At 34.0% G+C, this 144,179-nt stretch overlaps 14 protein-coding genes and 1 long non-coding RNA gene across 21 annotated transcripts in view; 6 read left to right on the forward strand and 9 right to left on the reverse strand.

Moving 5' to 3' along the window:
* Positions 1-3,826: 3,826 nt before the first annotated feature.
* On the reverse strand, positions 3,827-18,872 carry LOC126706821 (glucan endo-1,3-beta-glucosidase-like). 3 transcript variants are annotated; one of them, XM_050406374.1, is made up of 2 exons: positions 18,710-18,872; positions 3,827-4,929 (listed from the first exon to the last, which is right to left on the reverse strand). In XM_050406374.1, the coding sequence occupies exons 1-2, from the start codon at positions 18,762-18,764 to the stop codon at positions 3,980-3,982; spliced, it is 1,005 nt and encodes a 334-aa protein (XP_050262331.1). In that variant the 5' UTR covers positions 18,765-18,872; the 3' UTR covers positions 3,827-3,979. The 3 variants fall into 3 exon arrangements, with proteins under 3 accessions (XP_050262331.1, XP_050262330.1, XP_050262332.1); XM_050406373.1 differs by lacking the exon at positions 18,710-18,872 and adding an exon at positions 5,255-5,440; XM_050406375.1 differs by lacking the exon at positions 3,827-4,929 and adding an exon at positions 17,311-18,390.
* A 13,794-nt stretch (positions 18,873-32,666) lies between these two features.
* LOC126706827 (glucan endo-1,3-beta-glucosidase, basic vacuolar isoform-like) lies at positions 32,667-34,230 on the reverse strand. The gene is made up of 2 exons (XM_050406382.1): positions 34,082-34,230; positions 32,667-33,751 (listed from the first exon to the last, which is right to left on the reverse strand). The coding sequence occupies exons 1-2, from the start codon at positions 34,160-34,162 to the stop codon at positions 32,798-32,800; spliced, it is 1,035 nt and encodes a 344-aa protein (XP_050262339.1). The 5' UTR covers positions 34,163-34,230; the 3' UTR covers positions 32,667-32,797.
* Positions 34,231-34,395: 165 nt separating this feature from the next.
* Positions 34,396-35,584, forward strand: LOC126706828 (uncharacterized). The gene is made up of 2 exons (XR_007648718.1): positions 34,396-34,634; positions 35,166-35,584. It is a non-coding gene; the product is annotated as an uncharacterized LOC126706828 (long non-coding RNA).
* Positions 35,585-38,481: 2,897 nt separating this feature from the next.
* Positions 38,482-39,202, forward strand: LOC126706826 (pathogenesis-related leaf protein 6-like). The gene has a single exon (XM_050406381.1). It carries the CDS (start codon positions 38,512-38,514, stop codon positions 38,995-38,997), a length of 486 nt encoding a protein of 161 aa, XP_050262338.1. The 5' UTR covers positions 38,482-38,511; the 3' UTR covers positions 38,998-39,202.
* A 1,098-nt stretch (positions 39,203-40,300) lies between these two features.
* LOC126706823 (glucan endo-1,3-beta-glucosidase-like) lies at positions 40,301-41,753 on the reverse strand. The gene is made up of 2 exons (XM_050406376.1): positions 41,571-41,753; positions 40,301-41,363 (listed from the first exon to the last, which is right to left on the reverse strand). Exons 1-2 carry the CDS (start codon positions 41,623-41,625, stop codon positions 40,417-40,419), a joined length of 1,002 nt encoding a protein of 333 aa, XP_050262333.1. The 5' UTR covers positions 41,626-41,753; the 3' UTR covers positions 40,301-40,416.
* A 3,189-nt stretch (positions 41,754-44,942) lies between these two features.
* Positions 44,943-46,855, forward strand: LOC126706824 (glutathione S-transferase T2-like). Of its 2 annotated transcripts, none has more exons than XM_050406377.1 (3): positions 44,943-45,169; positions 45,507-45,973; positions 46,062-46,855. In XM_050406377.1, the coding sequence occupies exons 2-3, from the start codon at positions 45,551-45,553 to the stop codon at positions 46,617-46,619; spliced, it is 981 nt and encodes a 326-aa protein (XP_050262334.1). In that variant the 5' UTR covers positions 44,943-45,169; positions 45,507-45,550; the 3' UTR covers positions 46,620-46,855. The 2 variants fall into 2 exon arrangements, with proteins under 2 accessions (XP_050262334.1, XP_050262335.1); XM_050406378.1 differs by having other exon boundaries at positions 46,140-46,855.
* Positions 46,856-48,521: 1,666 nt separating this feature from the next.
* On the forward strand, positions 48,522-49,199 carry LOC126706825 (pathogenesis-related leaf protein 6-like). Its single transcript, XM_050406380.1, has one exon. It carries the CDS (start codon positions 48,522-48,524, stop codon positions 49,005-49,007), a length of 486 nt encoding a protein of 161 aa, XP_050262337.1. The 3' UTR covers positions 49,008-49,199.
* Positions 49,200-50,315: 1,116 nt separating this feature from the next.
* LOC126706162 (uncharacterized) lies at positions 50,316-59,868 on the reverse strand. 4 transcript variants are annotated; one of them, XM_050405475.1, is made up of 6 exons: positions 59,695-59,868; positions 59,503-59,601; positions 54,629-54,699; positions 54,430-54,492; positions 54,021-54,347; positions 50,316-50,543 (listed from the first exon to the last, which is right to left on the reverse strand). In XM_050405475.1, the coding sequence occupies exons 1-5, from the start codon at positions 59,756-59,758 to the stop codon at positions 54,033-54,035; spliced, it is 612 nt and encodes a 203-aa protein (XP_050261432.1). In that variant the 5' UTR covers positions 59,759-59,868; the 3' UTR covers positions 50,316-50,543; positions 54,021-54,032. The 4 variants fall into 4 exon arrangements, with proteins under 4 accessions (XP_050261432.1, XP_050261433.1, XP_050261431.1 ...); XM_050405476.1 differs by lacking the exon at positions 50,316-50,543 and adding an exon at positions 50,863-51,175; XM_050405474.1 differs by lacking the exon at positions 50,316-50,543 and adding an exon at positions 52,393-52,769 and having other exon boundaries at positions 59,695-59,867.
* Positions 59,869-83,188: 23,320 nt separating this feature from the next.
* Positions 83,189-83,650, reverse strand: LOC126704929 (uncharacterized). Its single transcript, XM_050403909.1, has one exon. The coding sequence runs from the start codon at positions 83,648-83,650 to the stop codon at positions 83,189-83,191; it is 462 nt and encodes a 153-aa protein (XP_050259866.1).
* A 2,082-nt stretch (positions 83,651-85,732) lies between these two features.
* Positions 85,733-89,621, forward strand: LOC126706161 (S-adenosyl-L-methionine:benzoic acid/salicylic acid carboxyl methyltransferase 3-like). The gene is made up of 4 exons (XM_050405472.1): positions 85,733-85,866; positions 85,941-86,345; positions 86,655-86,915; positions 89,126-89,621. Exons 1-4 carry the CDS (start codon positions 85,789-85,791, stop codon positions 89,483-89,485), a joined length of 1,104 nt encoding a protein of 367 aa, XP_050261429.1. The 5' UTR covers positions 85,733-85,788; the 3' UTR covers positions 89,486-89,621.
* Positions 89,622-96,815: 7,194 nt separating this feature from the next.
* Positions 96,816-98,273, reverse strand: LOC126704930 (probable xyloglucan endotransglucosylase/hydrolase protein 10). The gene is made up of 4 exons (XM_050403910.1): positions 98,090-98,273; positions 97,905-98,005; positions 97,616-97,812; positions 96,816-97,212 (listed from the first exon to the last, which is right to left on the reverse strand). Exons 1-4 carry the CDS (start codon positions 98,271-98,273, stop codon positions 96,816-96,818), a joined length of 879 nt encoding a protein of 292 aa, XP_050259867.1.
* Positions 98,274-100,993: 2,720 nt separating this feature from the next.
* Positions 100,994-102,656, reverse strand: LOC126706891 (probable xyloglucan endotransglucosylase/hydrolase protein 10). Its single transcript, XM_050406466.1, has 4 exons — positions 102,447-102,656; positions 102,258-102,358; positions 101,980-102,173; positions 100,994-101,598 (listed from the first exon to the last, which is right to left on the reverse strand). Exons 1-4 carry the CDS (start codon positions 102,631-102,633, stop codon positions 101,196-101,198), a joined length of 885 nt encoding a protein of 294 aa, XP_050262423.1. The 5' UTR covers positions 102,634-102,656; the 3' UTR covers positions 100,994-101,195.
* Positions 102,657-105,723: 3,067 nt separating this feature from the next.
* On the reverse strand, positions 105,724-109,255 carry LOC126704931 (MDIS1-interacting receptor like kinase 2-like). Its single transcript, XM_050403911.1, has 2 exons — positions 106,786-109,255; positions 105,724-106,217 (listed from the first exon to the last, which is right to left on the reverse strand). Exons 1-2 carry the CDS (start codon positions 109,253-109,255, stop codon positions 105,859-105,861), a joined length of 2,829 nt encoding a protein of 942 aa, XP_050259868.1. The 3' UTR covers positions 105,724-105,858.
* Positions 109,256-130,988: 21,733 nt separating this feature from the next.
* Positions 130,989-134,558, forward strand: LOC126705294 (uncharacterized). The gene is made up of 2 exons (XM_050404187.1): positions 130,989-131,176; positions 132,529-134,558. The coding sequence occupies exon 2, from the start codon at positions 132,590-132,592 to the stop codon at positions 134,177-134,179; it is 1,590 nt and encodes a 529-aa protein (XP_050260144.1). The 5' UTR covers positions 130,989-131,176; positions 132,529-132,589; the 3' UTR covers positions 134,180-134,558.
* A 9,551-nt stretch (positions 134,559-144,109) lies between these two features.
* The window catches only part of LOC126706371 (uncharacterized), a 1,883-nt gene continuing 1,813 nt past the window's right edge, over positions 144,110-144,179 (reverse strand). The window contains exon 2 of the mRNA XM_050405794.1: positions 144,110-144,179. This exon is cut by the window's right edge and continues 868 nt beyond it. The gene's annotated coding sequence lies outside the window, so the exon portion shown is untranslated.

A 144,179-nucleotide genomic window follows, 5' to 3' on the forward strand; every position in this document is an offset into this window, starting at 1 on the left:
GGATTTAACCTAAACAATCCTCAAGGCAACATTTTACTAATAGAATTGAAGTTTATACAATAGAGTTAATCCTAAATCTACTGCTGTGGGCACAGCGGCTTCCTCCTTAAAGGAAAAGGGGAGTACGCCTCAGGCGAGTGGACAAAGTTGCCACCTAGATTAGGTCTAGGAACCATAAAATAACGCCCTTATGTGGAATGATTGATCTTACTACCAAAGTATGGGTTTAGAGTTTAGGTATAGGCACCCAACCTCACCCGACCTGTGAGTTGGCTTCCAGTCATTGTGTCTTACATCTTAATCTCATTAAAGGCTCATTCAACATTGTTATCTATACTCACACACACACACTAACATACATCTAGCTATAAACATGGCATCAATCATCCTAAAACCCTAACATACATCTATCATGCATATCATATCATTTCATCCAAGGTAGCCAACAAACAAGATATCACAAGGCCATGGCAGCATCAAAGAATTATTGAAGAGTATCAAGAACATCAAGAACATATTCCATGTTCACATTCCATATCCCAATCAAATGCATATATATATATATATATATATATATGAATGCATGTCTTATCTCACTTACCTCATTGCACCATAACACCTCAACACCTATGCATCAATGCATATTCAAATTCTCATGAATGTTCATGTGATTCATCAAAGCATGAACCCTAATCATCAATCTATCAATTCAAGCATGTGAAACATGTTATTCTACTAACCCTAGACCTAAACATGTGAAAACAAGACTCAACAAGACCCAAATAGAGGATTAAAACATTTAAAAACACACAAAATAGCAAAAACCCTAAATTTGCATTTCTGGGCACAAGTACGCATATGCATACATGAGGTATGCGTGCACATACTCAAGTATGCATACGTATACATGAAATATGCGTACGCATACTAAAAACTACATTTTTAGAGATTCAATCAAACAAACAGATAACATGTGAGATCAAACAAACATCTTAGAAACCCTAAAAAACCAAACTAACCTAGAAAGCAAAAAAAAAAAAAAAAACACAAAAACACAAAAACAAAAAACAAAAAACAAAAAAACAAAAAAAAAAAACCAAAAAAAAAAAATGAAACAAAACAAACAATTAAACTAAACTACATTAAATCATATCAAACCAACATAGGAATTGAAATAAGAACAAAAAGTACAGATTATAAACCACCTAAAATAATATTAAAACATGTAAACATAATTAAAAACATCAAACAAATTAAATATAAAAAATGGAGAAACTATATCAAGAAAATCATGTGAATCATGTTAAGCAAAGTGGGAAACCATGGAAAAGATGCTCACCTTGCTTTAGGATCACAATTTGAAGTTATTTAACCAACCCCTTAGTGCCTACAACACAAAGATTAGATTGATGACAAGAATAATTAAAAGAACACAACAATAGTTAGTAATCACAACTCAAAAACAAGAGATTTGAAAAAGGTTTTGAGAAATCAATTTTGGAAAAGAGTTTCTGCCTTAGAACTAACTAAAGAGAGATTTTTAATTTGTAAAAAATGTGCCAAGGGGCTGTGTGTGAGTTTTAAAAAGAGAATTAGGATTTTAAAGAAGATGGAGGCCAAAAAATAACTCTTTCTAGTTAGGGTTTTGATTGGAGATATAAGATGAGTATTTATAAGTTAAAATTAGGATCTTTGGGGCTTTTTAATTGTCTTTGGACGTTCCAAGGGTCTATGGACTAGCCCACATCAAAGCATGATACTAAGTTAAATCCTCCCCAAGGTTTTTTACCCTTAAACTGTTGGTTTCATTGGTTTTATTAGGTCATCATATTGCTTTCCTTATTTACTTTTCCGCACTAAGCAATATGATTGCATGAGTTTAACTTAGATCTCGTAATTAACCTAAGTAACTACTTTACTAATTCATTAGATTAAACTAATTTGATTTAAAAAGGGTCTAAAAAAACAAACAAATATGATAAATGGTAGCCTCTCTCTCAAATCTAAAGGCAACTTTAGAGATACTTTTCCCCCCTTTTTTTGTAGAGAACTTTAAAGATATTGTGAGAGTCCAAGCGTCCAGCCCGTTTTTGGTGTTAGGCCAAACCCACGTGAATGGGTGGATTCATGTCATTGTCTCTCAAAATGAAGATTTGACTAATTATATTTCCCCCTTTAAATTAAGGGTTTTATAATGGAGTCGTCATTTACTTAATTATTGGAATAAATAAAAAATAAAAAACCAAAATTTAAAAATTCCTCATTTTATTGATTTGCAAATGAATTTACATTGATCATAAGAAATTACATGATTTTGATCCTAGATACAATTTAAGATAAAATACATGATTTTATTTCCTAGTTACAATCTAGAAATTAAAAATTACATGGATAAGCATTGATTTATCAACCCAAGTTTGCAGGCTACGTTATAAGATAGAAAGGTGTTAGGCACCCATCTTGCCCAATGAAACCGGTCTTTTAGACTATGGTGGCCAACATTCACATCATATCATCCAATATATTCTCAGTCAATTTGCATGTTAATTTTTGGCTTGAATTAAATGTGTGTGCATGTGATAAACCCTATTTCAATTTATTAGTCCTTGCATTTGGATTGAAAAATAAATTCTAGTGAATGTGTGTGAATGGTAATATCCTAGATTCGAGAATTTGAGAGAATTATGAAACAAACATGTTTTTCATATTTTTGATGTAGATTTAAGATCAAAGCTAGTTTTATGCATAAACATGTGTTGAACAACCAAGAACATATAAAGAACACATTAAGAACATTCAAACATGTTCAAGGAATTTAAATAAACACTAACATGCTCTAATCTTAATCTCATCATAGTAATATAAAAAAAAATAAAAACAAAAAAGTTGGGAAAATGGATTATACCTACATGCAAAATCCACACAACAAAGGAGGAGACTCTTGGTGGAGGCCCTAAGGGTAGAGTAGAACTAAGAGAGGGAGAGTGAGTCCACTCAATACCTTGAGTCTCAGAAAGACAAAAGACAAGACTACTTTACTTCACTAAAACTCAAGAGAGGAAAAGAGAGGGTGTTTCTGTGTGCTTTGTAATAGAGGAGAAAAGAGTTTATATAGTAGTGGTGGAGAAAATACGAATAGAAGGTATTTAATGAAAGTTGACAAAGGATCAAAGAGAATCATAAACCTAGACCCTATTTCAAACTTTGGGGAATGTTGGTGCATTAAATTTGGGGTTGGTGGGAGTGATGAGCAAGCAAAATGTTTAGAACTTCGGTTTTTCCCGTTACTCATATAACAATTTTTAGAGTTAATTTCAAAAAATCATATGTGTCCCAATTTTGATCAGAATTGCCTTCTTCTTGTGCTCTAATTGGAGCCCCAGATGTCTAGTTTCTGGCAAAAGTAACCTCACTCATAGATTCAAAATATTCTGAGAGATATCAACGAAATAGTGACCAGAGGTCATTTGTTGGAAAATAATTTCAGCATAAATAACATTAATAGGCCCCAAATCATTTTCCAATCAATATTAATAGGCTCCGATCACTTCCATTTTAGACTTAATCAGTTATGAAGTTACTCCAATTAAAAAGATAATTACATAAAGGAAAATGCATAACGAGTGCCCTTAAGAGAACCGATAGCTAGCTACTAGACCAATATTTTGGGAGTTGTACTTCTTCTTAGTCGGTGGGTGCATATTGTTTTGACTCTATGTCTATTTTACCAATATGCATAACGTAAAGAGACTTAATTCATGCTCTATATGGAGAAAATTTAGATTCAAATTCTCACGATTCAACTTGTTGAAGAAGAAAAAAGGCATAATAGAAGCAAGCAACTTATGATTTTTTTTCATCCATTTTTTCAAACAACACGAGAATTATATTTATTTGGGAAACATATTCATTAAACGGGGTACATGGCTCATGGCACACTTATTTAAATTAAACGAATATGCATGGCTAACCACACTATCTAACCGAAACTAATTTGGTACTTGGGCTGTTTATTAGGAGAAAAGACACCAAAATGTTTCTCAATTTCTGATCCACCCTTGAGGTTTTCATCAAACATGGCAAACAAATAAGTTTCTATTGCTTGTCCAGACTTCTTCGGAGTCCCACCCTTCACGTGATTAATCAAATTCTTGTAGTAAGTGCCTGCATTGTCTACGGTAGCTGCAGTACCACCTTCAGATGGCCAACCACTCTCTGATACTACGATTTGTAGATTAGGTGCACCAGCTTTCTCAAGAGCAGAAAAGAGTGAATCCAACAATGCATCAAAAAGATTTTGGTATTGAAGACTACCATCTGTTACCACAACCCCTGGTGAAGTAAATAAGGCATATGGAAGGCTTATGTCTTGAGGGTTATTGGTATAGCCAAAGTAAGGGTAAACATTGGCTAAAAGTGGTGCCCCATTACTGACTAGGAAGTTGATGATTGGGCTTATATATGAATTTGCAGCATCACTAAATGAACCCGCTGATGGAGGGTAAGAATTTCCCAACAAAGTTGTATCTATAGCTGTTGAAACCTTAATCTGATCTTGTAAATTGGCAGCTACAATTGCATTATGAATGTTTTGCATGGCAGGTAGAACAAACTGGGCTTCAGCATCACCAGGATGTACTTCATTCCCAACAGCAATGTATTTGAATTTGACATCCGGCGAGTAGTTTCTTATGTTGTTTTGGACCCAATTTGTTGCAGCTGTAGCATCAGTGAGGGCTTGAAGATTGTTGTTAAGGATGCCAATGATGAGTTCTATGTTTGATCCTTTGAGAGCGTTGAGAATTGTTTGATCTGGGTCATATATCCTCATCCTCCCAATGCCATTGCTTTTATACAGATCAACAACTTCTCCATCAGCCGGTAGATTGTTTCCATTTTTTCCATAACATACACCAACAGATTGTGCACCTGCATCAAAGTTGTGACAGATTTTGATAAGTAATAGCTTAAGTAAACATGCATTGGTAAAGGGCAAGGGAGAAGAACTAATTTCAGGTTCTTTTAATATTTGTGTTCCTATCATCATGTGGTGAGAGAAATTTTGAAAAACAAAGTTTTGAATGATATATAGTAACCATTTTGATCTAAAGTGAAAGAGATGTGATACCAAAGAATATATAGAGCTTTTCTGGATCCTCACAGTTCTAAAAACCAAGACAATACTCAACATGTTAAAAGATTAGACCATGCTATGCATGCAGTATAAATGCACATGGAGAGAGACCATATATACCTGTTAATTCTAGCCCAGCTATCAAAAACCCAATAAGGAGCAACATTGGAGCCATGGGGAAAAAGAAATGAAAAAGTAACTCTTTATGCTTAACACAGATATCTCTACGATTGCTATCTCTATAACCTATCCCTTCAATTATTTATAGGCTAAGTGCATGCCTTGGGATTTTAGGGTTTTAGACATGCCCTACACATAAAATGACTCCGTCAATCACTCCAGGGAAATCGAAGTACATGTACCATTGAGCAATTGTTGCAAGCAAAAAACAAATTAAGTTCAAGATCCCTAACAAGACACGTATGTATTACACGATGATAAAGTCGTACGTTACATTTATTTGTCTGCATGTCTATACCTTTCTTCTTGAAAAAGTCTAGGTAATTTAAGATGCAATGTCACCTGTCTAATTTAAGGGGCCTGACCTGAATCCAATGGTCCAGGTTTGTGGCGGTTCTATTTTAACGACTGGTTATAGGTCTATGCTTGATTGACGGTCCAGATCAATTATAGTCAATTGAGAAGACTGACCCGTTATCTCTTACAAATAATGACTGACCCAGTTGTCATAAATCATAGATCATAATCCATTAGTTCAAAGTCATGTAGTCGCATATATATCTTATCTTATAATCTTTAAGCAATCTCAACTAGGAATTCTCAAAGTCATGTAGTCGCATATATATCTTATCTTATAATCTTTAAGCAATTCTCAACTAGGAATTCCGCTAATTAAGTTTGAAAAGTCAAGCAAGTTGATGTTTCGTTATTCTGAAAGGAAAATGATGTTATTTGTAGCCGTCACGTCGCTGATCAAGACCATGGAAATTAAGCAAAACATCAGCCATTTCAGACATGGGTAATTATCGTAATGAAATTTATAAATTTATATTCTTACGGCCCATAAAATAAGATCCTTTTGAAAGTAATTACCTTGGCAATCTGACCTATGAACTCTCAAAATTTTCTATAATAATACTAGTATATTGAACTAAAATGTCTTATTCCCCCCGGACACAAAGGATAAAGAACTTTTCTATTTATTGTGTCCTAACTTGTCTAACTTTTTTTCAATTATCATGGCTGCTTTTCTTACCCCTAATACTAATAGACTTTCACAGTTACACACATTCATGTTATTTGTCTCAAGTAAAACCCAAGAAGGTAGATGAAGCTCTAGAAGATGCTGATTGGATAAATTCCATACATGAAGAACTTTATCAATTTGTTTGAAATGATGTATGGGAATTGGTTCCTAGACCACAGGGAGTCAATGTGATTGGTACTAAATGGATTTTCAAGAACAAGTTTGATGAACATGGAATAGTTATAAGAAATAAATCTAGACTTGTTGCTCAAGGATACACTCAAGTAAAAGGAGTAGACTTTGATGAGACTTTTGCACTTGTAATTAGACTTGAGTCTATCCGAATACCTTTGGCTATTGCATGTCACTTAAACTTCAAACTCTATCAGATTGATGTGAAGCGTGCATTTTTTAATGAAATGTTGCAAAAAAAAAGTATATGTAGAGTAGCCTAAAGGATTTGTGGATCCTCATAGACCTAATGATGTCTACAATTGAAGAGAGCACTGTATGGTTTTCAACAAGCTCCTCGAGCTTGGTATGATAGACTAACGTCTTATCTCACGAAGAATGAGTTTAAAAGAGGAAATGCTGATAATACTCTTTTCATTTGAATGGATAAGAAACATTTTGTTGTGGCTCAAGTCTATGTGGATGATATTGTTTTTGGCTCTACTAATGATAATCTTGCTAAATCTTTTGCAGATGAAATGAAGAAAATGTTTGAGATGAGCTTGGTGGGTGAACTTACCTACTTCTTGGGATTACAAGTGAAGCAAATCAACAAAGGAATCTACATCAACCAAGCTAAATATGCAAAAAATCTTCTAAAGAGATTTGGACTTGAAAATGTTGCTCATGCTAGAACGCCAATGGCCACCAACACAAAATTAGGGATTGATCCATCAGGTCAGCTTGTTGACATTCCCTTATATAGAAGTATGATTGGTTGTTTGTCGTATCTAATTGCTAGTCATCCTGATATATCTTTTAGTGTTGGTGTGTGTGCTAGATTTCAAGCTAATCCTAAAATGTCACATTTAACTGTTGTTAAAAGAATAATTAAATATGTGAGTGGAACTAGTGACTTTGGTTTGTTCTATAGCCAAGGGTCTAATGTATCTCTTGCTGGATATTCTGATACTAATTGGGATGGAAATGCCAATTATAGGAAAAGCACTATTGGCGGGTGTTTTTATGTTGGAACTAACTTAGTTTCTTGGATGAGTAAGAAGCAAAACTCTATCTCTCTGTCTACTGCAGAAGCATAACATATTACTGTTGGAAGTTGTTACTCATAACTTCTTTGGATGAAAAAGCTTTTAGGTGATTATGGTTTATCACAGGGAGGAAACTATGGTTGTGTATTGTGATAACTCTAGTGCTATTTATATCTCTAAGAATCTTATACAACACTCTAGGACCAAATATATAGAGATAAGATATCACTTCATTAGGGATATTGTGAAAAGGAAAATTGTTGCTCTTGAGTATATCCCTATTGAACGACAGAATGCTAACATCTTTACTAAATCTCTTTATAAGAGCAAGTTTGAGTCTCTTTGTCAAGTGATTAGAGTTATCATATGTCCTTAGCCTTTTAGGATATCCTTGGTCCTCATGCTTTAACTCTTAATCCTTTTGACCAAAATGTTTTTTATTAGGATTTTTTTTTTCCTTTGCATTACACTCGTGCATTTCATTCTAGGTTGTTTAGGATGTTTTAAGGGTTTTTTTTTTTTTTTAAATCAAAAAAAAAAAGTAAAAAACAAATTGTATTACACATCACTTAGTGTGTAATTGAGGTTGGCCAATGAAATTTTCATTTCATGACTATGTACCTTGTTTAGCTTTGATGAGCTATTTTTTGCACTTTGTTAGTTTGTGCTATGTAGTGCTTTATTGTATGAGTTGTTATAGTCTTTAAACAAATGTTCTTGATTTTGATGTCACATTCTTTCGATTGTAAGGACCAAAAAATCCTTAGAGAAAGGCATAAATAACCATTTCACCACTGTTACTCGCCAATCATGAATACTTGTGTGCAATTCATAAAAGCAGTACTCAGTAAAGTGTAACATGCTTTTACATGATTGCAAGCGTGTTTTCTAGGAGATGTGAGAGTTATATGATATAACTCTTTAGGTGATAGTCACTTTCTAACCAATGTGATTGATGATGTAGAAAAATTTTTGGTTACTATCTACATATCACCTTTTAAGTGCTTTGTACACGTTCCAGTTGCACACACTACACACAACTCTTTGCTAAGCATAGTACATATGATTGTGTGTTAACTAATATGGCCATTTTGAATTACTCATGTGCGATGTTTAATACATTTTTCTTGAATTGGGATGAATTTTAAGAGAAATTATATATATATATATGAGTGAATTCTTTTAAATCTTCTGGGATCATTTGTATGCATTTCATATCATGAAAATAGTTTTCATTATGTTTCTACATATTTTTTTTTTCCAAGGTTTTCAAAAATTCCAAATTTTTTTTGTTTTTGATCAATCGAAACTATTTCTTGACCAATCGAAAAAGCTCAATTTTTAGAACAAAACTCTCTGTCCACTTCAATTCCTCTTCAATTACTCTTCGATCAGTCGAATTCTCAAAAACCTTTCCCTAATATCTTTTTGATTCCTCCCAACCAATTGAAATTCAAAAATTTTGAATTCTTAAGGCTTGATAGATCAGTTTTGCTCTATTCTCTTTTTCTCTTTAATTCTTCTCGATCTCTCTTCTTAGGTCAATTTTTTTTGTCTTATTCCAAGTCAAAGCTTCAAAGGTTTTCTTCTTTGTCATTTGGTAAGACTCTTTTACCCTTTCTTTTTTATTATTTTACATTTATACATGCATAATCATCAAAATTTTCAAAAATTTTGAACATTGGACTTTTAGGGTTTTTGATGATTCTAGTTGTTTTGATCAAATTTTTTTACTAGGTTTTTGTTCATGCATGATATAAACATGTTTCCTTAGCTTTAATTTCAAAAATTTTATGATTTGTGAAAATTTTCGAAATTAAGGTTTATGTATTCTTGAGGAATTTGAGGTTTTTGTTCAATTAGGTAAAATTGTCTAAATTTGACCCTTGTTATTGTTTAATTGATTGCCAATAACATGTTTTATATGTGTTGTGATGCTCAATCAAAAAATTTTTTTTTAATTGGGGTTTTTGATTTACAAAAAAATTGGGTCAATTTTTCAAAATTGTGAGAAAATTGAACTTTTTAATGCGTTAGTTCATGCATAACTTGTGTCTCTGCATCAAGCATCGTATAGTTTTTGAAGATTGCATATATATTTGTCTCATCTCTCTCTAGTGCAATCCGCCCTTGGTTTTGTGTTCTATTTTGTGTTTTTCCTTTCTTTAGATCTTAGTTATGGCTCCTAAGGTTGGTAGAAAGTTTAAAACCAAAGTCAAGAAAGTCTTTGAGTCCACCTCTGCTCTAGTGATTGAATTTGATCATATTAGGTTTCCTAATTTTAAGTATAGGTCTATTTGGGAAGAAAGACAAGAAAATCTAGATGAATTAGGTCCTTCTATTCATAGAAATCTACAGTCTAGGAATTTGTTGTCTTTGTGTTCTAATTTTGTTTGTCCCCCTGCTACTTTGTTTAGAGAATTCTATGCGAATCTCTTTATTCATTTTCATGATTCAGGTGGTCATTACTTGACTACTTGGATTAGAGGTGAAGAATTTCAGATTACTAAGAAAGTAGTATCTGATGTTCTTAATGTGCCTCTTGTTCGTAGACCTACCTTTCCATGCTCTTAATCTACAGTCTAGGAATTTGTTGTCTTTGTGTTCTAATTTTTTTCATCCCCCTGCTGCTTTGATTAGAGAATTCTATGCGAATCTCTCTATTCATTCTGATGATTCAGGTGGTCATTACTTGACTACTTGGATTAGAGGTGAAGAATTTCAAATTACGAAGAAAGTAGTATCTGATGCTCTTAATGTACCGCTTGTTCGTAGAACTACCTTTCCATGCTCTTAATCTACAGTCTAGGAATTGGTTGTCTTTGTGTTATAATTTTGTTCGTCCCCCTGCTGCTTTGATTAGAGAATTCTATGCAAATCTCTCTATTTATTATAATGATTCAAGTGGTCATTATTTGACTACTTGGATTAGAGGTGAAGAATTTTAGATTACTAAGAAAGTAGTATTTGATGCTCTTAATGTACCTCATGTTCATAGACCTACCTTTCCATACACTGAGTCTCCTCCCGTTGATGATGTGATGATCCTTCTATGTGGAATATCAGTTACTGGGGGATCTAACCCAAGAATTAACTCAAGTGAGTTCACTAAGCTTAATTACATCTTCTTTAGGATAGCTTGTCATTACATTTTTCCTATCTCTCATATCCATACTATTCCTATAGAAAGGTGTGTCTTTTTGTATGCTCTTATTACTGATGGCTCCATTTGTTTTCCTTCTCTTTTCATTCAAACCATTGTTGAGACATGTAGGAGTACATCTATGATGCATCATTTGTTCTTTCTAGTTTTCTCTATAGGGTCTTAAACTATCTAGAGTTAGAAAACTTTCCTCCTCTAGAGTTGGTCTATATCACTGCCCCTATAGGAGCCACCTTTCTCAAACAACGGTATGCACAAAGGAAGCCTGTTGAACCAAGTGTTAGTACATCAAAGAGACCTCGTGTAGATGTTGTTGTTGCTACTGGAGATATGTTTGTTGAGGAGATTCACATTGATCCTACTACAGCTATGGATCTTGACACTACTGATGCTGAGCCTACTGTTCCTCCTCCTCTCTCACTTCGTGCCATGATGGAGACATTTATGATGACTCAAGCAGCTCATGGACAGCTTCTTGATAAGCTTCTTACAGAGGTTGCTACTTTGAGGGCTGATTTTTCTGAGTCTAGGAGTGCTTTTCCACCTCCTACACCCTCTAATTCTTGATGATTACCTTTGACGATACGTAACAAAAAGGGGGAGTAGAGTTTAAGAGCTCTTGTACTTATTGTACTTAAGAGGAGAGTTTTGTAGCTAGGGGGAGAGTAGATGATGATGTTTTTTTAATTTTTTTTTTTTATCTCTTGTTCTTGTTTTACGAACATGATGTTATTGATTTATTGATACTATGATGGTTTATTGATGATGTTATTCATTTGATATCTGTCTACTATTTATGTTTTGTGAATTCAAATTTAGTTTTTAGTTTTGGATTTATACTGAATTTTCTACACATGCATTTATGGTTTATTTTCAGTATTTCAAGAATTTACAGGATAATCCTTTCATCAACTGCTGTCTATTTTTGCAATTGATAGTTTGAAGATTGTGATAGAATTGTATTAGGGAAACACTTTGTAAAATTGGGTTAATTCTTGAGTTAAGCAATTCATGTGTATGTGTGTTTTGTCACGGATTGCCAAAGGGGAAGATTGTTAGGTTCTAATGATTTAGGATTAAATTTTTAGATTCCTATTTTGCGTATATTGGCAAACCGAAAACAAAAACATGTCTAGATTTAGTGTTAGACATTACTCAAGATTGTACAAATTAAGATTCAAGAACATTCAAGGTGTAAAAAGGAGAGTTTAAGTTCAGTGAAGCTCGATTGATTGAAAATTAGATCCGACCAATCAAAAATTGTAGTAAATCAAATTCTACAGAATTTAAATCAGGCCCAATCCGTCGAAAACGTTTAGGGTTTCAGTCCAACACTTCTAAGTATAAAAGGAAAATCCTAACTATGTTTTGGAGACTCTTGGAAGACTTTTGAGTTACTCCTGTGAGATTTGTGAGGTTCTGTAACCTTCTAACTCTACAAGTGTCTACCGGAACAAGATTTACAATCAAGTGTTGGTGGAATCTAGTTGCTACTACAAGATCAACAACTAATGATCTGAAACCATTGAGTGGGATCTCAAAGTCATAAGTGTGGGAGCTTGTGTTCTGTAAATCCAAAAGAGAAGAGTTCGTGGAGTCGAAGCTGCAAGTGGTCGTATTAGTAAGTTCTACTAGATGTAGCATCAGATTTAGGGTTAAATTTTTTTAAAACTTCAATTCTTTCTAGTGGATTTGTTTACCTTGAGGATAGTTAAGTCAAATCCTCCCCAGATTTTTACCTTCAAACGGTTTGTTTCATTGGTTTTTCTGGATAATCATATCGTTGTCTTAAAATATGTAACGGGTGAATTAATTAAGAATTTAATAAATTTAGTATAAATTTAGTTATGTTTTAAGGAAAATACGTAACGGGTGAATTAAGGTGTTGATATTTAATTTGTTATTTCATGCACTTACTAATTAGCCATAAAAAAGTATTTAGTGTCTGATGTTATTATAACTTCAAATGATTTTTTTTTTTCCATTGTAAATTCAATGTATAGATTATATATGTGTTGAGGGTTCCTTTTACGTTTCCTATACCTTAAACACATGTCATGATGTTATTAGACAATGTTTAGTCTACGTTTTTTCTAAGAAGGAAGGTGGGGCTGATCCTTCCGTGGAATGGACTCCAAGATTCCATTTTGCTGCGGTTAGTTTGTGCGCAAACATTGAGTCCAAAGCCTAGGAGATGACACTGCAAACTGGGCTTATTCTATTGTAGAAATACTTTTCTACAATGCGAATGACTACTCTTCCTTTTCTACTGCAGAAATACTTTTCTACTTCCTGCCCATAAACAAATCTAAAACCCAAAGAAAATACCTATCAAGTAAATGTTAGTTTACATGGGTTAGCATATTCTCAAGTACATATACATACATATATGCGTATATATATTTATATGTGTTAACACACACACATATATATGGCAGAATAATAATTAGTTCGTTTTAAAAGAAAAACACATAATAACAAAGAAATAAGAAAGCTTCAGGAAAAAGGGTTAGCTAGCATAATAGCTAACACGGTAAATATGATAAAAAAAAAAATTTATACAAATTTGAATAAATATATAAAATTTTAATTAAACTATACCGTGCATCGCATGGGTTAGCAACTATACAACAAAATATGAAACTCACATTAGTAGTTGGTCATAGAAGTTTGTTTTTTTGGTTGATTTATATTATTTTTGTGGGGAGTTTATTATTGAAATGCAACTTCATAAACATTTGCATTAAAAGACAATTTGTGTTCCAATATTTATGGGACAATATAGTATTTTCCAGCTAAAATATAATGAAATGGAGATTTAAAATAATCTCTTAAACTACCCTAATAGAATATGCAATAACTCATATTTAAGGACAAAGTTTAACTACAAAATTGGTTGTAACTTAAGGCTACAAATTCACTCAATAAAATAAATATTACAACATATTTTGAAAATCTAACCATTGAATTGTATGTTTTTTACGCTCTTAATATACATGTTAAATTTTGTATCAATCGGATATTATTTACTATATGATCTATAAGCTTATATTTTGTGCATAATTTTAAATTATAAAAACTTGCGGCTTCGAAGAAAGAAGGTGGAATGGGATTTCAGGATTTGAGAGCTTTTAATCTAGCTATGTTGGTCAAGCAAGGTTGAAAGATGGTCCAAGGTAATGATTCATTGCTCTACAAATGTTTTAAAGCAATGTACTTTCCAAGATCAAATTTCTTAGAGGCTAAAGAATCACCTAATTGCTCGTATGTGTGGAGAAGTTTGATGGCTGCAATGCCTATTCTTCAATCCGGCCATTGTTGGAGGGTTGGTAATGGAGTCTCAATCAATGCCTTGAAGGATAAGTGGCTCCCAAATTTTCCCACAAACAAGGTCCTAAATCCGATCCAAGATAATTGGGGTGAGTTGATGGTGTGTGAGTTGATCAATCCGAAGCTGAATGTATGGAGATATGAGGATATTCGGACCATATTTCACAGAGACGAAGTTGATGCAATCTATCAAATTCCATTGAGCAGAAGATATGTAGCTGATACGATTGTTTGGCTGCATAATTCACGGGGTGTGTTTACTGTCAAATCTGCTTATCATGTGGCAAGAAGAATCCTTACTGAGGCAGCTCGAGTTGGAACTTCTAGGGGCTATGCTGCAAAGCAGGTCTGGGCTGCAATTTGGAAGTTACGGATCCCTAATAAAATCAAAGTCTTTGCATGGCGAGCCTGCCATGAAATCTTACCAACTGCTGTGAATTTGACTAGAAGAAGAGTAATTTATGAAGATAAATGCTCAGTGTGCACCACAGAATCGGAATCTACCATTCATGCTTTGTGGGATTGTGCAGTGGCTCAAGATATTTGGGTTGGAAGTCTCCGTAAGCTACAGAAATTCAAGCATGGTCAATCCGATATATTGCAACTGATGGAGGAACTTTTGGAGCGGTTGAATTTAGAAGAAATTGAGCTGTTCTGGACTCAAGCATGGCTGATCTAGAATCAGCGAAATTCTTTGCTGCATGGAGGGAAAATGAAGAATCCACCTTGTTTGAACAAAAGAGCAGAGGAGTGCATTGAAGAATTTAAACGTGCTCAAACCAAGCTAACTGTTCAGCCAAGGCAACAACCGAATAGAGAGGTATGGCAACCACCACCATCAAAGGCGTACAAACTCAACTTTGATGCAGCATTATTTTCGAACTTAGGCAGAATAGGGATTGGAGCAGTTATTCGAAATGAAAAGGGAGAGGTAATGGCTACTATGACTGCTTGTGGACCGACTGTACACACCAGTGAAGAAGCAGAGTTACTTGCTTGCCGGAGAGCCTTGGAATTTGCTGTGGATGCCGGTTTTTATAGGTTGATCATTGAGGGTGATAATAGTAATGTTACTCACGCTATTTCTTCTTTTGCAAAAAATAATTCGCTTTTTGGTAACGTTGTGGATGATATTCGCCATTTGATAAGGGGATTGCATTGGTCTGCTATTTGTTGTATTAGGAGGGGTGAGAATAGGGTAGCACATGTTTTGGCTCAACATGCTAGAGTTACACTGGATGAGGATTTGTATTGGATGGAGGATTCTCCCCCACCAGCCATGGATGCTTTGTATCATGATATATTATCCATTTAAATGAATGAATATCCCCCTTTCAAAAAAAATTATAAAAACTTCCAATTAAAAAAAAATTTATTAATGCCATAGGTATTGATCTTTAATTTTCTTAAAATTTTGCAAGCATAGAAGATATAAAAAGAAGATGTAATTTAATAGTAGATTTTTCAAAATTCACCTCTAATAAAAAGATATTAAGTTTGTTTGTAGCTTAAGATTACAACTAATTTTGTAATTAAACTTTGTCCCATATTTAATAGCTTTCTCATGCATCGCACGGGTTGGCGACTAGTTATATATAATCATGCTCCTGAAAAGAAAAATAAACAATTATACCGTGGATAAAATTATTGAAATTTAGTAATATAAGAAAACGTTAATATGTTTAAAATGATTTTCAAGGTATTTTTTTATATGGTAAACAGAGAAGTACTATTAAAATACGCAAAATTTACTAACTATAGTACATTTATAAATAAAAGAATGTCTTAATCGCACTAGAGTACTAAAATTTGAATAAATTATATAGAAAACTTGTATGGAATAAATTTGAAACGTAGAATACTCAATTGAACGAAAGTAAAGTTAAAATACTGAAATGAATTTCAGTCAAACTTAGAGGACCCCCGCCCAATTATTTATTTATTTATTATATATTTCATTTTTATAGTTAGACCCCCTTCCAAAACCTTAGCCCCCCTCCTCCCCAATTAGCCTAGCTAGCCTAGCCCAACTAGCAACTATCCAACCCAAAAAAGTAATAAAAATAATAAAACATTCACAATGGTGATTGTATTTTAGTTATAAAAATAAATAAATGAACTATTTTACCACTAAAGAACCAAAAAACCGTGTGTTATTGGAGAAGGTAAAGCTAAATTTTTTGTAACTACAGTAAACTAGTATAAATATCAGTTGACTGTAACAAGTTGATAAAAATAAAATACAATATTTTACTAAAATTATCTTTCTTGCTTCAATTAAAAAACTCAAATTCTCTCTCTTTCTTTATTATTTTAAGGAGTTGTTATATTATTTTAACTAAAATGGTAAAAAAATATAACATTTGATGTTGAGTGTATTGTAAAGTGAGGTGGTAAAATAGAAAAAAAAAAATTTGAAATGCTAAAATTTTTTTAACACCACTATTGTGAATACTCTAACTTAAAAAATAAATAAATAAAGAAAAAAAAAATCCTAGCTAGCAATAGTATTAAAAAAAAAACTTTTTCTTTTTTGTTATTTTTATTGGTAGATGATTACATTTTAATGTATTAAGAAATAACAATTTTTCATATTTGTCATTTGTTAATACTATATTGATTTTTTTTTTTCCTTATAACTTGAAATCCTAAGCCATTCCCTACATGAAACTCTAGACCTTATAATTTTATTTTTTTTAAATCTTTTCATTCTTTTCTAATATTGTTACCAAAGACATTGTCAAAGATCAACTTCTATTCAATTATCCCTCATTTTAAATCCACATATACATTATTAAAGATAATGTATATATAATCATCATAAACAATTTTTCCCCATTTCATACTCTATTCAAGTTATATATTAAAATTAAGTTTAAAACCAAATCCTTCTCTTAGAATAATTCTATCCAACCCATCAAAAAAACAAAATAATAATTTTATGCTTCCCTTAGAATAATTCTATCCATCCCATCTAAACGCAACATTAAAGATACTTGAAAGCATAAAGACCGGGAAAATTGAATGTTTGACATTGTAAAGAAATGTCATGAGTTAGGAGAACCGATAACTAGCTACTAGACCAATATTTTGGGAGTTGTACTTCTTCTTAGTCGGTGGGTGCATATTGTTTTGACTCTATGTCTATTTTACCAATATGCATAACGTAAAGAGACTTAATTCACGCTCTATAGGGAGAAAATTTAGATTCAAATTCTCACGATTCAACTTGTTGAAGAAGAAAAAAGGCATAATAGAAGCAAGCAACTTATGATTTTTTTTCATCCATTTTTCCAAACAATATTTAGGAAACTTATTCATTAAAGGGGGTACATGGCTCATGGCACACTTATTTAAATTAAACGAATATGCATGGCTAACCACACTATCTAACCGAAACTAATTTGGTACTTGGGCTGTTTATTAGGAGAAAAGACACCAAAATGTTTCTCAATTTCTGATCCACCCTTGAGGTTTTCATCAAACATGGCAAACAAATAAGTTTCTATTGCTTGTCCAGATTTCTTCGGAGTCCCACCCTTCACGTGATTAATCAAATTCTTGTAGTAAGTGCCTGCATTATCTACGGTAGCTGCAGTACCACCTTCAGATGGCCAACCACTCTCTGATACTACGATTTGTAGATTAGGTGCACCAGCTTTCTCAAGAGCAGAAAAGAGTGAATCCAACAATGCATCAAAAAGATTTTGGTATTGAAGACTACCATCTGTTACCACAACCCCTGGTGAAGTAAATAAGGCATATGGAAGGCTTATGTCTTGAGGGTTATTGGTATAGCTAAAGTAAGGGTAAACATTGGCTAAAAGTGGTGCCCCATTACTGACTAGGAAGTTGATGATTGGGCTTATATATGAATTTGCAGCATCACTAAATGAACCCGCTGATGGAGGGTAAGAATTTCCCAACAAAGTTGTATCTATAGCTGTTGAAACCTTAATCTGATCTTGTAAATTGGCAGCTACAATTGCATTATGAATGTTTTGCATGGCAGGTAGAACAAACTGGGCTTCAGCATCACCAGGATGTACTTCATTCCCAACAGCAATGTATTTGAATTTGACATCCGGGTAGTTTCTTATGTTGTTCTGGACCCAATTTGTTGCAGCCGTAGCATCAGTGAGGGCTTGAAGATTGTTGTTAAGGATGCCAATGATGAGTTCTATGTTTGATCCTTTGAGAGCGTTGAGAGTTGTTTGATCTGGGTCATATATCCTCATCCTCCCAATGCCATTGCTTTTATACAGATCAACAACTTCTCCATCAGCCGGTAGATTGTTTCCATTTTTTCCATAACATACACCAACAGATTGTGCACCTGCATCAAAGTTGTGACAGATTTTGATAAGTAATAGCTTATGTAAACATTGGAAAAGGACTGGAGAAAAGAACTAATTTCGGGTTCTTTTAATCTTTGTGCTCCTATCATCATGTGGTGAGAGAAAGATTTTGAAAAACAAAGTTTTGAATGATATAGTAACCCATTTGATCTAATGTGAAAGAGATGTGATACCAAAGAATATATAGAGCTTCTCCGGATCCTCACAGTTCTAAAAACCAAGACAATACTCAACATCAAAAGATTAGACCATGCTATGCATGCTGTATAAATGCACAGGAAGAGAGACCATATATACCTGTTAATTCTAGCCCAGCTATCAAAAAACCAATTAGCAGCAACATTGGAGCCATGGGGAAAAGAAGATGAAAAACTAACTCTTAATGCTTAAAACAGATTTCTCTACTATTGCTATCTCTATAACCTATCCCTTCATTTATTTATAGGCTAGTGCAAGCCTTAGGATTTTAGAGTTTTAGACATGTCCTACACATAAAATGACTCCGTCAATCACTCCAGGGAAATCAATGTACATGTACCATTGACCAATTGTTGCAAGCAAAAAAAAAAATAAGTTCAAGATCCTTAACAAGACACGTAAGTATTACCTATCCTTTTCTTCTTGAAAAGTCTAGGTAATTTAAGATGCAATGTCTCCTGTCTAATTTAAGGGGCCTGACCTGAATCCAATGGTCCAGGTTTGTGGCGGTTCTAGTTTAACGTCTGGTTATAGGTCTATGCTTGATTGACGGTCCAGATCAAGTATAGTCAATTGAGAAGACTGACCCGTTATCTCTTACAAGTTACAAATAATGACTGACCCGGTTGCCATAAATTATAGATCGTAATCCACTAGTTCAAAGTCATGTAGTCGCATATATATATCTTATAATCTTTAAACAAATCTCAACAAGGAATTCCGCTAATTAAGTTTGAGAAGTCAAGCACGTTGATGTTTTGTTATTTGTAGATTTTGTTATGGTTTGTACACAAATATCCTAGTCTACGAGCCTAACAAATTTGTGAAATCAACATGTGAGATGTAGAAATTTTAGATCAAGTAGCACTTACAAATATCTTTGCTAGGATATCGTCGTTAAAGTATGAAAACAATAGGGATGACTGTCGCAGAGACATAACTCACAGGTAACTTATTGATAAGGAAATTTCATATAGACCTTATAGAAATATTGCAAGTTTTAATAGTTATTTTTTAAAAGATGATTTTTTTGATTGGTTACTTGATCTAGAAGATTTATTTGACCTTGAGAATATTTATTATGAGAGAAAAGTTAAACTTGCTTTGTATAAACTTAGTGAATATGCCCTACGTTGGTGGGAACGAATACAATCTAATAGAATTAGATGAGGTAAAGATAGAATTCGTTCATGGCCAAGGATGAAAAAGATGCTTGCTATCAACTTTTATCCTTTGGATTGTGATAAAATTTTGTCATATACAAAACAAGATTATTATTGGCCAAAAAGTTCACACTTGAATTATTTTGAAAAAACATATATTCTACATTTAAAGGAAGAACTACATGTTGAAGAAAATATTGTTATTGAAGATTATGTAAAAGTCAAAGAACAAAATATAGAGATTTCTAAAGAAATTCTTGTTATGGAAGAAAATCCTCAAATCAAGATTATTGTGAAAGAGAATAATGAAGATCTTATTACAGAGAAAGATCTTGAAGTCGAGATGATATAGACCATTGAGGAAGAAATTGAAGAGGAAAGTTTCAAGGATCTCAATGAAATTAAATCATATGATCGTCAATCTCAAAATCTTTTTATTTTGGTGGTAAGCGATACACCGAAGTTTATTGATTTTATTAGGGTTGATAGATTAGATTCAATTGTCAGTTCTTATTTGGTAAATTTCAACAATTACATGAAGACCAAGGAAAAAGAAATTCAAGTTGATTTGTTTAATCTATTGATGAGTTGCAAGTATAGAAAAAAGATTAAGGGGATTAAGCATTCGAAGTATTTGTTTATTTGGAGCAGAAAATAATAGATTTCAAAGATGAACTCGAGGATGAGTTTGTTTCAAGTGGAGTGGTCTGATGTATGACACAATTTACTATTTAATTATTGTAATTTATTACTTTAGTATTTAATTTGTAATTTTCATTATTTTAGGTTTATGGTTACTATTTCCTTGTTTTTAGGTGTATTTAATGTTTTTTAGGTCAAATTTGGTTCCTGTTAAGGTTAGGTATTAATTAGGAGTTATTTTAGAATATATTTTCTTGTCTGTCAAGTTTTACGGAGCCATTAAATAGACACCTAAGTCTGTACATGTTTTTGTTAACAATTATTTAATCAATAAAATTCAAACTTTTGTCTTTCTGATCAGCCAAAAACGAATTGACCCCTTGTGATAAATTAATTAATTAATTAGCCAAGTTTATTAATTAATCAAATTAACATGCAAACGCATGGTAACACAAACAAATCGCCAATAAACTAATTATGCAGCAGAAAATAAATAATACGCTGATTTATTTACAAATGGGAAAAACCTAACAGCAAAAACCCCATCGGGTGATTTTTAGGTCACCACTTCCGAAATTCCACTATTATCACAATAAACGGTTACAAGTAAAGAAATCACAATACCTTATAACAACCTAAAGTTGAACCCTTACCCCAATACCCAATTGGACTTATTCTGTAATGACAATTTCTCTTTTCGATGCACGGCTCCCAAGCACGTGACTAACCAATTGCGCAAATCCCAATACGCGACTTTAATCACCAACTAGAGAAGGTTGTTAATTGCAAAGTTCTTCAGTTCATCAACACGATGAAGATTAAGAAGATACTTGGTCACAAAACTTTAAGGTGCACATACACAGCTGTTAGTTTCTAAAGTTTAGGACTTTATGTATTTAGAACTAACTCTAATTTGTATTGTTGGCAAACCATGATCAAAACAATGTGTTTAGAAGTGTTTAAAGCTAGCTCAAAGTTGTAAGTCAATGTAAAGTTGGAATCGAGTGTAAAGCAGAAAGCAGTGTGGCTTTCGGCCTGGCTCGATCGATCGAAGCTTAGGCTCGACCGATCGAACGTCGGGCAGATTGCTTTTCTGCAGAATTTTCCAACTCAGCCCTAGTTGTTTTAAAACGTTTTTAGGGTTTCTTATTTGTCCTAAGTATAAAAGGCAAACCCTAACCACGTTTTAGTGTTGCTCATATTGCGGTTTGTGTAAATCTCTTGTGAGATCTAGAGGAGCTTTCCTTTACACAAACTTAGGGTTTTCAAGGAGGAGATATTCTCTACACCTTGATGATCAAAACAGTTGCTACCATTAAAGCTTAAAGAATACACAAGCGGGGGTGCTTGTAGCTAGTGGGAATCCAAAGAAAGAAGGAGTCCGTGGATTCGGAGCTTGCACGTGGTCGTGTTAGTAAGTTCTACTGGTTGGTAGCATTAAGAAGTCGAGCAGGGGTGCTTGTAAGTCCTTTTGTATGAACTTCGATTCTTTTTTATAGTGGATTCAAGTTTACCTTGAGGATAGCTAAGTCAAATCCTCCCCAGGTTTTTACCGGTTTGGTTTCCTGGGTGATCATATCGTGTGTTATTTATTTTCCGCTGCTTTGCATGATTTGATCTTTATTGTGATAACCTAGACTTGTTTAATTGGACTAAGTAACAACTTGGCTAATTACCTAGGTTTAATCAATTGTTTAAGGGGTCTAAAAACTGTCAACAGCAACTTCTTTAGAAGAGATGAACAAGGGCGAAACTTTGTCTCCGGTCACAATTTGCTTGAACAAGCTATTCTCAGAACTTGTGCAACTTGTGAACACTTTAACGGCCCTTAAAATAATCTTTTTATATGTCTAGAGTTAGAAGAAAAGAAAGCCCAAACACATAAAACCGAATTAAAGTCAAAACATAACTAGAATTCTATTTTTCATAAAGCTCGACAGATAGCTGTCTGTCGAGGTGCTGTCGAGAAACTGTCGAGCTTTAATGAATAGAACTTCTTCAGCTTGAATCTTAGACAGACTTGCATGTCTTCAACACTTGATCTTGAAACACAGTTTCTTGAGATATTAAACACATCCTAGATTTATCCAAATACAAGTAAAGTACGTTTTGTCAAAGGATAAGCCAATTACATAAAAATAGTGACATATGTTCCTAACAAGTGAATCACATATGTCCTAACAATCTTCCCCCTTTGGCAATCCGTGACAAAGCCACAACAAACAAATAAACATATAAGAGAAGTCATAAATCACTCAACTCATATTCACTTGTTGAATACAATAAAATCTATCCTAACACAAACTCTTGAAAAACTTTGCAAGAAGAAAGTTTATGGCAAGTAGACTTTGACAACCTATATTTCTGAAACACTTTAAACAAAACTCATCAAGGAATCTTTGTGTGAAATAGAAATAATAGATTGCATACAAGTAATAAGAAGCATGTGCATAAAGAGAGAAAAAAAACAACACATGTAAGAGTAGGTGAAAGAAACATACATCACATATATAAAGAAGATAAGTACAATGTATATCAAAAATGGTCACAAGACCCATGTACAAGAATAAATGTATCTAAAATAGAGAAAAGAAAAAGATACAAGTAATCCTCACTACATCCCTCAAATATCAACACTTCCCTAACAAAAATATCCTATACTAACTCTCCCCTTAAGAATGAATACTCTCATATATCCAAAACTACTCCCCCTTTTTGTCATGAGTGACAAAGGGTAAGAGTGTCAATTAGACATCTTATAGGTAGAGCTACCATCTCCATCGTCATCTGAAGCATCATCGTCATCACCATCATCATCATCATCATCGGAAGACTCAGATGCCACTGAAGGAGGTGGTGGAGGAGAAACCTTAGGAGCAAAACCACTCATGGTCGCCTGTCATCGTGCAATACGACCAACACGAACATTCACCTAATACAACTCCGTAGAGAGAGTATCAAGGCGAGCATCCATCCGTTGCAACTACGCCATGATGTCTCCTAGAGTCACATCGCCCGAAGAAGAGGAGGGAGTGGATGTGGATGTGGATGGAGCAGAACGAGATGGAGTAGAATGGAAGGGAGAAGCTACTGAATCCGACTGTCGAGACCTAAACTGGGCCTCGCTATATTTAACGGTAGCATAGTCTTTGGCACACATGACAGGAAAACAGTCGGAAGAGGAAAAAGAAACAGAAAAATGGCATAGAATCTGCGTGATAGCCGAAGGGAAAATGAGCTTATCACAGGTAGTCGTATCCCTATACACATCTAAGATAGAAAGAATGAAATGTGAAGGAAAATCTATAGTGAGTTGTTCTAATAAAAAAAGCAAAAATCGAGCACGACGCTCTATGATAGAGTTATAGTGAGATAGTGGGTGCAAAACAAAAGTCATCACCATGTTCATAAATCTAGGACCTTTAGCAAAAGGCCGACATGGTGTAAACTAACGATCACCCCAATCTGCGGGACGCTCACAGAAAGCGGAAATCATCTCGTCTTTGGACACAGTCCTCAAATGTTCACAACCGGGGTAGTCAAGATGCTCTACCCTCGGAACATGAAGCACATCCGCAACAAGCTACGATGTGACAACAATGCGCGTACCTCAAACATGAGTAGAAAAGAGAGGTACTGAAAAATCGAAACTATGCATGTTGGAGTAAAACTCCTGGATCAGCATAGTAGGACAAGTGACCGGGACGTCACACAGTGACTCCCATCCCCAACTGTGAATGATAGTGGGAAGGTCAATGTCGGCGAAGTCTGTCAAAATGACTCGACATTCCGAATGAACACCTCATCAAGAAAAGTTCTCTGAGAAGTCCTTTCGGGCATCCTCATCATAGAACCGAATGTGAGAAGGAGTAGGATCAGAAGAAGATGATGCCCTAGAACGCAAAGGTTCTGGGATGGAGCTGACTTACGCTTAGGTGCCATAGACACGACTAACGTAAACAAGAGAGAGAGGGGGAAGAAAGAGACAATCAGAAAAGCTCCAAACAGTTCAAATATAGCAAGTATATTGAAAAGAAAGTACGTATGCATGGGGAATGCATGAACATGTAATATGCAAAAAAAATTGCATCATGGGCTCAGCCCAATCCAATCCTACCAGCACACAATCAATTTGCACACATCTAAATGCATGATAATAATGTTATTATACTAATGTGATGCAATGCATGAGATTTGAAACTCATTTGAGTAAAAACCCATCCCTAAATTTCAACAATAACTCATCAGTTTTTGAAAAACCCCAAATTTTTCAAAAAAAAACCCCAAAACCTAGGTTTCAAAACATGAATGCATGTAAATGAAGGAGATTAGAAGCTTACCAAGTGAAGGAAAACTTGAAAAAGCTTGAAAAAATTACTTGGGAAGAGGTTTGGAGTGAGAGAGAAGGTATTTGGGAAAGGAACAGGTGCGAACAGATTGAGAGAAATCAAAGAAATGAGAACCGGATTGCAAAGAACAAATATATAGCTTCTCAGTAAGTCTCGACAGATAGAGGTGTCAACCCATTTGTCGAGGTAGGTGTCGAGAAAAACAACATCAACAAAACAGCTATCGAGAAGGTGTCGAGAAACAAAGCAAAGACACAAGAAGAGAAGCTCGATCGATCCATCAGCTGTCGAGAAGCTATCAAGGATCTAGGAACTTTCTCGTTCGATCCACCAACTGTCAAGGATCTGTCAAGATTGCTATAAGAAAAGACCTTAAGAGCTCGACAGAAAGCCAGGTGTCGAGGGGGTACAAAGGAGGTGTCGAGATTGCTTAAAAACTATTTTTCAAGAAGTGAGAAACACAGATATGAATGCAATCAAGCATGCAACTCAACCAAAGATCCATTCAACATTTTAAGCTCTCAGAATCATCTCTCAACAAAAAAATGTTAAGCACATAGATCCCAAAACACACACACACACACACTAACCAAGTCTAACAAATTTTATATTTCAAAAACAAGTCAAGACAGTTTAGTGAGCATACATTAACGTATGTAAAATCTTGTGATGGCCAAATCACAATGTCTATGCACATGTATCAAGAGTAACAAAGAATATTGCATGTTGTGTGTGAAAAAAATCCCAATGATAGTAAGCATTTGACATTCCAATTTTGCTATACCGAAGCACACAAATGTCATTGACACTGCACTTTTGCTATGTCGAAGCATATAGGTGTCATTTTATGATTGGCGGACAACAGTGGTGAGATGGTTATTTATGCCTTTCTCTTAGGATTTTTTAGTCCTTCTCATCAAAAAGAGTGATACGAGTGTTAAGTACAAGAGATCACTTAATCTTACTCATCACAAACAAGAGCCACAAAGCTCACTTGCTTAGTTGTGCACAGAAATGCTCATCTAAGTTATAAGAGATACAAAGTTTAGAAAACTTGTTTCGATGGCCATCCAAGGTACACAAATATAAATGTACACAAAACATACATTGTTTTTGTATTTTTCTGATTTTTCATTTTTTTTTTTATATGAAAAACAAAACAAAACAAAACTGAAAAATAACCAAACAAAAACATGTTAAATAAAGCAAAGTATAAAAACTAGACTGGCTCAAAACTTGAAAGCAAACACACAAGTAATGCACACACAAAAAGAAGAGAGAAAGAGAAAAGTGAGAGAATCACTTGGAGCCCTTTTCCTTCCACACCCTGGAAGAACCTTTCCTTTGATTAAACCCTTGAACCAGCAGTGAGGGGGAAGAATTAAAACCGTTCAAGTTCGAAAGGAACATGAGGGTTTTGAGAAGATCTCCAAGGGGAGCAAGAGAGGATTGAAGCTGATTCTAGCTTCCAGATACTATCATGTCGTTACTCTGTTGAGTGGCAAGCCACTTATAGCAATTTGGTCGAGTATGACTGGCGACTCCACAATGATGACAGAGATGCTGCTTCTTTTGTTTAGGCTTTTGAGAGTTAGACTTCTTAGCCCTAGGGTTCTTAGCTTCCTTCTTATCTTGCTTAGGGGATGCTCCTAAGATAGATTCACCTTTGTCTAAGTTCTCACTAGCTAAATCAATTTTAACATTATTATTCTCAATTTCAACATTAGTGCTAGGAGAAATCAACGCAGTAGTACTAGTAGAAACAGTATTGGAGGAAGAGAAACCATACCCTAAACCTATTTGATTAGAAGCATATTTCTGAAGACTGAGCACCTCATCAAGTTTTGCACTTGAAGTCCTCTCCAATTGAGCTCTGACTTGAAACAGCTCCGCTTCAAGCTTCTTGGTCTTTTCAGCCAAGAAATTGTTCTCGAACTTCAATGCTCCAATAGTCTAATTAGCCTCATCAAACTTTGTGGAAAGCTTCTCACGGTTAAGTTCCACATAACTAAGCTTCTTGGTGGTTAGCCTATATAGTTTCTCATGCTTCTCAAAAAACTTGTACAATTTCTCATAGGTTGTATGGATGTCATCCTGATCGTCCATCTTCTTAAACTTGGACTCCACCAATTCCTCTTCTTCATCCACATCTTCAACAATCCCATCAGTAGGATTGACAGTGGTCGTCATTGTTGGAATCATCCTCAGGCTCGATGTCGCTCAAGGTAGCAACAAGTGCCTTTCTCTTCCCAATGCTCTTGAGATATGTAGGACACTCTTGTTTCATGTGATCGAAGCCTTGACACTCAAAGCACTTAGGTCCTGCAAGAACAATGTATTGACTGCCATCCCTTGCATCCTTCTTCCTTTTGTCTTGGATCTTGAACTAAGAAGAACTGGATTGTCTACGGTCCTTGTCGAAGCCCTTTCCATTGGTATTCTTCATAAACTTCTTGAACTGCCTGATGATGTAGGACTTCATCTTAGAATCTTTATCATCTGAAGGCTCATCTGTCTCACTACTCTTGGCCTTTAGTGCCATACTCTTGCCTTTACCTGTCTTGCCAATCCTTGATAACCCTAGCTCATAGGTTTGCAGATTACCAACTAGCTCTGTCAAAGGAATCTTGTCAATATCCTTTGATTCCTCAATTGCGATGATCTTGGCATGGAATCTCTTGGGTAGAGATCTGAGCACTTTTCTCACAATCATGGGTTCAAGAATGGTTTCCCCAAGATTGAAAGCAGAGTTCATTATGTCCTTCAACTTGGCATAGAACTCATCAAACGACTCATCCTCCTTCATCTTAATCTCTTCAAAGCTTGTAGTGAGCCTCTGAAACTTTAAATCCTTAACAGCCTTGGTTCCCTCATAGGTTGTCTGGAGAATGGTCTAAGCCTCCTTGGCAGTTTCAGTTGAGGATATCTTCTTAGACTCCTCATTGGTGACCGCACTAAATAAGGCATTCAACGTTCTGCTATTGAAGTTTGCCGCCTTGATATTGGCATCATCCCAGTCAGCCGGCGCTTCTGTAGGCTTAGTCTAACCTAACTCCACAACTTGCCACACTTTTTCATCTAAAGACTACAAGAAAGCTCTAATATTTACTTTCCAATATACATAGTTAGTGCCATCAAATAAAGGAGGTATGATTAAAGACTTTCCTCTATCCATGACAAACAGGGGTCAATGGATCAACACAACAAAGATTAAAATCTAATCAGAGTGTGCCTGCTCTGATACCACTTAATCGGTCAAAACGAATTGACCCCTTGTGATAAATTAATTAATTAATTAACTAAGTTTATTAATTAATCAAATTAACATGCAAACGCATGGTAGCACAAACAAATCACGAATAAACTAATTATGCAGTAGAAAATAAATGACACAGTGATTTGTTTACGAATGGGGAAAACCTAACGACAAGAACTCCACCGAGTGATTTTCAGGTCACCACTCCCGAAATTCCACTATTATCACAACAAGCGATTACAAGTAAAGGAATCACAGTACCTTATACCAACCTACAGTTGAACCCTTACTCCAATACCCAATTGGACTTGTTCTGTAGTGACAATTTCCCTTTTCGATGCACGGCTCCCAAGTACATAACTAACCAATTGCGCAGATCCCAATACGCGACTTCAATCACCAACTAGAGAAGGTTGTTGGCTGCAAAGTTCTTTAGTTCATCCACATGATGAAGATCAAGAAAATGCTTGGTCATAAAACCTTAAGGTGCATATACACAGCAACTTCTTCAGAAGAGATGAACAAGGGCAAAACTTTGTCTCCGGTCACAATTTGCTTGAACAAGCTATTCTTAAAGCTTGTGCAACTTATGAACACTTTGACGGCCCTTAAAATAATTCTTTTATACGTCTAGGGTTAGAAGAAAAGAAAGCCTAAACACATAAAACTGGGTTTGAGTCAAAACAGAACTAGAATTCTGTTTTTCATAAAGCTCGACAGATTGTCTGTCGAGGTGCTGTCGAGAAGCTGTCGAGCTTTAATGAACAGCACTTCTTCAGCTTGAATCTTAGACAGACTTACATGTCTTCAACACTTGATCTTGAAACACAGTTTCTTGAAGTATTAAACACATCCTAGATCTATCCAAATACAAGTAAAGTACGTTTTGTCAAATGATAAGTCAATTACATAAAAATAGTGACATATGTTCCTAACAAGTGAATCACATATGTCCTAACACTTTCTATTCTCTGGTGGATTTCAGACCCTTTTCTCCTTGTGAATTTAAGAACCCTTGTGAAATCAAGGAACTCTCGTGAATTCGAGGTTATTTTCAAAAGCAAACATGTTTTTATTTTTAGAAGTAGATGTGTTCTGCTTCTTGACTCTTCTGCATCCCACATCAATGTGCTACTATAATAGAAGAAGAGAGCGAATTAGAAGGAGAAAAAGAATCTGATTTAAGGTTAGGAATATTTAAAATTTTGCGCTACTGTTGACTCACTTTGCCCCACTTTTCTATGCATAGGTTTTCTTTGCCATAAATAGGTGTTGGGGCAAGGATGTATTTTGCTTGCTTCATTTTGACTCACCCTACCCATCTCATCAAATGTTTATTTATGTGTTTTAATTTAATAGTGTGTTGGGCCTTTTTATGTACTGGGCTAGGCTGCTCCTACAACACTACGACCCAATGATTCTGGGGTAGAAAAATCAAAACTGGCTTAATTGAAAGTCACCTTAGGCCAACTTGTGCACAAGTTAGAACCCCTGGTAGGAATCTTGATGAAGTCATGAGCCCATGGCGGGAAACACTGTCACAAAAACGCTATAGCAAGAGAAACATAATACAGCAAGATAGTTAAAATATTTTATCTAAAGTACTTGCTACCGACCAAAGATAATATTTAAACAATTTTGCAAAGGAAAACATGATAATATAAGTATTGAAGGAATGGATTGGTAATAAGAAAGATAGCGTTAGCACTTTAACAATCGTAATAAAAGAAGGGAGTGGGTTAGTCTGCTAAACTTGGCTCCTTGACTAATTTAAGTCCAAGAAGGGAACCAGTCTCCAATGTGGGTATTTACACAGGGGAATCCTGCCATAGAAATTACCTACTTTGGAAAATGGACCTAAGTGGCTTAATCTCAGATTCTTAACTTGCTAGAGAGCAGGATATTGAGAGGGAGAGAAGTGAGTAGCCTATTGGTGCATGCTTTCCATTCCTCACACTCCTATATTGCTTCCTCTCAGTTATCTTATTTTCTTTTTTTTTCTTCTCTGTTTTCTTTGTTTCCTACTTCTCTGTTTTTTTTTTTTTTTTTTCTCCTATTCCTCTTTGTTGTTATTTACTATGCATGGATAAGGCCTTTTTATATTGTCTGTCATGATAAGATTTACCATTTTTACTCTTTAACTACTTTTGGCCTATTATGGGTGTTCTTCCCGAACTGCCCACTGGTCTACTAGCTACCCAGCCACTACCACTACCCTGTGTTGGCTGCGTCACGCTTCATTCCCAGATAAAAGTAGTTTTGTTTTGTTTTCTTACTTCTCTTGGCCTTCTCATCTGGATGAGGACTGGGTTTATCTCTTACTAACTCCTATAGCATGGACCTAGTGATTCCAACTCATTTTTGCCTCTTTTGGGTGATATGTCATCCTAGTAGGACATTTCCATATCACCCAAAAGAGCTTAAGTGGGAACCCCAGAATAGGCTTTCCCCTTCTCCCTACCGTCAGACCATACCCTCTCTTACCTCTGACCCATGATCCATCGCCCCTATATTGGCTGGGTACAAGTGGGTGGTGCTTGAGCCTTGTGCGTGCTCTACTCCCATATGAGTCCATTGCTTGTCTGGTGTTCACGCATTTGCCATTACCTGCGGGCCTACTACATGTTTCGCTGCTTGTTTAACTTTTTATGGGGTAGATGAGTCATTAGGGCTTCATTCTTTGCATCTTGTTTCTTCTTTAGGCTAGGTATTACTTAGGTATGGGCTTTTTCTCCTTTAATTCAGCCCCTATCTCCTTTCACTTCTGATTTGTGGACTAACTAGTACTCTTGCCACGCCACTGCATTATTTCTGTCATGATATCGTTTAATTTGTGTTTGCTGGGCTCCCTCTAGGCCTGCCATGCCAATTTCATGCGCTATTCCTTCCTCTAGTCCATATTGCCCAGTATTCCTGTTGGGTCAATCTGTATAACATCTTGGGCTTCCCCGACCCATTTTATTCCTTGGGCATCCTCAGCCCGTTTCATTCCTTGGAGCATCCTCGGCCCATTTCATTACTTGGGACATCCTCGGCCCATTTTATTCCTTGGGCTTCCTCAGCCCGTTTCATTCCTTAAGGCATCCTCGGCCCATTTCATTCATTCATACTTCTTACATTCCCATGGATTTTTGCTAAATCTTTTGGACTTCCCGAGCCCAATTACCATATCCTTTACTTTTGGGTTTATTGGCCTTTGAACCAATCTTATTTACTAATTCCTTTCTTGGGGCTCCTCCATCCCGTATTTGCTTTCTTTCTACTTTTTTTTATTCCCATGGGCTTACTACTTCATTCTTTAGGGCTTCCTTAGCTCACTTGATTGCTTTGGAGCCACTTTGTTATTTTGTGGGCTCGTGGACCAATATTTCTGCCGTTTGGGTTGCAATGGTTTTTACTTTACTACTTTTTCTTTCTTCACCCTTTTTTCATATTGTTGGGCTTCTTCTATTATTGGGACCTTTTACTAAATGAGCATCAAAAAATAGCTACTTCATTAACTATAGTAAAATACCTCCAACCATCCCTGGTCCAACTCTATTTCACCCCATTGTCATCTCTACTGTAACTTGCACCTCATTAAGTCATTTCTTTATATAGATAGATGGATAGCCTAAATTATAAATTAGAAGCTCAAATTATAAGTTACAACCCCTTACTTTGATCTATTTTCAATTTAGTCCTTTAAGTTTTATTTTATTTTTATTTTTTTTCCTTTAATTTCCAATTGTTTCAAAAGAAATCTTTCCATCCAATTCATACGGTTAAAGTGCACCAAAATAATGTTGTCTTGAAAAGTCTTATAAAAAAATTTAAAAAAAAAAATACTAAAACTAACGGCAAGATTGGATAAAACTAGATGGAAGAACTAAATTGAAAATAGATTAAATTTGAGGGATTGAAATGCAAAAAATAAAAATAAAAAATAAAAAAATAAAAAATGAAAACTTGAAAATTGGTCAAAGATAGAAGGTATAATTTGTAGTTTAGCCATATATAAATCCACGTACTTTTGTGGTTGATATCTTACTAGTAGTCCATTAGGCCACGGTTAAAGAGGTCTGATGGAGTTTTTGTAATTTAGGAGCTGTTTGATATCAATGTTTAAACAACAATTTTCAATGTTTAAACAACAATAATACTTCTTACACATATTTCTATAACACTTAAACACGTATTTCCGCAACATTAAAAACTGAACAATGATACTAGAAATTTCCAACCAAATGGACCCTAATTTTGATGAACCTTAGGCACATTGAGCCTTACTCATAGCCCTCTTGGATCCATATGTTTTCGCTAGGCTTTTTCTTTTTTCTTTTTTCTTTTTCCTTTTTTTTTTTTTTTTTTTTTTTTTTGGGAGAAGGCGCTAGGCTAATTGTTGTAGTAATAATAATTTACTTACTTTTTAAACTTTGCAGTACTAATTTCAAGAGGAGAGAAAAGGGTATAAATTCCAAGTCTCTACAAGTTATGCATTTAGTCTATGGTCAAAGATATATGTCCTAGTATTGTAAATGCTTTCAGTCGAGCAAACAATGGTGACAACTGACAAGTAGTCATTCAAAAGTATCAGCAAGTAAAATGGCTTGAGAGAGACTACCATTTATCATATTTGATTGCTTTGATTTATTAGTGCCAAGATGTGTTTAATTACTTGATTTATTAGAAAAATATCACTTCAATACAATGCCAAGGCCACAGTAAACGTACAAAATCCACTCTTATTTAAAATAGCAATTAGAGAAGGCCTTTATTACACCCCACTGTGAACCTTTCAATTGAAACTAACATTATACTTGGGCTGTTTGCTTGGGTAGAATAGGCCAAAATGCCTCTCAATTTCCTCGGTCTTTAGGTTCTCATCAAACAAGGCAAACAAGTAGGTTTCTATAGCCTTTGCAGGCCTCTTTGGAGTCCCTCCTTTCACATGATTAATCAGATTTCTATAATATGTGCCTGCATTCTCAATAGTCTCCACAGCACCACCAGCAGATGGCCATCCGCTTTCTGAGACTACAATTTCCAAACTTCCTCCATTTCTTTCCTCAAGTGCAGAATACATAGCATCCATCAAGGCATCAAACAGATTTCTGTACTCCAATTGGCCATCGTGTACCACAACTTCTGGGGCAGTAAATAAGGCATAGGGGACTGGTTGGTTGTTGTACTTGACTCTAAAGTAAGGATAAATGTTGGCAAGAAGTGGTGCTCCATTGTTAACCAAAAAACTAATGATTGGTTCTATAAATGGCCTTGCATTGTCACTAAAAGCACCTGCTGATGGAGGATCAAAAACACCCAACAAATTTGTGTCCACTGCGGTTGAGACCTTGATTTGATTTTGTAGACCAGCATCTGTAATTGCTTTGTAAATGTTTTGCATTGCTGTAAGAACAAATTGAGCTGTTTCACTAGTTGGGTTTACTTCATTTCCAACAGCAATGTACTTGAACTTGACATTTGAGGAATAGTCTTTTATATTCCTCTGGACCCAATCAGCTGCAGCTGAAGGATTGGCAAGGGCTTGGAGGCTATCATTAGGGACGCCAACAATGAGATCTATGTTAGAATCTCTAAGGACTTGGAGAATTTCTGTATACGGAGAGTAAATGCGTATCCTTCCAATGTTGTTACTTGTGCAGAGACTTACAGCTTCTGACTCAGGTGGCAAATTGTTTGCATTGCCTTGCCCTCCATAGCAAACACCTAAGGATTGTGCACCAGTATTACATTGAGAATAGATTCAATGAATTTCAAATATAGCAACATAATTTTTATAGTTCTAAGTCTATTCCACCTAAGGGTTCTGTTAACATAAGAGACTTAGATTCAAATCCCGCCTATATATAAAAGAAATCTATTGGTGTATAGTATTGATGATAAATAGCAATGATCATAGAGTGGAGACCATAAATTTCAAATCCTATTGTATCTTTAAAAATAAAATTTAAAAAAAAAAAAAAAAGTATACTACATATGTACTATTGAGCCTAAGCTTGTATCATGGAGCCTAGAGCCTCTAGTACGTGTGTGACAAGTAAATACCTGTACCTGTATGTTCTGGGCTAAACAACAGCCCAAGAAGTAGCAAGATTGCAGCCATAGAAGGTTTCTTCCTCATTGCATAGAATGAAGCCATGGAGGAGAGAAAAGTCAATACCAAACACTAGTTTTCAACTTAGATTACTCTGCATTGCAAGCGGCTTACAGTCGAGGAATTTAAAGCCCTTACGCCATACTACAATTAATTTTCCTACTTCCCAGTCAAACACTCCATCGAAATTAAATGTTGCAAAAGTCACAAGATTTTGTCTCTCTTTGGTTTAATGTTATCTATGTACGATGCTTTTTTAGGATTTCCCGAGTCTTCATTTTCCACAAACTTGTTGGATAGTCCGAGTATTAATTTGGAGCCATCCGGCTTACTGCCTAACATGAACAAATGATCTAGAATTGATTGGTCTGAGATGTGAAATCTAGAAGCTCAGCCCTATTAAGTGGCTAAGCTTGAGTGGATGATCTATAAGTCAACAAATAGGACTTGACAATTCATACTTCTTTGTTGAATGTGGTAAGTCAAATGTGTGGAGCTTCAACTTGAAAACAACAAGGTATGTATGTAAATTGTAATTAGGCTGCCATTAGCTCTGTTTATAGTTTAAGTTAATGTTGCTAGGTTGAGCAATGAGCATGCTAGCAGATGAGGCAATTTATGCCATGGAATTGATATGTTGTTGACTCTGCAGGTTTTCAGATCAAAGGATGTATGATGTATCATAGTTTATTGTTGAACTCCTTGTGTTTGTGCAAAAGTTGCTGAATTTAGAAATACTTTAGATTCCTTATTTCATAAACGCAAAGGATATTATGAAAGCAATATGGTGATTTATTGTCACAAACATAGCCATCATGACAGATAATGTAAAATTCAGCCATTTGAAGTACATAAACACTAGCTACTGAAGAATTTGGCAAAAGTCCATTCAAATTCAATTATTGCATATTGTATTATGCCATATACCGTAGTCTCAGAAACTTGTATTTGCCATTTTTGATGTGTGGGTTATAACTTATAAGTGTAAATATACAACTACAATTGCTAACATTCCTTTTCTTTCGTTTATTTAATTGGCAAAATACAGAGGATTACGGTGGAGATGGTACTAGTTGGCATGTCCAGTAGCTTCTTGGACCTTATATGGATTGGTTGTTTCACAATTTGGAGATATAAAGGAAATATTTGAAGATCTTAATGAAAAATTGGAAGATTTTTTTGAGAAGTTATTTTGGATTCAGGCTTGATTTTCTGGAAGTGGTGGCAATTGTAGTTACGTAAGAAGAACTCTACCTCTTCTTTTTATGGTTAAATGTGGTGAAAATTAAAACAAAAATTTTGTATGCAATAAAAAGTAGGTGGTTCAGTGGTTGTGTTCAATGATTAGTCTCAATTTGCAGTAATTTATGGTGTCTTCTATTTGTAGCAAAGAAATGTGGTGAAAACTCAGCTATAAGTTCATGTTGTGTATTGGCTTTTATAAATTTTGTATGAGTTATTTTCCTCGATTTGGGTGCTTCGTGAATATTAAGTCTAAATTCAGCTGTGATAAAATAAAAAAATACATCCAGAACAGAAAGAAAGCTAAGAAACATAATCTTTTTATGTAAAAAATAAATAAATAAATAAAGAAAACTAAAATTTTTAAGGTTATACTGGTTGTGAAATGTTGGAATGGTTTGGGGTGCATGAGGCTGAAAAGCAGATAATCTAACTGTGGTCTTCAAAATAAAGCAGTTGTAATTTAAATATCGCGAGGGCTGAGCCTTGGGCACTACTAAAGGATGGTCTTGAATTAGCTAATCTGAAAATATTTCCAGGTTATGTGTGGAAGCTGGATGCATTAGCTATTGTTTATTTTTTAAAGAACTCTAGTACGTACTAACTTCTCATTACAGCCTCTAATCACTGATTGCAGGGTCCTGTTGAAGTCCTTCCTCCTTCCCCAATGTTCAGATTGAGCACATCTATAGAGAAGCTAATATATATGTATGCCGATGCCTTAGTTAGATTAGGCAGTGCTAGTAATGAAGCCTATATTTTGTTTGATAGCCCACCGCATGTGGTGGAACAGCTTTGCTCCCTTGATAGAGAGGGAGCTTTTTGTAACAGACTTATTTCAAGTTAATTATTAATATCCTCTTTCACCCAAAAACAAAAAATAAAAAATAAAACAAAAACAAACAAACAAACACACAAAATAAAACAGTGATCCTTACCAGGTTTATTATCTCACACTAGGTGTAAATGGAATTATAAAGGGTACCCTATCTTTTTGTTTTAAAGAAACTACTCGCAAACCCCACACAATGTGTGGTAAAATTTAATATAATTATTTTTAAGAATATAATGTAAAATTTGTAGGATAAATAGTAAATGTGTTATTTGAAAGTATATTCTATTTTTATAAGTTTTATGTGATGAAATATAGTGTATTTTGCATTCAACAACAATACATAGTCTGATATAAATGGCGAAAATGTTATTAAAAAAACTTTTTACATAATCAGATGAGTAATTTGAACATATCCAAGAATATTTATATAAAAAATGTACACCTCCAATCCATGGAACACATGTAACATGTTATATTAAGTTAAAATTATTATGGATTCTCAAAAAAAGTTAAAATTATTATGTAAGTTAAGAGTTGTAGCACTTTTTTTTTTTTCCAAATATAAGTATAGGCAATATTATTGAAACTTGAATTTTAAGGTAAGATTTTGAATATTTATCATTTTTATTTTTTCTAGGGTCCATATCTCTAATTTCTAATATCTATTTGGACTATATTTTTTAGCCCAAAAATATAGAGTTTGACACAAATAAAATAAAATTTCATACATTTCAATCCAAAAATTAAGAAAAAAAGAAAAAAGAAAATTTGACCCCAAACCTGAAAAGCCAACCTTAAAAGAAAATCAATTTAAGATCCAATTAGTCCAAAATGGACTGAATGGACCGAAATAGAATGAATGGACCAAAGTTGGCCAAAATAGACCAAATTGGACTAAATTGGGCCAAATGGATAGAAATGGAACGAAGTGGACCAAATAGACTAAAATGGTCCGAAATAGACTGAATAAACCAAAGTGGACTAATTTGGACCGAAATTGACCAAATGGACCAAAATGCTATGTTGATGTGGTTTAAAAAGATCATAGCAACAACAAATGCTAAGGTGTGTATGGAGATTGAGGGATTATTAATTAAGGACCCCCCCTTTGGTAGTCCTTAATAAGTCCAAATAGATTCATATAATTAACAATATTTTTTACGACCATGATTATGTTGTATCCCTATAACTAGGTCCAGAATCATGTATCAGCCCATGACAAACCCCAAAAGAAACTACTTCTTATCCTAATTTATAATTCCCCTTGGCCGTATCATTTTTTTTTTTTTTTAATTCCCCCCTTGGCTATGTCCAAAGCATAGTACATATAAATTTCAAGAATTTATCTAGTTTCAATTTAGTCCAAATAAAATAAAATAAAATAAATCATATATTATTAAACCTTAATTCAAAAGAATATTTCATTCTTTTGGTTCCATTAACCAAATTTACAGATGCTTGATCCTAGTAAGAAGAAAATGAAAACTTTCTAAATAACCAACTAAATCAAATATTTTTACAATATTCAAGAAGGAACAAACTCCAATGTAAAAATTTTAAAAATAAAATAAAATAAAATAAAAAGAAGGAAGAAATTTTAATTATCTTTGAATCAACGTACTCAAAATAATTAAATAAAATTTTATAAGGAAAGAAAAATTAAGTATTTAATAAATAAAACATTGTATTTAAAGTAAAATATAACTAGACAAGAAAAATGCTACTTTTCATTTCACTACATCTCTCTGAATCTTTCACTCTAGGAGCCAACGGTCCCACCTAAAACCAATTGCATGAATTTAGATAAATAATTTTATTTTCTTAGCAATTAATTTTTTTATTAAAATTTTGCAACAATATCCTACCATTAAATTACAAAAAATAAAAATTGCCCATTCCAAGTGTAGTCTTCTAAATATATCTGTTTAGAGTTTAGAATAAAGTATAGAACAGTTTGGATTGGAAATCAGGTATGTGAATGTTATAATGAAACTGTAATTAATACGTTCCCTCTAGTCTTTTTCGTAAGTGGTTGCTTCATTTGGAAAAAGGAAGAACATGTGAATTACTTTGATCAGTGCACCACTTTTACATCTTTTTTAGGCTTAACTGGAGCTGACCGCAAAGTTTACATGTCCAAGGGGGAAGATTAATGCTTTTACTTTGCTTAAATTAGTGTTACCAACAACTTAAATCATTCTACTTCCGAATTTGCAGGTAAAATAATTTCATACCTTCCCTATAAATAGCCATTATCATGTTACAGTTCTCATCATTCACCAAACATTCCATTTTCACTTAAAAATTAACCAATATCATGAGTTTGTGTACTAAAATTTCACTTGCCCTTATTTGTCTTGGTTGCTTAGTCCAACTTCACACTTCTCATGCCCAAAACTCACAACAGGACTATCTAAATGCTCACAATGTGGCTCGTGCACAAGTTGGTGTCCCAAATATTACTTGGGACAGCACAGTCGCAACCTATGCTCAAAACTATGCCAATTCAAGGATTGGAGACTGCAATCTTGTGCACTCAAATGGGAGTTATGGTGAGAACCTTGCTAAAGGCAGTGGCTCATTTACAGGGACAGCTGCAGTGAACTTGTGGGTTGCAGAGAAGAATTGCTATGACTACAACAGCAATACTTGTGTTGGGGGACAGTGCTTGCACTATACTCAAGTTGTGTGGCGAAATTCAGTTCGTCTTGGGTGTGCTAGAGTTCAGTGCAATAATGGGTGGTGGTTTTTCACTTGCAACTATGATCCTCCAGGCAATTATGATGGACAACGCCCTTATTAGTGAAGCTGGAATTGAGCACCTCTAACTCCTAAGCCTTCACTAATACTAAGAGAAAATAAAGATGAATAAAGAATGTATCGATCATAGTAATAAAAGATGGTTATAGTACTCTGCTTTGAGTTGCCACTGAACATTTATTTTAGCTTCTCAAAAGTTGTTCTGCACTCCCTTTTACTGTTTTAAAGAATATGCATCTTTTCTCTAATTCGTGGCTCTGACATGACTTTGAGTTCCAATGAAGTGATATTGGTGGTAACGGTATATATTTTGTAGTGTCTCATCTCATATGTGTAATTTTGAATCCAACCTCCCCTTCCCCACCATCTATTTTGTATAATTGTCGTTTGACATGAACATATACAAAATGTTTTTGAAGGCCAACACTATCTTTATCTCCCTCTTCCCAGGTTCTTGCTTTGACATACTAATTCTAGCCAGGAAATAGCCATTATCTTTTGACATATAGAAGACTACATACTTAAGACTAAGTGCCCGTTTGGGAAGCGTTTTGCGCATTCCCAGTTGTGTGTTTTTGGATGGCGGGTCCCGTGTCCTGTTCACGAGACCCACAAGTACCTTTTTGTGCAAAATTTTTATTTAAACTAAGTCTCATGGCACTATTCACACATTTAAAAATTATTTTGCTATGGTGTTTTCAGTTTTTAGTTTTCAGCAATAAGTGGTATCTAAACTTACCCTAAATTAATTTGGTGGCCCACATGATAAGGCACATGTGATAAGTTAGAGGTTTAATGGGATATAAAAACGCATCCATTAATGTCCTATTTGATTTGTCAATTAGAGAAATGGTTTTCTAACGTGACGCCAACTTTGATGGTAACTGAAGATTAAAGTAAACTAGAAAACTAGTCCTCTCTCTACCCATTAAGGTATTTAGTTTTTCCCATCATAGATTGAATCTGAATGAACTGAGTGTAACAGCAAAAAGGGTGAAGATAGAGAAAACCAATCCAACAGAGAATTATTATTGTTCACTAGATCTCAAGAGAATTGCAACAATGGATCCAGGTAAGTCTCATGACTTTTTATTGTGTTATATATTGGTGCGAAATTTATGATAGTTCTAGATCCTAAAGTTAAAGTAGTTGTGAATGTGGCCAAACTCTCGTGCATTGCAAGGGTTAGATACTAGCATCCATAATATAAAGAGACTTAATTCATACTCTATAGGGATAATTTTGGTCCAAACTCTCACGTTCCACCTGTTGAAGAAAAAAAAAAGGCATAATAGAAGTAATTTATGAATTTTTTTCACCATTTTTTCAAGCAACTCGCAAATAATATTTGTATAAGAATCTTATTCATTAGAAGAGTTATTTAATTTAACATTTAGAGGGGGTACATGGCGCAGGGCACACTTATTTAAATTAAACGAATATACATTTTTTACCACACTAGCTATCCAAAACTAATTTGGTACTTGGGTTGTTTATCAGGAGAGAAGACACCAAAATGTTGCTCAATTACTGATTCAGTCTTGAGGTTTTCATCAAACATGGCAAACAAATAAGTTTCTATTGCTTGCCCAGACTTCTTTGGAGTCCCACCCTTCACATGATTAATCAAATTCTTGTAGTAAGTGCCTGCATTGACTACTGTAGCTGCAGTATCACCTTCAGATGGCCAACCACTCTCTGATACTACGATTTGTAGATTAGGTGCACCAGCTTTCTCAAGAGCAGAATAGAGTGAATCCAACAATGCATCAAAAAGATTTTGGTATTGAAGATTACCATCTGTTACCACCACCCCTGGTGAAGTAAATAAGGCATATGGAAGGCTTATGTCTTGAGGATTATTGGTATAGCTAAAGTAAGGGTATATATTGGCTAAAAGTGGTGCCCCATTACTGACTAGGAAGTTGATGATTGGGCTTATATATGAATTTGCAGCAGCACTAAATGAACCCGCTGAAGGAGGGTAAGAATTTCCCAACAAAGTTGTATCTATAGCTGTTGAAACCTTAATCTGATTTTGTAAATTGGCATCTACAATTGCATTATGAATGTTTTGCATGGCAGGTAGAACAAATTGAGCTTCAGCATCACCAGGATGTACTTCATTCCCAACAGCAATGTATTTGAATTTGACATCCGGGTAGTTTCTTATGTTGTTTTGGACCCAATTTGTTGCAGCTGTAGCATCAGTGAGCGCTTGAAGATTGTTGTTAAGGATCCCAATGATGAGTTCTATGTTTGATCCTTTAAGGGCGTTGAGAGTTGTTTGATCTGGGTCATATATCCTCATGCTCCCAATGCCATTGCTTTTATACAGATCAACAACTTCTCCATCAGTCGGTAGATTGTTTCCATTTTTTCCATAACATACACCAACAGATTGTGCACCTGCATCAAAGTTGTGACAGATTTTGATGAGTAACAGCTTAGGTAAACATTGGTAAAGGGCTGGGGAGAAGAACTAATTTCAGGTTCTTTTAATCTCTGTGTTCCTATCATCATGTGGTGAGAGAGATTTTGAAAAAACAAAGTTTTGAATGATATATGGTAACTATTTTGACCTAAAGTGAAAGAGATGTGAAAAACCATATATACCTGTTAATTCTAGCCCAGCTATCAAAAAACCAATAAGAAGCAACATTGGAGCCATGGGGAAAAGGAAATGAAAAACTAACTCTTAATGCTTAACACAGATATCACTACTGTTGCTATCTCTATAACCTATCCCTTCATTTATTTATAGGCTAGAGAATGTATTGGAATTTTTGAGTTTTAGTCAATGTCCAATGAAAAATTATTAGGTACTTCTGGGAGCATGGAGAAATTGTGCTCCGTCCTCTCATATTCATGATGGATTCCCTATCTTGAATTTAATCAGTTAATCCCATAAGAAGGAAATATCATTCTTTGTGTTCTGAGAGTATCTAAAAACTACCCATGTAGTACTAAAATGACTCCATCAATCACTCCACGCATAGATATCCATGTGCATGTACCATTGACCAATTGTTGCAAGCAAATAGCAAAGTTCAAAATCCTTATAACTAGACACGTATGTATTACACAATTAGAAAGTCGTAGTTTACATTTATTTGTTAATTTGCATGTGCCTATACTTTTCTTCTTGAAAAGTCTAAGGTAAAATTTAAGATGCAATGCCTCCTATTTAATTTAAGGGGCCCGACCTATATCCAATGTTCCAGGTTTGTGGGATTCTATTCTAACGTCTAGCTAGTCTAACCTTGATTGACGGTCCTGATCAAATTATGGTAATTAAAAAGACTGACCCAGTTGCCTTAAATTATAATCCATTTGTTCAAAGTCATGTAGTGGCGTATATATCCAATAATCTTTAAGCAATTATCAACTAGGAATTCCGTTAATTAAGTTCGAGAAGTCAAACTTGTTGATGTAGTGCTATGCTGGAAAAGGAAAATTAAATGATGTTATTAAGACGAAGAAAATTGAAAAGTGTTAGGACCACAATTTTTGCTACAATTTTTTCGCGTGATAAGTTATAAATAGTGGAGTTATGAACTCACATGGACCCATCACTTTTACTCCATCACTCAAAAGTCAAAACTTGCCACATTAGTAAGTTGTGACAAAGTTATGGTCTTAGCTTTACTCATAAAAGTTAGCTTTACTCATAAAAGTTATGGTCTTAGCTTTACTCCATTTCAGACGTGGGTGATTAACGTAATAGAATTTCTGGCAGTATATTCTTATAAGAAAGTTCTGTCAGAAATGGCTGTACATTAATGTTTCGTTATGGTTTGTACATTAATGTCCTAGTCTACGCGACTAACAAATTTGTGAAATGAACATTTGAGCTTTCGAAATTTTAGATCAAGATGTGGTTGCAATTGCCGACATGTGCTAAAGGGTTATATTTGTTACATAGAAATTATTTTACACATTTTTATATACACACCCAAAAACAATTGAAATTGTAGCTTAAAGTCAACATTTTCAATTTAGAAATCATGACTTTAGTTACTTTAAGGGGTATGTGTAAAATTATGTAAAACTATTTGTGTGTAATAAACACTACTCTATTTAAAATTATGTGTTTCACTTGACCCATTTTGCCCCACCTTGTTGTGCACAAATTTTATCCGCCTCAAAGAGGTATCAGGGTAAGAGATTAAACCAAATCTAACCCATCTATTTACATAAATTAAACAAAACTACTCCTAACCAAAAAATTTAAATCATAACCAATCAAACCAAAATACCTGAATCATAAATAATGCCCAAATGATTCTCCCAAAAAAAACCCCCACTTTCTAAAATTAAAAATAAAACTTATGGGCGGCGGACCTAACGGTGATGATAGAACTTGTAATGGCACCTCTCAGATTTATCTTTCTGTCTCTCACATCTACTGGTTATTTAGACTTACCGTCTCCCTATTGTCCTCTCTCGTTTTGCATCGGCTTATTCCAAACTGACTTGGTTGCAGAAATTTGAGTGGGCAAGTTTGCACTTTGTTGCAAAGAAGATTGGCAAGAAAGGGTTTTTCTTTTCGCTGTTTGTGTGTGTGTGTTTTTTTTTTTTTTTTTTTTTTGGATAAGCGGCTTCATGTTTTTATAGATATATGTTTGATGAAAGTGACTCTCTCCAAATGCACCGTATAGTATTTTAAAGATAAACTCTAGACATGGCTGTTTTTTAAGTGGTCTTTTTTCCTAATGTAGCAACACCGCAGGAAAGGCTTCTATTTTTATATATAGTATTAGATTAGATTATCAAATTATCTAAAAAATGAACACTCATTTTTTTACACTTGAAATTTGCTCTGTTAGTTAGTCGAAACCTACCTCACTATAGGTACTTCCTCAAAGAAACATTTAAAACACATAAAAATTGAAAGAAACCGAATTTAGATGTCACGCCTTGAACCTAAGCATGAACTAGACACATGACAATGGCCACCCACCCATAAAGATTTCACCATATCAGAGTGTAAGCCAGAATAAATATTCAAAAATATTATTCCTATAAAAGTATTCAAAGACAAATAAAATTACATAATTCATTAACCAAAATCCCAATTAACTGGATCAAGCATATACGTACATAGACGTAGCAAACGGGCGAGTCGATTCATATTCGGGTTGGGTCAATTGAGTTTCAAGTCAGGTTGACCCGTATTTTTCAAACGAACTTAAAAAAATAAATAAATAAAAAATTACAAAAACAAATCAATGGCAACCTTCTTAGACAAGGTTCAATTGCAAAATTGACATATACTTTGCAATGAACATTAAATATCGTCAAAATGTTCGATGAACTTGAGTTGAAACAATACACATATCCAAACATATTCATATAATTAACAATTTATACACTTAGATTAAAAATAAAGTAAAATTTCTATTTTATATATATTACGATTATGGTAATGATGTATCTCAATGACTAGGCCCAAAATCATGTGTAGACCCGTGACAAATCCTAAAAAATACTACTTTTTGTCTCAATTTATAATCCCCCTTGGCTATGTCTAAAGCTTAGTCAAATTGCACATATAAATTTCTTGAATTGGTTCCATTTTAGTCCATATAAAAAAATCATATATTATTAAACCACAATTCAAGTGAATATTCCATTCAAATCTTTTGGTTCTTTTAACAAAATTTATTGATGTGTGATCCTAGTTTGAAGGAAAATGAAACTTGCTAACCAACTGAATCAAATACCTTTACAATATTTCAAAGAGGATAGAATTCTAATCATTATCTTTAAATCAATGTAGTTAAATAATTAAATAAAATTTTGTAAGAAAAGAAAAAGAAATATTCAATAAATAAAACAGTGTATTTTAAGTAAAATATAACTAGACAGGAAAAATTCTTCAATAAGCTTACAAGATTTTTCTTTGAATCTTTCCCTCTATATATTCACTTTTTCTCAAAAAAAAAAATATATATATATATATTTATATGTTCACTCATTTTTGTTTTTATCTATTCTCTACTGAAACCCTACATTCAGACTCACACACTGCTCTTCCCAACCCGCCTCTCTGCCCTCTCTCGCTCTCTCTACATCTCGCCAAAGCACGCCGCCGCTGATTTTGCTTGTATTTCTGTCGGTGGGTTGTGTCTCTCTGTCCGAGTGTTTGGGTTCTTCAAGCTCGAAGTCCTCTCCCCCAAGCTACATTGTTTGGGTTCCTCGCCGATTCACAGGTAAGTTATATCTGTCTTTTCTTCGTGTAATGCTTCTGATTTATTTGCTGAAACTGTCATCACATTTGGGAATCTGCTGGAAATTTCCTGTTTCTAATTTATTTGCTGAAAAATGTCTTTCACATTTACATTTGGGAATCTGCTGGAAATGTAAATTTTCTGTTTCTAATTTATTTGCTGAATGTCTTCACATTTGGGAATCTGCTGGAAATTAAATGTTTTGTTTCTAATTTTATTGTTGTAAATGTCTTTCCATTTTCAGTCGCTGGAATCTGTTTATACTTTATTGCTGTTAGTGTCAGTTCTGATAAATGTCTTTACATTTGGGAATTTTCAGTCTGCTGGAAGTTTATATTTGCTGTGTCATTATCTACGTTATTTATGGACTCACAAGCAGACCTGCCTTATTCCACTAGTATCATACAAGGGGACATTGATGTTGACTCACAGCTTTTGGGCATATCTCAAAATAATCCAATGTCCTCTTCTGATTCTACACCTGAAGTTGAATCTTCTATGAAAACAAAAGAGGATATTAACTTCAATGTAGATGAAGATAAACTCCTAGTGTCAGCATGGCTCAATACTAGTGTCGATGCCATACATAGTTATGAGCAAAAACAAAATACATTTCGTGAAAAAGTTTGGGAATACTTCCACAAGCACAATACTTTCGGTACCACACGTACTGCTATTTCCCTAACAAGTCGTTGGGGAATGATTGACAAGGAGACAAATAGGTTTTGTGGGTGCATGGCTCAAGTTAAAGCAATTTCTCAAAGTGGTACGACTGAACAAGATAAGGTATAAATTATATTGCAACAATGTTAACATACCTATTCACCAATAGTTTAAAGATACTAATCATGTTATATTTCTTTTAATTTTTTAGATTGATAACGCGAAGGCTTTGTATAAAAACAACTTCCGTTTAAAGTTTCAATTTGAACATTGTTGGCTCATGTTGAAGGACCAACCAAAGTGGAGTGAGCCTAAGGAAAGATTGAGGACATTGTTACCTCTAGCTCCGGATTCAACATCTATTGCTGAGGGGGATGGTGTGTCCTTATTGGATGACGTTTCCAATTTCAGGAGACCGATTGGTAGAAAGGCTAAAAAGGCTAACCGAAAGAACAAAGCTATCGAAAAAAATGTTGGGGAATATTTGGCCAAGAAGATGAAATTTATTGAGGAATCACAAAAACAAGAAAAGGATCGTATCAAAGCGGAAATGGTTCACTTGAAAGAGCTAAGGGATACGGTCTATAGGGAGAGAATTCAATTGGAAAAGGAAAAACTTAGAATAGAGAAGGAAAAGCTTCGTATCCAAGAAATGTTTGATGATGAGAGAATCATGTTGGTGGATACAAGTACCTTGGCCGGAGTACAAAAACTTTTTTATGAACAACTCCAAAGGGAAATCATTGCTAGACGAACATCAAGTAAATAATTGGTGTGACCTTATGTTAGGATGTAGCTAAGGACTTCAAGCAAATTGTACATATAAATTATATTTGTTCCATTCTTGTCCATATAAAAAAAATATATATATATATATATATATATCATATATTATTACCATTGGTTCCATCATGTCCCTTAGTATTATGCATGTATAGCGCAGCTCCCTCAAAGTTTCTTTTGCTAGTTTTGTTCCGATCAATGAAGATTTTTTAGTGGTTTACAGTGCACTCCATTAAAATTTATAACATTCTTATGGAGTCCTTCCAATCTACTTATTTTATAATCTCAGTGGAAATCATAGAAAAACAATTTATATTTAATATAGCTATTTTTCGGATAGGCCGTGAAAGGAGAAGGAAGTTTGGAATGCCGACCGGCGCCTTTTATTGAATTGCTCATTCAGTGAGTATTCTCAATCTTATGCCTTGAAGAGGACTTGAACCTCCACGCTCTTTAGCACGAGATTTTGAGTCTCGCATGTCTACCATTTCACCACCAAGGCATCTTGAAGGTGACTCGTATTCCATGAATATAATATCTACCTAATGTGATGTATGGAATATATGACAAGGGTATTTCTATTGATTGGTCATGTCATATAGGCTCTAGTCCATATTAAAAAATCACATATTATTTACCCACAATTCAAACGAATATTTCATTCAAATCTTTTGGTTCTTTTAACAAAACTTACAGATGTGTGATCCTAGTTTGAAGGAAAATGAAACTTTCTAACCAACTGAATCAAATACCTTTACAATAATATTTCAAAGAAGGAAGATTCTAATTATTATCTTTAAATCAATTAAGTTAAAATAATTAAATAAAATTTTGTAAGGAAAAAAAAGGAATATTTGATAAATGAAACATATATTTTAAGTAAAATATAACTAGACAAGAAAGATTCTCTAGCAAGCTGACAAAGATTCTCTCTGAATCTTTCCCTCTAATTAGAGGCAATAGCTCCATCTAAAACCAATTATACAATGACCTAATTGCATAAATTTATATAAATACTACTGTTTTCTTAACAATTGATTATTGAACTAAAATTTTGCAACAATACACTACGAAGGGTTTGTTTGGAATTCGCTTATTTTGCTGAAACTAAAAACTTTTTTGTTAAAAATACTGTAGATTAAAGTAAATATTAGTTGAAATAGTACAGTGAGATCCATGAATAATATCAAAAAGTGCAGTGGGACTCATGAATAATAGCAAAAATAAACTAAATAGTAAAATAAGTTGGAAAAAAATAAGTTAGCCAAATAGACACTAAGTATAAAAAATTTAAAAAAAAAAAAAAAATCGAAATTGGCCATTTCATATGTATAGGTATAGCCTTCTAAATATCTGTTAGAGTTTAGATTATAGCACCATTTGGATTGGAAATAAGGTATGTCTTTCTTATAACGAAACTGTAATTAGAACGTTCCCTCTAATCTTTTTCATAAGTTGTTGCTTCATTTGGAAAAAAGGGTAGAACATGTGAGTTACTTTGATCAATGCACCACTTTTACATCTTTTTTAGACTTAACTGGAGCTGACCGCAAAGTTTACATGTCTAAGGGGGAAGATTAGTGCTTTAGTTTGCTTAAATTAGTGTTATCAACAACTTAAATCATTCTACTTCCGAATTAGCAGGTAAAATAATTTCATACCTTCTCTATAAATAGCTATTATCATGTTACAATTCTCATCATTCACCAAACATTCCATTTTCACTTAAAAAGCAACCAATGTCACCACTGGGCCTTATAACTTAGTGGTACCCGGTCCCTCTTGTAACTGTTAGCACAGGATTCTATCCCCTGCGATAAACAATTAACAAGCGAGAAAAAAAAAAAAAAAAAAAAAAAAAAAAAAAAAAAAAAAAAAAACCAATATCATGAGTTTGTGTGATAAAATTTCACTTGCTCTTATTTGTCTTGTGGGCTTAGCCCAGCTTCAGACTTCTCATGCCCAAAACTCACAACAGGACTATCTAAATGCTCACAATGTGGCTCGTGCACAAGTTGGTGTCCCAAATATTACTTGGGACAGCACAGTCGCAACCTATGCTCAAAACTATGCCAATTCAAGAATTGGAGACTGCAACCTTGTGCACTCAAATGGGAGTTATGGTGAGAACCTTGCTAAAGGCAGTGGCTCATTTACAGGGACAGCTGCAGTGAACTTGTGGGTTGCAGAGAAGAATTGCTATGACTACAATAGCAATACTTGTGTTGGGGGACAGCGCTTGCACTATACTCAAGCTGTATGGCGAAATTCAGTTCGTCTTGGGTGTGCTAGAGTTCAGTGCAATAATGGGTGGTGGTTTGTCACTTGCAACTATGATCCTCCAGGCAATTATGTTGGACAACGTCCTTATTAGTGAAGCATGAATCGATCACCTCTAAGTCCTAAGCCTTGACTGCTAGGAGAAAATAAAGATACATAAAGAAAGTACTGATCATAGAAATAAAATATGGTTCCAGAACTCTTTTCTTTGAGTAGCCACTGAAAAATTATTTTATTAGCTTCTCAAAAGTTGTTATTTACTCATTCCCCTTATTATTTTAAAGAATATGTTTTTTTTTTTTTTCTCTAATTCAAAGCTTTGACATGACTCGAGTTTTAATAAGGTGTTATCTTTCGTGATGGCATATTTTGTAGTCTTATTTGTGTAAATTCGAATTTGACCTCTCCCTCCCCACTATGTATATAGAAAAATAAAAATAAAAATAAAAAAAGATTTTACATGACTACAACTCTCGTTTTATATGAACATAAAAAATACTATTACTGAAGGCTAACACTTCTTTATCTCTCTTCGCAGGTTCTTGCTTTGACATACAAATACTAACCAGGAAATAGCCTTTATCTTTGACATAGAGGACTAAATAAACTTTATCCTATGAGATTGCCGAGTAATATTATTGGATTATATGTGGCAAACTTACTGCACATAATGCACGGATTCTTCGCTTTCCAATCAGTATTCTCACTGTTGATAGTTGATACACCAACCTAACAACTATGGGAGCTATGGGAGGATCACACTAAGGAATTATATAGCAAATCCACCCACTTTCCTTCTCTCTCTATCTTAGAGGTTATTGATTGCCCGATGATAAGAGGATTTAGTTCCCAAATTAAAAGGAAGGAAAACCAAACAAACAAACAAATAAATGAGCAGTGGAGTATCAAAATAAATAAATAAATGACTAATCTTTTTCTCCATGCATGATTATTCGAGCTGTGAGTCTAGCAGAGTAACGAGGCTTTTTCATGAAAAAATGGCTAGGGTGTATGGTTAAAGTGTCATGTTGGAAATCAACTAGGGCCTGGACCTATAATTGGTATTTGAAATCAAACAGAATTCATGGATTATTGTCTAATCTAGTCTACCTCATTCAGAAAAGAGACCAAGGCACACCTAAGTCACAAATTCATAAGAAGCAACCCTCTTTTTACAAATTGGAAACCCAAAGCCGAAAAATTCAAAACACGTTTTGCACCATTAGGAATAGGAAATACATAGAAGACAAATTGGTCAGTGCTACTTACCCGGAAATGGGAACAGTTTTTATGTTCAAAAGGAAGGTTCTATTGAACTTAAGGTAGCTTAACTAATTAGTTATGGTCTCAAGTCTAAAGTGGCTCAGGGGTATTTTACACGCTATTCACTAGAAATACCCCCTAAATAGATGCCTTTTTCTTCTGTGAATCATCCCAATATTTGGCTTTGGACTGAGCCAAATCAAAACAAAAATGGGATTGAATAATAAAACTTCAATAGCTCTTTTTCATCTCATGGTTATAATCCTGGTGCATCCGTCATACCCATAACTCACCACAAGACTACCTGCTCATAATTGAGCTCATGCACTAGTTGGTGTCCCAGCTAAGACATGAACACAATGAAGGCCTAGCACAAGAGAATGTTAAATCAAGGATTAGTGATTGCAATCTTCTTCCCTCAAAAACACTTAATGGTAAGAACTGATAACGCTAGTCATAACCATTGACAATGTGTCACTTCTGTCACAAAGAAAACAGAAGTCATTCTCGCAAACTTCAATAAATGCTCTCCATATGAACTACAAAAGAACATGATGTTCATCTTTGTATAATTTGTTATAGAATAAATTGTTAGCCGTTAGATGGTTAAAGTTCTTTAGATTTCAGTTTCATTCTTACTCTTGTATCTTAAGCAGTTCTGCTACTATATAATCTAAGCATCAGTGAGAATATTATACATCAATCGTGTCCATTAAATTGGATAGTTCAAATTACATACTCTGGGCATCAAATTTTGCCAATACTGAAACCTACTCAATGTTTGAGTTCACTGATGGTTTAACAAAACCAACAGCTCAATATCTCTATGATGAATTTGGCAATCCCACTGTCATGAATCCAGAGTATCGAGCTTGGGCTCACAGAGACCTAGCTCTAATCTCATCAATTTGACTCTCTCTATCTGCACCCACTCATTAGTTGGATTAGACTATACAAGAATGTGGGAAATACTTGAGAAGAGGTACTTTTAAACCAGATCTGCATCACATCAAGAAAGGAAAATACTCAATTGTTGCCTATCTAAATAGGATCAAGGAAGCCAAAGATCGGCTTCCTTGTGTTCTGTGCAGCAATTAGAACCAGAAGTGATGGAATCTCACTTGAAGAACTTCATGTTCTTTACATGCTGAGGAGCACAAGAACAGAGATAATGATGAAAATTCAAGGAAATACATCAAATGGCCATGGTTGCACCAACCACTAACAGATCAAGCGCACTTGGCAATTACTCATCAAATAGAGGAAGATGAAGGAACTTTAAATTCTCTAATCAACAAGGCAGAGGCAATTACTCAAATTTCAGAAGTTATCCTCACTCACAGAGCAATTTATCCCACCAAATTCCTGACTTGACTATTTAGTGCTACCATAGAATGGAAATTGCCTATCAAGGCAAACATCCACCAGCCAAACTTTTTACAATGGCTAATGCACCATCACAAAGCCTTCAATCCAATGATTGTTGGGTACCTGACACTGGATGCACAGATCATGTTACTCCTAATCTTGGAAACTGAACTTTATGACATATATCTTATTTTATCTATTAAAAATAAAAATAAAAATCTTGACCGCTTAACCCTAAACATCAGCCTTACACTGGTAATGAACAACTCAGAGTAGGTAACAGTCAAAGCCTTCATATCTCACACATAGGTAAAGGCAGTCTTAATACCAACTTCTATAATTTCAAAATGATTAACATTCTACGAGCCCCTGATGTTTCTGAAAATCTTCCAATTCACAAACTTTGACTCCAATAAATTATTTATTCAGGATCTTCCTACGGGAGAAATCCTTTACAAAGGACCGAATGAGAATGGTCTTTATCCTATTCCTACATCACTCTCAACCAAGAAGTCACCACAACCACAATTCACTTCCTATCCTTATGGCAATTTGAGTCAAGAAAATATGGCAGCTATGGCATCAAAGCCTAGTCATCCTAATAATAAAGTTTTGAAGTCAGCATTACCATCTCTGTTTTCTTCTTTTCAATCAAATCCTGCCATCACATTGTACTCACTGCCTGAAAGGCAAGATGCATCATTTACCATTTCATGTTTCTAGTTCACAGTCAAGAGGACCTCTTGATCTTGTATGTCATGATGTGTGGGGTCTTGCCTCCATCACTTCTGTCAATAATTTTCACTATTACCTGTTGTTTGTTGCTGATTTACAAGATACACTTGGTTGTTTTTACTTCATAAGATATCTGAAATATATGATGTCTTTGTTCATTTTAAAGCTACTGTTGAAAATCAACTCTCCACATCAACTGAAGTCCTTAGAGGACTGATTGTGGAGGGGAATATACTAAGCATGAAATTTTCCAAAATTTTCTCATCCCATGGCATAATTCACCAATTCACCTGGCCAAACACACCACAACAAAATGGGTAAGTTGAAAGGAAGCATAGACACCTTGTTGAGACTGCAATTACTCTATTGTCTCTGGCCAAACTTTCTTCCTGCTATTGGTCCAATGTAGTCAGTACTTCTGTCTTTCTCATTAACAGAATCCCTAACTCAGTTCATAACTTCATTTCAACTAAGCAAAAACTCCACCTTCCTGATTTTACCAATGAAAAATCACAACCCTCTAAATGACCCTTAACCGCTGATGCTTAAAGCATATATAAGAAAATAAATCACTTGCCCAATAAAATATAAAAAAGATGACAGTATTATTTTTCATGATATAAATGTTCTTGGTAGCAAGGTCTACTCTACGTGTATAACATTTTTGCCACTCAGATTACTATATATATGTACAGTGTGCCTCTTGTATTAACGTGTGTCAATACTGCTTGTAATGATAAAGGCAATGCAGAAAAATATTTAATTTCCAGAACAGCTACCCAACTTTTGGGAGTGTAGCTCTTTCTCCAAGCACTGAATATGCCAGCTCATTATTCTTAAATGTTTTATTCATAGTTTTTCATCAATCATGTTCTCTTTACCTTCTTTTCATTTTTATTTCATATATTTTTTAATTTCACTGGTTATGTTTTGAAAGGACTCTTAAGTCCAACCAAAAAAATGTTTCTCCCAAGAGATAAATCTACTAGACTTCTCTTCTCACAAATTCCCGTGCCATGGACTTAAAAAAAGGATACTTTTAAGAGAAAACTCCCTCTCTAAATGGCATATCAACTTAAAAAGCAAAGGGGACATAATTTAGTCCTCACTAACTACTTGAGGGATTTAAATTTATATCAATCAAAGCACCTAAGGGTAGAATGACACACCCAAATGCATCTTAGTAAAAATGAAAGGCAGAACTTCGAGTCTTCAAAGATTGAGTCCAAAATAGAATGATTCAAAGAAAGGGTGAAATTTTTTAGATTTGGGTGCAAGATTCCAAAAGGAAGCCAAAACATAATACGTATATGCAATAGTACATGGACAGTGAGGAAGCAAGCAACATATAGACTACCGTGAAAACTACTTCATCCTAAACCAGAATAATCAAGGATATAATCAATGACATAGAACATCCATGGCTGCATCAATCAGTGACAACTTCCACAATAGACAAACTACCCATGGCGCACTTTCTTCATCAAATGCCTTGTCTAAAACCTATAATATGAGTCCATAAGAAAAATCCCTCCACATGACTTTCCTATTTCAATCATTTTGCTACACAATGGAGTAATTGAATTCTAAACATTTCTAATATCATTCATTCATTGTTTTCCTTCCCTAGTCAAGGCTTCGATTCTTGTTGCAACCATTACCATAATTTGACAGTTTTCTAAATATTCATTTCGAACAAATACACCTCACAACAATAATTCCAGAATCCAACTTTGCTTACCAGAAAAAGTTCTCATGACAGCTCAACAATCTTCTGTCGCTTTTTTGATGGATTGACATCTTCACTCAAAGAATTGCCTTGGCCAGACTTTGATCTTTCGAGTTTCAAAGGCAAGCATGTGTCATTACCATCATCATTGTCATTTTCATCATCATCATCATCATCATCATCATTGTCATCATCACTATCATTATCACTGCTATCATCTGAAATTGTTCCGCTACTACTAGCAGCCAATGGATTCAAAGGCTGATAACCAGCAATTGCAGATTCAGCTGCAGCAACAGCCTCAGGGGTATGAAGATCAGCAATACCAAGCATCAAATCCTGTAATTAAGATGCACTTAAAAAATCAGTTATGATTTCAGTGATTGCTACAGTTGAGGGGGGGAGAAAGAGATCCACTTACCATTTCAATGATTTCAGTTTCATTTCCAGTGAGCGATTCAATATCATAGCTCTCAGAATTTTCCTGAATTTAATAAATTGTATACATAGGTTAGAAGTAAAGCCAACAAAAAGGAAAAGAAAGCATGGGTTAGGGATTAAAGTAGAATAATTGGAATTTAATTAAACAAAAAACCTTGAGTAAAGGATCAAATCACAACCTTTGCATCATGCTGAAGCCTCTCATTAGCTTCTGATATCACTCCTAAAAAGTCTTTAATTTTTCCCAAAACTGCAGCAAAGGAAATGAAATCAAGCACCAATAAGTATCGGTGGTTTTTTCCTTCAATTTTTTTTTATATATATTAATTGAAAAAAAAAAAATAAAACACTAATGAAGATTGTGATGTATGCCAGCTCACCAATTTCTTTGACAGTTCTAGCCACTGAAAACAACAATAGCAAAAGGAAAGAGTACCCAACAATTTGTGTGACTGTTACTAGTAACAACTCAACAGTCCTGATGAATTATGGTTTCCAACATAATGAAAAACATTCCATGAATTATTTCCCTGTGAATTATCATCTTATACTGCCCAGATGAGGGCCATGCTTGGTGAGTATATATCATCTTATGATGAACTTCCCAATCCCACCTTTGCATAGGATCAAAGTAATTAAGTATTTAGGTGTTCAGTTAGGCCGCCATATGACAATATGACAACTACCACGTGACGCAGGACTGAGCAAAAATGAAACAACAAGAAAGCACCTAGGCCTTGCTTGGAGTCAGCACCAAACGGAAAAAACCACTAGAAGTCAGCACCTAGTGTAGACCAACACCAGACCAAAAAGAGACCAAACAGCCATTTTTTTCATTCATCAAAATATCAACAGTCTCCTCAAGGAGTACAATAGGTTGCTTATAAATGATTGCAAAACCCTAGTTCTAATTGGATTAGAAATCCCTAATTGCCTTATTATAAAAATAACTTTGCTTCCAAATTAAAATACTAATAGCCTAATAAACTACTAGAACCTAAAATATAAAAATACAATTGACTTGCAAACATAAATAATACTAAATAAAAATCTTCTTGCATCTCCCACATCACCTAGTGTGCATACATTTTAAACATAACATAGGAGAACTTAAGCCCAAAGGAAAGAAAATCAATTGGTTCATTTTGTCAAGCCTATGGCTATTACAAGACTAGTATTTTATTTATCTATGTTACATTTTTTTTTCTACAGGTAATATGTTACATTTTGGTATTATTATGATTTAGAATTTTAAAAGATCATGAGACTAGCATATGATTTTCATGAAATGGGATGGTTAGAATTTAATTATTATAAATAAGATAATGGATCAGGATTCTAAGAGTGCTAAAGGTTATTAAAAGTAGCCTCTTTTGAGGCATTGTAAGTAACCTTTCTTATCTTTTACATGAAATTTCAAATTTGAATTGCTCTTGAGCTTTTTGAGCCTAGAAATTGATATTTGATTGTTTCAACTTCAATCCTATTATACTTTTCTTTGATTTAATCTTGTTTATTGTTGAAATTTCTCCTTAAACCCATCTTTAACACTAGATCTAAGTTCTCCATACCACATCAAGTGGTATAAGAGCTAAAGATCCTAGATCTGAGCCACTACATTCAAATTTGAGTAAAAGGAAGCACCTTTAAGCTATGGTTGATCATGGTAATGGTCACAGGGTAGAGGAAATCAAGACCAGAAGATAAGATGGCTGAGATGAGGCATATGATTGAAGATGTGTCGCAAGTTGTACAAGCTCTTCAATGAAGAGAACAAGCAGGGGATGGTGTATGGAGATTCTGCAAAATGACCATGAACTCTGGGACATACTGGAAGATGGTCTCAACAATGAGAAAAAATATGGTAGATGAAAATTCCTTTCATGAAGCTGCACCAGTAGGAAATGTGGCACAAACCAGATTAGAGAATCAGTTGGTGTGTGAGATTGGATGAAGGATGAAAATTGAAAGAGTTTTTTTTTTTTTTGTAGATTGGAATTCTCTATCAATATATTGGAGTAATTAAAACATTCAAGAAAGTGATGCACACCAAGTTTTTTATGCAAGTCCTAAGAGATTTTGTAGGACATGGAAGCTTTGCATGCACATGTTGCTTTGAAAAACCAACAAGTGTTTGATGAATTTCAAAAGATAAAAATACTTCTACTACACACACACGCACACACACAAGATTTCATCATGAGATGCAAGGATGAGCCTGAGTAAATTTGGAGAACAAAGTTGTCTCAAATGATGGTGATTTATCCCACATTATTTTGTTTATATTACAAATTGAAGAAAATATCTCAATCTTGTTATAGACAAGTTACTGAGAAGCTATTTCTTGATGTACTTAGATGACAAAGAAAGAAATTATGGAAAATATTCTTCAGAATTCCAATAGATTGTGAAAAATTGAAGCCAACCTAGAGAGCATTGATGGAAGTTATTCAAACGACACCAATACAGAAAACCGTCTAGAATACAACAAAAGGGGCAAAGATTGATGCTAGATAACTCTAGGACAAGTTTTCTCCAATGCAACGAGTGCTAATGGAAGTTCTTCTCATTGCACCAAAACAGAAAACTGTCTAGCAAACAACAAAAGGGGCAAACTTTTTTTTTTTTTGATAAGTAAAGGAAAATATATATTAAAGAAGAACACAGCCCCGTACATAGGAAATGTACTAGAAAGGCAAACACATCAAGAAACCAAATTACAATGATCAAACAAAACAGGAAGAGAAAAACAATAAAAAGAAGGTATAACTAAACACCATTTGAGAAGAGTAAAAAAGAAAAAAGACATAAACTCAAGAATCCGTTCGCGACCCTCAAAGCTTCTAGCATTCCGTTCCCGCCAGATACACCACATCAAACAGTGCGGCACCATCCTCCATATAACAATATTACGATGATGCCTGAAGTTACAAGACCAACAATCCAACAAATCCACTACCCTTTGCGGCATCACCCAACAAATACCAAACAAGCAAAAGACCATACTCCACATCTCATAAGCCAAAGGACAATGAAGGAGGAGATGATCTACAGATTCCCCACACCTTTTGCACATAAAGCACCACTCAAGGACAACAAAATGTCTTTTCCGAAGGTTATGAATAGTTAGAATCTTGCCTAAAGCTGCAGTCCAAGAGAAAAAAGCTACCCGAGGGGGAACCTTCGATTGCCACATCATTTTCCACGGGAAAGAAATGGCAGAAGAGGGGGAAAGGGAGTGATAATACTTGCTCACCGTGAAACCCTGACTGCTGGACAACTTCCAACAAAGTTTATCAGAACCAACACCTCATACCTTAGTGGAATAGATCAAAACCATACACGAATCCAAAGATTGTGACTCTTGATCATTCACTAAGCGACGAAATTGTAAGTCCCAAAAAATACTCCCATTAGCATAGCACAAAACCTCAGAGACCAAAGCATCCCTTGTCCTACTAATATTATATAGATCTGGAAACGCCTCCTTAAGAGGACGATCCCTACACCACACATCCTCCCAAAACTTCACACGAGTACCATCACCCACATCATACCGAAGGAACTTAGAAAAATTCAGCCAGCCTCTTCTAATGGACTTCCACAAACAAACACCATATGCCCCAGACACAGATTTTGTACACCAACCACCCCACTCATTCCCATACTTCGCCCCAATGACCCTTCTCCAAAGGGCATCATTCTCCACACCATACCGCCACAACCATTTTGCTAATAAGGCAGAATTAAACCTTCTCAAGCACCGAATGCCTAGCCCTCCATTCTTCACTGGCCTACATACCTTCGACCAATTAACTAAATGAAGTTTACGTTCGTCACCGATACCATTCCAAAGAAAGTTTCTTTGTAATTCCTCCATCCGCTTGGCCACCTTAACTGGAATAGGGAAGAGAGAAAGAAAATAAGTAGGCAGGCTAGAAAGAGTACTCTTAATAAGGGTAACCTTGCCCCCTTAGATAAATACAATCTCTTCCATCCAGCTAGCCTTTGCTCCATCTTTTCCAAGATAGGATTCCAAACCGTCTTATCTTTAAAGGAAGCACCCAACGGAAGACCAAGATATTTCAACGGAAGAGCAGACTCTCTACAGCCCAAAATCTCCACTAGCTCATGCAAATTAGGCACATCCCCAACAGGAACCAATTCAGACTTACCTAGATTAATTTTTAGCCCTGACACCTCCTCAAATCTAGAGAGAATCCCACGCAGAGCTGTTATATGATTGCTATCAGCATCACAGAAAACAAGAGTATCGTCCGCAAACAACAAATGGGACACCGTCAACAAGGAATGACCTGACACAGTAGCTGCGTCCAACATACGGCTCAAGGCCTCCATGACAATATCAAAGAGAAAAGGGGATAATGGATCACCTTGCCTCAGTCCTCTAGAACTCCCAAAAAAATATTAACACTCATGGATAAACATCAGATAGCTTATCATGAGTGCCCCACATAATAACAGAGAGCCCAGGACGCCGGAAGGCCAAGAATTAATCTTACATCACATATCAACATTACCACCATAGTATAGCAGCCACAATTTCACAATCATCCACCAAATAACTCAAACTGTGTCTAATTGTCAAAACATGCTCATTTCATTTACACTAAGCCAGAGTTTTATTTACATAACCGTAAACTCAGCAGGGAATCGCCATCCCATATCTGACTATAACTTCTCAGTAATGTATATAGCCAGTGGAAATTTTGTATCTCAGACTAGAGTGTCAATTAAATATACAAGTAGCCAAGTCCAGGAAAACTATTTAGAGTCCGTTTGTTTAGGCAATTTGGGAGCCTAAAAACGCATTTCAAAACCCAAAATGCCATTTCACAACAACCCCTCATAGCTTTTTTACAATCGTTCATTTTAAAACCCAAAAGTGAAACAGACTTAGAATACAGTGCAAGTAAATTAACTCTTTAAATATACAGAGAATGAAACATAATGCAGGTTCAAAAGGCATTCAGAAACTTAGAAAAAAGTGGTCATAAATAAAAATAAAAGTGGATGGGAAAGATGGGGTTACCTTGGCTTTTGGGAACAGGGGCAGTGATGGGGTTTCCATCAGGAATGGATTTCTGGGGTAGAGGGGCTATGTCTTTTCTGCAAACAAGGAGAGTGGACTCTGCACAATACATACACAAAATTAGTGAGGGAAGGAATTTGTAACCCGATACTTACATGTACTAGTCGTATACAAAAACCAAAACACACAGACCTAATGGTGAGGTGGAGGGATTTTTGTGCTCCAAGTGCAGAAGGTCTTTGCTTGTGTGCCCCATCTCTCTTTTGATCAGGGTTTTTCACAGTTTCTCTCGGAGGTTTTGTTTTTTTTTTTTTCTTCTTTTTGCTAAACTCGGAGGTTTTGTTTAGGGGTACGTATTAACCAGTTAGGTTGTGGGAATTTTTTAACCCAACCTACTATAATAGGTCAAAAAAAAATTTAAGCCAATCTAACCTTTTTTTTTTTTTTTTTTTTTGGAGAAACAAGCCAATCTAACCTATCACATAAGTTCAATCCAGCCAAACTCAATCCACATGGGTTGGGTTGGGATAAATCCATTGGTTTGACAAATTTTTATTATTATTATTATTATTATTAATAAATTGAGAAGAAAAAATATAAATATTAATATATTAAAAAAACATAAAAATTAGTATCAATGTAACTCTTTAAAAGCAAACAATACTAATGACTAAACAATAATAGTAATTTATTAGGATTTGTATGAACTAATTGGTTTTTATATAGAATAGGAAGAACTAGTTATTTAAAAAAAATTATTAATTATATATATATATATATATTAAATTAGTATTAGTAGGAGGATCTGAGGAAATACTGTACTATAGCTGGTTTTTTTTTAAAAAAAATTATTAAATATATAATATATATTTAAATATATATATATATATATATATATAAGTGCCCTACAACTGATTTTTTTTAAAATATATATATTAAATATATAATATATTTTAAATATGGATGGGTCGGGTCGGGTCGGGTTTGATGGGTTTGTAATTTTATGACCCAAACCCAACCCAACTCACTATAAAAGGCGGGTCGGTAGGTTTTCTGCACACCCCTAGTTTTGTTCTTTTTGTCATCTCTTCCATATATATTATTTGTTTCTACATTAGTGGTTTTAATTACACGTATTGATCACTTGGTGCTCGACTTTTGTCCCAAGTTTCAAAATGGTCTCAAAAAACTGGAAAATTATTGGGTAATTCCATAGTATTATAAATATGTATTTTCTTCTCTCACATAAATGATGGGTCTCACAATAAATTTAATTAGTAGAAACCATTATTCATATGAGAAAAAGAAGTACGCATTTATGATACTCTAGGAATACGTAATAATTTCTCCTCAAAACTACAGTCACTTCACTGGTGTGGTGCATTTTAGTCGGTGTTGAATTGGGCTTTTTTTTTTCAAATTTTTGGTCTAGTTTCAAATTGTGGTCGTAGTTGTAGGGGCAATTTCTGCACCTCCACCACAGTTGGCATTGCACCGACTCCATTTAGTGGTTGGTTTTGTTTTATGCATTTGGTGAATAATATACTCTATTTTGGGTAATCCTACCGTCCCCCTTTTCTTTTTCTGTTCTTTTTTTTTTTTTTTTTTTACAACACCCACTAGTAGGTAACCTATTATACCATGTTACCAAAATATCACATTTGTTAGTTTCATCCTCACATTGCACAGTTCTAGCATCATATATGATATTTTTTTGTCACATTCGGTAGTACCCTTATTTTTTCTCATATTTGATGATTTCATCCTCACATTGTGCAGTTCCAACATCACATATAACTGTTTAATCCTCACATTTTTTTGTCACTTATTTTTTACTCACATTTGATAGTTTCATTTTCACATTCGGCAGTACTAACATCACATTTGATAGTACTTTTGTCACAATTAGTGGTTTCTTCTTCTTTTTTTCTCACATTTGACGATTTCATCCTCATATTGTACAATACCAACATCAAATGTGACTTTTGACACATTCGGTGATTCCTTTATTTTTTTTTTCTCACATTTGATGGTTCCATTGTCACATTAGACTAACAATACTTCTGACCATACTTTTGTCACATTCGATTGTACCCTTATTTTTTCTCACATTCAACAGTTCTATTGTCATATTAAGTAGTATCAACATCACATATGATCTTACTTTTATTACATTCAGCGGTTCAGTTATTTTCTACTTACATTTGACAGTTCCATGGTCACATAGGGTGGTACCAATATTACATATGACTGGACTTTCATCACATTCAATGGTTCTCTTATTTTTTTTACTCACATTTGACAATTTCATCATCATATTAAGTAGTACCAATATCACAGATAGTTGTAGCTAACACAACTAAACCCTACCGAATTACCTAATAATTTATGAATACAAATAATAAAAATACCCCTAAAACCCCTACAACATAAAATTACCAAAATGCCCCCCTAAAACTTAAAAATGAGCAAAATACCCTTCGAAACTCTCAAAAATTACCAAGATACCATTAAAACCTAAGAAAATTACTAAAATACCCCTTAAACCTAAAAAATGACCAAAATACACTTAGAACCTAAAAAATGATCTAAATGACCATGAAACCTAAAAAAAATTACTGAAATGACTTTGTAAACTAAAAAGTTACTAAAATACCCTTAAAACCTAAAAAACAATCATAGTGCGCCTGAAACCTAAAAATTGACTAAAGTATCCATAGAACCTTAAAAATGACCGAAATGACCCTGAAATCTTCAAAATGTTTGAAATACCCTTGAAACTTATAAAATGACCAAAATACCTCATAAAAATTGTAAATAACCAAAATACCCTCGAAAATCCTCAACAATCACCAGAATAGCCTTAGAACCAAAGATAAATTACTTGAGCTTGTCAAATAAGATAAATTTCAAGATTTTGTTTAAAATGATGAACTTGCAGTGTGCATTAATGGTCAACTAAAATCCTTGCCAGTTGTCTATTAGCATATGACCCGCATCCTCTATTCTATTAACTTTATGCTTGATGGTAATTGGATTTCCCTTCTAAAAGTATTCTACAATGGACTATTCTAACGTCACATTAGGCAATACAAACATCATATATAGCCTTATTTTTGTCAAATTCTATGGTTCTCTTATTTGTTACTTATATCGGATGGTTGCAACATCACTTTGAATTTTCCCATTGGTTCACTTCTCTCTATTCTCTCTCTTAGTGAGTCTTGGTCTCACCCTCTTTGCATTTGAGATATGTAAAATACTATGAAATTTTAAATTTTGATTAAAAGATATTGGATTGTATAAAGAGTATTGGTATGTCTATCACTAATTTACTCTCGCTATCTCTCCAAGTGACTCTTTGTAATGGGTGGCTCAAATTGTCATTGTTCATCAATTTTAATAAAACCCATGACAATGATTTTGTATAAGTTTCAAAATATCATTGTTCATATGCTTGGCAAAAAATGCTATAGATTTCATATGATTCTTTGGGAACTAAATATAAAGAAATCAATACAATAATCAATTGTTTGTGAGAAATTTTTTTTAATAATTGGGAATAAATCGAATTTGGAATATCCTACACCTCCACACACAAAAAAAAAAAAAAAAAAAGGACCAAAATAGCTCCCAAAACCAACAATATGACCAAACCCCTAACGATTCTAAAAATTAAAAAAAAAAAAAATCCTAAAAAAATGATATCTCTCTCTCTCTCTATAATAATAATAATAATAATAAGTGATAACTTTAAAAAAATTCATTTTTTAAAATACTTTTTAAATTTTGAGGTGGTTACTAGGATAAGTGAATTCCATCACAAGTGTAAATATAATTGTATAAATAAAATATTTATGATGTTGAAATAACTCTTGAGGTGTGATTATTTGTTCTAATCATAGTTACAAATATTATAAACAATGATTTTGTAGCCGAAGCTTATATTTTTTTACTTTTATTGTTTGATTTTATAATTTGTGCCCTATTTATTTAGTTTGATTGTTGTTGGAAACCTTGGAAAGTTTTCATGGTAGGGTAGAACTATGGAATTGCATAATGTTAGTACATTAGTAGGCATGATATATTCTCTATGGAAGACAACTATAATTACATAAAAATAAAAGGAAAGGAAACAGAACAATAACCAGTACATATATGACCTCTAATTCCTTGGCCTTTTTGTGATATTTTTTCTTCTTTTTATCATTCAATTTCTCCTGTCCTTGTCTTGCATCGCCACCTCCTTTTTCAGTTTCAGTGATGAATCAATGAGGTTTTTATTGACTAGGAAATCAACCAAAATACAAGGCAAAACAAAACAACCAAGCCATAGAAAAACTAAGACTGGCCTCTGCAGAAAAACAGTTTATAATAGACCCGTTACACAAAAAAAAAGAAAAAAGAAAAAAAAATCTATGACAGCTTACAACCCTTAACAGTGTGCCATGATCTCAACAAATCAAGCTAAAATTGGCCACTCCTAAAAAACAATCTACAACAAAATTTATACATTAACATCATCAAGCTATTACAACTTTTTAGCACAGCAGCAATATGTTACAATTGAGCAATGAAACAATAGATCCACCAGGCTTTGATAATAATAGAGCACCATAAGATATCTAGCAATACTAAGCGTTCAATAATTCTCCATCATAGGATAGATTAGTCGCTAGTTCAATAATGTAGGATGCATTTCAGATTTGAGTCCTCATTTATAGCAAATGATATGATTAAGCATTGAGTCACAAGTGCATAGTTTGCTCTCTAGTCTCCCTTGAACATCCTTCTTTATAATGCCATTGAGTTGATCTTCAATGTATACCTTCCCATAAAATCTAATAGAATTTCTTTGCTTCCATACATGATAAACAGTAGCCCACGAAGCTATTTTGCAGAGGGTTGTTCTTAAGCCTTCTCCTTTAAGATTATTTCCCACTAACTCATACTATCCTGCCAATCAGTCTTAGCAAAAGATACTAGAAATAATTTAATTGTAATTTCTTGAACCCTCTTGGTAAAAGAAAACCGAAAACTCAATTCTAGAGCTGTAGAAAACACACAAACCATCCACTGGAACTTGGAAGACCTCGTTGCAAGATTCTAGCTTTGGTTGAAAGCTTATTAAGAATAACCATCCAACCAACAAATGAATGTTTAGGAATGGCCAAGTTAATCCACAGTAAATGCCACCATTCCATATTACTACCTCTACTCCTAATTTTATTTCAAATACCAGCACAACCAAATTTATGAGAATCAATCCATAAAGCTCTGTCTTGCTCATGAGTTTAACTAAGAAAATATTACTTTGGATATTCACTAAGTGGTCTAATCAGGCAAAGCAATGAAGCAACACAAACCCACATAAACATGCTACTTCAAAAGAACAAACAGACACAAACACTAGAGACCCACATACCCTTATATGTGAAAGTTTACAATAATAATAATAAATAAATAAATGAATATTGATACTGTTAATCAACTCTTATAACAAATCATGGAGAAGATTAAAGATTCCTCCTCACCCACCCTATACCCAATACCCAAAACAACAACAACAAAAAAAAAAAAAAAAATCGACATTAATCCTTTGAAATAATTGCATATATCTACCTTTTCAAATGGGTAGTCCTGAAAAACCAACATGTAAAAAGGGATACAAAACAATGGCAATGAAACTAGGTTTCATCATTTGATCCTTACCTTTAACAATATCAAAGAAATTTTGATCATCTCAAGAAACCTTCACGGGATAGTAAGTCGAAGAGGTGCTAAAGGAGATTGATAGAAAAAAGGCAAGACAATCTGGTTTTTTGAGAAGAACTGGAGAAGCAATCTACAAGAAACTCAGAGAACGCAAAAGAGAACAGCGTGAAAGGAACATTCTGAATTTTATTTTAGGTTTTATATCTGACCTACTCTACCAGTAACCAGGAACTCTTAAAATAAAATAAACAGCCAGGATTAAAACTCCTCCAAATTTATGGTCAGGATTTGTGTGGATATCATACACCCTAAAAAAAACTTGCGGGTACACTAGAATGACCTCTCTACTTTTATCTATACTACTATTTAAGAGATTGTTCATGTTTGGACCATATTTTTTTTTTTCTTTTTGTTCCAAAATATCTCTATTTCCTAGGTTTAAGTATGAACAAAACTAAAAGATAGTCCGGTAAAAATATACTTCTAACTCTTACTAAAACATTGCCTACAAAATAAGACCACAATTTTATTTATTTATTTATTTATTACAATTTCAAACATATCTATACTACTATTTAGGGAGCTACCCCTATTTGGACTGGATTTTTTTTTTCTCAAAATACCACTATTTCCTAAGTTTAAGTATGAACAAAACTAAAAGATAGTCCGGTAAAAATATACTTCTAACTCTTACTAAAATATTGCCTACAAAATAAGACCACAATTTTATTTATTTATTTATTTATTACAATTTCAAACATATCTATACTACTATTTAGGGAGCTACCCCTATTTGGACTGGATTTTTTTTTTCTCAAAATACCACTATTTCCTAAGTTTAAGTATGAACAAAACTAAAAGATAGTCCGGTAAAAATACACTTCTAACTCTTACTAAAACATTGCCTACAAAATAGGACCACAATTTTATTTATTTATTTATTTATTACAATTTCAAGCATATACTACTATTTAAGGGGCTGCCCTTGTTTGGACCAGATTTTTTTTGTTCCAAAATACCCCTATTTCCTAGGTTTAAGTATGAACAAAACTAAAAGATAGTCCGGTAAAAATACACTTCTAACTCTTACTAAAATATTACCTACAAAATAGGACCACAATTTTATTTATTTATTTATTTATTACAATTTCAAGCAAAATAAATCCTAAATTTTAGGATTTTAGAATCCTCTACTAACCAACACGGTTCTAAATTTTTTTTAAAAAAAAAAAGGAAAAAAAGAAAAAAAACATGTTTTAGGTATTTTGATTCCTAAAAGTTTGCCTATTATTTGAAGCAATTTCCTCCATAATTTTATAAGTATCATTTTTTATAAATGCATAATACTCATCACACACCTAGGGTTTTTTTTTTTTTTTTTTTTTTTTTTTTTTTTTTTTTTGTGATTAGAAAATATAATAATCCCAAATTATAATTGATGCAAATCATTAAATTTTATACAAAAAAGTTCTATTTTACAACCTAAAAATCTACTTTATCTATTTTACCATCTCATTTTCTAACTACCCAACATCCCAGTTTCTATTTTTCCATACCACCAAAAAAATATGTCTCTTTCCATGCGCGTGCTCAAAGGCTAGTCTATTTTAAAGCAGCTGATTTCATAAAAAAAAAGTTCTAGTTTACAACCTAAAAATCTACTTTATCTATTTTACCATCTCATTTTCTAACTTACCCAACATCACAGTTTCTATTTTTCCATACCACCTAAAAAATATATGTCTATTTCTTCTCTACCATGTCTCTTTCCTCTCTTTTTCTTTGTCTCTCTCTTGTAAACCCCAATTTGTCACCGGTCACCACCATAATTACAAAAAAAAAAAAAAAAAAAAAAAAAAAAAAAATTGCCACCACCAACCGCCATCCACAACAATCAAACTCCATAACAAAAAACCAAAACAAAATTCAACCACAACAGCCACCACCTCCATAGCCTGCCACCACCACCTGGAATCCATCACCACCATCAAGAACAACCAAAATCACATATCCATACCCACAACCCCCCCCCCCCCCTAAAAAAAGACAAAGCCTAAACCCAAGCCCAAATCGGAACTGTTAACTACCCCCACCACCACTGCCACAACTCACCATCACTAACATTAACAACCACTGAAATCACATATCCATACCCACAAACCCAAAACAAAAACAAAACCCAAATGAGAAACAAATCTGAATTGGTGAAAAGATTTTAGGCATGGTGCTTGTTGTGGTGTTGATTATAGAGGGGTTGAAAAGGTTATTGGAGAGAAATCTGGATATGCATGTAGATCTGATCGGAGAAAAGAATTTGGGGAAAACAAATTTGATAGAGCACCCATTTGTCCTTCGAATTTGAATCCCAAGTAGCAGCCACCTCTCCTCCGGTCATCGAATCCGGTCATCCAAATTCGATGTAGTGAGTCTAGTGACAAAACAAAACAATTAGAGAGCTAGAGAGAGGGGACAAGACAGTGAGAGAAGAGATAGGGAGATTTTTTTGGGGGGGGGGGGGGAGGGGGGGGAATCAGTGAGGGAGATTAAAGTAAGTGTGAGGAATAAAATATTAATATTTCTGTTTAGAACCTATGAACAGTCGAGTTGTATATACACAACCTGACTCAAGGTTGTCAAAATCGGGATCCTACATAGAATTGTGAGAGGTAGATGAGATCGTAGATCATAGGATTAGATCATGAATCGTAAGATCTTACATTATTTGAGAAAAAAATGAAAAAAATACACATTAGTATGTTAAATAATCACATAAATTATACATTTATTGACATAATTACCATACATCACTACATCTATTTGTAAGCATCATTTAAAGAGACCAAAAACATCAAAATGTGACACTCTATTGGGATATTTTTTTCATTTTGGTCCAACTGACACACTCTTTACATTAGAGTGGAAAAACTTGGTCTATTGAGATTTTATTTTTCATTTAGGTCCAACTGAACCTTCTGTCAAGTTAAAGATGATTACAAGAAACCAAGGTCGTTTAGGATCGTTAAAATCGTACGATCCTACCAATTTTGAACGATTGCAAAGATTCTTGAAAGATCCGAATCATTTTAGGCAGGCGGGATCATAAAATTGTCGGATCGTAAGATCCAAATCGGGATTTTGAAAACCATGACTTGACTGTTCATAGATGCTAAAATTTTTTACAAACCCACCCTCGGATGGAGCACATTTTTACAAGGTTGGTGGCCAAAAAAGAAACTGGGGGATTTTTACACCCCCTATTGCTAGTGCTCTAAGGACTGGGCCAGATGGGTGATCTTCATTTGGGTTTTGTTGTACCAATTTTTATTTTTATTTTTTTTATGGTATGTATCACAATATTAAGGGGCCAACAATATAATTTTAAGGTCTAAAATTCAAATATCGAGGTTTCAAACTATCCTCCAAATTTAAAGGGGGGCCTACAAGGAGATTTTCATATAATTGAGTAAATTTTTCCAAGTCTCGAAGTTTTAAAATTTTAATGCAGTTGATATTGTATGTTCTACTAAATCTATATGCCCAAACAATGGTAAACGTCTCTCCTGGCTGTAGATCAACTTAAAATTCTCTCAGCAACTCTTTCAAAAGTTGCATTTAAGCAACCTAATTCTCAAGCGAATTGTACCGCACACGTAACTACCAATGCTTCCATTAGATATCAAATTTGAAACATAAAATTTAACCAAAATAAATGAAATGTTATAAAATTCTAATTTTTGAAATTAAAAAAAAGAAAAGAAAAAAGAGGCTTACTTTATCTTGGATATAAAGTGACATATAGTTAAGTGAAGTTGTAATCTAATTTTCAATTTTCTTTATATTGGTGTTAAAAGAGAGAGAGATAGAGATTGCTTGGTGTGTAGCTATGTGGAGATTAAGTGATGTTGTTAATAGTCAATTAAGTATGATATTGGTTTACAAAAATTAAAGTCTCAAACTTTAAAGAGAGATTAATTATCATTAATAATCTAACACATTTATACATTTTTTTTTCACACAATTTAGGATTTCAATTGGGTTAAGTTATTATTGGTCTCATATTTTGGAAGCCCTGTTAGAGATAATAGAAGAAATATATTAAAGCTTACAAATTTTACTACAAGATACTCACAAATTGATGTAGCAAAGACCTTAATTATGAATGTGGGGTACAAGAAATTAAATAAGGTAATTGCGCCATGTCATACTCATGGCCGAGGGGACTATTATCGTGCCAAGGAGGTCACACCCTTAGATAGTAAGGTCACGTCAATGACACGTTACCAGAAGAGGTCATACAATAGAGAAAGAGCTTCGGAGAAGGGGTTGGCCCTGACATGATTGAAGGGATGGTGGCTGCCACCACATTTAATGCATCCCACCAAACCTCCCGGCTGCATTTATATAGAGAAAACCCCTGAACAGTACTGCCTTGGCTGCCACAAGGCCCACAACTCACAAGGGGTTTGGAAATGTGTCTAATGGGATAAGCACTCAAGTAGTGGCCTGAATGATCAACAAGTAGAGGGCCAAGATCATCTAAAGGGAGCTATATAATATAAGAAACCCCCCAAGGAAAAGGGACCAGAAAATCTATAGAGAAAATAATGTAGTGACAAGAATTGTAATTGTATCCAAGTTTAAAAGAAATATAAGGACCACTCTCCTTGAAATTTGCCGAGGAAGGTTTTCTTTGCACAGAGCTTGTCTTCCCTTACTTTCTTACTATCTTTGATTCACTGTGTGTGTTGTTTGATCTATTGAAGCCTAGCTTTTAAGCCCATTCCCTACAAATTCATTGTATTCAACTCTTTGAGCCTTAATTCATTCATCTCTTGGGCTTAGGAACCAAGACCTGCCTTTACAATGAAAATTAACAATTTAATTAATGAATGTATGACTAACTTTTTATGATTGATAACATGTCAATTTGTAAGTTTATAATAAAATTTGTAATATTCTTTGCATCACTTATGAGAATAATGTATCCTTAGAGCATTCATATCCACTTTTGAAACCCCATTCGCAAAATTTTCATCCAACCTTCCTACCCTTAAAATCCAACAAGAGTCAAAGGTAAGTAAGTCAACCCAAATAGTGAGATCAAAGGCTCAAAACCCACAGCCACCAATGTGTGTGTGTGTGAGAGAGAGAGAGTGCCCATCAGCCACAACCATTGAGACCCACAACCACAACCAAACCCACCAAACCCATCAAGAAAAAACATAGAGCATTAGAGAGGAGAGGAAATCTAAAAGAGAGAGTGAGAGAGGGACGAGAGACAGAAAGTAAATAAAAAGAACAATGAAAGAGAATAGCAGTTGAGCTACAATAACTACTAGGAGTAGCAGTTTACTGTAACTCAAAACTAAATTTTTTTAAGTTTAGTACTTTTGATATGTAAATGGTTTTTTCAGTTTTTTGAAAGCTAAAATAGCTGTTATTGTTAAAATAAAAACTCCAATGTGTGAATGCTTTGCATCACTAAAAACAAAAAATTCATTATTATAAAATTTTGGATCTTATTATTATTATGACGACGGCGACGACGACGGTGATGATGGTGGTCGGTTTTAGACAATTTGACTTGGGCCACTTAGAGTATTCACATCAGTGGATGTAAAAGTTTTGTTTATTTTGCAAGAAAAAACATATTTTTTCTATTTTACACACCCACTTCTACAAAACACCTACATCAGTTTGTCTATTCTACACCCTCTTTTATTTAAATAATATTTTTTTCACATTTTTATTATTATTTCACCCTACCTTTGGCCCACCAACTTTAATATACAAGCTAACTCCATTTTCTCTTAACACTTTCCCTTTCTTTTTCTTATTCTTCTTCTTTATTTTTTTGTCTTTTTCTTTCTTCTCCTCCTCCTCCTCCTCCTCCTCCTTCTCCTTCTTCTTCTTCTTCTTCTTCTTCTTCTTCTTCTTCTTCTTCATTCTCTCAATTCATATCTCTCTCAATATCAATTTACCGCCCCCATCAACCAAACCTAGTCAAAGCTAGAGGCTTAAATCAATACCAAAACAAAACTCACACATTCTATCATCAATTCCAACAAAACCACAAAATTCCCTAAGCTTGAACATCATTTCTAGCAAATCCACAAAAAGTCAACCAAGCTTGAAGCCAAATAAGAGAAAAATCCCAGATTGTGGGTCTTGATTATGGGTTTGTGTAGGTGAAGTATTTCATGTTGAAATTGTGTGGAAATTTTGTATTTGGAGGGACAGATTACTGTAGCTGAAGTATTTGATGATGGGTATGTGTGGAGATTTTGTGTTTAGAAGAGAGCATGTCTGATGTGTGATGAGGTAGATAGAGAAGAGAGTGAGAGGAAGAGGGAGAGAGAGATCAGATCTGTGGAGAGAGAAAAAAAATAAAAAATAAAATGCAAATGAACAGTAACCGTGTATATTTACACGGTTATTACAAAGTTGCTACAATACTGTAGCAACTTTGAATATTTAGATAACTTTAGCTTGACTAATGTGGAAGATTTTTGGGGCAAAATGTGTGCTTTTTGTATTTTGCAAAGTTTTACAAAGGCTAGTGTGATTGCTCTTAGTCCTAGGTCTTGGGTGAACAAGGTTTCTCTCAAAACTATTTTGGAGAGAAACTTTTTAAACTTGTCCTATATCTTTTAATTAAATGTGAAATTTGAAAATCTAACCGTTAGATTATATGTTATTTATATTTTTAACATGCACGTAAAATTTGTTAAGAACAAATATTATTTATTCACTACAAGAAAATGTATTTTTAGTGACGAAAAAATTCGTCACTAAAAGTCCTGTTTTTCGTCACTAAGAACCTTTAGTGACGAAATTGGACTTTTAGTGACGAAATTCGTTTCGTCGCTGTAGCCCCGTCGCTAAAAGTCCTGGCAACGAAAAATTTTGTCACTAAAAGTCTGATTTGTTTTTAAAAAAAAAAACTTTTAGCGACGAAAACGTTTCGTTGCTAAATGTTTTCCTCGCTAAAAACAGTATTTAGTAACGAAAATATTTCGTCACTAAAACCATTTCAGTTTATTAAATCATATTTAGTGACGAAATATTTCGTCACTAAAACTATTTTCGGGTACATTTAGTGACGAAAAAATTCGTCACTAAAACTATTTTTAAGAAAATTCAGACACATATAGTGACGAAAATTTTCGTCACTAAAACCATTTCTTACAAAATTCCGCTGTATTTAGTGACGAAATATTTCGTCACTAAAACAATTTTTTGTTGCCATATTTGTGACGAAAAAATTCGTCACTAAAACTTATTTTCTGTTTTTATTATTTTCGTAGCATTGATATTAACCTGTAACCTGTCATTATATTATTAAAACCTCACATTTGATTAACACATTTTTTTCAGCAACACATTTATAAAAAGTCAATCCATACATTCTACAAGTTAAAATTAAAATAAGTATCCAATTCAAACTCCTTCCATACAATAATTGTTTGCAACACATACAATAATTGTTTGCAACACATAAAATAACTTAAGATTTTTTATAACAATACAAAAAATGTGGCATAATATAATTAGAACCAACGGAAGATGTCCTCATATGTCTTCAAATAATGCCTAAAGGAAATCCCCTAAAGCCACCAATAAGAAATCTGCACAAATATAAATATTTAGTTAAATATAAATCTTTAGTCATATAATTCTACACAGTGCCAACAAAAATTTCACTTCTATATCTTTAGTATCATAAACTAAAGACTGAATAACCTATTATGTGACAAATATTAGTTTCAAATGATACATAAAAAATGAAGTGCTTTAACTTAAAGATAAAGTACTAACCAATAAGTGATTTAGCTTGAAGATGAACCACCTCCATAGGTAAAAGCGTCATCATAACCCTTGCTCCTCAGAAAATTAAGAATATTCTTTTGGACCTCATCTTGCTTAGCTCGCGCCTCTTGCTTCTTAGCTCGCTCCTCTTCGTCCCTAGCTTTTGCCTCTTTGAGCTCAATTATCTTACTTTCTAACCGATGAATATACTCGACTGAGGAACTAGATGAGGCAGTGGTTACTAGAGAAGAGGAAGGTCTCATGCCAAGTCCTTTTACAATACCGGATTTCTTTTTAAAAACTAAGTTTGAGATCTCCTCTTGTGTAAGGGGAATTGCATTAGGATCTTGACAATGATCCTCTTGCACTTTGAGAATAGTTTCCTACCATTTGAAAGAGAAAAAAACAAGCAATCACAACATTAATAAGACATATGCTATAGCTTTACAAACATGATAAAGATGGAATAATAGGGATGGAATGATACACATACATATGTCGCTTCATCCACATGGTGTATCCACTTATTTGTATTTGGATTGAAATGAACATCTTTGTAGATTTTTGCCAATTCAGGAACTTGACCGTCATTATTATTTGTCTAATTAATTAACATTTGAGTGTTAGTTATTCATAGTTAATTAGTCACAACATGTAATACACTAAGATTTAAGAAAATGAAAAAACACACACCTCCTCATCAACTCTAACAGCAAGTGCCTTTGTCCCGCATCTATATTTGCCTGTAGTTTTGCTCCTATTTTCAGAGTTAATTCTTGATTTTTCCTAATAAATCAACTCTAACAGCCACCCGTTTGCTCCAACACAACAACCCACCACAAAACCAATCACAAACATCACAAGTATAGAGTGCTTACAAGTATTGAAATCGAATAAAGTAATATTCATCACATCTAATCAACAATACTCATTCACATTTGCAAGAATTAAAAAATACTCCCATTATGTATTTAAACCATCTTATAACACCATGCAAGCCACCCGCTTGCTCCAACACAACATACCACCCCAAATCCAATTTCCAACATCACAAGTATAGAGTTTTATAAGGTTTTCAACTAAAATTTACTTACTTTGCTCAAGCTAAGTTTACAACTTTCAGAAAAAATCCAAAGTTATTGTAAACAATGTGTATTTAGCCTGCAAAAGAAAAGTTAAATTTATAAGTACTTCAACCTTTATAACAAATAGCTCTTATGGAATCCTTATGAAAGGACCCGCTGGTATCATCCACCAAAGAAATTGTACTAACCCACTTTTATTTTCATTATGTAATAATAACACTACATTGTTTTATCCTCAATGTTCAAAATAACATGAATTTCTAAACTCAAAATACTACACATTGGAAAATGTACTAAAAAAACTAAAGCTACAATATCCACAACATGGCATTGTAATAAAATACTACAACTATTGAGTTTTTAACATAACAATACAATTTTGCCATTAACAGACCAATTAATAACACTGCTCAACGACTATAGCACACCTCAATTACTTAAGGGGGAAAGCAAATAAGAAAGTAAATGAAACTAATTATGGTTCAATAACTTACCATCTTCAGCACCAAAGGCACAACACAGACGCAGAGTTTTAAGCCACATCACAAACACTTATTTCTCATAGAGCTAAATGCACTCTTTATTTATCCATACAACCCTGTTAATAGGTTAACAACAATGTCTATCATTCTCCAAGTACATCAAAACCTTAAGTTAATTGTTTAATATACAAAAAGCATATCCCTCTATTTTGAATTCCATAGAACAATTCACAAATTCAGCACAAAAAAGTCTTTAAAATAAGTAACAATTACATATAAAAAAACTCAATCACAACAATGTCAACATATATAAAAAAATAAAAATTCAATTGTAGTATCTCATATTCTTTCTGCCAAAAAGTTAATAAAATACAATGCCCAAATATCACCTATCATGAGACATAGAAAGTTTGCAAATCAATACATCATTACATGTGACCCAAAATATGGCAACTATTCAGGCATTCAACGGGAAATAGATTATCCTGGATTTCAGTTTCCTATATATGAAAACAGGGGACACATAAATGGGAATATGTTTCCAAGTCTAATAAGCATCTTAACACTTATATCCCTGCAGTTCCCCTCATTATTTATAATCTATATTTCCCCTTCTCAATAATCAAATCCAAAACCATCATGAAAATTAGAAGTCCGATACATATATACGCAACAATGAAATTAACCACAAGAAGGAGATAGATTTTATAACTTACATATCAATCAAGCCAGGCATGACAACAGCCTCTTCATAATCAACTATATGCCCCAGCTTGGATTTCCCTTGCCAATCCTCTTCTTTAACAATTGATAAAATCTTCCCCTCCTTTATTTCAACTGCTCATTTAAACATTTCATTCTCAACAAAAATAAAAAAACACATTCTCAACAAACATGAGCTGAAGGGAATGAAAGAAAAAAAATAAATAAATAAAAAACCTTACCGATTCCAGATCGTCGCTAATGGTCCAAATCAGTGAATCGGCAACGAATGGGAATCATTGAGAATCGGTGACGGTTCGTGGCTTATTGGCAACGGTTCATCGGCAACAGTTCAAAGCGTCGCTGGTGAGAACAAGGCGAAGCGTCGCTGTCGATTTGGAGACGAAGAGTGGCCTTATTGGCGACGGTGAATGGCGACGCTTCAATGGTTTCGTGGCGACGGTGAATGGCTTCGATGGCGACGCTTCGACTGCGACGCTTCAACGGTGACGCTTCGACGGCGAGCTTCGACGGTGACGCTTCGACGACAAGCTTCGAATGGCGACGCTTCAATGGTTTTGTGGCGACGGTGAATGGCTTCGACGGCGACACTTCGAGGACGACGCTTCGACGGCGACACTTCGAGGACGACGCTTCGACGGCGACGCTTCGACTGTGAGCTTCGACGGTGACGCTTCGACGGCGAGCTTCGATGGTGACGCTTCGACGGCGAGCTTCGACGGCGAATGGGTTTCTCTTTTTTTGTTTGGGTTTCTTTCTTTTTTTGTTTGGGTTTCAATGGTTTCTGGGTGAATGGTTTTTCTTTTTGGCTGAGTGGGTGAATGGATTAGGCTTTTTGTTTGGGACTATATATAGTGGTATTAGCAACGAAAATATTTTGTCGCTAAAGACCACTTCTAGTGAGGAATTTATGTTTCGTCACAAAAGGTCCAGAATTTCTTACACTTTTAGCGACGAATTTTATTTTCGTCACTAAAGAAACCATATTTTGTCAAGATTTTTAGCGACGAAATTCTAATTTCGTCTCTGTAGCATACTTTTAGTGACGAATTGATATTTCGTCACTAAAAATATATAAGTGCAATACTATTATTATTTTTAGTGACGAATATTTTTCGTCGCTAATTCTTCCTTTTAGCGACGAAAGAATTTTCGTCACTAATACTAACTACAACAATACCTACAGTGACGAAATATTTCGTCACTAAAAATTTCAACTTTTAGTGACGAAATATTTCGTCACTATAGATTAATTACACTCACGCCGAAATTTCCCTCCATTGGCGCCCATTTTTTAGATCTCAATAGCGACGAAATTTATTTTTCGTCGCTAAATGTTATAATTTTTTTCACTATTAGTGACGAAATTCATATTTCATCACTAAAGCTGTATTTTTAGTGACGAAAAATATTTCCTCACTAATTTTCGTCACTAAAAATACATTTTGTTGTAGTGATTATTTAATCAATAAACTTATTATTTGTGCATAATTGTTTACTACAAAACTTGAAATTTAAACATATCATTTTTTTTTTTTTGATGGGAAGACTACTAATTTTATTAAGAATGATTAAAAGTTACATCATAGAGAAGAGACTGGTCTAAGAAACATGGGTTCTCTTCCATCCAAGTACAATAATCCTCAATGCCCTTGACATGTTTTGGTTAGAAGATGAGTTGACATGTTCCCTTGACACATGTGAGAAAGACACTTGACGAAACTCTCCACAAGCAACCAGGATCCCTTGAACCACTGAGTCAACCGATGAAGGGGGAGGGGAGAGATTAGCCAGAGCAAGATGGATAATAACCGAGTCACCTTCTAGGATAAAATCTTTAATACATATGTCCTTCATGAACTATACCCTAGCTTCGAAAGCATTTGCTTCACCTTCAATCACCTCCAATGGCTCACTTAGTCTCCTACTTAAAGCAGCAAGTTTATCATTTCCTACGATCACTCCGATACCTGTTGCTCCCTGTGCCAAAAAAGTAGCTCCAGCTACACTCACTTTGAGTTGAGGTGTTGTTGGAGGGCACCATGATACTTCTTGTGGACCTGGTACAGAAGCAAGCTTTACTTGCTCCAACACTGCATTATACTCTTCCGGATATTGCATAGCTCGTTTCATCAAGATTGCTCCTTCCTTCCAATCACCTCCAACGCGAACTTCATTTCAGTGACATCATAAGCACCAGGCCCCTATTACGAATCCCACTATTGTCTCAGCCAATGTGTCTTCCTCCATAGCCAATTTCCAAAGCATGTCTTTGAAGGAGTAGCTCTGGTCCCATTCAAATGGCAAGGTTAGTTTCAAACAACCCCAGAACTCATGAGCCTAGTGACAAGACCAAAACAGATGACCTGGCGTTTCTGCTTCTGGTTTGCACCCTTCTCACTTATTATCCTGTACCACCTTTCACCTCATTAACATGTAATTTGTGGGCAGAATGTTTTGACATGCTCTCCATGCGAAGTGCCCTTATTTTGTGAGGAACTGGAAGGCTCCATAGGATAAAATCTTGAATACATATGTCCTTCATGAACTGTACCCTAGCTTCGAAAGCATTTGCTTCACCTTCAATCACCTCCAATGGCTCACTTAGTCTCCTACCTAAAGCAGCAAGTTTATCATTTCCTACGATCACTCCGATACCTGTTGCTCCCTGTGCCAAAAAAGTAGCTCCAGCTACACTCACTTTGAGTTGAGGTATTGTTGGAGGGCACCATGATACTTCCTGTGGACCTGGTACAGAAGCAAGCTTTACTTGCTCCAACACTGCATTATACTCTTCCGGATACTGCATAGCTCGTTTCATCAAGATTGCTCCTTCCTTCCAATCACCTCCAACGCGAACTTCATTTCAGTGACACCACAAGCACCAGGCCCCTATTACGAATCCCACTATTGTCTCAGCCAATGTGTCTTCCTCCATAGCCAATATCCAAAGCATGTCTTTGAAGGAGTAGCTCTAGTCCCATTCAAATGGCAAGGTTAGTTTCAAACAACCCCAGAACTCATGAGCCTAGTGACAAGACCAAAACAGATGACCTGGCGTTTCTGCTTCTGGTTTGCACCCTTCTCACTTATTATCCTGTACCACCTTTCACCTCATTAACATGTAATTTGTGGGCAGAATGTTTTGACATGCTCTCCATGCGAAGTGCCCTTATTTTGTGAGGAACTAGAAGGCTCCATAGGAAACCCCAAAACCGCTTCTCTCGACTTCCATCAGAACAGATCCCCTCCTTTTTACAACGAGTTATCAAGAGCCTCATGATATGCACTTTTCACCGTGAACAGACCCTTGGGTTTGAAAGCCCAAATTTTTTTATCCTTAGGCAGGTGCGTACTAATTGGTATACTTCAAATGACCTCTGCTTCATGTGGCAAAAACAGAGTATTGATGGCCTCAGACTTCCGGCAAGCATCCTCCTTGTTAATTAACTCTCCCACCTTTGTATCTAGGTGCATAAATAATCTAGGTGAGGAAACCTTAAAGGTTGATGGAGTTAGTACCATTTGTCCTCCCAAACTTGTACAGAATCACCATTACCCATTCTCCACCGTAACCTAAACTTCACCAATTCTTGTGCTGCCCAAATGCTTCTTCAAGTGAAAGAAGGATTATTCCCCAATAGGGCTTGTATAAAATCACACCTTGGGAAGTATTTAGCTTGAAGGACTCTGTAAACCAAAGAATCATATCTCATTTGGAGCCACCAACCCTGCTTTGCCAATAAAGCCAAATTGAATTCCTTCAGTTGTCTGAAACCTATCCCACCCTTAGACTTCGGTTCACAAAGCTTATCCATAATCAACTAGGCCATCTTCTTCTTATCATTTCTTTGTCCCCACCAAAAATTCCTAATCATTCTTGTTAAATCTGCGCATAAAGAATCGAGGATTTTGAAGCAACCCAGAGTGTACGTGGGGATCACTTGAGCTACTGCCTTTATTAAAATTTCTTTGCTTGCTTTAGACAATAACTTCTCCTTCCACCCTGCCAATTTTTTACCCAATTTCTCCTTAATATCATTAAAGGTATTTCGTTTTCTCCGTCCTACCAAAGAGAGTAGCCCCAAACACTTTTCATGCTGTTTGATCACTTGGGCTCCAAACCTACTCTTAATCTGCTCTCTGATTTCCCTTGAGGTATTTCTGCTAAAAAATAAGGATGTTTTCGCCTGATTTAGCTATTGTCTAGAAGCATTTTCATAAACCTACAACTCTCTGCAAGGTATCACATTCCTCAATAGTGACTCTACAAAAAATCAGACTATCATTTGCAAAGAAAAGTGGGATAATTTAGGTCCATTCCTTCACACCACAAGTCCCCCCATCTAACCAGAACCTACTGTTGATTTTATCAATACTGAGAGGCCTTCCACACAAAGCAAATATAGGTAGGGCGATAGAGGGTCTCCTTGGCGTAACACTTTAGTTGGACACAATACGTCCCCTTGGTTTCCCATTTATTCTCATCAAGTAGGTCACAAAAGTAACACACTGCATCAGCAAGTTCCTCCATTTTGGTACAAAGCCCAGTCTGTCCAAAATTTTCTCCAAGCGCGTCCATTCCACTCTATCATATGCCTTGCTCATATCCAGCTTCAAAGCCATTTCACCTGTTCTTCCCACCTTCTTCTGACTGATGTGATGCATAGTCTCAAAAGCGACAAGAATATTATTACTCCCTTCATCCCAATTTGTTTGTCCTGTTTGAAAAGTCAAACTTTTTAAAGGAACATTATTTATTGTCTTTTCTACCTTATTAAAATGTATAAGTTTACAAAACTACCCTTAAATAAATTTATCAGCTTTTTTTTTAAAAGAGTCATTCTTAATGAGGCAACTAAAAAGGTGGTCCAATTAGATTGATTTTTTAAATATTTGTTAGTTTTCTTTTCAAATAGTTATGAAAATAAAGAAGGGGTATAATAGAAACATTAGTAAATTAATGATTTTTATTTTTAAAAACAGGACAATATTTTGGGGCATTGCAAAATGGAATAGATGACAAACAAATTAGGACGGAAGGAGTAGTAATCAACATTCCATGCAAAAAGGCTCTTTGGACTAATCATAGCAGGTAAGAACTTTTTTAACTGATTAGCAATAGATTTAGATGCTAACTTGTAGATCGCATTGCATAAACTTATAGGCCTATAATCGGTTATTCTTTTGGGACTACACTTTGGAATAAGCACTATATGGGTACCATTAAAATTAGGAGGGGAAATACCTGAGTTTAGAAAATTAATGACTGTTTTTGTTACCACATCCCCCATGGTAGACCAAAAGTGTTGGAAGAAGAGAGGAGGCATACCATATGGGCCTGGAGTTTTAAGCGAATACATTTGCTTGAGCACCTTCCTAACCTCATTGGCTGTGAAATCCTTGGACAAAGTATGATTCATCGTAGGGGTAACTTTTGCTGGATAGCTTGTAAAATTTCATCAAACTCTACAGGGTTACTGGAGGTAAATAGATTCCAATAATAATCCACCACAATCTCCTCAATTCAGTTATCCTCCTCTTGCCACACATCATTTGAATCCAATAAACCCTCAATGAGGTTTTTCTTGAAATGAGTTAATGCCTTAGCATGGAAATATCTAGTGTTTCTATCACCAGATTGGAACCAGTCTATTCGAGATCTTTGTAACCACATAGCATCCTCTTTTTCCAGCCACCCATTCTACTCAATTCTTGTAGCTTTCATATCTTGGATTCTTATTGGAGAAGTTGGTTGAAATTCTAGCCATTCCAAATGTTTTTGCAATTCGGCTATCTTCCTACCCACATGGCAAACTCTTCTTTATTCCAAGATTCCAACCTAGCTCTACAACTTTCCAGGCACTTACCCAGTACATACTCCTAATTGGCTGCTAAGCCTTCCTCCCATGCATCCCTAACCACATCTTCACAGCGTGGGTCCTTTAACCACATTAATTCAAAGCGGAAAACTTTCCTCATCTTCCTTTTCCTTGATGTTGGACTCAGCCAAGGCAACAATGGAGAATGGTTCGAAGCTATTGAAGTTAGATGGATGAGTTTTGCTGCAGGAAATCTTGAACACCAATCCTTAGAAGCTAGGGCTCTATCTAACCTTTCCCTTATCTGAGTGCCATCTAATTTATGATAAATCCAGGTGAACTCAGGCCCACTAAAACCAATATCCCAAAAACCACACCAATTGATTGTATCAATAAAACCCTCTATTTGCTGTCTAGGCCGAAGACTGCCCCCCTCCTTTTTTGAGATCCCCATGAGTTCATTGAAGTGCCCAATAACTAACCAAGGTAGAGACGATGTACCACGTAAGGGTCTAAGATTTGCCCAAGATTCCAACCTTTTTGCTATATCTGGATCCCCATAAAATCCTGTCAAGTGCTACCACCCAATCTCTGGGCCACCATCTATTAAAGCATCAATATGCAAATGTGAGTAGGTCTGGATGTCTAGTTTAATCTCCTCATTCCAAAACATAGCTAAACCTCCACTTTTACCTTTACTTGGGACAATTAAACCATTCTTGAAGCCACATTTATCATGAATTGTGACCATCCAATCCAGATTTGATTTTGTCTCCATAAGGAAGACAAAAGTGGGCTTTTCTTTTTGTACAACCTTTTCCAAGGCTCGAACTATCCGAAGGTTCCCAAGTCCTTAACAGTTCCAACTTAGAATACTCATTGCATCCGATGGGGTTGCTCCGTAACCTCCGCCAATCCCAAATGTGTAGCCAATAAATGACTAAATTCTCTTGTTTCCTCTTCCAGTTTGGATTTCTTCACCTACTCCCCTTCAGATACTTCTGTACTTAACTCGTTGTTGTTCCTCTTTGGGCCACAAGCTTCCGCAGGTGGGGTCAGGGACATTGGACTCATTTGCCTATCCACTCGGGTCCACACTCCAGTCTTTGACTTCTATTTAACTTCTTTTACTTCTTTTACTTCTTTTACTTCTTTAAGTTTACCTTTGTAGCTTCCACCAGTTTTTCTACCCGAAGGACACGGAGGTATACCTACTGAAAACCCGGCTTCCAAGATGCACAGATTGTTATTTCTTTACTGAGAATCCGAATTTCCTATCTCAATCCTCTCTGCACTTATCACTTCATTAAACGAATTCCCCTTATCCAAGCTTTTGAAGTTATCCAAGATGTCAACCCATCCCTCCAACGTATCTACTGCTGGAGATAACTTTGAATTTTTTTTTTTGATACAAGATAGAATTCTACTCTAGCCTAATGTAAGTGTATATGTGTGTAAAACTTCCTCCTGGAGACTTGAACCCCAGCCTTTACCCCCTACACTCCACAAGCACTTATACTTGTGGAGTGATCATCGCACCAAAGGTGTGCGGTGGTTCAAACCTGGTGGACCCCAACTCTTACCCCCCACACTCTACAAGCACTTATACTTGTGGAGTGATCATCGCACCAAAGGTGTGCGGTGGTTCAAACTTGGTAGAGGGCATTCCGAGAATTTGAATTTAAATTCAAGCTGGTGGAGATAACTTTGAATTTGAATTTAAATCTATCGGGCCCTTGTTGATAGCATTATCTAACTCCTGGATAACCTCCTCAAACATTGGCCTAGTTTGATTTTCAAAAAAATTTGGTAACATCACTGTCGATGAAGTCATTACTAGACCTAAATCCTCGGCCTCCATTCCGCAGTCCTCCCCTTCGTCGAGATGACTAGGACAAATCATTGTTGCCATCCCATCAGGTACTAACACTGCCAGAGAAGGCATTGAATTGACCAAATTCCTACTATCACATATGCTCGACCTAGAAAGTTCATAACCTTGCACTCTAATTGAAGCTTTCCTCGACGGGTTATATTGGTTTGCCCTGATTCATGCACCAAACTGTTGCTTGTCCATCAACATAGATCCTTTACTCTGAAGCCAAATAATGCAGTCTTTGTCATCATGTGACAAGTGACCACACCAATAGCAAATGTTGGGGAGCCTCTCATATTTGAAATAAATCCAACCCTCCGATGCTTCATCCCAGGTAACACGCCGCCCTCTGCACAATGGCTTCATAACATCCACCTCCACTCTCACTCGCATAAAAGTACCCCCTTTCATCTCACTTATATCTTTAGGTTTAGAGACTACACCTAAAGAATCACCGAGCCTGAGAGCCGTTTCAACATTCAAATGGGAGTGAGGGAGACCATGGATTTGAACCCAAAAAAATGTGCTTCTGAACTTCAACTCGTTAACTTGGATGGACCCATCATACTGCTCTAGCACCACCAAATGTCTATCAAAGGACCAAGGTTCACCCATCAAAACGTTTTCCACGTCCATTTCAAGCATGAAATCAAATAAAACTATATTATTCCTGTTAGAGATATATATTGTTCATATTAGCCCAATGTAATAGGCCCAAGCCTAATTCTACTTTGTGTGCAAGTCAAGTCTCCTACTTGTACTAGAAGTCTATTAGTCTAGGGTTTAGTCGCCTATATTTACTCATGTTAGGGTTCATTGTAACACAGGTTATTGTACTACACTCTTACACAATAAAGATGTAGCCCTTAAGGGATTCCTCCGTAGATGTAGGCCGTCAAGACTGAACCACGTAACCCTCGTGTTCTTAATGTTCCTATTGTATGCTTCCCCTTCCGCATCCACTCTAGCATATACAACATGGTATAACACATCACATGCTAATATTTAACAATTCCCAGCATCATTGACTTCAAAATCTCGCCTGGTTCTCCACAATGGTCGAAAAGTACGAGCCACTGCTTCGATATTTACAGTTCGTCGAGTTAAGAATTTCGCTGCCAAAACACACTTCCCTGCCTTCTTATTGCTCATCAAGTCCACCTTTCAATCCTCTTTCTCTGATAGAGACAGTTTCTTCCAACTTTGAGCGAGATCCTCCATACTACCATACCTGTTTGGAAACTCAATCCCTACTAGTAAGCTATGTTACTAAAGGGAACGTTACCTTCCTCCCCAAGCTGAGGAGGGAAACACTATGCTACAGCAGGGAGAGGAAGCCACTCACCTAATTAACTGAGAACTCTTTTCTAATACAATTTGCAAACATTCAAAATATAATAAGAATATCCAATTCAACAATTAAATTTTTAAAATTCGCATTCAATAAAAAGAAATAGAAGGGTTTGAAGGGGTTTTTATTTTTTTTTTCAAACCAATTTGAAATATTATATATATATTTTCCGTCTTGGATCCGCGTTGGATGTAGGAAGAACACATAAACTAATATTGGAAACAGAAACACGTTGAAGAGAAGAACAGTAATAATAAAATAGAAGGATGGCGGGACAAATAAACCATCTTAACAAACATTTAAAAATAAGAGGATGAAGGTGTTTTTTTTTTTTTTAATAAGCGGATGAAGAAACGTGATTGACAAAGGAATTAAGTTTAGACAAAAGGCCTGGACTGACACAGAAAAGAGACAAATTGGCTAGCAAATATTTATTATTATTATTTTTTTGCTCAAAAATATTTATTATTTAATGGAATGACGGGGAAATAAAATAAAGATGAGGTAGCTCAATGCATTTTAAAAATTATGGGGAGAATATTTACGTGCACATGGTACACGTTATATATATGTGTAACACATTTTCCCATGTTATATTTAATTAATGACAAGATGCAAGAGTAGGCCACCATTCTTCTACGAATTTTCTACCCAAACGACCTCAAAAGTTGTACTAAGCCTCTGTTTGGATACTGCAAAGCGTTTCACCTCCTTCTTTTTTTTTTTTTTTTTTTTGCCGTGATTGTTGATTGAAAAGGTGTAAACAGTACATATCTCAACAACTTTTCAGTCACGAGACCTACAAATAAATCCTATGATATTATTTATATATTTAAAAATTATTTTATTACAGTATTTTTTAATTTTTAGTTTTTAATTGTATCTAAATGGACCTAAAGAAAAAAAATAAAGATACTCCAAAGAAAACTTATAAAGGGAAAAGTTGTGCCACTTCTGATCAGCATAATTTAAAATACTCCAAAGGAAAATTTTAGTACAGATACTTTTGTGCTGTGAGTGGCAAAAAATAAAGAAATAAATAAATAAAGAAATTCAAATCATTATCAATAAAGCAAAATATGGTTAGCAGATTCCCCCCTATTCTTAGGCTTATCTTTGACCATGATGTCTCTTCATCTTACGGGGGCATCCAGCTTGTGACAAATAAAAAAAACTAAAAAACTTGCACGTTTTTATTTCCCTTTATAATATATGGGGGCAGGTCGGTGTGTCATTGTTAGGTACAAGTTAGTAGAAAAAATGGTTTTGGAGCAGTACTATGTTTGTGTGGTCAGTGTAGAGAATGCTATATTATCCCTAGCCCTAGGCCTTTTCTTTTAGGATCTTGTTCCACAAATATACGTACATTCACGCGCACACACACAATTCAGAAAAAGAAGAAGAAGAAGGTCGAAGAAGAAGAATGGTGGAGATAGAGAAAGTCCTTCACATGAATGGTGGAGACGGAAACACAAGCTATGCAATCAACTCGCTACATCCAGTCAGTCCTCTTTCTCTCTCTCTCTCTCAACATCGTTTTCTCATATATATCAACCTCATTTCTTCTTTTTTTAGAGAACGGTGGCATCTATGGTCAAGCCTATACTCGAAGAGTGCATTGAGCGGCTTTACATAACCCTTCTCCCTGAGTGTTTGAAGATGGCAGATTTGGGATGCTCAACTGGATCCAACACCCTTTTAGTTGTATCAGATGTCCTCGAGATCATCGGAACCAAGTCCAAAATGTTGAACCTCCCACCACCATCGTTGCAAGCATTCCTAAACGATCTTCCTGGGAACGACTTCAACACTATTTTTAGGTCATTGCCGAGCTTCTATACGAAGTTGGAGAATGAGATGGGAAGCTCGTTTGGGCATTGTTTCATAACCACAGTGGCCGGGTCTTTCTATGGCAGGCTCTTCCCTAGCAATTCCTTGCACTTTGTTCATTCTTCTTATGCTCTTATGTGGATCTCCATGGTTAGTTATATTAGCTATAACTCCCTCTTTTTCTCTTTAGCTACTTATAACTTCTCCATTATTAGTGATACTTATTTATAAATTTCAGCTGCTTCAATTTTTATGATTCAGTTTAGTTACTAAACTACTTAACCAACGTTGTCTTTTAACATAATAGTATGACAGGACTTCTTATGAGAGATTCATAGGGTAGCATTTTTGGCTTTCAAGATTTGAGTCGTTTTTTGGTGCGTATAAAACCACGTAAAATAACTAATGTGTGTAATAAATACACTCTTTTATATGTATAACAATGAGAAATATACATAGGTACCAAAACAGTTGGTTTGCGAGACCCAGGAAGCCTTGAACAAGGGGAATATATGCATTGCAAAGACAAGCCCTCCTGCCGTGTTTGATGCATACTTAAAACACTTTGAAAAGGACTTCACAATGTTTCTCAAGTGTCGAGCAGAGGAGTTAGTCCCAGGTGGTCGTATGGTCCTCACAACTATGGGCAGCATTAAAAGCGATGATCCTCTGAGCATATGGGAAGTTGTTGGACTGAAACTCAATGACATGGTCTTGGAGGTAAGGAAGTGTCTAAACTCTAAATTCTTGCGAGAGATATGAGGTAAAAAAAATTATAATTAATGAGGAAAACACTAAAAGATATTACTGTAAAATGTTTATAAATTATTATGACAAACCACACCATATAAATAAATATTCTAGTACTTTTTTTTTCTCCTAATAAGAATAGGGGAGATTAGCTTTTTTAAGTTTAAAGTGGGTGAGTTTATTTAAACCTTAAACTTTTAAAATATTACAATTGCGCGTGCACTTTTGGCGCTAATGATGTCGGAAATCGTCAGTAAGTCACACAGTCTTCACATGCTTAAGACAACACCTGCACAACACAGAACAAGAAGACTTTAGGAGAATACCGGTGCGGTACTGGCCAAAGACCCTCCGAAGGTTAAGTTAGAAATCTTCTTACAACCTTAGAGTGCCAGAATTAGGGTTAATTATGCATACCTGAGTGCTTCTAGGGGTTTTATAGTAGTGTAGAACCGACTTTTCCCTTTCTTGGGGAAGAAGAATTTTTCCTTATAAAAAAGATCCTTATTAGAGCACACATTTTATGGGATTATTTCCATATAAAGATTTCATTGACTAGGGTTGATCGTGAAGTGCAAGATATTTCCTTCCGAAGTTTCTTGAGGACTACTTAAACCATGGGCATGCCACGTGGCCTTGCTACCGTCCACCCTGTATCCGTTGACTTTCTGATCTGTTCGTCATGTTGGGTCCGTCCTCTTGTGTACAAGCCCCCCGTCTTCTTCCCTTGTCTTTATCATGAGCCAAAAGTATTGTCACTCATGACTGGTTCAGTAGAATGAGTCAGTCTATATCTATTTTACCCTTTTCAGGTGCGATGGTCACTCTACAAATAACATTTACGAGATATAGGGGATAAACGCTGGAGTTCAAATCTTTAAGAGAGAGCTTCATATACATATATACTTAGATTATTCTAGAGTAGAATTTCTATCTTATATATAAAAATTAAAATTAAAAAAAAAAAAAAAACTTTATCATTTCTAAATGAAATAAACTTTATTGTTTCGTACAATTTTCTTTAAATTTTAAAGCTTTGGGTAAGTTTCCTTTAAGACTCAAAGTTTGAAATAAATTTCATTTAAATAATTTGATTTAATGTTTGATGTTTAATGCAATTAACTGAAAAAAATGAGGTAGAAGATTTGAATAAAATGTTTTTAGAAATTTTGAAGTTTAAATGAAGCATTTTGAAAGTTTATTTTTTAAGTAAAATACAGTAATACACCCAAAACTTTAAGTTTTGAAAAATAATTTATCCTAAAAATTAAGTAATGTTAAAAATATTATATAATTTGGCGCATAAATATGTTACAAATACAAATCGTCCTGCTAATTAAAATGCTAATTTTAAAATATATAAAGACTAATGTAATATTGTAGAGCACTTAAAATTCATCAATAAACATAAAGACCGAAGATAGAGACAATTATGAGCCAATTGTATTTGTAAGTTACGTCTATGAGCGACACTTGTTGACTTGTCTTTGACCGCCATTCGCTTATGCTGATCCAAGATGGGGTTGTTTTACTCCATTTGCGTAACATAAGTTTAGAGACAACTATTTATAAATAAAAAATTGGTGATGATGGTGAGCCGAAAAAAAAATTATTCTATATGCAACGTTACGTTACTCATTTTACTTATGAGTGAGTTATCTGATAGAGCAGAATTTTATTACACACTAATTATTTTACAGAGTTTTACTCAAATGCAAAAAAATAATGATTTTAGTTTTTTTTTTTTTTAGTAAAACAACAAGTTTAACCTTGTCTATAGTATATGTTGTCGTGAGATCCTGCTCTCCAGTACCATTTTATTTTATTTTTTTACAAGGAATTAGATGTAAGGCTCAGTTTCAAATAAATAAATAAATGTAAAGCTCAAGTCTGTCTTAAATGACTCACCCAACTCTAGGTTTTCGTTTGAGAGTTCATAAAAAAAATTGAATGAAATAAAATAAAATGTTTGTAAAGGAATAGAAAGAAGTGAAATAAAAAGTAGTTTGGTAAAACTAACATGTAAATCTCTCCTCAGCAACATAGGACAAGCCTACATACAAGAAATGGTTTTCGTTTTCTCTATACTAAGTATAATAATTCAAAGTTTTCAACATCTATTGGCATTTTTAATTATATAATAAGACAATGATACCCAATTACGTTTTAATTAATTTCAGGGTCTAATAGAATCAGAGAAATTGGACAACTTCAATTTGCCGTACTATGCACCTACTTCGGAGGAAGTAAAGAAGGTGATTGAGGTTGAAGGATCTTTCACTTTACATAAATTTGAAGTTTTCAAAATGGATTGGGACTCTTATATAAAGAAAGCAAACATTGGCCTCGATAGGCAAGGAAGGGCTGCGATGATAGCCACCGACATTAGGGCCGTGGGGGAACCAATTTTGTCAAGCCAGTTTGGTGAAGAGGCCATGGACGACTTGTTTCAAAGGTTCAAAGCTGTTGTACTTGATCATATGGAGGCAGAGAAATGTGAGTACATCAACTTGGTTATCTCCTTGACAAAAAAGGGTTGAATTATTATAAGGTTAACGTGAAAGTGGAGCACAAAATAATGTCAATTTATGTGGCAGTCATATGGACATTTCTGTCATTCAGTTTGTGTGAGTGTCTTATTACTGATATTAATTTCCAGTGAAACTCAATTATTTAGACTTTTTTGTGTGACATTTAGCCATATAAACTGTTGTTGGTAATTTAGGCTGCGTTTGATTTGGCGTAAAACCATTTCAGGAAATGATTTTACACCTCATCGTGTGTTTGGTTGCGCATGGAAAATAGAATTTTCTGGAAAATAATTTCATTTGACCGTAAATATTATGCCTTTGACCCGGAAATTGGTTTACATTTTTATTTTCATTTCAAACCATTTCCGGAGACGCGCAAAGAGAGAGAGAGAGAGAGAGAGAGAGAGAGAGAGCTAGATCGCGCCCCACCCCAGACACGTCGATGCTGCCACCAAGATCGCACCCCAGCACCAGCGCCGCCATCTAGATCGTCACCACCCAAAACCGATCTCATCGGTGCTAGCGTTACCAATCTCGTTCTCGTTCTCGACCCAAAGCTCATCGGCACCGCTGATCTCATCATCTCGATCTCATTGCACCAATGACCTCATCATCTCGATCTCGTCGCCTATGACTGATCTCATCGCCCATGATCCATGACCGATCTCTCCCTTTCCCTCAATTTTTGATCACTCTCTCTTCCTCCCTCTCTCAGTTTGACCGAATTGTGGAGTTCAACGTATGGTGTTGTTTTGATTTTTGTTTTTTTAAGTTTATATATTGAAATTTTCTATTATAAAATTTGTTTGGTAGCTGAGAAAATGGGTAAGAAAATGTGAGAAACTAATAGGAAAATAACATTTTCAGAATGCAACCAAACACATGAAAATATTTTCTAGAACAATTTTCATAATGCAGCCAAACACTTGAAAATATTTTCCTTTCCTGAAAATATTTTATACCTAAAAATATTTTATATTCGGAAAATATTTTACATTTAACCAAACTTAGCCTTAGTCATATCCCCTCCTCCTTCCACTTTAGCTTCTGTTAATTGTCTATGATCTGATGGCCACTATCCATGAGTTTTGTAGAGTTGATATTTCTCATGTATGTAGGCAGGGTAATAAACCAGCTTATTTGCTAGCAAAATATGCTTTAGATGTTACTGCTTGGGTTAAAGATTGATGTTAAAAATATTAACACTCATAAGATAGCTTATCATGAGTGCCCCAAATAATAACAGAGAGCCCAGTATGTCTGAAGGCCAAGAATTAATCTTACATTATAACATTACCGCCAAAGTATAGCGGCCAAATGTCACAATCATCAGTCAAATAACTCAAATTGTGTCTAATTGTCAAAACATGCTCATTTCAATTACACTAAGCCAGAGTTTTATTTACATAACCGTATACTCAGCAGGGAATCGCAGTCCCATATCTGACCAACTCAGTAATGCATATGGCCAGTGGAAATTTTGTAAATCTCAGACTAGTGTGTCAATTAAATATACAAGTAGCCAAGGCCAGGACAACTATTTAGAGAGTCTCTTTAGTGAGGCGATATGGGATCTTAAGGCTTGTTTGGTAATGGTGTTCTAGTAATATTGTTTAAGTGTTGCGAAAATATATGTGAGTGAAAAAGTGTTGTAAAAATACGTGTTGTGTTATTTAAACAATGAAAACTATTGTTAAAAAAAAAAATGCGTTTTTAAATCCCAAAATGTCATTTCACAACAGCAACTTGCCGTAGCTTCCCATTTTAAAACCCAAAATGCGCTTAAACAAATTTGGGGAAGCAGACTTACAATACAGTGCAAGTAAATTAACTCTTAAATATACAGGTTCATAAGGCATTCAAAAACTTAAGAAAAAAGTGGTAATAAATTAGATGGGAAAGATGGGGTACCTTGGCTTTTGGGAACAGGGGCAGTGATGGGGTTTCCATCAGGAATGGCTTTCTGGGGTAGAGAGGCTTTGTCTTTCCTGCAAACAAGAAGAGTGGACTCTGCACAATACATACACAAAATTTAGTGGTAGGAGGAATTTGTAACCCAATACTTGAATGTACTGGTCGTATACAAAAACCAACACACACAGACCAAATGGTGAGGTGGAGGGATTCTTGTGCTCGATCCAAGTGCAGAAGGTCTTTGCTTGTGTGGCCCATCTCACTCTAGACTAGAGCTGGTCAAGTAAGAAAGAGGGTTTTTCTCAGTTTCTCTCGGTGTATTTTTGTTTCAACATTATAATTACAGGTTCGTTTAGATACTGTTTATTTTGCTGAAAATTGAAAATAATAAAAAAAAATTACTGTTCATTAGTCTAAATGTACTGTTCATGTCCCATGAATAGTGCAAGAGGCGTTGGATTAAAAAAAAAATGCTGAAACACCAGACGCGTAAGTTTTCACCCGGATTCAAATGCAACTTACATGTTGTGGCGACTAACTTTTATCGCAAGTTTCAAAATGGTCTCAAAAACCTACGGGTATATACAGTGCTGGGTTGGGCTTTTTTGGGCTAGTTTGGGCCTAAATAGTTTTTTAATTGTTTTAATTTTTTTTTTTTGGGTTCCAATTTAAAGCCAACATTAAAATTACTTATTTTTACCCATTAATAATAATGAGTAACAACCTACAATTTAAAATTTGTTGTAAAAATATTATAAATATAGTATTCACTAAAGAGTTAAGAATTTAGAAGTTCGGAGGAAAAAAATCTTATTTTTCATGAGTATAAACTTTATTTATATATAAACATATGCATAGACAATCGTAGATAAAAGTTTTTTAATTTTATTTATTAGTGAAATGGAGCATTTTATATTACATATATTAAATTTAAAATAAAAATTAGATATAATACACATCATACCTACACTTGTAGGTGCAATTTCTACACCTCCACCGCAATTGGGGAGAAGTTATACCCTGCATCGGGAATATGCTTCTCCTCTCTTACAATTAGTGGGTCTCATCCCTTAGTAGGACCCACCAGCTATGAGAGAGAGAGAGAGAACATATACCTAGTGTAGGGTATATTTTTCCGTAGTTGGGAGTGCACTAACCACATTGTGGTTGGTTCTAGAACTATTCTAGTTAGTTAAGGTGTGATGGTGTGGTTAGAGTGGTGTGAAACTTATTTAGACTTTCGTGCAAGGTAGTCGATACCGTACCGGTATGTATACTGGTATTGAAACACCAACGTTTCGTACCGGTTTAAATACTAGCTGTATCAGCCATACCAACCAATTTCGGACAATATCGGCCGATACAACAAAAAAAAAAAAAAAAAACCTCTTTTTTTTGCTTTTTTTTTTTTTTTTTTTAGTTTTGTAATTTTTGAATTTTTGTAAGGGCAGAATAATAACTTATTTGCATTAATTTATTAGTATTATTTGTTTTCTTAGTATGCAATAAACATTAAGCTTTCTATTATATATATATATATATATTTTTATATATTTATATATTTATATATTTTTTTCTCTTTTAATTGATACTAAAGTCTAAACCGGTATAACCTCCGGTATGAGATTAACTCCCTTGCTTTTGTGTGACATTTAGCCATATAAACTTTTGTTGGTAATTAATAGTTACAACCTAGTTATCTATATTTTAGGAGTTGAGTTTTGATCGTAGTTTATTGGAAATTTTTAAATATTTAATGCAAGTATTGATTGGCCATGCTTTGTGTTTGTCAATAAATATCAACAGGTTGGTAACCCATGCAAGACTAACAAATTTGTTTTTGCCTTTAACAATTGAAGAAGAAAATCTTGAAATTGATATATGAAAATTCATTAGTGCGATGATTAGTGGTTGCACCTCCTAATTATGGGTAATTATTGAGTACTCCCGGAGTACCATAAATGCGTACTCCCCCCTCTCACATAATTGTGTGTTTCACTAATTAAATTTATGGTGAAACTTACAATTCATGTGAAAGGAGGGAATATGTATTTATGGTACTCTCGGAGTATTTAATAATTTTCCCCTAATTATTATTGCAAAATTTGATAATGCCTTCAATTAATTACAAAAGTGATCTTAAATTTAATTTTTTACCATATATAGTTGTGTAGTATGGTTGAATTTAAATTAGTGGGTGCACCTTCTACTTATTATTGTAAAATTTGATAATGCCTTCAATTATAAAAGTGATCTTGAATTTATTTTTTTACCATATATAGTTGTGTAGTATGGTTGAATTTAATTTAAAAAAAAAAAATTTTGGTTGCTTGTAGTGATTTTGCTATATAATTTAGTATGTAAGGACCCGATTTGAGTTCCTAGCCCAACACGTGAATAAACTTAGACCCAAGAAGCCCAAAACAATAAATTTGTAGAAGAATGAGTTGGAAAACTGGGCTTTAGTTGGGTCAAACAACAAGCTAGATAAGATTGATAACAAAAAGATAAAAATGGACAACTGTAAAATGAAGAAAGAACGTCCTCGGCGAAATCCGAGGACAATGGTTCTTGTATAATGCTCTTAGATAATGTTACAAGTTTGATTGTGGATTGCTACAGTCTCTCTTCTTTCAATTTTTCAATCTTTCAATCTTGTTTCCTCTTTCTTCTTTTATACTCCTCTTCCTTTTCATCTCCACCTTCCACCTGTATACTAGATGGTTAGGGCTGATACTTGTCCCATCAGCACTTCCCATAAGTCCTCATGTAGTAGCTGTAAGGCTGAAATACACTGTTTAGCTATCACTTTTACATTAATACGGCCAGAGGATAGCTGCAGTCCATTTAATGCGGAGGTAGCAGCTTTCTCCTCAGATATTTTGGGGCTTATCCGTATTTTATATCTCTGCAATGCTTGTCCGCCCTAACTGAATTTCAGGGATTGTCATCCTTGTTGTCAAACCATCTTCCAGGACCTCGGCCAAGTTCGGCCGAGGAAGTTTTCATCCTCGGCACACTCTCCGGAGCTATTATGACCAGACCCCACCTTTTATTTATTAGCGCAATCTCCTCTGGCGAAGACTTCTCCTCCTCGAGCAGATCCTCGTTCTCGGCTTGGGCCACAAGCCCAATGTATGGATAAATAATGAACTTCTAGGCCCAAGGGCCCTTACACAGTATATATATGATAATTTAGTCTCAACCCCCAAATAAAAATTTCTGGCTCCGCCCCAGCATGTGAGTATGGGTTATACTGCAACAACCTCTTATGGTGAATTTGCTTTTTGAGGTTTTGAATTTGGAGTGTTTTCACCTTGATATATGTTTCTATAAGGTTTTCACCTTCTGAACAAATATTTGTCTCTATCAGTGTGTTTGTGTTTTAATTATGCTCTAGACTATCTCATTGGTAATTAAACGATACTTTATTTGTGATTTGAATTGGATTCTAGTTAATTACCTTGGTTAATAATTGAATCCATTAATTCCTCAAAAAAAAGAAATTAATTGAATCCATTAGCTAAGAATTGGTAGTTTAGTCGCTGGGGGTCTAAATTTGCAATTTCAGGTGAGAACAACTTTTTTAAGAAAACTAGAACATGACTAAACTCACTTGTTGCAAACATAGAGAGTGATGTGCACTAAAATGTTAGTATTCAGCTTTGAAACTAAGTAAAAAAATAATCAAAATCACATATACAAGTCCCCCTTTGGTATTCAGCTTTGGACTGCAGTTTTTCAAAGTTCGACTTTTTAAAATTGCATTTTGTTTAAGTGCAACTTTTTTTCAACAACACATTTTTTTTAAAAACTGAAAAAAAAAAAAAAAAAAGTTATATACCAAATTGAGCAATTAATTAAGATAGCAATAACCTCGAAACAATAGGTCAAAATATATTGATACTGAAATAAGTTATTTTAATAAACAAACTAAAACGGTGATAACCAAAACAGAATTGACAACTTTGATCAAAACTATTATTTAATTCGGGATTTGACCTTTGGTGACATTACTTTTTAGAAGAAAATAGAACGTGACTAACATAAAGTTTACATATTGCTAACTTAGAGAGGCATTTGAACTAAAAGGTTGCTTTACAACCAATGATAGGAATACTTCAAGAAATAAGACGAAAGCAATAAGAATAACAGATTTTAATCTGAGTTTGTTTGGTAAAAAAAAAAAACCCTGCATTAGGGGTTTGCTACTTCAAAAACTGTAAATCAAGGGAAAAATATTTTGTTGTCAATGAAAAATATGCCCAATACAACGGAGAGGAGAACATTTTTGACCATTTACATACTAAACAAATCACTACAAATAAACTTTACACAAGAAAGGTTTTCTGCCTCTTTTCTTTTTTTTTCTTTTTTTTTTTTTTGTGTTTGGTACAATAAAAACAGTAAGTCAATAGAAAATGTTTTTTTTTTTTTTTTGGTAACGTTACCTACTCACGATTACTTATAAAAGATATACACAAAAAAAAAAAAAAAAAAAAAAAAACTTAAAAAACTTTCAATGATAACTTTTCTATCTCTCTCTCTCTAATTAAAACCAATTTTTTTTTTAATACAAAATAAAATTTCTATTCTAACTTAATCTAAGTGTATATGTGTGTAAAACTCCTTCCTGAAAACTTGAACCCCGGACTTTGTCCCTACAACCCACAAGCACTTATACTTGTGGAATGACCACCGCACTACGGGTGCGCGGTGGTTTTTAAAACCATTCGTTGATTACTACTAATTGACTCTTGACTTATCATTCACTTAATCCATATTTGAATTTTTTGTCAAACCAGTTGCTCACTGACTATAATTTTCAAGTATATTTTAAATTTGAGATTTATTTTCACATTTGAGGCTCAAAATAACCCAAAAATATAAAATATTTTTCTATTTAGGGTTTAGCTTTGGTAAATGAAATTTTTTTTTTTTTTTTTTTATATTTTTTATTCTCATGTAAGTACGTGGATTTATAACAAATATTAACGATTTTCCATACAAGTCAACTAAGAAAAAAAGGTTTTTTTTTTTTTTTTTTTTTTTTTTAACTCATTTTCAATGTCACAACTAAACACATAAATAGGAGTAGTTTTCCAAAATTAACATTTGTCATCGAAATAAATGGAGTCTTAATGAAAATTAAAGCAAATTAGCAAAAGACAATAAAAAGAGGATGAAAAATTGTCCCTTTTTTTTATTATTATCATCAAATAACAATAAATTTAAATACACAACAGATTTCACAATACTTTTCATAACTATTGAGATAGCAACTTGTGATTGGTGTACGATAATTATGTTAGTAAAATGGTCTCTTCAAAAAGGATGTTGCGGCTACCGATCACAATTTGTTACCTCAACAAATTATGAAAAAAGATGTAAAAATTTGTTGCATATGTATAGCACACTTGTTACTCTAGAGAGCAATGGTGCATTCCTTTGGAAGGGAAGGGAATCTTTTATGATCTGTACAGTAGTCATAATACATGTAGTACTTCCTAACCCATATGAGCATCTTTCTTTGCCAGGGATTTAGCTGACTGAATCTTGGATTGTTCCACCAATTAGGAGGGCTATTTGCCCTGCAAAAACCTGCATTTCCTCTCCAGAAACAAGCGTCGACCTTGTAGTTTCTGAAGGAAGCTATGAATGGGGCCTTTGACCAATCAATTTTGTCTTTGCCATCTCTTGTTGCCCAACCTTCACCATTCCAAATGCTGGCTACAAGGTTCATAGGCTTCCACTGAGGATATTGAACTCCCTTGTCTGCATGGTTTCTGTAAACTCTTATGGGGATCCCATCCACCATGAACCTACAAGGGGTAAAAAATTGTAAAAAAACCAATAATAATAATAATAACCTAAGGGGAAAAAATGGTCACTTGCAACGTGCTAGATATATTAGGCATATGAACAACAATCATACTTTCATAACTTCAGGGTTTTTCTTTTTTCCCTCTACAACTTAATTTAATTACTTGGTTTCCTAAACAAAAAAAAAAATTAATTACTTGGTTTGATGAAATAACTACACCTAATAAGAAATTTTAGCCAAAAAAAAAAAATTTCCATTTGTTAGTTTTTTGGTGAGGTTTAAGACTAAAAAATAAAATCTTTTTTTTTTGGAAGAAAAAAAAGATAAAAACCTTTTGACATAAGTTGATTAAGTATAAATGAAGTGCAATACTTGAGGTAATATTCGATAAAGTGGCATACATAATTAGGTATATATTCCACAAGATTGAATAAGTATGGAAGTCCTTTGTTGGATCAAACCACAAGTGAATCTTCTGTTCCCGATTTCCGCTTCCATCAGAAAAAATATTTGTTTGCAGACCATATGGCTTCCCGATTACATTGCCAAGGAATTCAAAATCTACTTCGTCACGATTATTACTATCGCCCGACTTCAGCTGCAATGCATTGCATTGCCAAAAAAAAAACCATTATTTATAAGCAATAATACAAGAAGAAAACAAGGGAGATGAAGAAAATATATGCTTACATAGAAGGCCACAACAGTGCCAGCAGAACGACCAGGTACTAGTTTGATTTGCATGTCGAATTGTCCAAATAAAAGCTTCACCTTCGAAGTGAAACCAGAACCTAGAAGAAACGCAAGAGTGAAATTAAGAGAAAAACATTGAAAGGATTTGCAAGTTCAATGTGTTTAATATATTTTTCAAGTACCTGAATCATGGTCAAGCGACAAGGTTCTAAATCGGCCATTGGGAGAAGTATAAACATGGTTAGGGGAATATTCTATAATGAAATCCTGGTTATAGTTCCCTGAAAAAAGAGTTGCTACTGAAATTTTAATCAAGTTTAAGGTAACAAGGGCAATAAAAATGATTTGTCTGTGACAATTCTTCATGGTGATTTTGATTTTTTAATATAAATTATGCTGAGACTGGTAAGAATATGGTGGGATAAGCTATATATATAGGTCATGCGTGGGAGGAGAGTGCAAATATGAATTTTAGAGTGGAAGGTCGAATTAAACTACCCCTAAGACACAGAATTGACTTAATTTTGTTAACCTAAATCATTGGATAAGCACAAACTTCATGTTGTAACGGCTACAAGAACATATCTTGAGTCAACCTTGAAAATTTTGGTAACTCTTCAAAGGAGATAAAAAATTTGGAGAACATCACTGCATGCAATTATGTTAGGACACTTCCTGCAATATGAATGGTGGACTTAATCACAAGAGTAGCACCTCAATTAAAACCACATCTCATCAACCCATAGAATTTAATGTCCAATAAATTTAAATATTCTTCATCTTAATTATATTTTTAGATACTTAAGGTTTGGGATCTGCTTATTTTGCTAAAATTGAAAACTCTTTGCTAAAAGTACTGTAGATAAAAGTAAAAGTTAGTTGAAATAATACAATAGAACTCATGAATAGTACAAAAAATGTAATGGGACATATGAATAGTAGCAAAAATAAGCTGGTTTTTTAATTTTTGCCAAACACACACTCAAATGAAAATTAAGATTTTTATTTATTAACTTTTAATCTTGGAATTTTTTTTTCTCCTTTCTAAAATATAACTTAGATACTTAGGTAAATGGCTTTAAACTCTTTTTTTTGGGCCTTATGGCCTTATATAGTTACCAACCCCAAATCAACCTTGCAATGTCTAACCTTAACCTCAAACACTATTGGGGATTGCCGGGAATCATTGAGAACTATTACGCCTTACTGAATCAACCCACACATTTTAAGTTGAATTTTCTAGATTGAGTGCTGCAATGGTTTTAAGGACCTTGGAGACAAATCAAAGCGAGTTTGGTTTTTGTATAAGTGGTTGTGTGTACTTGGAGTAAGTGGGAATTTATAAACTAATCCCATTTGCTTTTTCTATATTCATTGATGAACATGAACCTATTAAATTCTAATATGTATTATTGAGATTCTCTTTACAGATTCTCGTTGATGCTTATGGCCCCTAATCTCATATTACTTTCCTATAATAGATTTGTAAATTCCATGAAATAATCATTTAGTCTATAATATGTTATACAATGTGAAAGATTAAAGTGTGATGATGTAACTCAAAGAAGACATTTTATCAGAGTTTTGACAGCCTTTAGATTGAATATCGATCGATCAAACATTAGGTTTCGAAAACATTCGAGCGCATCTCAATTGATGAGAAGAGGATGTTTTTATCGCTATTTAATATAGTAGTTTCATCAATCAAAAAACGTGAACAGAAACCAAGTATTTTAACTAAAGTTAATTGGTTGCCTTGGTTTTCATACCTTACTTGCATAACATCTATAAAGCACATTATAAATTTGAATTCATGAGGATTAGAGAGACTACAGCCATGCACCTTACAAAGAAATATTCTAAACCTAGCTAATTTGTTCAATCCATGAGTTCAGAAAGACAACATTGATATCGAGGTTGCTCCCATATTGATGATCAAGATTGAAAACAGAGTCTATCAACCTAGTGCATCATTGAGGTGATCAAATCTTCAAAGAGGGTTCTTGGATTTGCTTAGAGGTTCTGGTTATAAGCACTGATGGTCCGTTTGTGAAGGATCCAAATACAAAGGGATCAGACCTTCTGAAAATGATGGGTCCCGTTAGTAAGTTCATTTACTAGTTGTAATGTCTAGGATAAGTGTCTTTAACTAGGTAGTAACTTCTATTAATTAATATAATTGATTTCCTTGTTTGTGGTGCATTGCCCAACGAGTGCTTTTTCTTTGGAGTTATTTTCTATTGGTTTTTCACTTTGTTACCAATTTTATGTATCATCGATTGTTTCTTCCTTTGCCTATTTGGTACTTGTGTGGTTGTGACTATTAAGCTTGTAATCACATAATTAGCATAATTTGTAAATAATTGATTACACACAGCGTAATCAATTGGGATTGGGGGTCAAAACTTGTACTTTCAAGGATTATATAATTAGTGATGTGGAGGTTGGGGTGTTGTGGTTAGATGTTGTGATATAATGGGTTGATGATTGTTTATTTTTCAATGACCCTACTCGTGGGAACAATTTGTGGATGTGACACAGGACATGAGATCTTGAATTATTATAATTGTGACAATGTGCATATTACTTGCTATCCATATAATTTGAGCATTCATTTTTGTATATATATTTATCGTTCTCTCTTTGTTTTTCCTTAGTTTTTACGTTGTGATTTATTGAATTTATTGTCTTATTGTTTCCTTAGATTATTTGGCTATTTTCCAGATAGAATGATTTACTATGCAATTTTGATTTTGAGACTAAATTTGTTTGCTTTGCAGATTTCTTATTTTGGGTTGAATATTGACATTTTGAATTGAAATTTTTAGAAACTCCATAAAAGGGGTGCAAAGAGAGTACTTTAAGGGTGCTGGTGAAGACAATTCATGGATTAGAAGTGAAAATTGTATAGTCTAACTCATGATAGGAGAAGTTTAGAGATCTCATCATTTGGTTTTGAAATATCCTTTAATTTGCAAGTTCTTAATCAAACCCGGTGAACAATTAGAGCTTCTAAGATCATATACCTCAAGCCACATCGATCTAAAAGGTTGCTTTACTTCTAAGGATAGAGATACTTTAACAAATTGAACTTAACTAAAAAACTTATTATATATATGATTATTAAGTTAATAAATGAAATAAAGTAAAAGAATAGAAAATCTCTCCACATGAAGTAAGCTCGAAGTATGTTCATCACGTAGCTAAGCGAAGCCAATCAGCCAAGAAAAAAGCCGTGTAGGAAAGGCTGCAAATAGAAGTATGCCTTTGCCTTGGCCTCATTTTTGGTCAATACTTAGGAAGAGAACACTCCTTGGGAAGTTTGTTTTGGAATCTCTGGTTATCTTGGCAATAATCATAAATCAAGTGGTACTTTCTGACCCATTTGAAATACCTTCTTTGCGTAGATGTCAAGCTACTATACCTTTCCTTGTTCCACCAATTGGTAGAACTATCTGCCCTACAAAATCTTGCATTTCCTTTCCAAACACAGGCATCAATCTTGTAGTTCCCAAATGAAGCTAAGAAGGGGCCCTTGGACCAATCAATTTTGTCGCGGCCACCATTTGTTGCCCAGCTGTCACCATTCCATAGGCTGACTTTGATGCTCATAGGTTGCCACCTAGGAAACCCAACTCCCTTGTCTGCATGGTTTCTGTACACTCTTATGGGAATCCAATCCACCATGAACCTACGAGGAACAAAAAAAAAAAGGTTCTTCAAAATTGATACAACTTTTTTTCCCTTTTGTAACAAATTGAAGACCATTAATTCTCAAGCTTGCAATAACAAAACTTAGAAGTTCATGTTGTGTTCACTTGTACTGTCCGGATGTTATTTACACCAACCTAAAATTTCCAAATACTTTTCACATATATGATAAAAATAGTATTTATTATCAATAAAACTAAATATATCTTCAATGATTAGTTTTCTACTAGTTTAAGTCTTTTAGAAAAATTAAAGTACTTCTGTATTGGTATTGCCATCAAATTTCAATAAGGAGATGAAGATAGCTCTAATATGAAAATACTGCAAAACCATGATTGTGAATCTTTGTAAACTGGCTTACACAATTTGGCGAAGGTTCCACAAGATCGAATACGTGTGGAAGTCCTTTGTTGGATCAAACCATAGATTAATCCTTTCTTCACGGTTGTCAAAGCCATCAGCAAAAACATTTGTTTGAAGGATATATGCTTTTCCATCCACATTGCCAAGGAACTCAAAATCTAGCTCGTCACGGTTAGGTTGATCAGATGTCAGCTGCAATACACAATGCCAAAGCATTCATGAAAAGCAATAATACAATAGAAGAACACGACATGTGAGAAGAAAAAGGTCACATACATAATAGGCCACGACAGTGCCAGCCGAATCACCTGGTACTAGTTTGATTTGCATGTCAATTTGTCCAAACAGAAACATCTGGTTCGAAGAAAAACCAGAACCTAGACAAAACTCAATAAACAAAAATGAGAAGCTAAAAAATTGAGAGGGAATTGCAAGTTCAACATGCACATGTATTTCTCAAGGTACCTGATTCTTGGTCAAGCTTCAAGCTTCTTGTTTGACCATCAGAAGAAGTGTTTACATGGCTAGGAGACCACATAACAAAGAAATCCTTATTGAAGTCCCCCGTAGAAACAACAGAAGCGACTGAGTTTTGAACCATTTCGAGCATAAGAAACCCAATAAGGGCGATAATTTTGTGGTTATTGTTCATGGTTTCTGAGTTTGTATCAAATTAGTGTCAAAAAAGAAGCTATATATAGGTATTGCATTTAGGGGAGGGGGTGAAATTGTGAATAGAACAAAGGAAAGTTTTTGTTTAAGCAAGAATATCTTTAGAGGGAAGCAAAGGAATGTTTGGCAGTTACATATTAAATAATTAGCTTCTCGTTAGTGTTCTCATTACAATGAGACTAACATTGTAAACATTGTTGATCAAGTTATTTTGGATGACAAAGAATATCTTAGTCAGCTTAATTTTGCTTTTCGAATTATAATTGTGCAAGTTTTCTTACTTCCTTCAAGTACCATGCAGAATATTGTTCTTCTCTTGTACTTACCATAATTCATATAAAATGCAGTTGAGGCACTAGCTTTAACCCTGCCCATCAACCAATTAAGTGTTTAATTCACACCAACTTTATTGTTTAGCTTTTAGTTTATTTTGTTTTTATACAATTTTTTAAAACATCACTTATCAAATTTAATACAAGTATATATTGTAATACTTTCCGCAAAAAGTAATCACTAAAAAGTTAAAATAAACTGATGCCAATGACACTAAAATACATAATCAAATTGTCTCAAAAATTTGCTCTCCATTAATGCTATGTTCACATGAGGAGATTTATAATTATAGATAGTGGTGTTAATTAAAGTTATAGCCCGTTTGGTAATGTTGTTCTAATAATATTATTTATATTTTTTAAAAATACGTGTAAATGAAAAAATGTGTAAAAACATTTATAATGTTGTTTAAAAACTGAAAAATATTGCTTAATCATAGTAACAGACAGGCCCTTAATTATTGTAAAAGCCATTATATCCCAAGCTTTGGACATACTCTTAGGCCTTATCAATAAGAGCCTTTTTACCTGTCGGGTTAGCAGAAAGTTTAGAAAAGTAATAAACTGAGTAGACTTTCGCTTTCTTTTATGCTTTTCTTTCAGGATAACTTGGTCATTCAAGCTTCCCTTTTGTAATCTTTCGATTGGAGGACTTTAAGTTTATTCCTTCCCTTCTTTTGTAGGGCTAGTTCCTAGTTATGAATTTGGTTACGTTCATTTCTGCCCCACCACAAACGTCGAAAAGCTCAAATAATTTAACACAAAAGTAAACTCGTGGTCCTTGCCCATGACTCTTGCAAACCGTGTCGTATATATTCTGTTGTTGTTCTTTATAATTTGGAAGCTCCAGCTGGGAAGTTATTTTCTTTGGCATTCAATAATGCATACAAATTTCAGAAAATAAATTAATTAATTAAATAATGCATAAAAATTTGGATTCTTTAGCTATAATAATAGGAAAAAGTTAACAAAATTCCTAAAAATATTAGTTTATGAAATATTTTTAAAAACTTCTTATGAAAAAAAAAAAAAAAAAAAACATCTTTTTATATTTTGTATTAAAGTAGTATCAAAATTTTGTTAAAATAATATATTAACAAATGTCATACGTGCATCCGTTAATAGAACTATAATGATATTGTTGAGTTCAAGCAAAACTGAAAGGCACTGTTTAGAATATACAGTGTCACAGTGTCAGTTCAACATTTGTAACCTACCAAACATTTCCAAATGCAAAAGCAAAAGTTGGGACAATTCTATCTTTTATTATCCGTGGTAATCAGGGAAACCATATATAAATTGAACCTGTTTTTTTTTTGTCCTGTGATAACAGAAAGCATTATGATATAGCATAGCAATCGTATTACCTAGCTAGGATTAACCCTTGTAATTATTATGATCATTATGGACGACCTTCAATAGTAAGATTATAATAGTATGGCAATTGTAGTACCTAGAATTAACCATTATGATTATTATGATGATTGTGTACTTTCTTCAGAAGCAAGCTGAACAGAATTAAAGCATAATGAACAAAATATAATTGGTTTCGCTAATCTTTGTAGGAGAGGGAGCTGATTGTAGCTTCAATCCAACTTCTAATCATTATACATAGAATCTCATAATGATAAACGGATGAAGAGGTCACTTAGATAATATAAGATCTCTAGAAACAGAGGAAGGTGTCTGATTGTCACAAAAGCGTTATAGTTTTTATCATAGTTTTACATACAAAAGCATAAATTCATAATCTACAATAAGAAATTATCAGAAACAGGGGAATTTACCTGAATTTTACTTCATGAAATTTGATTTCTTCAAGAATTTATGGCACTTCGATTGCCTCCTAAGAGATCATGTACCAGGCCTACTGGTATGGCAAATGTCAGTAAACTAAAATGTTTTTGATGGAATTTTCATTCGGCATACAAATCATTAAGTTAATAGAGATCTGGTAGGAATTTGAGAGAAATTAAGGTTAGGGTTAGGTTTTAGGCTTAGCTTGTGATTTTATTCTTTGATTATAAATTTTGTAAATTGATCATAAAAACATGTAATTAAGAACCCTAATTAATAATTTAAACGCCCAATTTCATGAGCCTTGAAGGATTTATTAAATAATTACAATTCTAGGGTTAGGATTTTTGTACAAATTGGGGATTTTGGTATTCTAAACATTGTTGTGTGAAAATTAATGCTTAAGTATGAAATTTAGAATCCTGATTAAAGTTTATAACTCCCAATTAGGTCATATTACAGTTGGATTAAGTTTAAATAAGAAAAGTGCGTCTTTAAGTATTACATTTATATTACTACCGCACGCTCTTAGTGCAATGGTTGTTTCACAAATATAAGTACTTGTGGGATGTGGGAGGCAAGGATCGAAATTCAAGTCTACAGGAGGGAGCTTCACACATATATACACTTAGATTAGACTAAAGTAGATTCTATCTTGTATCAAAAAAAAAAATTTATTACATTTATATTTATATTTTTTAATAATTATTATGTTAAATTTGGGTTTGGCAATCTAGTAATGTTTTAACAAAATTAGCCGGAATAATATATAATTGGGAAATCTGATTAATTCTACGAAATGTTTTAGAGGGAGTTTCTTTTTTCCCTTGCCGACTACTAGCCTAAAATTCTTGTAGAATTAGGTCTGTAGAAGAGTTGTGTTGTCTTTGTATTTGAAAATCAACTTTTGCGTGCCTATACAGCATCAAATCTTCACTCCGTTAGAAAGAAGTATTCTTTATGATGTTATATTGATGGAATTTTCAAGTTTCAATATGTATACTATCTTGCATTACAATTAATCTTGCGAAAAAAGCGACAATGCAAAAACAAAAAGGATCGAACAAAACCCACTATTAAACGGTCACCACTTCACCTAATTTGATCATCTGCAATGGCTTTACCAAATGTGCTTTCTGAGTAGATATTTCTTGAGAAACTTGTTGCATTGTTGGACGCGATTGTGCACTAGTGTGCAGGCAAGCAATCGCAATATTTGCAATGTGGAGCAAATCACTTGCAACTTGATTTGTAGGAAGTGAAAGGCGTTTGTCCAACAAATCGTTCAGTGGCATATTATGGGTTGTAAATGTTGTTGATGGTGATAGAGATAATATGAGATCTCCTGGATGCTTTCCCATGATTATTTCTAAAGTCAGCACTCCAAAACTATATACATCGCACTTTGTATTAATTTCCATTGTGTATGCAAGCTCTGTCATTTAAAAAAATAAATAAATAGTTATGGTAACACCATGTGATATAGTCACTACTTGAAATTGGTCCATACAAAAGCAAAAGGGGGGGAAATAATTTTAGGCATCAAAAATCAACTGCTCTTCATACATTAATTTATTGTTCAAATCACAGGACTCTAATTAGTTGGACTCAATCCATTTTTAATATTTCGGTAACCAAAAAAAAAAAATATATATATATATATATATATCCATTTTTACTATTTATACAATATTTTACATAAGGATGAGACAAATTATTTTTATTTGATTCAACGATTTCTAGTTAAATCTCGTAAATTTTCAATCATATTAAACTTCCTTGGTTAATGACTTCAACCATCATTTGACCTGAGCTAAACTAGATTTAACAAATTGGAAGGATAAGTAGAAAATTCTTAATATCTTGTTGGTTTGATTGGGAAGAATTTCAAATCACACTAAACATAGATCTGTGATTACAAAATACCAATTTCTATGATATAAAAAAAAAATATTTATTACAAATTGTTATAGTTAGATCATAGATAACAAAAAGTGACTAACCTGGAGCCATGTATCCATAGGTGCCAGCAAGTGTAGTCCAGTTGGAAGAATCGGGCTTCAAAAGCCTAGCAGTGCCAAAGTCAGATATATGAGCCTCATACTCTATATCTAGTAAAACATTCTTACTTGATATATCACGATGAATGATAGGAGTTGAGCAATCATGGTGCATATAAGCTAAAGCATTTGCCACACCTTTGATAACATTCACTCTCTTAATCCACTCAAATGCTTTTGCTCGTTCCTCATTGTTTAGTAACTGTAACAAACTTCCTCCTTCCAAAAACTCATAAACCAAAAGTGAGTGGCGTGGATGTGCACAAAAACCATATAATTTTACAATATTCCGATGTCTTATTTCTGTTAAGGCATGAATTTCACTTATGAAGGCTTTTTGATTGGGTGTCTCACCATTAGGTAGTGAGTGAAGTTTCTTCACAGCAACGACTTGACTTGTTGGCAACTCAACTTTGTAAACACTTCCATACCCTCCTAGTCCAATGCAATATTTGGAACTGAATTCCTCTGTGGCTTCAATGATGTTTTCGTAAACCATTTTCCCATCAAAGCTCCATATTGCAAAAAGATCATCATTTTGTGTGCTTGTTAGCTTGTTTTCTATCTTCATCACTCTTTGGCTACATTTATGTGAAACTTGAAATGTGATAAATACAACAAACAAAGTGCCCAAAAGAGGGACTAAAATTATTATCACATAATTTCTATGTAAAGGATTATGAATCATTTGTGGGCAGGCCTTCAAACCAGTGACATTACCGCACAAGCCCTTGTTATTTTGAAATGCTTCATTTGGAGCATCGCGAAAGGCTTTTATGTTGGGAATAGGACCCTCTAGGTCATTGTAGGATATATCAATAGATGTCAAGCTTGAAATATCAGGAAAAGTTGATGGGATGGAACCAGAGAGATTATTGTGAGAAATGTTCAATATTTCTAACCGTGGCAAGTCTCCAAGCTGTGGTGGTATCTTTCCTATCAAGGCGTTCATGCTCAGATCAAGATTTTCAAGAGAATTAAGTCTACCTATTTCAGAAAAAATACTTCCCTCAAGTATATTTCTACTCATATTTAAGAATAGTAAATTTGAGCAATCCCCAAGTTCTTTGGGAATCAAACCACTTAGATTGTTTCCCGCTAGGTTCAAATTTTTCATCCTAGATAGCATTCCAATTTCTGAAGGAATTTTACCTGAAATTTGGTTATCACTCAACAGAAGTGTGATCAATGACTTTAGGCGCCTTAGTTCCTTTGGAATCTTTCCCATTAGATGATTTGATGAGAGATCAAGCTCAACTAGCTGAGTTGCCCCACTAAGCTTGGGAGGTATATTGCCTGAAATTTTATTGTTGGAGACTTTCAGGCTTGTCAAATTTTGGCACTGCCCCCACTTTGATGAAAGCTCACCATAAAGATTATTATAACTCAAATCCATGTAGATCAAGCTCGGGTAAATGCTGAAATCCTCAGTTATATTTCCCACTAGTTGGTTTCCATCAAGCCTAATCCTGGTTAGAGTGGTGCAGTTTTTCAAACCTTTTGGGATAGGACCTGTAAAATGGTTATCGCATATGGAAAAATGTACAAGTGATCCAGCATGACATATATATTGAGATAAATGGCCGGTAAATTCGTTGCTACCTAGTACCAAATTTCTCAAATTGGTAAGATTATTAATTTCAGGTGGAATGGAACCACTTAGTTTGTTCACCATCAATTTCAAATTGATGAGCTTAGTCAAGTTTCCAATAGTGGTTGGAATTGAACCAGAAAGTTTGTTGTCGTAAAGGTCAAGCTCATACAAGTTACCCAAGTTTCCTATAGAAGTAGGAATGGATCCTGTGAGACTATTTGTGTCCAATGCAAGGGAAAGTAGAGCCCTCAATAGACCTATCTCGGATGGAATTCTTCCAGAAAGCTGATTGCTAGAAAAATCAAGATAGGAGAGTCTAGAAAGTCTACCAATGCTTGAAGTAATAGTTTCGGAAAGATCATTGTGAGCCAAGTTGAGAAGGGTGAGTTTGGAAATGTTACCAATTTGGTCAGGAATATTTCCATAAAGAGAATTCCATGATAGATCAATGGCGAGGAGGTCGGGAAAGGATGAGAAACTGAGGTTGGAAAGCGTACCTATCAAACCAAAACTCGAAAGGTTTAGACCGGTGAGACTTCCTGCCTCGTCGCAGCGAATTCCAACCCATTTGCAGGGGCTGCCTTCACCCCAAGAAGATAGGAGAGTTTGGCTTTGGTTGTCAAGACTAGCTCTCCAATTAAGAAGAGCTTCTGCTTCCTTCCATTCCTTTCCTACGTCTCCAGCAGCAGCAGCCACCAAAGAAGTGGTGGAGTTGGTAAAAGCAAACGCAGCAAAATGGGATAAGGGAATCAATGCAATTGCAATTCTTAACAAGACTTCAAACACTGCGGCTAGCTTTTTATCTAACAAGTATGCCATGACTTTGGTAGCTATATATCGAAGAGAATGTTTTTTTTTTTTTTTTCAGAAGGAATGTGAGTTGTATAAGGGCATGAAGGTTGTGTACAAGATGGAGAATTAATAGGAAATGAAATCTTAAGCAAGAAACAAGCACTTTTTTTTCTTTTTTTGGTGTAAAATGCATTTAGATAGGACTTTTCGTTTAGGAGGTTGGAAAAGTCCAATACAACGTTTTTTTGTTTTTCGTTTTTCTTGCGTGTGATCATGATGCCTCTGGCAAGGCACACGAACCCACTACTACCACGTGCATCACAATGCAGTGACAACCCGATTGTTCAAGCAAGAAAGAGGATAAAAATGTGTTTCACTTTATTGAGACATGCTTTGCTTTCACATTCACTTATTTAAAATTTTTATCCATACTACTATTTAAGAGGCTTCTTCTCTTTGGATTCCTTATTTTTTATACCTAAAATATCCTCATCATATCCACTTATAAGCTTTTAATTACAAAGGATAAATATGTAAATTAAAATTCTTACACTTTAAGACTCACAAACTCACGTATGCTTTGCAATTTCTATCTCATTTTTTATCTCTTATTCTTCTTCTGATTGAAAACTCATGTACGCTTTGGAGTTTCTATCTCATTTTCTATCTCTCATTCTTCTTCAGATTGAAGACATTTAGTTTAGCTCTACATCCTCCTTTCTTTTTCTTTAGATTAAAGACATTTACTATCAAAGGCTCCACCAAATTTTCAGGTTCTATCTTTTGCAAGTTCTTCTTTGTTTTCTTTTCTTTTGTTTATGATTGACTTTCTTTGAGTTCTACTTTTTTTTTTTTTCTTTTTATGTGTATCACGTTAACTCTCTGTTTTTTTTTTTTTTTTAATGTAATTTTGAAATGAATGGTTCATTCACATACTCTACCACTGTACTTCTTAATGAATTGTAATTTCATGTTGTAAGTATCGTGATCCAAAGACATGACTGCTTTATGCTACAAAAGAAGCATTCAAAATCATTCGTGAACAGTTAAACAGTATGGCTTCCCTTACCTCCTTTAGTAGCCTTTATTCAATTTCCTTCCTCACTTTTTTTTTTTTTTTTTACCATCATTGTATATGTTTTTTGTGTTAAATTTTTTTAGTTTTTTTTTAACCATCATTGTATATGTTTTTGGCATTAAATTTTTTTATTTAGGTATGTAGCAATCTTGAGTTCTACTTTTTTTTTTTTTTTTTTTTTTATGTATCACGTTAACCCTTTTTTTTTTAGATCTCCATTAGTTATTTATTTAAATAGTTGATGATGTGGTGATAAGATTTTAAAGAGTACATGATAGAGTTAAATTCTAAAAAATCTTTATCTTTATTCTGAACAATTTTAATAGGATTTTCAGGAAAAATAATCTCATCAAAATTTAAATCAAACACAAACTCTAACAAACTTATGCTATTATCTTTAATAACATGCACGCTAACTTTGGTTTGTTGATTAAATTTTTTTTATTTAGGTATGTCGCAACCTTGAGTTCTACTTTCTTTATTTATTTATTTATTTATTTACTAGGATTTCTTTTTCAATTAGAAGTTTTTGCGTGTTTATCAAAATCCAGTTGATAATATAAAAATTTAAAAAAAAATGATAATGTAATAAATAAATAAAAAATGATAATGTAATAGTTTAAAAAAGAAACGTGGGATAGTGTCTGACAAAACCTTTTTTTTTTTTTTTTTTTTTTTACTTGGGATAGTTTTTCCTTAGTTTATGGGAGGGATAATTGTTTTCTTTCAAACGTGGGTAATGGGAAGGTTTTTTTTTTTTTTTTTAATTTTTTTTATCAACGTTGACTATTTAGTGGGGAGTTAATAATCAGTAGGTTTTTTTTTTTAAAATTTTTTATCTATTTACGATATTTTTTTATTTTTTATGTAGCAACCTTGACTTCTACTTTCTTTATTTTTTATTTTTTATTTTATACTAGGATTTCTTTTTCAATTAGAAGCTTTTGTGTGTTCCAGTTGATAGTGTCTGACAATTTTTTTTTTTTTTTTAAGGTGGGATAGTTTTTCCTTAGTTTATGGGAGGGGTAATTGTTTTCTTTCAAACGTGGGTAGTGGGAAGGTTTTTTTTTTTAATTTTTTTTTTATCAACGTTGACTATTTAGTGGAGAGTTAATAATCAGTAGGTTTTTTTTTTTTTATCTATTTACGATTTTTCTTTTTCTTTTTCTTTTTTTTAATATCTCCATTAGTTATTTATTTAAATAGTTGATGATGTGGTGATAAGATTTTATAGAGTCCACGATAGACTTAAATTCTAAAAAAAAATTATCTTTATTCTAAACAATTTTAATAGGATTTTCAGGAAAAATAATTTCATCAAAATTTAAATCAAACACAAACTCTAACAAAATTATACTATTATCTTTAATTGCCACACACGCTAACTTTGGTTTGTTGAATAAAGTTTTTTTTTTTTTTTAATACTTGGTTTAACCCTAATTTTTTTATCTCTCTTAGGTTCACGTACGCACAAGTTTTTTGGATTTGCATTGAGGAGTCATTGGAATGGAATATTAGATAAGTTTGGGTGAAAGATTTTACAAGGATTATTATATAATTTAAACCTCACATAAAGTGGTTGTTATCTAAGAAATTGTTGTAAAAAAATTTCTTTTGTAACAGAAACTATATTTATCATTTGTATAATTCTAAGTCAAATTCAATTTAAAATTTTTTCCATAAGTATTAATTTACTACTCCATAAAAAATGTTACGTACTTTTTTCTTAATTTTAAAGGTTGTTGATGTTGTTGATATATTTGAAATTTAAACTCTTTTTAACCTTTGTTATGTATGTGCAGTAATTGGCTAACTTTTAGGACTAAAAAACTAAAATTTTGGATTAAACAAAAATTGATAAATGTTATTAATATTTTTTTTTTTAAAAAAAAAAAAATCAACAACACCAAAAATACTAGCGTGCGTGTTCAGAGGCTCTTCTATTTTTTGGGTAAGACAAAATAGCATATTTCTTATAGTACATTTAAGGATACAAGTCAAGTTATATGAGGGTTAATCAAATATTTTATTTTGTTAAGAATATAAAAACAAAGAGGCTGAGAATAAACTCGGGTTAATCAAATATTTTATTTTGTTAAGAATATAAAAACAAAGAGGCTGAGAATAAACTCTATAATATGTATGTATTATATAGGCACAAAGATGTGTGAAATAGAAGTAATATGAGTGTACTGTAAATACAATACACTAGGCCCAAACCCAATGAGCTAGACTAGACAAGCTAACGTATACACTAACATATTTTAAGAAAAAAAAATTATTTATTTATTGGCATGTAGTCCTAAATCCAAATGACTATAAATTGTCCACCTTGGCCTTTTGTTAAAGACAAATCTATTTGAATAAACATACCATACATTTAGATTTTAGACAACACAAGCTGATGCCTTAAAACATTTTTCTTTTGTTTACTTGCTCAATAAAAACTTAGAGAAAAGCAAGTTTAGCAATAGAAATGCATCTAAAGTATGTTGAATGATCGAAGGACCTTACCTTAATCCAAGTGATCATGGCTGTTAGATCTTTTAAGAAATATAGAAACATATAACTAAATTTCAAAGAGCCAGATCAGAAAACTACCTGCTTTCATGTTAATAATTATATGAAAAAGAATATTGTTTTATATTATATTATACAAATTAAATAATAATTTAAAGTATTATGACCAAGGCACATCGTGCAAGTCCATGTGTTTATTAAAGGACAAAATTTGACCACAAACTTGATTATAGCCTAAAATTTCAATTCTCACTTAAAAAAATTAACATGAGTACATATTTTGAAAACCTAACCATTAGATTGCATATTTTTTATATTCTTAATACAAGTATTAAGAATACTTGCATTACTATTTTCGTGTGTGTTCTAATAAGTATTACTGTTTACTTTAAAAAAAAATTTCATGTGAATCAATGTTATTTACTATTCATGCAAAAACTTATTTTTTATGTATAATTTTAAATTACAAAAACTTGAAATTTAAATATTTGATTGATAATATATTTATTGATTTTTGATATTTTGGAAATTTTGTAAGCATGGAGGATATAAGAAGAAAATATAACCTAATAATGGATTTGTCAAAATTCACATTCAATAAAAAGATATTGAATGGAGTTGTAGTCTTAGGCTACAACCAAGTTTGTAGCCCAATTTTGTACGTCCTTATCAAGACCTGAAATTATAATAAAATTATTTAAAGTATATAATATAAATCCTTTTTAGTAATATGCAAATCGCATTTTATGAAGAAGGCCAATACTTTCACAATTATAATAAGTGAAGAAGAAATAGTGTGGTTCTAGGCCATTCGAATCAAATAGCCTGATCATTAGAGATTGGTTTGCAAACCCTTTTTTTTTTTTTTCATAGTTAGGTTTTCATTTCACACAAATTAACTATATCATTTGAGATAAGGTGAGGCACCAATGGAAAGTAGGATTAACGCTCTGTTTGTTTCGCTAAAAAACCTTCAGTAAAGATAGTTTTTCACATTTTCTAGTGTTTAGTAGCACAGAAAAAAAAAAACCTAGTCAATGGAAAACTATCTTTGGTCAATGGAAAACTCTAATAAAAATAAGGCTTATTTTCTATAGGTTGTTTTCCAAAAATATTTTTTGGAAAACAATCTCTCTCTCACGCGTTGCATCTCCTATAAATATTATCTTCATCTATAGTCGTGGGAAACATAATTTTTTGGCGTCTTCTCTCTCTCATGGTAAGTTTTCCTCTATTCCCTTTACTTTTTCTCTCCTCACACCTTCACTATCACTAACTCTGGTCTCTCCTCTTCCCATAGATCTCTCTCTCTCTCTAACTGTCTCTCTTCTCTCTTTTCTCCATGTTTCTCTTCCCCTCTGTAACAAAATTCTCTTATTAGATTTTTTTTTTTTTTCATTCACTAATCAGTCAATAGCTCCAACTTGCAGAGGAGAACAAATTTTCAATGGTAATTTTTTCATTACTCTCTACCAAAATCCCAATTTTTTGCTTTGAATTTCAAGCTCGATTTTCTTTTTTCTCTAAGAAATTTTTGGTTTGATGGATTCCAAGCAGAAGTTACTTCTTTTTTGTACACAAAGTGCGAAAAAATAAAATAAAAATAATAATAATAGTAAAAGAAGAAGAAGAAAGAATGAATGAAGTAAAAGATGAAAATTTTAAACATAATACCTACATTGCTCTAAATTGCTTTTTCATGGGACAATCTTTACCGTGGACTAATAATATTGTTATATAATGAATGATAATTGTTTAGGAGAATTGCATTTGTTGGCAAATACATTTTTTTTTTTTTGGCAGATATTGTGTAGTGATGATATATTATAAGGTACATTATGTAAATACATAATTTGAGAAATATTGCAGACTTGTGGTTGACCATAGTAAACAATTAGTATACCAACAAAAAGAGTAGACAATTAAAAGTTATTATTATTTACACTTATTGAAAATGTATTCCTTTGTCAAATATATATATATACACAAATGGTTGATATGTGTTTGTGTTTGTGTGTGTGTGTGTGTCTGTATGTACGTTACTATCTGATAGGCCAAGATGTATTGACCCATTGTAATGAATTAATCAATTAATTAGCCAAATTAATTAATTAATTCAATTAGCATGCAATACGTGTGATAGCACAAACAAATCACCAACTAAATTAATATGCAGCGAAAAATAAAGTTGACACGGTGATTTGTTTACGAATAGGAAAAACCTCCAAGGCAAAAACCCCACCGGGTGATTTTAAGGTCACCACTCCCGAGAATTCACTATTATCACAACAAACAATTACAAATAAAGGAATCTCAGTACCTTATACCAACCTACAGTTGAACCCTTACCTCAATACCTAATTGGACTTGTTCTATAATGACAATCTCTCCTTTCAATGCACGGCTCCTAGTACGTAACTAACCATGTCGATGCGCAGATCCTAGTACGTGGCTTACACACCAACTTGAGAAAGATGTTGACTGCAAAGTTCTTCAATTCATCACACGATGAAGATTATGAAACTCCTTGGTTACAAAACCCTACGGTGTACAAACACAGCAACTTCTTGAAGAGAAAGATGAACTAGGGCATATGTCTCTGATTCACAATATGCTTGTGAAAAAACTCTTGCATTGAGATGCATCAACTGTGACAGCTCTTAAAACAATCATTATATATGTTTAAGGTTTTGAGAAAAGAAAACCCAAACATCTATACACAGATTGGATGAAAATTAGAACTAAAAATCTGATTTTCTTAAACCTCGATAAATACCCTATCTAACGAGCAGCTATCAAGCATCGGGCTTAAACAGCATTTTAAACCTTGATAGATACTAGCTGTCGAACTAGCTGTCAAGTTTTAAAACTTAGCACTTCTTCACTCGATTCTTAGACAGACTTGCATGGCTTTAACACTTAAACTTGAAACCTTGTTCCTTGAAACATTAAACACATCTTAGATCTACCCAATTACAAGTAAAGTGCATTTTGTCAAAGGATTGGCTAATTCTATATTGACATATGTTCCTAACATAATTCACATATGTCTTAACAATCTCCCCCTTTGGCAACCCATGAAAAAATCACAACAAACAAATGAACATATGAGAGAAGTCGTAAATCACTCAACTTATACTCACTTGTTGAATACAATAAAATCTATCCTAACACAAACTCTTGAAAAACTTTGCAAGAAGAGAGTCGATGGCAAGAAGACTTTGACAACCTGTATTTCTAAAACATTTTAAACAAAATTCATCACGGCATCTTAGTGTGAAACAGAAATAAAAGATTGCATACAATCAATAAGAAGCATGTGCATAAAGAGAGAAAAGAAACAACACATGTAAAGATAAGTGAAAGAACTGTAATAACAACCTCATCATATATATATATATATATATATAACATCATAAGTACAAGGTTTGCCATCACAAAGTAAGAACAATGTATCTATAAAAGAAGAAAAGAAAAAAAATACATAAGTCCTCACTACATCTGTAAAAAAAAAACACACTCCCCCTAACAAAAATCTCCTATGCTAACTCTCCTCCTATGTACATGACTACTCTCATATTCAAAACTACTCCCCCTTTTTGTCGCGACTAACAAAGGGTAAGTAACTCAAGCAATCGTCTCATCGTCACTGGGCAAGCTAGCATCCTCATCCTCATCCTCATCCTCATCATCATCATCATCGTCATCGTCGTCCTCGTCCTCAAATGCCTCTAGAGAAGGAGAGGGAGACTCTACGAAGCCACCAAGGAGAGCCTGTCATCAAGTAATATGGCCAACACGAGTGTTCACCTAACACAACTCATCATTGAATGTGTCAAGGCGAGCATCCATGCATTGCAACTACGTCATGACCGCCTCGAGGGTCACACCACCCGCCGATGAAGAAGGTGCGAATGTGGAAAGAGAGAAAGAAACTGGAGGAGTCACTGTCTCTATCCGTGGCTACTTCAGTCGAAGCTAGGCCTCGCTCTGTCTAACGGTACTATCGTCTATGGCACACATAACTGTAAAATGAGGGGACTCGGGATAGGAGACAAAAAAGTGGCAAAGAATCCGCGCGATAAACGAAGGAAAAATGAGTTTATCACATGTCACCGTATCCCTATAGACATTTATGAAGGATGGAATGAAGTGAGAGGGAAAATCAATGGTAAGCCTCTCAAGCAAGGACAACAAAAATCGAGCATGAGGCTTTGTGATAGAGTTATAGTAAGACAATGGATGGAGAATAAATGTCATCACCATGTTAAGGAACCTTAGACTTTTTGCAAAGCTCAAGCAAGGGGTGTTTTGATGGTTACCCCAAAAGGAAGGTGCCTTACAGAAAAGAGACGAGAGTTTGTCTTTGGACACAGTCCTTAGACAATCGCAACCAGGGTAGTTAGGATGCGCTACCCTAGGAACATGTAGCACCTCGGATACAATATTTTGAGTGACTATGATAAGCGTACCTCGAACGCGAGTGACAAAATAAGGTACTAAAATATCAAATCCGTGCATATTGGAGTAACACTCTTGTATGATCACGGATGGACAAGTGACCAGGATGCCACACAGTGACTCCCAACCCCTACTGTAGATGATAGTGGGAAGGTTAGTATCGGAAAAATCCGATAGAACGACTTGGCGTTTCGAATGAATGCCTCGTTGTGAGAAGTTTTCCAAAAATTCCTTAAGGGCTTTATCATCATAGAGCCTGACATGAGATGGAGTAGGATCAGAGGGGGAAGAAGAAGAAGAAGATGCCCCGAAATGAAAAGGGTTTCAGGACGGAGTAAATTTGCGTTTAGGTGCCATAGAGCAAACTAACGCAAGAAAGAGAGAGGGAGAGAGAAAAACACTCAGAAAAGCACCCAAAAAATCAATATAAGAATATAAAGAAATGAAGGTACGTATGCATGAAAATGCATGAGCATGTGATATGCAACATTTAAAGCATCATGGGCTCAACCCAATCCAAACCTAACAACACACAACAAGTCAACATATATAGCACACATCTATAATGCATGAAAATATAGTTAAAATGCAAATGTAATACAATGCATGAACATTTGAAATCATTTAGACAAAAATCAACCCAAAAATTTGTGGAAAACTCATCAATTTTGAAAAACCCCAAATTTTTCAAAACATCCCAAAAGTTAGGGAAAAAAAATGAAATGCATGATAAGAATAGAGAAAACAAGATCATACCAGATGAAGAAATGATCCTAAGGCCGAAAAACAATTGGGAAAGAGGTTTAGGGTGATTGAGAAGAGTTTGGGTAGGTGAGGAGACAAACACTGTGGAAAGAGATCGTGAAGAAATGAAGAAAAAATCTCACGAACCCTATATATAGAAATCCCAGTTTCTCGATGGATCGAGAGGTGACGAAAGTTGTCGAAAATTAAAAAGGCGAGAAATACCTATCAAGAAGCTATCGAGAGGTGTCCATAGCAAAAGGGGCTCGATGGATTGAGAAGCTATCGAGCATCTATCGAGTATACAGAAACTTCCTTGATGGATCGAGTAGCTATCGAGAAGCTATCAAGATTGAATCTCAAGAATCTTGATGGAATCTCAATGGATCCAGTTTGCGATAACAACTATCGAGAAAAGAAGCTCAAGAGGCTCAATAGATACCCTAGCTGTCAAGAGGTATTGAGAAGCTGTCAAGATTGCTTAAAAACAGTTTTTCAAAGAAGAGAAAAACACAAACATGAATGCAATCAAACATGCTACTCAACCAAAGATCCAAAGAACATTTTAAGCTCTAAAAAACATCTTTTAATAAGAAAAATGTCAAGCATTTAGATCCAAAACACACACACACACACTAAACAAGTCTAACCAATTTTATATTTCAAAAATAAGTTAAGACAGTTTAGTAAGTATACATTAACAAACGTATTTCTTGTGATGGTCAAATCACATTGTACCTGCACATGGATCAAGAGTAGTAAAGAATATTGCGTGTTGTGTGTGAAAAATATCGCAAGATTGCATAAGTGTCTATATGTTATGACGATTTGAAATATAAGAAAATCACTTTAACTCATACATAATCATAACTGTTTGATAGGAGACTACCACCTTCGAGATACATCCTATAACTCCCACATCTCCTAGAAGACACGCTTGTAATCATATATAAAGAATTTTGATTCTTTTTGTTTTTATTTTTCTTTGCATATTTTTCTTTTAAGTAGATCTCCAAGAGGAGCAAAAGAGGATGGAAATTGATTCTAGTTTCCCGATGAGATCATGTTGTTGCTCTGTTGAGTGGCTAACCACTTGTAGCAATTAGGTCGAGTATGTCCAGCTGTTCCACAGTGATGACAGAGATGTTGCTTCTTCTATTTAGACTTTTGAGTGTTTCCCTTCTTAGCTCTAGGGTTTTTAGTCTCTTTCTTATCCAGCTTAGGGGGTGCTCCTAAGATAGATTTACCATTATCTATGTTCTCACTAGCTACAACAATTTTCACATTATTGTTCTCAGATTCACATTATTAGTAGGAGAAACAAAAATAGTAGTACTAGTAGAAGCAATACTAGGAGAAGAGAAATCATACCCTAAGCCGATTTGATCAAAACCAAATTTTTGAATGTTAAACATCTCGTCAAGCTTTTCACTTGAAGTCATTTCCAACTGAGCTCTGACTTGCAACAACTTTGCCTCAAGGTTCTTGGTCTTCTCAACCAAGAAATTATTCTCAAACTGCAGTGCTTCAATGGTTTGATTGGCTTCATCAAACTTTATGTAAAGCTCTTTTTGATCAAGTTCCAAATTACTCAGTTTCTTGGTGGCCAGCCTATATAGTTTTTCATGTTTCTTAGAAACCTTATACAACTTTTCATATGCTGTATGGATATCATCTTGATCATCCATTTTCTCAAACTTAGAATCCGCCAAGTCCTCTTCATCATCCACATCTTCAACAATCCCCTTAGTAGGATTTATAGTGGAAGTGAAGGCATTTAGGATTCCATCATTCTCATTATCAGAATCATCCTCAAGCCCAGTGTCACTCAAAGTAGCAGCAAGTGCCTTGCTCTTCCCAATGGTCTTGAGATACGTAGGGCACTCTTATTTCATGTGATCGAAGCCTTGACACCCAAAGCACTTTGGTCCTGAGGGAACAGTGTATTGACCGCCATCCCTAGCATCCTTCTTTCCTTTGTCTTGGTTCTTGAACTGAGACAAACTGGACTGCTTGCGGTCTTTGTCAAATCTTTTGGCATTGGCATTCTTCATAATTTTTTGAATTGCAAGGTGATATAGGATTTCATCTTACAATCTTCATCGTCTGAAGACTCATCAGTGTCACTGCTCTTGGCCTTCAATGCCATGCTCTTTCCCTTACTAGATTTCCTTATCCTTGTCAAACCCAATTCATAGGTCTACAGATTGCCAATCAGCTCTGTCAAAGGAATTTTATCAATATCCCTTGATTCCTCAATCGCGGTGATCTTGGCATGAAATCTCTCGGGTAGAGATCTGAGTACCTTTCTAACAATCTTGGATTCGAGAATGGTTTTCCCAAGATTAAAGGTTGAGTTCACTATGTCTTTGAGCTTGGTATAGAACTCATCGAATGACTTATCCTCCTCCATCTTAATCTCTTCGAAGCTTGTAGTAAACCTTTGAAGTTTTGAATCCTTGATAGCCTTAGTTCCTTCATAGGTTGTCTAAAGGATGGTCCATACTTCCTTAGCAATTCCAGTAGATGATATCTTCTTGAACTCCTCATTCGTGACCGCACTGAATAACGTGTTCAATGCCCTCCTGTTGAAATTTGCCGCCTTGATCTTAGCATCATCCCAATCGACCGACGCTTCCTTCAACTTGGTCCAGCCTATCTTCACAATTTGCCACAACTTTTCATCTAATGACTGCAAGAAAGCTCTTATGCGTACTTTCCAATATGCATAGTTAGTGTCATCAAATAAAAGAAGTATAATAAGAGACTGTCCTCTATCCGTGACAAATAGGGGTCAATGGATCACACAATAAATATTAAAACCTAATCAGAGTGTGCCTGCTCTGATAACACTTGATAGGCCAAGAATGTATTAACCCCTTGTGATGAATTAACCAATTAATTAATCAAGTTAATTAATTAATTCAATTTACATGCAATACGCGTGGTAGCACAAAAAAATCACCAACTAAGTTAATATGCAGCTGAAAATAAAGTTGACACAGTGATTTGTTTACAAATAGGGAAAACCACAAAGGCAAAAACCCCACTGGGTGATTTTAAGGTCACTACTCCCGAGAATTCAATATTATCACAACAAGCGATTACAAATAAATGAATCCTAGTACCTTATATCAACCTACAATTGAACCCTTACTCCAATGCCCAATTAGACTTGTTTTGTAGTGACAATCTCTCATTTTCAATGCACAGCTCTCAGTACGTGACTAACCAATTCAATGTGTAGATCGCAGTACGTGACTTACACACCAACTTGAAAAAGATGTTGGTTGCAAAGTTTTTCAATTCATCACACGATGAAGATCATGAAACTCTTTGATTACAAATCCTTATGGTGTACAAACACAACAGCTTCTTGAAGAGAAAGATAAACTAGAGCATATATCTCCGATTCACAATATGCTTGTGAAAAACTTTTGCATTGAGATGCATCAGCAATGACGGCTCTTAAAACAATCTTTATATATGTTTAGGATTGTGAGAAAATAAAGTCCAAATATCCATACACAGATTGGATGAAAATCAGAATTGAAAATCTAATTTTCTTAAATCTCGATAGATACCTTATCTATTGAGCAGTTGTCAAGCATCAAGCTTAAACAGCCTTTTAAACCTCAATAAATACTAGCTGTCGAGTTAGCTGTCGAGCTTTAAAATCCAGCATTTCTTCACTTGATTCTTGGACAGACTTTTATCGATGGCGGTTTTTGCGTGTAACCACATGTCTCCTGCTAGAAGTGTGACTTTGCTAAGCTCGGATTTATTTTAGGGAGTTCAACTCGGAACTCGACATTGGGCCGCATAGACCAATGGCTTCTAGTGTATTTTTAAGCCTACAAAATAGATGAAACCCAAAGTCTTAGAATCATGATAATGGTTGAAATAAATAAATAATATGCTTAGCATGATAGCTTTGATTAAATGGTAAGTTGATACGTTATTATTATGTATATTAAGTGATGTGCAATATTAGATAATAATTAATTAGGTGTCAAATGTCTAACAATGAGATGAGTCCAATAGTCCATGTCTAGTTGCAGTTCATGATTCATGTTTAACATAATAAGGTATGTCTAGCAATAGTCTATGTCTAAATAATATATGTCCAATGGTAGTTCATTTTCAAAAAGTATGTGTCTAAGGGTGGTTCATGTCCAAATAATATATGTGTAACGGTGGTAGATTGATTTATTAATATGTATATTCATTAATGAAGTATTAGTGAGATCATGTTCATTAAATAGTGAGATGATATTAAAATAGTTTGCATTCAACGGTAAAATGATAATGAATAAAATATATTTAATAATATAAATTTGAAAATAAAATATAATGACTTATCTTCATATTTTACAGCTCTAGCCGTAACATCAATGGACTTAGCATTTCAACAACCTTCAGACTTTGCAGCTCCAGCCATACAACACCAGTGGACTTTAACATTTTAGCAGCATGGTGAAGTGAATCCTTTCATGGGGACTTCATGTTTGAAAGGGAAACATGGGTGCAACCGGAGGGGGAGAGAGCATGTCTAGCCATGTGCATCGGTTGGTTAAGTTTGTCCCCTTAATCATGTACTTAAATGATTTTCCCTATGTAATGTCCTTTTAGTTTTTAGTCAAACATGAGTGAGTTCGTGCCTTTCATAAGAATAGCTTTAAGTATTAGAAATGTATGTCTTCAATGAGAATGATTTTGATATGAAGTCTTTGTGCCTTTTAAGAGAAATGCCTTAATATTGATGTTCATATGCCTTCCATGAGAAAGGGCTTTTGTAATGTGTTATTGGAAGAGTATTTTGATATGTTTTAAGATGTGTAGAGATGGTAAGAAATATATATATATATATATATATATATGAGATATGGTGTTTGTAATGTGTATAGGAATTATATGTAGATACTTTGTTGGACATGGATCTTGTATATGTGTACTTTGTGAGACATGAAGTTCAAAGATATATGAGAAGTATGTATGAGTGTTTTGTGAGGAATGTGTTTGTAAAATATATGGAAGTGTGAGATAGATAATATGAAGGTTAAATATAGTAAATACATGAGATTATTTGTGTTATGGGTTATGTTGCTTTCTAAGAATGGAGATTTTATATGAAAAATAAAAAATGAGATGGAGATGTATTTTTGGGCAGCAAAAATGATGAAGTTTCAAAATAATGGAGTGTGGGAAAAATGGGTAATGGATAATGGTGTGTTGTAATATGTGTGTTATGTTGTTATCTACGAAGAGAGATTTTGCAAGAGAGATGGGGAAGTATGAAAATGTGTATGTGGCAGCAAAGTAAAGTTTTAGAATAATGGGGTGAGAGAAGGATGGATCGGTCTATCCTTTAGTGTGTAGCTTGGTCCTCTTTATATAGAGCCAAGCTATGTAACTAGATCATAACTTAGTTGAAGGGAAAATTAGCAAATAAGGAAAAGTCCTTGACAAGGTAAGTGGTTTCATTAGAGGGATTTTGTTTTTTAACCAAAAGAAGAAAGTTAGAGACTTTAAGGCTGATGTTATAGCTGTAACAACTGTCAATCATAGCTATCACAGCTGAATGATATCATCCAAATGACATCTTGCTTGGAGGAAAAAATATTTGCCATTAAATTCATGGTTTGGCTAAAAATGGCAAGATAATCTTTATGGGATACTCTTGTTTCTAGTACCACAACTGGAGCCATTACAAAATGTGCTGGAGTTGTTACAACTTCTGCAGAAGCTGTTTCTGCTTCTGCTGGAGCTATTTGCTGCTTCTACTGGAGTTGTTTCTGCAAAATAGCTTCTGCTAAAGCTGTTTGCAGCTTCTACTAAAACTGTTTGCAGCTTTTGCTGGAGCTACTGTTGATATTTTTGGCTAAGTTTCTTCTTTTGGAAAATTATATGCTTAGTCCACATATAATTTTGGTAAGTTATAGACTAGTTAGTTGATATTTGATGAAATTTTAGAGATGTAATTATGATCTTTTTGTATTTTAACCAAATCTTAAAGAGTAAGGAGAGCATTTAATACTAAATATGAGATATTAATATATATTTAGCCATGTGCTTGGAATTGATTTAGATGATAATGATATAATTTATATGAAATACTATAATTACATTTTTAAACTTATATTATATGATGAACATTAATTTTTATGTAAAGAGTATAGGGAGTTTTATCATTCTAAGTGTTATGAGATATGAAAGGCTTACCAAATGTTACCTATTGCACACTAACCCGTCAAAGTTCAGGGAATTGGGAAAGACATGCCAAACAACATGCTTTCCTTTATCAACTTTGAACCACTAGAGTTTTACTGAACATACTTCTTGGCCCTCCAAACCACGACTCCCAAAATTCCCCCGATAAGACTCATGAACTTGGATCATGAGCCAAAAATGAGATGATGTGCTATGAGCTTGAACCATGGGCTTTGACTCATTTTTTGTGTAAATATGGGCTCTTTTGGGTTTTAGAAGAGATTTTCCCAAAATCCATGATATTGTTGATATGGTGTGGGTCGCCAATGAAATGAAGTTATGTGGTGTGAAAAATTTGTCCTCAACAACTTGCATGACTTTAACACTTGAACTTGAAACCTAATTCCTTGAAACATTAAACACATCCTAAATCTACCCAATTACAAGTAAAGTACGTTTTGTCATAGGTTTAGCAAATTCTATATAGACATATGTTCCTAACATAATTCACATATGTCTTAATACTGTCTATATATATGAGCAAGATAAGTGGTAGAGATCATAAAAATTTGACAACTAATTAATTTTGATTGTATCTATTGTCAAAATTTTAGTATGAAAACCAAATTCATTCTTGGTTTTTTATTTATAATGATTACATTAGTTAGTTTACATAATATACATGTTTTAAATTATGCAAGAAATATTTTAAAAAAATTGCATACCAAACACCAAAAAACATTCTTAAGCTCATTTTGAAAGTCATTACCAAACACTAGAAAATGAGACAGTTTTCTAGAAAATACTCTTTGGAAAATGGTTCATTTTCCAGAAAACCTTACTGCTAAAAATGTTAAATTCTATGAAATATATATATTGAGAAGTTGAATTCTATGAAGAAAAATGATATAGATGACAATTTTTTTTTAAAAAAAATATTATTATTAAAATTAGTATACATGGCAATTAAGTCAGGTCTCCACAAATTGGGGCCACGATTTTTGAGGCCCAATTTATCTCTATATATTAAGAGGATTCAGAAAGTTAGTTCCTGGCTTTTTCTCTTTAAAAAATACCCCTAATTTAATTAATTTATCCTTATTCCGAAAAATAAGAAATGAGGTTAAAATCGTAAATAGATAAAAATTAAAATAAAAAAACCTACTGGTTATTAACTCCCCACTTTTGTTCCAAAAAAAAAAAAAAAAGTCAGACTAAACTATACCAGGTTTCTTTCTAAAACCATTACATTAATTATTTTTATTTTTTTGGATTCATTACATTATCATTTTTTTTATAACTATTACACCATCAATTGGATTTGGATAAACACGCAAAAGCTTCTAATTGAAAAACGAATCCTATTCTCTTCGAAAAAAAAAAAAATCCTATCTATTTTTTCAAATTGTGATGAAAGAAAAATTATGATACTAAATCCCCAAAAAAAAAAAAAAAAAACCTCATTATACGCGCGAAGCACGTGTGATGAGGCTAGTATAATATAATTAGTATATTATATAATTTGGGTACAAAAACTTAAATAATAATCCTTTTTGTAAATATTTTGATAATAATAATTAAACTAAATAACCGATTATTATATAATTTTACCATTGGCATATGATGTACTAAAAGTAAAAAAATTTGACACAGGATGAGTTTTTGCGTTTAGAATCTTTAGATGACTTGTTGAATATGTGTTTAGATTACTCGATGGCATTCAAACCCCATACGCACCATTCCCAATAATGGGAGGTGGGTGTACCACTTTCCCCAAAGACCATTGGTCATTCATGAGCGACTTCATAACCTGTTTTAATGTAGATGTTAATGGAATAGCTTTATTTCCACCACAATCTAGTCATGTCAAATAGCACTAAAAATAAAAAAATAAAAAAATAGCACTAATCTTAATCTTATCAAGCCAACAAATGATTAGCGTTCACATTTGGGGATTAGGATCTTTTCCACTAATTCGGAGCAAATGTACTCTCCATTTCAAAGAAACGAGTTGATAAGATCCTAATACTATTTTCCAAAAGGTAAAGTCATCACACAATTTTTAGGTAAACATTTCTACCTATACAATATTATTCACAACAAATTTATAAAAATTGAGCTATTAAATTGATTATTGTTTCTCATTTAGATTTATCACTAATATTATTTTATTGTATATTATTTACAACTCGTCACTTTAATGATTGTGAAAAATTTTGTGAAAATAATTATGAGTTTATGACTCCAGATTTATTGTTTTACATACATGTCTCTAGATTTTGCAGGAAATAAAAATAAAGAGATATATTATTAACTTATTAAGAGTATTATAGTTTTACATAAGGTGATTTTTATTTTTTATTTTGAATGAGTTTTATTTATTTATTTTTGTTTAGATAATGAGTGGATGTCATTCATTCCCCACAATCACCAGGACCACCACTCTGGGTGTACAGTGTACCATTCATATGGGACTTCATAATCTCTTTTAACGCATATGTGTTAATGGAATATTTTATCAAATAAAAGTAAATGTTAATGGAATATAAAGTGCACCTCCATTTCCACCACAATATCATATAGTTCTAATCTAATCAACCCAACATTGGATTGGTGTGCCACTGGACCTTGTAGCCTAGTGACATCCGGTTCCGTTGTAATCTTTAGCTCAGAAGTTTTATCCCCACACTTACCTAACAAAAAAAAAAAAAAAAAACATTGGATTGTTGTTGGTGTTGATGTTGACGTTGGTGACTATTATTCATTAATCCATTTCAAACGACCTTTTTAGAGAAAATCCCAGTACGTACTACTTTTTTGGATGCTAAAAGCATATCCACACCTTTTGAGGAAACGGATTTTACATTACAAGAGATGAACTTGTCCTTTAAGTTCTTATCACACGATGGGAGAATGGTGACAAAGCTACGGGCAATACATGAATTCTTTTCTTGGAGGGACATCTTTTGCGGCTTTTGCTCGGGAAAAGAGAACCATAGTATACAACCTAAAAGCATCCTCCTCTCTTTGCGAAAAAGTTAACCTGAGTTGAGGTTCAAAATTCAAATGGTCCAAAATTATGCCTAACAAAAGTCGGGGTGGGTCGAAAGTTTCAATCCCTCCCAAATATTCATTTTGTGAATACTTTTTACAAGAATTCTCTAAGATTGCAACTTGTAGAATCCTCTAGCTTAGTTGTATTTTGGGGGGCAAATTTACTATAAAAATCTTTAGCAAGGGGGCAAATATTTGATATATACCTAAGCCTTCGATCAACTGCATCATCAGTTCGCCTTAAGTTTCTTAATTAATATATATATATATATATTAATCCTTACTAGCACAAATAATTTGTGTTTTGTCTAATTTATAAAGGTATCTTTCCTAAATACAACTTGACTATACCAAATTAGTTTCCAAAATGTCTGTCATGCATTTCATGCTAGAGGCATCTCCTAAAGGCTTTGAATTGGTAATTCCCTCTTTTTCTTTTCTTTCTTTTTTTTGCCTCTTTTAGTGGGTAGAAGGACTGTATCAAATAGCCATGAGTTGTGTTATGATGGGTATTTCTTTATTATTATTATTATTATTATTTTGCCTCTTTAACACACACATCCACACAGACATATATATAATTCATTAATTAAGGGAGATGAGATTTGAATTTTACACATCTTTGTTGGAAACACTAGAAAATAACAATTGAGCTAGATGCTCTTTAATAGTTGTGTATTTTTTTTTAATATTATTAAATTACTATATTTGATTTTTCTTTCTTTAATACTATCATTTGAGAAAACTTAAGAGATGCTTTGCGTGGAGGACATTATTTTTTTAATATTATTTAATAATTTAGATTAGGTAAACTCATAAACTTCAGTTTAATTTGTAGCTAAAACATATTTAAATTGATGGATTCAACCATTGCTTAAAGTAATAAGCTAAATGGTGCTATTTTATTTCAACTATACTCCTTTTTTTTCTAGATGGTAATTATAGTAACCTTGCATGTGGTTTGGCTTGTTTTTATTTTGTCTATCCGTGATTTGAAAAGTGTCACTTTGCCCACTTAAAGTTTGTTTTGTTTGTCTTTCGTAATCCATGTCCATTAAAAATAAGGGTAAATATGTATTTTTACTCTTCTTTTATATCTCTCACCTCCCACAAAAATATAAACAAAAACAAGAGAAAACAAGATCAAAAAGTGAGAGTTTTGTAAAAATTAATATTTGGAACCCCATGTTCAAAACACCTAACAACACTTACAAGAATGCAACGAAATCAAACAAAAAACTCATAAATCTTAGCACTTAGCAATAGGATCGATCCTACTTTTGCTTGTGTTTTATACCCATTAAAAATTTAGATTTCAAAGCCAAACCAAAAACCCATAAAAAAAAAATCCAAGCATACTATGATTCCACCCTTCATTCCAACTTTCAAATTCCCCTAATAGTAGCCTACATCACAGTAGTCATAAAGCTTGAATCAAAACCTAAACCCAAAACAAGAAATTAAAATTTTAGCGGCCGTGACCCAATCCAAGCACTACCATGATCCTCCCCTCTTTCCTCTGATTTGCTAATGTGTACCACCACCACCAACACCCAAAGACTTCCACCATCACCACCACCATAACTAGAACCCCAACTCACTAACCCACCAACACCATTATGTGAGCAATAGCTCAAACAGAGGGGGCATGAAGTATGGATTTAGGGTTTGAGCAAAGAAAGAGAGTTATTAATAACAGAGGGGGCATGAAATATGGATTTAGGGTTTGAGAAAAGAAAGAGAGTTATTAATAGCAATGCTAGTGACCCAGCACATCCATGATCACGCCGCAACCAAGATGCAACCACCGCAACAACCCAAAATCTTAGATTGACCACTACCAAAATCCAAATCACTACCCACACGTTACACTTCTCCTCAAAACCCAAACCTGAAGCAATCCTGCTCCTCCTCCACAAATCAAAATCCAAATCCATACAGCCCCTCTTGCTCCTCCGCTATCGCGATCATGACCTAAAGCTACCGTCGATTTGAACCGGAGAGAGAGAGAGAGAGAGAGAGATGAAATCAAATAAGAAGAAATAATAGATAGAGTTAAAAGTAAGTAAATTTTGCCTTTTGAATTATTTTCTTTTGAGTGTTACAAAGACATTATGTGTCCTATTAAAGTTCTTGAGCCAATTTTATAAATTTTTACAAATGGTATTTTTTTTTTAATCTTGTTTTTATGTTTTTGTGTTTTTTTTTTTTTTTAAGGAGAGAGACATAAATTGGAAACAAAAATACATATTTACCCCGTTTTTAATAGAGGTGGGTTAGAGTTTAACCTATATAAACTAACTATATTAATAATTAGGGGAAGGTAAAAAATAATAGTAAGGGTCTATTTGGGAACCGCTTATTTTGCTGAAACTGAAAACTTTTTACTGAAAGTACTGTAGATAAAGGTAAAAGTTAGCTGAAATAGTATAGTGGGACCTATAAATAGTACCAAAAAGTACAGTGGAGCCCATGAATAGTAGCAAAAATAAGTTGAATAATAAAATAATTTAGTTTTTTCATCCGCATCCAAACGCACACTAAAACTCATAGTTTTATTGTTAGGACAAATTAAACCTCAACCTTTTATAAATACACAAAAAGAGAAACCAAAACAAATCGTATGCTAATGCATGAAATTTACATTTATGAAAGTCTAAGGTTTAAAATGTCACATTTAAAAGTTTGGGATTTGATGTGTCCCAATGATAAAATTAGCATTTTTTTTTGGAGAAAATTCCCAAAATAATTAATAAACTGTAGTCATTGATAAAAACACATTAATTTTAAAATATATAATACATACATATATTAAGCTATTTGACACATGCATATACGATTCTTTAAAATACAAAATTTAATTCTTCTAAAAGTAATACAAAATTATAATATATATTTAAAATTACTATTATAAATATTAAATTCTACTTTAAAATTCATAGGCAACAGCATTTTACTTAGAGTAGGATTTTAAATTTGATCTAGAGTAATATCCAAACAATTATGATATTTTAAAAATAAAATTTCATAAAAAGGAAATTATCTTAATAATGACATCGGCTTTTTTATTTATTTTTATTAAGAGTACTTGCATAAGTGATTGTATGATAGAAAATATACCACATTTTGGCCAATTAAGGTAAAAATTTGCCCACATTACTATGCAAAATTGTGTGAAAATATACGATTGTTATAGTAACCTTGTAAATTTACAATGATACTATTATTTTGCATTTTATTTTTTATTTTTTCTTTACGTATCTTGAGGATGAAGAAAGAAAATGAGTGATAGCTACTGTTTAAAGAAAGATAAAATAAAATAAAATAAAATAAAGAAAATTTAGTATATTAATGAAATGGAGTGTAAAATAGATAAAATTATATAGAGTATTTTATAAAGTGAGTATATAAATTTTTTTTTAAAATATTCTTATGCTAAAATAGATTAAAAAAAAATTGTGAAAGCTGATACAAATTGTCTAAACATTTTTTTTTTGGGACAGAATTATCTAATGCTTGACCCAATCAATGCTTCAAAAATCCAATTATTAGTATATACAGTAATAAATTATGTAGATGGATAAAATTTAAAAAAAAAAAAAAAAGAACTGAATTTTTGTTTTTGAAAATGACAAAAAAGGACAGAAGTTGCTTGGTCATAAACGCTAGGGAGCTACCCTCAAAAGGCTTTTTATTACTGGATTTTTCGTTGATTCTTCACTCGACTCTCACGCCCAAAACCCATTTCCTCAACAAACAAACACAACTCTCTTTGAGACCCACATTTTAATTAATTCAACAACACCACCCTGTCTCTCAGTCTCTCAGCTTTCACACTTTCCACCACACTCTCACTCCCTCACTTTGCTTTGCTTCTTCAGGTAATATATACATCACTTTCTCCCTCTATTTAACATTTTTGTATGAAATAATGTTTATATGAAGGAAGATCCATGTGTGTGCTTTGTTGTTATCTGTGTTTTTGGGCTCAGAGTTTGTTTGGTGCTTGTAATTACCTGTTTTGGGAAATGGGTTTCCATTATTAAACTCAAGTTATGGGATTTTGGCTCTTGTTTTATTTCTGGGTTTTGGTTTTGGTTTTTTTTTTTTTTTGGGGGTATTGGGGTTCTAGGGTTTGCTTTGCTTTTGACCATTTTTGACTTATTTTCTTAAAATTTTCTAATTAGGTTTCTGTGGGAATTTCACTTTACCTTCGATTTGTTGTGTTTTGTATTCTGTTTAGCGAAATGGGTTTTCTTTGGTTTGGAAAAATATGTATATTTTTATGGGATAGAAGGTGGGGTTGCTTCCAGTTCTCTGAAAAGATTGTTTATTTTTAAGAATTAAAAAATTATACTGCAACGTAATCTGGGGTTTGTTAATGATGTGTTTGATTGCCTGAAAATTAGGAGGAAAATGATTATAAATGTTGAATGTTAGAACTTTTTGTAATGCCAAGAAAAAGGAAATTGTCTTTCTTATTTTTTAAAGTACAGTTACCAACTGTTTGGTTGCTGTCCCCAAATTTAGAATAAAAAATATGAGAGATGAAGAAGTGAGATTTGTGAAAGAGGCTGTCTCCTGGAAAAGGTTTTAATGGTTATGTTCAGTGTTTCCGAAACATAAATGGTTCTGTGTTTGAGACAAAACTTAATGTAGTAATTGTATTGGACTCACTTGAGGAGGCTGCTTATTAGAATTTCAAGATATTGTATTTTTAGTTTCCTTTATTTCTGCGAATGATTTCTCCAAAACTGATTGGAGTTGAATGTAATTTAAATTTCGGAAGAAATTTGTTTCAATTCATAGTTGTGGAACTTAGTAAGCACATAGTTTAACTTAGTCATTTTAGGAACTTAGTCACTTAGGATTCCTCATTCTCTTGTTGTCAACTTGTGCATATTTCAAAAGCCCTATTAAGTTAGGCATTTCTGAACTCTAGACCCTCGTCTTCATAATTAGATAGCACTTTGAGCTAGATATATTATCTTGAGAACCATCTCGAGTAACCTGAAAAGGGTATTAAAAAGACTAAAATTAATTTTTAGTTCAAACAATTGGGCTGCTCATATAATTTTAACAAAACTTGTGACACAATGACGGTGGAATGAACTTGTCTAAGTTTATAATACTAATATACTTAATCATGAAATGAACTTTTCAGACTTCTGAATTGATTGTTTTCGGTGTTTTAATTTAATTCATTTATTTATTTACTTCTTATTCTGGGCAGGTGTTTAGACTTGATATTTAGTTACAGAGAAGATAAGGACGGGAATTTAGGGAAGTCCATCATGTTCAAGCGATCACCAAGCAGACCCAGATCCAAAAGCGTCAAGGTAAAACATATTCTGCAAATTTGTCTGTTACTTGGTGTGTGTTTCTGGTTAGTCTACCAGGTCAAGCGCTCCCATGATAAAAAGAAGGAATTTAGTGAGAAAGATGCAAAACTCTCGGTCAATGCACAAAGTGGTGGTGAGCTTCCTAGATTAGGGAGGAAAGATCTACCTCATTTGGAGGAAGTAATTGAGAAAGAGAATCATCAGGAAGAAGAGGAAAAAGTAATTGGAGGAGAGGAAGAGGAAAACAAGCCAGATGAAGAAGAGCGAGAAGAAGAAAGCAAGCTTGATGTAGAAGAGCAGGAGGAAGAAGAAAACAAGAATGAAGATACAGAAGATGAGGAAAGGGGAGGTGGAGATGATGAGATAGATGAAAATGATGAAGAGAAATTAGGCAGGGAAGCTGATCATGATGAGGAATTTGTGGATGAAGAGAAAGAGAGGGAAGAGGAGCATGATGAGAAGGACAGTGAGAGGAGCATGGATAAAGAAAGTCAAGTAGCAAATGAAAATTTTTCAGAGGATCAGGATCATGATGTAGGCGATCAGAACACTCATGAAGCACGAGAGGAAAATTACAAGGGAGATGATGCTTCCAGTGCAGTGACCCATGATACCCGGACTATTATCTCTGAAACTGAGAAAGTGAGTTCAGAAAACTCAATTGAGAAATCAGAAGTGAGTATCTTGGAGCAGGAGAAAAAATTGAATCACACTGAAGAAATTAATAGTGATCAAAACAATTTAATTGTAAAGGCAAGAGGAGATGAAATGACTAAGAATGGCACTTCTTTGAGTGTAACTGATGTTGAAGGCAAGGGTAATGATAATTCTTACAACTCTGCTGATAGCTCAGTTGCAAATTCAACAGTGACAACCCAACCCGGTGATCACCCTGAAGCAATCAATAACACATCACTGTTGAGTACCAATGCAGGCAATAACTCAACTGAAGTAAGTACTGAAGGCCATGACACAGCAGTAACAGGTACAGACACTCCTGATTCTTCCCAGCTGAATGGAACAGTGCCTGTACCTGATTCAGCACATGCTCATAATTTAACAGTGGACGTTTCGACTACTGGAGATGGTGTGAGTGTGCAAAGCTTGAAAATTGAAGAGACCAATAGCTCTACGACAGTTTCTGAAAGCAATCAATCTGATGGTAATTCAAAGCTTTCAGTTAAAATTGAAAATGTGGAAGCAGATGCAGGAGAATCATCTACTTCACGTAGTAATTCTAAGTCTGCTGTATCAGAAAACTTAACAGGTGAAACACAGAATGGCTCTGGGTCTTTGGCAACAAAGGAGAATGCTGATGCTACCGAAAATGACAAGTCAGATGGTAACACTGAATCAGGTAGAACTGAAGAAAGCTCAGACAATTCCTCCAGAGATGAGACTTCAGATTCTGTTCAACATGACCCTATTGATGCTTCGGATTCCCATATTGCCTTGACTGAGAAAGAAGTTCGCACAGATCTGGATACATTGCCAGATATCAGAACAGAAGGGGATAACAGTGAAGACACTGCAGCAGAGTGAGTGCCATGGTAAATGGCTGTTTCGTTCCTGTGCTCTGGAGTTTCTTGTATGTCCCTCTGTCTTCATACTACTTTTAAGGTTATTAGAGTGTTTTGCTTCACTGTTGATGAATGTTGCCTAGAGGATCAAGTTAGCAGGAAACATGTAGGCTAGTGGATATTATCTGCAGATTTAGTCTGTAATTTATTCAACTTTTTAATTTATACTTTTTTTTTTTCGATGTATTTAATGTGTGCCATGGTTGCTTAAGGCCAGAACTGCACAGTTAGAGCACATATGGTTAAACCTTCAAAACTTTGTTTCCAATGGATTGACGCTCAACACAATGAAAGATGTTTGATTTCTTGGAACATAATGACTGAACAGCTACCTTATTTGACATTTTGTCTCAATTATGTTGTGTCTTTGGTTATAGGACTGTCGTTCTGCTAAAGATGAAAGAGCTTCAACGTTGGATTTACCTGAATCCAACTTATAATAAGAACTTGTCTTACCTTGTGCATATTGTTCAATGATGAAATCATCACCTATAATATGCTATATTTGATTTGTTTGGATATATGGTCAAGAAATTAACAACTAATGGTCTTTTTCTCAGACTACTTGTGCGGTCATATTATCATTTCTTGTGTGATGATTGCCATGAGTTCTCTAACCAAAATTAATTTAAGTTTAACCGAAAAAAAATGCAAAATCGAATTGGGACTTTAAAAATATATATATATATATATATATATCCAGTTTGTTTAGATTCATGTTACCAAATTAAAATCAATTGATTTAATTAAAATCAATTATATCGTCTCTGATTAGTCATATGACATCTAAACACCTTAGAGTTGCTCCAGTACTCAGACAACCTCTTTTTTATTGAGATTTATATATAAACGTAATATATAGAGTATTAACAACTAGATTTTTTCGAGGAATATTATAATTTTTTTTACTACATCAGTTTTACTAATCGATATGTAATCAATCACAGAATGGTAATTTGGATATTTATTTATTAAGGTGGCAAAAATCACATTCATTTGATTATAACCTCAAATTTGTAGTAATAACATTTTCCTAGCAACTATTTTTTTCAACTATTAGTGTTTGGCACCATGCAAATTTGTAGTAATAACATTTTCCTAGCAACTATTTTTTTCAACTATTAGTGTTTGGCACCATGCAGTAATGTAATTCCGTATGCAATGTTTAATTACCACGGATGTAATGTTTTAAATTCCATTTCGTTTGGTTAGTACGGTTGGAATCTTCACATTCAACTTCGTGTCTTAAACAAGCTTTGTCATATATGTATCCAAAATGAGTGATAACTCTTCGTCCTCTACAACAATGATGGTGGCAGGGGAGCTTCATTGGTGTCTTATTTTTAATTTATATTTTTGGTGTTTGGATCTAGGCAGATGAGCAACTATGGGTGAGTTGGGTTCAGCCTTTTGAACTGAGCTTTTTTTTAAAAGTGAGGTTTTCAAAAAGTGCGGAATGAAATTTGGCTTTTTGAAAAAATTAAGTGTTTGACTTGCACTTATAAAAATGAAGGTTTGAGTTGTAAATTGTAAAAAATGACAAGATATATATATATATATATATAAATTCTTTGTTTTAATTATCTCTCTTAATGCAAGTTATGGACACAACATTTTTATAAAAATTTTACAATAAAGTCTATATGACAAATTGTTAATGGTAGGTAAAAAATAATAATGTCACTGGTAGGTCCAAATGAGAACTAATAACAACTTATTATGTAAAATTTATTATGAGTTTATTATGAAAATATTGTGCCAATGACACTTTTTTTTCTCTAAAGAAAATAACACTAATTTAAAAAGTCTAGAGATACAATAAAATGTGACAATATTTTCACAATACAATTTATTTTTAGTTGTGATGAATCTAGTCTAATAAAAGATTTAACACCTCCACTGTTTTGAAACTTTTGTGATAATTTATTGTGTCCTAATACCGTTGTAATTTTTATTTTGTAAATTTCCTTGCATGGACACGTATTCCACTTTACCTTTTACTTTTATTTATTTATATTTTTGTACTTTTTTTTTTCTCTTAACCACACGTTTCCTTTCACCCTTATCTTCTTCCACCTTTGTATTCTCCCATCCTTATCTTCTTTCTCTGCTTCTCATTTTCTCTAATTTCATTAAAAATCAATTAAGGTGAGGCTTGTTCTGAAGCAGAGCAGCACGGAGAAGACCTTTGTGCTACACAATGGGCAATTTGGTAATTTAACACTTCCTCTAATGGTAATAGTAATATTGATGAAACCCACATTAACTTTTACAAAACACTTTGAAAAGCTGTCCACTGTCAAAATCCTCTTCCTTCACAATTTCAAAACGCAGCTTTTAGCTAAAGCTGCTTTTAAAAAATCTAACTAAACGCTCATATAATTTTTGGGGTTTCAAAAAGCGCATTTTGCCTTCTAAAAGTGCAAACAAACGGTCATTATATTGCACTTTAAGAAGGTTTGAGTAGAACGAGTTATTAGTGCAACTCAAAGTGGAATTAAAACATCAGTTGTATGATCATTGATCACTGACTAATGGACCATTGGACTTTAAGAAACTTTTTCTACATTTCTCTCGAACAAAATTTTCTGTGAAACTTGTTGAGTTTCCTATGGAGTAATATATTTCAAGTAAAAAGTGACCGATATAATATTTTTCGTAACTTTTTTTTAACTAATCACTTTTATTTAGATTGATTATTAATGTCATTTTTATCATGTATCAATTATAACAAATGATATATCACATGTTAACAATTATGATAAAAAAAAAATTATGAAAAATATTTCTCTAGACTTTTAATAATTATTCCTTCAAGTGACACTAACTCATTCAACAAAAGGAGGAAAAAAAATAACACTAATAAAAATGGTAAATTCCAATCAACTACTCTTAAATTTGAGCTAATGTCAAACACATTCAAGATAATTGAAAAATAACCAAATTGATCCGTAAAGACAAACTACGTGTTTGTATATTTTACCTAAAACAAATTTTATATTGTATTTTTTCATTTCCAAGGCTACAACGTTACATCATTTTGCTTTTCCCAAAGCCAACAAGTACTCTATAATCCTAAAGAAATGTCAACCCAGTTTTAGCATGAGGAAAGAGACAGCATTCACTCGAAACAAAAAACAAAAAACAAAATTGGACTAAGCAAATAGAAAGAGGGCTTCTATGGAAGTCTTGAAGGAAAGGTACAAATCTTTTTTTTTTTTTTTTTTTTTTTATAGGTACAAATTAGCTCTTGATATTACAATATAGCTAAAATTTCTAGTCATTGAAGCAGTATCACCTGTCAACAATTATGATAAAAAAAATTATAAAAAATGTCTCTAGACTTTCAATAATTATTCCATCAAGTGACACTAACTCATTCAACAAAAGGAGGAAAAAAAAATAACAATAATAAAAATGGTAAATTTCAATCAACTACTCTTATATTTGAGTTAATGTCAAACACATCCAAGACAATTGAAAAATAACCAAATTGATCCCTAAAGGCAAACGGTGTGTTTGTACACTTTACCTAAAACAAATTTTATATTGTATTTTTTCATTTCGAAGGCTACAACGTTACATCATTTTGCTTTTCCCAAAGCCAACAAGTGCTCTATAATCCTAAAGAAATGTCAACCCAATTTTAGCATGAGGAAAGCGACAGCATTCACTCAAAGCAAAAATCAAAAAACAAAATTGGACTAAGCAAATAGAAAGAGAACTTCTATGAAAGTCTTGAAGGAGAGGTACAAATCAATTTCTTTTTTTTCTTTTTTTTTTTATAGGTACAAATTAGTTCTTGATATTACAATATAGCTAAAATTTCTAGTCATTGAAGCAGTATCAATGTCAACAATTTACATACACAATGGACTTGGAGGTTATTGGACAGCTTTTGGTTTCATTTTATAGTGTATTAACTTTTTTTTTTTTTTTTGAGAGAGAGTTTCAACCTATGACGTCCACTCCTGATGATAGCTCTTTTATCATCAGACCAAGACACCAATTAGTTTTTGGTGTAGACGGGGATTGAACCCCAGATCTCATATACAACTATCAGAAATTTTACCAGTTGAGCTAACTGGAACCCACTAGTGTATTAACTTTGATTGATAATTATTAGTGCAAGCTTTTTGTATCAAATAGATGGTATAATGTTGTGAATGTAACTGATGGTATGTATAACTTTGACAATGATGTTAATGAATGGCTATTATGAACTTGATTAATGGAAATGTAAATTTTACCTTACTTTTCCATGCTTGTTACTTCTTAAGTTTGTGAAAGAAGTGTTCTTTGTTGTTTATGTTTTCATCGTAGGAATGTGGAAGGGAATTATCTTATGCATAACATTATTTAACTGCTTGAAATGGTTGAGTTGTCTTTATTGTTAAATAAAATCATGGATTATACTGTCGATATGTACCGAAGGAGTTGTGTTCTCTCTCTCTCTCTACTGTTAGACAAAACCACCATATACTACTATTTATATGTACAAGCGCATTATTGTTAAGGAAAATTGGAAAGAAATACAACATCCAATCTCACACTAAACTGGTATCCAATTTCCAAAACCATACATTATCATTTGGAAAAACAAAATTTAGACCAGCTGCATTTCAATTGAGTTTGGCGCGAATAATATTGTATTTCTTTATTGTCAAACATTGGGTCCCATAGTTGGACTATAATGTCTCCTTCAGAAATTTCAAATTTCATTTAGAAAGCATTTGTATTTAAGTTGGAAGGAACAGAACAACTTTGTTGGTCTTACTTTCTGAACCTGCAGTCTTGGAAATGAAAAATTACAATATAAAATTTGTTTTAGGTAGAGAGCACAAACATGTTTGTGTAGGACCAATTTGGCTATTTTTCAATTGTCTTGGATGTGTTTGACTGCCATTAGCTCAAACCTCAGGATAGTTGAGTAGAATTTACCCTAATAAAAATAACATCATCTCAAATGTTAAAGAGGGTGCAAGTGTTCTTTCTTATTTAGAAGGAGCTCTATATGTGCCAGTGTTAATGATGCATTGGGCTACAACAAGTCAACAATCTAGAACCATTGTAACTGGGCCAGACTTGAGCTGCCAAGCCCGCTTTGTCAGGCGTTTCATAGCTTTAGCCTTTAGGTAAATTTCAAGCTTATTAGAACAGTCAAAGTCTGTGTATTAGAGCATTCAGTTGTGGATTGTTTCCTAGACTCTGAAGGAAAAGAAATTTGGATGTGGATAGTTTGAATGTGAAGAGAGAAAAATTGATAAATATTAAAATTAAAAAAAAAAAAATATTTTAATAAAATTGAGAAGAAAATAAAGAATTGGATATAGAGTATTTTGAAAAGTGGTTAATTAAAAAAGAAAACGTGGGAAAGCTCTCAAAAGCCAATTCAAGGCTTAACCAGCCTTTGGTATGCATTGGATAGCATCAGTTTGTGGGAGTCTTTTCTAAAGTTATTATGCTAAAACTTTTTTTTTTTTTTGAGGTTGTCTAAATTTCTTTGACTTTGAGCATCTAACAAATACAATCTCTCTCCCCACATATAATTTGAAGTGAATGTATATCTATTTAACCTTCTACCTAAGCCAAGATTTTAATGATTTATTTAATTTTTATTATTAGTTCTATTCCACACTAAAAAGTTAGCCTAATGAGAGTTTCAATTAACTCAACCGATAAAATCTATGATAGTTGAATAAAAAATTTGAGATTCAATCCCCGCCTACACCAAAAACCGATTGATGTCTTGGTCTGATGATAAAAAGTTATCATTAAGAGCAGATGCCTTAGGTTGAAACTATCTCAAAAAAAAAAAAAAAAAAAGTGGTTAGCCTAGTCAATGCATACGATCCAATATTGAGATGTCTTATAGTAGTGCCAAGTAAGGCAAATGTTTAAGATTATAACAACCAAAAAGGTTCTAAATCTACAAAGAATGGAGCAGACTATTAGAAATGTATGTAGCCGGAGATATATTTTCCAAGTGTCTTTTTAATTCAAAAGTCGTCTTAATTATTTAGAAGATTTGGAAAAGGTCGTGAAACTCTATGGTCCTTAACAAAATCAAATTTCGATGGGCCAATTTTTTAGGTAAGGAGGGTAATCGTGGGATGGTTATTCAAGATTTTGTTTTTTGATACAAGATAGAAATTTTATTATAGTTTAATATAAATGTATAGGTGTGTGAATCTTCCTCTTAGAGATTTGAATTTTGGTCCTTACTCCCTCACCCCACAAGAACTTTGTACTTGTAGAATGAGCATCGCGCCAAGAATGCGCAATGGTGTTATTCAAGATTGAAAAGGCTTGGTAGTAACTTGTATGAACAAGAAAGTAAAAGTGGTTCGAAATGCTAAGAAATTAAGAAGTTATTGTATTGTCTCTGTCCAAGCTCCAATTTGCAATTAGGGGGGGGGGGGGGAATCAGGAGGATATAATATTGGTTAATGATTCACTAAGAGTATCCACATTGGTATGTCTAAAATTTTCTGTCTATTTTACACTAAAAACCTATTTTTTTCTATTTTACACAATCAATTTGCAAAAAAATCCGTATCAGCTCATCTATTATTAGGGTTGTCCAGAGACCCTATGAACCCGACCCGCCGCCGACCAAACTGACTTCTTCGACGGTTAACGACGGGTTTCTTCCTCCAAAACCCAAGTTTGGCAGGTCGGATGTTGGTTTTCCTTCTCCGAAATCCAATCAACCTGATCCAACTGACCCACAAAATTTCCTACAATATTTGGTAGATTGGGCGAGATCTAGGCCATTTTTGTCAAGATCTTGGTGAGATTTCGCCGGATCTAACTGAGATCTTGCTAAAAATGGCCTAGATTAGGCCGGATTTGGTGAGACCTCAAAGATTTTAGTTGTTTTTTTCACTGTTTTCATGCAGGATTCTCGCCATTTTCATGCCAGATTCTCTTTGTTATCTAGATCTTCGATCTCGACCGTCCTGCCTGCCGCCTGTTTAAGTTCCAACCCACCCAATTCGATCATCCTTTCGCTCGGCGGCAGGTTGAGATTTCGTCCACCTAATCTGACCCAACTTGCGGACAGGCCTATCTATTATGCACTACGTTTTCTTTAAATAATCATTTATTTTTATTATTTCAACTAGGGATGGCAATGGGGTGGGGCGAGGCTAAAGGATGAGATCTTCGTCCCTACTCTGCATGACGAGGAAAACTTTCTCACCCCATCCCCGCCCCTTGGAGCCCGGCCCCAACCCGTAAAACTGCACTTTTTGTTCATTTGCCCTACAACTAGTACAATTTTGTTAATGAAACCTATTTCATTAATAAAAATATACTTGAAATTACAACTAAATTTATCCCATCAAATCAAATCAATTTTTAGAAAAAAAAAATTTTTGAATAATATACCCAAGTGTCTAACAAGACAATCACCAAAAAAAAAAATCTCATAGTATAATACATAACAAAATAAAGGTAGAGAACTATATTGGGTAGAATAAAATAAGCTAATATTGAGATGTTTGTTTAAATAGTAGGGTTTTAGGGTATGCAAAATTTACAATTATAACCCTTAGCAACGCTGGGCGGGGTGGAGACGGGGAGGGGTAGGGGGGTGGGTCTAAAAAGTCTAAACTCATTCCCACCCTGCCTATGGTGTGGGGCTAAAATCTTGCCCCATCCCCACCCCACCACCTTTGCGGGGCAGGGAAAACCCGCGCGGGGCGAAGCGGGGAGGGGCGGAGCAAAATTGCCATCCCTAATTTCAACTATCACTCCAACCACACACGGTCTCTCTTTTTATTTTATTTTATTTTTCATTTTTCAGAACAGTACTCTTTCTCTTCTCCATAACCCAACCACTCCTCTCTATCTCTAAAACTCTTAGTCCCTCATGATCCTCCATAGCTAGAGCTCACCTTGAGCTCCGTCCAAGGCCAAGAGCCCCAAAGCCCTTGCCACCACAAGTGGCAGCAAAGCTCAACAACATCACCACAAACAGTGGTTAAAACCGGACTCCTTGAACCATCACAGACCCAATTCGGGTTGGTACGGTCTTATTTTCACTCTCTCATAACAGCAGCGAACACCCAAGCTTCCATGGTAGTGGCAACAGCAGCTTCGGCGTGGGTTTTGGGTTGATTTGGTTTTTTAATGGGTTTACGGTTGGGATTTTGTTTTGGGTTGATTTTGTGATGAGTATTTAAATTTGTTTGAGGTGATTTCTTCTTCTTCCTCTTTTTTTTTTTTTTTTTGGATTGAAGATAACAAGGGAATAGAGAGAGTTAGAAAAGAGAGAATGAGGGTGAGAGAGGAGAGAGAAAAAATTGATTTAATAATAAAATAGAAAGCTACAAAGCTAAAGTAACCATGTAAATATGCATGATTATTGTAGCATTTTTAGATATGAACAGTGTTATACACCCATTGGCGTGGGTAGTTTTTGAACAAAAAAATGTAAAATTCACCACATTTTTTTTATTTTCCATGGATTGGTACGATTGGGTTTAGGGTTGCTCTAACAGTCTCGAATGACTTAAAAAAGAGAAGGGGCCGAATAGTTCTAAGGATATCTACATTATTGATGAAGCAGAAAGCACTCTAGAAGAGTTCACAATAATTGAGGTAGCTCATGTCATCAGAATAGATATAATAGTGTGGGATAGCTGGAAATGAAATGCACGTGGATGACTTCCAACCTTGGATTGATGAGCTACAAGGCTCTTCTTGCCCACGTGTGCATATTTGAGATTTCAATGAATCTAACTAATTGCAAGATTTGTATAAAAGTTAAGAATAATACCAGCGTTTGGTATAACTGAAAGGTCCTTAATGTTTCTCAAAAAAAAAAAAAAAAAAAAAAAAAAAAAAAAAGGTCCTTAATGTGCCAAAAGATGAAGTTTCATACTTTCATTAATAAACTATGGCATTTGGTCAATATTCTCTCTCTCTCTCTATATATATATAGATATATCTTTTTATTTTTATTTTTTTTATATCTGGATTCGAACTTGTTTGTTGCTCTACACCTAATTAGACCTGTACACTACAGCGCTTGTTGATAGGGAAATACTCTGGGACAACCATGAAAGAATGCAAGAGACATTGTTACCATATAACATGTAGATTTAATCACACTCTAAGACATGTAAATAATATTAGATGAGATTTTACCATGAATTTGCATATATGATTGCATATTTGTATTTTTTTTTAATTATTAAAATTTAGTGCTAATAAAAATAAAAAGGAAAAGAGAATATGTTAATGTTAACAATATTTTCTATTAACCTCAACAACCCCACCTTGAGAGAGAGAGAGGACCTAAACTATAGAATAAGACATTTTACATTGGTTTTTTGCTTTCACATGACTTTATGATAATAATTGACTGAGTGCATGTTCTATCATCATTTAAAAATCAACCCTCTCAAAAAAAAAAAAAAAAATCATTTAAAAATCAAACGCATGCTGTCTAGCAATAAGAATATGATTCATTTATTAGTTGTAATTTGATGCCTTTCTTTTTTTTTTCTTCCTCCCTTTCCAAACGAAAAGTAAATGACGAAGAAGAGTCATGTAATCAGCATCAAAAACACTTTGTCAAAATATGATCAAAACAAAAAAAATAATAATAATACTTTGTCAAATACAAGCACCAAAATCTACAGCATAAATCTATCATAGTGTTGAAACTTATGACTAGAGATATCCCTTTACACCTACACATTTGAGATTACATCACATTTCTAGCTGGGGATGCAATAATTTTCACTTATTATTAACCATCCAACTCATTATCCATTAAAATTAGAATCTTCATCACGCCACAGACACATGGATTGCTTTAATAAGAACATTTCTCCCAACATAAAATTCTCATACTCTTTCCAATATAGCGCACATGGACTAAAAATCAAAATTGATATTAATATTATTCTTGTTTTTATTAATAAAAATAAAAATTAAAACTATACAAA

This window comes from Quercus robur, chromosome 11 (genome assembly GCF_932294415.1).
Source record: "Quercus robur chromosome 11, dhQueRobu3.1, whole genome shotgun sequence".
Taxonomy (NCBI): Eukaryota; Viridiplantae; Streptophyta; class Magnoliopsida; order Fagales; family Fagaceae; genus Quercus; species Quercus robur.

Bases quoted from the DNA above. Each gene is read 5' to 3' on its own strand.
- LOC126706827 (XM_050406382.1), bottom strand. From the start codon at position 34,162: ATGGCTTCATTCTATGCAATGAGGAAGAAACCTTCTATGGCTGCAATC. The intron at 33,752-34,081 runs CATACAGGTACA...TATTCTCAATGT, and splicing joins GGCTGTTGTTTAGCCCAGAA to AATACTGGTGCACAATCCTT.
- LOC126706821 (XM_050406374.1), bottom strand. From the start codon at position 18,764: ATGGCTCCAATGTTGCTGCTAATTGGTTTTTTGATAGCTGGGCTAGAA. The intron at 4,930-18,709 runs GTATATATGGTC...ACTTTGATGCAG, and splicing joins AGCTGGGCTAGAATTAACAG to GTGCACAATCTGTTGGTGTA.
- LOC126706823 (XM_050406376.1), bottom strand. From the start codon at position 41,625: ATGGCTCCAATGTTGCTTCTTATTGGTTTTTTGATAGCTGGGCTAGAA. The intron at 41,364-41,570 runs GTATATATGGTT...ACTTTGATGCAG, and splicing joins AGCTGGGCTAGAATTAACAG to GTGCACAATCTGTTGGTGTA.
- LOC126706891 (XM_050406466.1), bottom strand. From the start codon at position 102,633: ATGAACAATAACCACAAAATTATCGCCCTTATTGGGTTTCTTATGCTC. The intron at 102,359-102,446 runs GTACCTTGAGAA...AGTTTTGTCTAG, and splicing joins GAAGCTTGACCAAGAATCAG to GTTCTGGTTTTTCTTCGAAC. The intron at 102,174-102,257 runs GTATGTGACCTT...TGTGTATTGCAG, and splicing joins GCACTGTCGTGGCCTATTAT to CTGACATCTGATCAACCTAA.
- LOC126706825 (XM_050406380.1), top strand. From the start codon at position 48,522: ATGAGTTTGTGTGATAAAATTTCACTTGCTCTTATTTGTCTTGTGGGC.
- LOC126705294 (XM_050404187.1), top strand. From the start codon at position 132,590: ATGTTCAAGCGATCACCAAGCAGACCCAGATCCAAAAGCGTCAAGGTA.
- LOC126704929 (XM_050403909.1), bottom strand. From the start codon at position 83,650: ATGGACGTGGAAAACGTTTTGATGGGTGAACCTTGGTCCTTTGATAGA.
- LOC126704931 (XM_050403911.1), bottom strand. From the start codon at position 109,255: ATGGCATACTTGTTAGATAAAAAGCTAGCCGCAGTGTTTGAAGTCTTG. The intron at 106,218-106,785 runs GTTAGTCACTTT...TTTAAATGACAG, and splicing joins CTATGGATACATGGCTCCAG to AGCTTGCATACACAATGGAA.
- LOC126704930 (XM_050403910.1), bottom strand. From the start codon at position 98,273: ATGAAGAATTGTCACAGACAAATCATTTTTATTGCCCTTGTTACCTTA. The intron at 98,006-98,089 runs GTACTTGAAAAA...CGTTTCTTCTAG, and splicing joins GTCGCTTGACCATGATTCAG to GTTCTGGTTTCACTTCGAAG. The intron at 97,213-97,615 runs GTATGCCACTTT...TACCCCTTGTAG, and splicing joins TGGAATATATACCTAATTAT to GTTCATGGTGGATGGGATCC.
- LOC126706162 (XM_050405475.1), bottom strand. From the start codon at position 59,758: ATGGGGCACACAAGCAAAGACCTTCTGCACTTGGAGCACAAAAATCCC. The intron at 54,700-59,502 runs GTAACCCCATCT...CCTTTGCTGCAG, and splicing joins CCCTGTTCCCAAAAGCCAAG to TTTTGGGAAAAATTAAAGAC. The intron at 54,348-54,429 runs GTAAGTGGATCT...TCTTAATTACAG, and splicing joins AAACTGAAATCATTGAAATG to GATTTGATGCTTGGTATTGC.
- LOC126706824 (XM_050406377.1), top strand. From the start codon at position 45,551: ATGGACTCACAAGCAGACCTGCCTTATTCCACTAGTATCATACAAGGG. The intron at 45,974-46,061 runs GTATAAATTATA...TTAATTTTTTAG, and splicing joins GTACGACTGAACAAGATAAG to ATTGATAACGCGAAGGCTTT.
- LOC126706826 (XM_050406381.1), top strand. From the start codon at position 38,512: ATGAGTTTGTGTACTAAAATTTCACTTGCCCTTATTTGTCTTGGTTGC.
- LOC126706161 (XM_050405472.1), top strand. From the start codon at position 85,789: ATGGTGGAGATAGAGAAAGTCCTTCACATGAATGGTGGAGACGGAAAC. The intron at 86,346-86,654 runs GTTAGTTATATT...AAATATACATAG, and splicing joins CTCTTATGTGGATCTCCATG to GTACCAAAACAGTTGGTTTG. The intron at 86,916-89,125 runs GTAAGGAAGTGT...AATTAATTTCAG, and splicing joins TCAATGACATGGTCTTGGAG to GGTCTAATAGAATCAGAGAA.